General features: G+C 39.4%; 2 protein-coding genes across 5 annotated transcripts; both read right to left on the reverse strand.

The window, feature by feature from the left end:
- Positions 1–9499: 9499 nt before the first annotated feature.
- bmp5 (bone morphogenetic protein 5) lies at positions 9500–43680 on the reverse strand. Its single transcript, XM_067420810.1, has 7 exons — positions 42692–43680; positions 33346–33538; positions 16889–17037; positions 13849–14049; positions 13041–13117; positions 12829–12939; positions 9500–10033 (listed from the first exon to the last, which is right to left on the reverse strand). The coding sequence occupies exons 1-7, from the start codon at positions 43143–43145 to the stop codon at positions 9884–9886; spliced, it is 1335 nt and encodes a 444-aa protein (XP_067276911.1). The 5' UTR covers positions 43146–43680; the 3' UTR covers positions 9500–9883.
- Positions 43681–46496: 2816 nt separating this feature from the next.
- On the reverse strand, positions 46497–121341 carry col21a1 (collagen, type XXI, alpha 1). Of its 4 annotated transcripts, none has more exons than XM_067420808.1 (29): positions 121273–121341; positions 117729–117859; positions 116852–117412; positions 115532–115697; positions 115212–115443; positions 113131–113304; positions 111425–111502; positions 106595–106678; positions 105184–105246; positions 97232–97285; positions 97091–97144; positions 94164–94217; positions 91744–91797; positions 91171–91224; positions 91024–91077; positions 90097–90150; positions 73368–73412; positions 72226–72279; positions 68981–69034; positions 67789–67842; positions 67606–67677; positions 59080–59115; positions 56797–56841; positions 55924–55956; positions 55691–55837; positions 55512–55566; positions 53380–53580; positions 50511–50588; positions 46497–47746 (listed from the first exon to the last, which is right to left on the reverse strand). In XM_067420808.1, the coding sequence occupies exons 2-29, from the start codon at positions 117826–117828 to the stop codon at positions 47559–47561; spliced, it is 2898 nt and encodes a 965-aa protein (XP_067276909.1). In that variant the 5' UTR covers positions 117829–117859; positions 121273–121341; the 3' UTR covers positions 46497–47558. The 4 variants fall into 4 exon arrangements, 3 of the variants coding, with proteins under 3 accessions (XP_067276909.1, XP_067276908.1, XP_067276910.1); XM_067420807.1 differs by having other exon boundaries at positions 121215–121297; XR_010898622.1 differs by having other exon boundaries at positions 47687–47746; positions 53380–53552; positions 121215–121297.
- Between the last annotated feature and the right edge of the window lie 555 nt (positions 121342–121896).

The raw sequence follows: 121896 nt of genomic DNA on the forward strand, positions 1-121896 counted from the left end.
TGTGTCTGCTTCCCGAACAATGCTAGGAAGACTATTCCACAATTTAGGAGCTAAATAGGAAAATGATCGACCGCCTGCAGTTGATTTAGATATTCTAGGTATTATCAACTGGCCAGAGTTTTGAGACCGCAATCGACGTGATGGGGTATAATGCGTTAAGAGCTCGCTTAAGTACCGGGGAGCTAAACTATTTAGTGCTTTGTAAGTAATAAGCAAGATTTTAAAATGTATGCGATGTTTAATAGGGAGCCAGTGCAGTGTTGACAGAACTGGACTAATATGATCATACTTCCTGGTTCTAGTAAGAACTCTAGCTGCTGCATTTTGGACTAGCTGGAGTTTGTTTATTAAGCGAGCAGGGCAACCACCCAGTAGAGCATTACAATAATCTAGCCTTGAGCTCATGAACGCATGTACTAACTGTTCAGCATTTTGCATTGAAAGCATGTGCCGTAATTTAGATATATTTTTAAGATGATAGAATGCGGTTTTACAGATGCTAGAAACGTGGCTTTCAAATGAAAGATTGGTATCAAAGAGCACACCCAGGTTCCTCACTGACGACGAGGGCTTGACAGAGCAGTCATCAAGTGTTAGACAGTATTCTCGGTTACTACTTGTGGAGCTTTTCTGTCCAATAATTAAAAATTCAGTTTTATCTGAATTAAGTTGCAGAAAATTACTATTCATCCAATTTTTTATATCAGCTATGCATTCTGTTAATCTTGTGAATTGGTAGGTTTCATCCGGGCGTGAGGAAATATAGAGCTGAGTATCGTCAGCATAACAATGAAAACTAACGCCATGTTTCCTAATGATATCTCCCAGTGGTAGCATATACAGGGTGAAAAGCAACGGTCCTAACACTGAGCCTTGCGGTACCCCATACTGAACTTGTGATCGGTGTGACATCTCTTCATTTACTGCTACAAACTGATAACGGTCAGATAAGTACGATTTAAACCATGCCAAAGCAGTTCCACTAACGCCAACATAATTTTCGATTCTATTCAGAAGAATATTGTGATCGATAGTATCAAATGCAGCGCTAAGATCGAGTAACACTAATAGAGAGATACAACCACGATCAGATGATAAGAGTAAATCATTTGTAACTCTAATTAGAGCAGTCTCAGTGCTATGATACGGTCTAAATCCTGACTGGAAATCCTCACATATACCATTTCTTTCTAAAAAAGAACATAATTGTGAAGACACGGCCTTTTCTAGTATTTTTGATAGAAACGGTAGATTCGAGATTGGCCTGTAATTGACTAATTCTTTAGGATCAAGTTGCGTTTTTTTAATAAGTGGTTTAATTATAGCCAACTTAAAAGTTTTCGGTACATATCCTAATGTCAAAGATGAATTAATGATATTAAGCAGAGGATCTATGACCTCTGGAAGTATCTCTTTTAATAGCCTAGTCGGTATAGGGTCAAGCATACATGTTGTTGATTTTGATGATTTTACAAGTTTAGCCAGTTCTTCTCCTCCTATAGCAGTGAATGAGTGTAATTTTTTTTTTCCTCAGTGACCCTGCAGTGCTCTGTCTGAAGTGATACTGTAATAGACGGCTGCATGGTTATAATTTTATTCCTAATATTATCAATCTTACTAGTAAAGAAGTTCATAAAGTCATTACTGCTGTGTTGTTTACAAACATCAGAAGCTGAAGCTTTATTTTTTGATAATTTAGCCACTGTATCGAATAAATACTTAGGGTTGTGTTTGTTTTCTTCTAAAAGAGATGAGAAATAAGCAGATCTAGCAGTTTTTATGGCCTTTCTGTATGCAATCATGCTCTCTTTCCACAAATTGCGAAAAACCTCTAGTTTTGTTTTCTTCCAGCTGCGCTCCATTTTTCTGGCTGCTGTTTTAAGGGCCCGAGTGTGCTCGTTGTACCACGGCGTTGGATTATTTGCTTTAATCTTCTTTAAGCGCCGGGGAGCAACTATGTCTAAAGTGCTAGTAAGGAGAGAGTCAATAGTTTCGGTTGCAGCATCAAGTTCATCTTGGCTATCTGTAATGCTGAGGAGATGGAACTGATGAGGAAGATTATGTACAAAGCAATCTTTAGTCGCAGCGGTTATCGTCCTGCCATATTTGAAGCGAGGGGATGGCTTTGCAGCCTTAGGTAAATTAAGTATACATGATATTAGGTAATGATCTGAGATGTCATCGCTCTGCTGCAGAATTTTAACAGTATCAACATTTATTCCATGTGACATTATTAGATCTAAAGTATGATTAAGGCGATGAGTGGGTCCTGATACGTGTTGTCTAACTCCAATAGAGTTTAGAATGTCTCTAAATGCCAATCCCAATGCGTCTTTTTCATTGTCTACGTGGATTATATAATTTATTAATTATAAAGTGTTAATCACAAACACTTTATAATAAGTATACAGTGACAAAGTATTTACAAGTTAAATTATCAACTATTAGTTAATTAATAGTTTATAAACTATAGTTAATACATTAATAAGCTATATATAAACAGAGAGTTATTCATTCATTGTTACTGTAATTAACAAAGTGTTTAATATTTGTTTAGCTCAGAGATAGACATTGCTTTACTATTAACTTATTAACAGTCAAAAGTTCTCACTTTAGATTAGGTCAAGGATAATTTAAAAATGTAATTAATCTGCAAAGCTAATCATAACCATTTAAAATAAATAATAATACTGTCAATATGAATTACATACAAATACTCATTAGATCACGTTGTCAAAATACATAAATTAGGATTACAGGAAAGAATATACAGTTTGTACAGTATAAAAGTATAATACTTATATGGAAGTATTAATATTTATATATTATAAATATTTAAATATTTATATGGAAAGTCCCTATAAAACTTGGTAACCCAAGGTGTGTGCATGTGTGCACGTGTGTGTGTGGGTGCCTGTATGCATATGTGCTTAATGTATTTGTAAGCATTTTAAGTAATACTGAATACAAATGCAATTATTCTAATAAAGGTTTGTTTAAAGCACTTAATTAATGTAATTTCCCATTTTCTGATTTTCTGTGACCTAATCTAAAGAGAGAAATATTTACTGTTAATAAGTTAAGAAAGCATTATCTAACTCTTTACATATGAGCTATTCAAACAATAACACTCTGTTAATTATGAAACACTCACTATTTATATATTGACCCCAGATATTAAATAACTATAAACAAATAGTTTGCATATCATTTATAAGTGCGTTGTTACTCTATATTATAAAGTGTTGCACAAACCGAATATCAGTATACCGCTCTTTTATAATTATTTTTATAAAACAGAGTTGATAATGCCTATGACCACATATCTTTATTGTTACACTTGTTATGTGGCGCACAACAGTTGTAATATGGGAGTGGAAATACTTTATGGATAATTAAAATGAATAAATAGTATCTTTTATTATATTGTGGTTGACGGTGTTTTATAAAAGCATTAGACAACTCAAAGCTGGTGTGTGTTTTACAGTGATTATACCACATTTGGAGGGATGTTTGCCTTTGATTAAATGACTGTAATGCACTGTAACCCAGCTCAATCCAGAAAAACTCTAGCAGTCATTGGGAATCAGCGGATGAAAGGGGCTGCCGAACGCAGTCGAGTACAGGTGTTCCTCTTTACACAGATTGAAGGAGACTTCTTGGGGTCAAACGCAGTCTTCTTTCGCCTCTTTCACACCAAAACAAGCGTGCGCACACACATACAAATAACATTGGACTCAGAACACATCCTCTGTATTCTCAGCCGTGACCTTGTCCTGGTAACTAGCGTGTAAAAAATGTGACCCAGATGGTGGACTTGCTCAGGGACGTCTGATTGAGCTGTAATAAGCGTCCATAGCCCACCCACTGAAGCCAAATTGGAAAAAAGGCTATGTGGAAAGATGAAGAAAGTAAACTGGAAAACATTTTGATTAGATCGAGTTTCAGCAGCGTTGTGGGCCGACTGCAAGCGGACACTTTCAAAATAAACTATGAGGCCAGAGAAAAGAAAAATGTCCTAGCTTACGATAGGATAAAGTAATGGGAGAGGAATTTCTCAAATAAATATGACAACGTTGATACTTTATGATAGTGATTGACACTTTATTTATTTGTTTGTTTTCATTAATTGTCCACAAACAGTACAAGAAAAAAGTTATTGTCCCCTGTGTAAAATCACAAAACAAACTCTTCCAAGCCTTTAGGTATTTCACATATTTCAACTATCATCATGTGTTTTCCATTCATTTAAACAAAGTTACACGTGTGGAGATTGTGTTCTCTTGGGGTGTAGTGTCCTAAATATTTACCTAACTAGATAAAACACATCCCTAATCATTTTAATATGTGTCTCCTTCCATGTACAGGACAACAGAACTTCATTTTTAGCAGCGTTTCACTGCAGTTTCATTTCAAGCATACCAACGTTTAATGCGGTGTAACATGGATATGACTGACAATCGCCCCTTTGAAAGCACAAAACATCAAGCATATGAAGTTCATTACTACAACGAGCTCAAAAAGCAGAAACAGCGCTGCAATTTGAGCGAGAATTGAAACGTATGAGGCACAGATTTGTGGTGCGGTGGGTGTCCGCTGGCTTTATGGTTCAAAATCCGAACTCTGTGAACAATTTCAACAAGCGTGTTTACACGCACAGCATTTTCAGATTAAGTTCCATAGTCTGGATGGTTAGGCCTTTAATCTGTAAAAAGTCAAAGAATCAGTGTCATTATTCCTCTAAAAATGACCTGGATCAGTGATTTTTCACAGCTGGTCCTGCCTTGAGTCATAGAGCTCATAATTACTTTCATTTGGACATGCAGAGATTATATACAGATAAATAAACAGTTGATATTCTGCTAACACTTTACAATAGGGACTCGTTTGTTAAAAGTTAATAACTATAGGGTGCCCAGAGGATAGCTAACATGAATTAACAATGAACAATATATTTTGATTAACTTTATACATTCTATTAAAAATACTGTAAGTCGCTTTGCAACTCTCATTCAAGTCTACTTAAAGGGTTCAGTTAGTTTATCCAAAAAATGAAAATGATCCTTTATCTCAAGCCATGTGTATATGACTTTCTTCTTTCAGCCAAACACAATCAGAGTTATATTAAAAAAATATCATGGTCAATCGTCACTCGTCGGGTCAGAGGTCACTCGTCATGCATCGGGTCAGATGTCACTCGTCTTAGTCAGGTCAGAGGTCACTGGTTATGCATCAGGTCAGAGGTCACTTGTCATGCATCAGGTCAGAGGTCACTCATCATGCATCTGGTCAGAGGTCACTCGTCATGCGTCTGGTCAGAGGTCACTCGTCATGCATCGGGTCAGAGGTCACTCGCCATGCGTCTGGTCAGAGGTAACTCGCCATGCATCAGGTCAGAGGTCACTCGTCATGCGTCTGGTCAGAGGTCACTCGTCATGCATCAGGTCAGAGGTCACTCGTCATGCGTCTGGTCAGAGGTCACTCGCCATGCATTAGGTCAGAGGTCACTCGTCATGCGTCGGGTCAAAGGTCACTCGCCATGCGTCTGGTCAGAGGTCACTCGTCATGCGTCTGGTCAGAGGTCACTCGCCATGCGTCAGGTCAGAGGTCACTCGTCATGCGTCATGCGTCTGGTCAGAGGTCACTCGTCATGCGTCTGGTCAGAGGTCACTCGTCATGCGTCTGGTCAGAGGTCACTCGCCATGCATCAGGTCAGAGGTAACTCGCCACGCATCAGGTCAGAGGTCCCTCGTCATGCGTCTGGTCAGAGGTCACTCGTCATGCGTCTGGTCAGAGGTAACTCGCCATGCGTCAGGTCAGAGGTCACTCGCCATCCGTCAGGTCAGAGGTCACTCGCCATGCGTCAGGTCAGAGGTCACTCGTCATGCGTCTGGTCAGAGGTCACTCGTCATGCGTCTGGTCAGAGGTCACTCGTCATGCATCTGGTCAGAGGTCACTCGTCACGCGCCAGGTCAGAGGTCACTCATCACGCGCCAGGTCAGAGGTCACTCGTCATGCGCCAGGTCAGAGGTCACTTGTCATGCATCTGGTCAGAGGCTCTTCCACCGGAACTAGACTTGCGTACGACCGTTATCAGAAAGCAGTGATTATAGTTGATAAAGTTATAAATATGGATATTTTTCTTCAGTTGGCCTTTATTAACCCCCTGGAGCTGTATGGATAACGTTTATGATGAAAGCTGTTTCGGGGCTTCAAAATCTCACCCCACATTCTCTAGCCTAGAAGAGCCAGGATGTTTTTTTGTTTTTTTTTTCATATCTCTGATTGTGTTTGGCTGAAAGAAGAAAGTCATATACACCTAGGATGGCTTGAGGGTGTGTAAAGTATGAACTATCCCTTTAATTTCTGCTAAAACTTTATTTTGATGCTCCCTAACAGACATTCTACTCACTATAACTTTACAATGACATGTCAACTTATTTTTTTAATACTACTAATACTTTAATGTTAACAAATACAACTTTTGAATTTAATAATGTATTACTATATGCTAAAACAAGCATTAACTAAGATTAATAAATGCTGTAGAAGAATTGTTCATGTCGATTGTTACCAAACTATCCACTGTTTATTTAAATCTGCGCATGTACAAATTAAAGTAATTATGAATGCTAAGCCACGGCCAGCTGTGAAAAATCACAGATTCAGGTTATTTTTTGGAGAAATAATGAATAAACATAACGACTATAATTTATTTTTATTATGTGATTATATGATAAATAATCTTATTCCAGTTGTCTTAGGCTGGCCAGACAAATTTTAAGCCTGATTTGCACCCCCAGTGAGCTGGGGGACCTAATTCTATGTTTCTCGCAACCAACTTTTTGTCTAAAAAATCCTCAATTGTATGGCATCATTACGATTATTTTACTGCTCCCGGTCGCATGGGAGCACATACAATCATCTGTTCAATAATATACAGAAAGGATATGCGGCTGTAAGAACATATTAAACCCCAGTTGCAGATCTTTACAGGTGGAGCTGGGGAGGAGGAGGGGTATGCAGAAGTTTTCATCGCAGGCTTGGGTACGACTACATGTTTTCATGGATTAGGAAGTACGTCTGGTTGGATAATGCCACAGAACTGGAGGAATTTCATGACTTGCTTTTACATGTACACAAACTGATATTAATCATGAGTGTGAAGATTGGTGTCCAATAGACCTTAAGACTGATCAATCATGTGCATATGTGTGTTGCTCACAGTAAATTCATCCGTACTCACTATGGCGAATGATCTCTTTCCTCTTTCATGTGGCTACAGGGCTTATACTAAGAGAGCCTGCTCGCTGGCACAGAATTCCCTAAAATAGCAGCATTCATACTGAGCCTGCTGTTGTAGAAAGGAAGACATTTAGTGGAATTGGATGAAATCCATGATATTAAACAGTAGATGGGATTGTGAAGCAGCAGGAGTAATCGTGCAGGGCAGCAGGCCGCAGGAATGCAAATCATCCACACCGCTAGAAGTGAGGTTAGCAGGTGGCCTCTGCTATTCATGGGACGTCAACACCCTTTTTAGATCGGAACCACAGAACATCTGGGTACCCTGACCGCTGGTTTGAATTAAGTCAAATACAGTCACTCAGTTTTCTGGCATTCAACAAAAAAATTTACTTTATAAAAATGTTGTGATCAGCATAGATTTGCATGAAAACATCTGGCTAAATGAATCTATTTGTTTGCCAATATTTTTTTAAAACAGACAAAAGGGCAAATTTGCATTGAAGTTTGTTTCCGCCACAGAATTAAACTTTTTTTCTTGTAATTGCAATTGTAATTGTAAAGTTTAAAGTGTGAGATATAAACTTGCAATTGCAAGAAAAAATGAATGGTGAGAAAAAAGTCTGAAATTCATGAAAAGTCATAATTACAGGAAAAACAATCAGAATTGAAAGACAAAAGTCAGAATTGCAAATTAATATCTCATAATTCTGACTTTAGAACTCACAATTGCAAGAAAAAAAGTCAGATTCGTGAAATTAAAAAGTTGCAATTACCTTTTAATTTTTTATTTAGTGGCGAAAACAAGCCAAGTCTTTGGAAAAATACTTCAAAACAAGGTCAATAATAAAGTTCCCTTTCAGTCGGTCACGTTCGACGAACGTCTCCACTCCCCCCTTCTGGGAACGAGGGTTACATACGTAACCGAGAGGTTTTGTTTTCAGCAAATTCATTTAAATCCTGAAACAAACGTGATAAGTCAACTGTTGTAGAGACAGACACAGGAGAATATATTTGAAAATATATTTAATGACATACAAACATGATTCTAAAATAATAAATGCAATATTGTCCAAAAAATATATTACTCAGAGTACTAATACACGTGTATAAGGAGGAAGAATATTTGCTCAGAAAAAACAAACAAACATCAACCTTAATTTTGCATATCCACCCACTGATATCTAAAGCAAACCAACTGATATCTAAATATAAATCAGCAGTTGTGGGCTGCAATACTTTGGGCTATTTGAGGAAATATGTATAGACACTCAGTGCTTTTACAACCACACTACACTAATTTGTAACAAAGAAATATTATTAAATTATTTTTTTGCTAAATCCATTATGGCTGTTCTTTTTTTCCAAATAAAAAAAAAAAAATGTAAATTGGTGACTAGGGTTTAAAGGACAACTCCGGTGAGAAATGACCCTAGAGGTTATTAACAGATAGTTACCGAGTAGATCGTTCTCTGGGATAAGAGTTTTATCTCTAAAAACATATTAGGTTGTAACGCTTGTCTATGGGGCAAAGGGTAAGTGAAATTAAATCGCTAGTTAATACCACTAACAAGGCTCAAAATAGCCTCAGACTAACACTGTATCATAATGAGGGTCCCTACAAGCAAACCAAAGGATTGAGAACTTTGTAAGAGTACAAACAGTTTAATAAGAAGATACTTTATAAAGACAGTACATTACGCGTTCACGGACAGGCGCCATCTTGGAAAACAGTCTCAACTCATCAAACCACGAACGCTGTGCTAAGTGATGAACTGTGACTTGGAATCTCATATGGTCCGCTGTTTCCGGAAGAAAACACTGAACGCAACAGAGAAAAATAAATAAATAAAAATGTTCATGTAATCACAAACTTAATTCCTATCAACCAGCTCACTTAGAACAGCGCTTGTCACTCGACTAGTCGAGACTGTTTTCCAAGTTGGCGCCTGACCGTAAACGTGTAATGCACTGTCTTTATAAATAATATTTTTATTAAACTATTTGTACTCTTACAAAGTTCTCAATCCTTCAGTTTGCATGTAGGGACCCTCATTATGCTCCCGTGTTAGTGTGAGGCTATTTTGAGCCTTGTTAGTGGTATTAGCTAGCGATTTAATTTCACTTACCCTGTGCCCCATAGACCAGTGTTATAAGCTCATCTGTTTTTAGAGATAAAACTCTTTACATTCGATTTTCATGAAAACGCATCCCAGAGAACAATCTACTTGGTAACCATCTGTTAATTACCCCTAGGGTCATTTCTCACCGGAGTTGTCCTTTAAGGCCTTTACATTAATTTTGTAAAATAGCAGCAGTTCTGTTTTGGAGTGGTTGCCTATGAATTTATGATGTGACCTAAAGAAAGGAAATTATATTTGATCCTTTAGCCAACGACTCTCTCCCTGGTCTAACTCATTAACATATTATCAGAGAAAGCGCAAATCAGCCATGGATCTGTGGGACGAGTGGTAACTGATCTACATCACACATTTAACAACGTTATTACAAAACAAAGCAAAATAAATAAGAGCAATTATGAGCTAATATATACATAATACTGTACATCAAATGTCAAAAACTATTTATTTTGATATGTTATTTAGTCCAGCAATATGACATGGGCACTCCTCTGCCCTCAGTGACATCCACAGGACCTCACCACCATGTTCCTGTACTTTTTCAGGATTACATTTGAGCTGTCATCAAAGTACAGCACGGATATGGCGTTCAGTTTTGTTGGTGCGCAGCATGGCTTTGGAACATTATCAGGAAACATAAGATGGACCTGTAATGGGAAAAACATTAGAAATGTATATTATGTTAAATGACAACCAGTGTATTTTGTAAAAAAAAAAAAAAAAATTCCTTCAAACTTATGACGATATATACAGGTGCTGGTCATATAATTAGAATATCATCAAAAAGTTGATTTATTTCACTAATTCCATTCAAAAAGTGAAACGTGTATATTATATATTTATTCATCACACACAGACTGATATATTATAAATGTTTCTTTTAATTTTGATGATTATAACTGACAAATAAGGAAAATCCCAAATTCAGTATCTCAGAAAATTTGAATATTGTGAAAAGGTTCAATATTGAAGACATCTGGTGCCACACTCTAATCAGCAAATTAACTCAAAATACCTGCAAAGGCCTTAAAATTGTTTTTCAGTCTAGTTCTGTAGGCTACACAATCATGGGGAAGACTGTTGACTTGAGAGTTGTCAAAGAGACACCCATTGACACCTTGCACAAGGGGGGCAAGAAGGTCATTGCAAAAGAGGCTGACTGTTCACTGAGCTCTGTGTTCAAGTACATTAATATAGAGGCAATGGGAAGGAAAAGATGTGGTAGAAAAAAGTGTACAAGCAATAGGGATAACCGCACCCTGGAGAGGATTGTGAAACAAAACCTATTCAAAAATGTGGGGGAGATTCACAAAGAGTGGACTGCAGCTGGAGTCAGTGCTTTGAGAACCAATACGCAGAGACGTATACAAGACGTGGGTTTCAGCTGTCGCATTCCTTGTGTTAAGCCACTCTTAAACAACAGACAGCATCAAAAGCGTCTCGCCTGGGATAAAGGCAAAAAGGACTGCTGAGTGGTCCAAAGTTGCTTGAGGTCAAGTGTAACGTTTCCACAGTCAGTGATGGTTTGGGGTGCGATGTCATCTGCTGGTGTTGGTCCACTGTGTTTTCTGAGGTCCAAGGTCAATGCAGCCGTATACTAGAAAGTTTTAGAGCACTTCATGTTTCTTGCTACTGACCAACTTTGTGGAGATGCAGATTTCATTTTCCAACAGGACTTGGCACCTGCACACAGTGCCAAAGCAACTAGTACCTGGTTTAAGGACCATGGTATCCCTGTTCTAAAGGGTCCTGCACACTGTGCGATTTTTCAAAATCCTTTGCGAATGTCCCTTGTCAGACTGTACGAACATGATCGCCATGTCACACTGTAAGATCTCAGTTGACATTAATGTCAGACTGCACGATAGTTAAGGCGCGCTAAAAATGGACGCGCGCAAGAAAACTCACCCGGAGTTTTATATCATCAATGAATGATGCGTTCAGTGACAGTGAGCTGAATTACACGCGGGACTGAAATGCTGGCTACAAAGAAATCTCTAGTACTCGTTTTGGTCATAGTTTGTCTTGAAAAACGGAGATATTTGACTGTCGTCGTAGGAGAAGTCACACTGCAGGATTGTGTGCCAAATTTTCTGACACTGCCAGAATTTCGTCTGAGGTAAAATTTGATCGCAGCGCTCATTGATCGGCTGCCGGTGAACATGTCAAACTAACGACCAAAGACGTCAGATTTTAGCTTAGGATCTGAGGAATATTTTAGGATTTGCTAAATTTGTCCCAGACGGCCAAATCGTGGCCAAAATCGCACAGTGTGCACCCGGCTTTAATTGGCCAGCAACCCCATAGAACGTCTATTGGGTATTGTGAAGAGGATATGCAAGTCCCAAGAATGCAGATCAGGGCAGCAAGTTAATAGTCATGTGCCTCAACAAGTAGTCATAACATAATGATACCTTTTTTAAATCATTAGCTAATGATTAATTAAAGTGCATGGCTTTGACCCATTGAAGTAATTAACACATTCATTTACAATATTATTTAATATAATATGTTATTAAGGAATTAATACATTACGACACATTTAACTAATAACAATGTAATGATTACTTAATCTATTAATCATATAGAATCTTCATTAGTTGCTGATGCCGTAATCATTAATAAATGGGTTAGTTCACCATTAGTAATAGTGGTTATGAAAACAATGTATTTAGTGTCTCCATGTAAACAACATAAACGTGATGTTCATGTATTTTTCATATATTACATGTTCACGCATGTGTATTATGTGCTAAAGGAAGTGTATGTAAAATTGTTGCCAAAACTGGTATTGCAATCACTTTCCCCTCCCCCCTCCCCCTGACTCGAGGTTGCCAGATTGGCTGCAGGATCAGCAGGAACATTTGTAGCTGCAGCTGTGCTAACTAGAGTGTAGCTGGCAACCCGGATGCTGAAACACTACTGACTTCGTGATTGGTCGATAGGTGGAGGGCGGAGCTTCAGGCCAAAACACAACATGACAACATCAACACCAGTTGAGGGCTGCAACAACAACTTTTAAATGACAATATCCTGTCCGGACTACTGTTGTCAGTGATATAAGTATTTGAAATTAACATGATTTCTTATTGTCTAGTGACATACCAGGGCCATTTTATTAATTGAAATACATTTCTTACAAACAAATCCTTTAAAGTAAAAAAAAAAATGATTTTCTCAGCTTTTTGCTAAAAATTCCCCACAATCAAAGTGCTGATAAAAAATGATGAATGATGAAGCTAGAATAAATGCAGACGATCTGTTCTTTTGTTCTTTCTTTTGGTATATCCATTCATATTCAGATATTTCTACAAAAAAAATATTCTGGTGGTCATTAAACTTTTTGGAAAATTATCAAAAATGCTGGTGCTGCCTGAAAAAATAAATAAAATAAAAAACACTCGTGGGGAAAGAGTTAAATAATGAAACAATGTACACTTACCAAAGTCTGAACAATGGCATGGTTTGTCGCATTCATGTGTGCGTTCAGTGGAAATGAACATTCTCCGTCACAATAAAAGGCTGCATAGCCCTCTGGAGCAATAATCCAATCCTAAAACGAGACAGAGACAGTGATGTATTTTCTGGCGGAATGGAGCAATTACATTGTGCAGTCCTGTAACTGATGTCTTGCGAGTAGCCACATGCGCTTACCTGCCAGCCCAAGTCGCGGAAGCTCACGTAAAGTTCATGCTTCTTGCAGGCTTGCCTCTGTTCACTGGTGTTCTGATCTAGATAACAGCAACAAAACGGACGTTGAGCCTTCAAACACTGAAGTAGTCATGTTGTTTAGTCTAGGAGTGTGTGTGGGCTCAATGTGCTCTATGTTTGCAGCTGGCAGGACATCTTTGTATATAGACTCTGAATGCAGTAAATACTCAGTGATTTGATGGCAGCAAAGTGCCCCTACGTTCAGAAAACATCAGGTAAGCTCAACAGGCATTCTTCAAGTGACTCATCTATGGAGGACAGAGACAACTGCAACTTATTAAAGAGGCAGAAGGTGTTTTTTATGGAATAGTTTGCAAAGCATCACTCAAAAATCACTGAATCCTAAGAAATCCGGCCCTCGGCTTTGTAAACAGCACAAACAATTGACAGCGGGATTATAATGTTAAGCTTCATCAAGATTGTGGAATGCAATCTAGACCAACCACAGACTTTGGTCATTCAGTTTTCACCAATATTTGGAACACGCTACCACTTAACATTAGACAATCTCCTTGAACTCCTTGAATCCAGTCTTTTGTGTGTGTGTGTGTGTGTGTGTGTGTGTGTGTGTGTGTGTGTGTGTGTGTGTGTGTGTGTGTGTGTGTGTGTGTGTGTGTGTGTGTGTGTGTGTGTGTGTGTGTGTGTGTGTGTGTGTGTGTGTGTGAGTGTATTCGTGGTTCAAGTCTCACAAAATTCTGGTCCACAAAAAGCTCTTGGACCACTCCAGTGTTTTGAATTTTGGGAACTGTACCTCCACTTTTGGGAGCTGGTGAAGTTTTCTGTTGTGTTTTGCTTTTGTTTCTGTTGTGGCTCTTCCTCTTGCCTCCTCCTGCTGCTCTTACAGAACGCAGCAGGATCTCACTGGCTTTAAAAAAAGCCACCAGGAAAGGCTGTTTGGACTGAGGTCCGTTCCTTCCGATGATGCCAGCAGATTTCATGTTAATGCTTCTACCTGAAAATCAAACAGATGCATGCATCCGATTACAGCGATCAATGTGAGACAAACAGCCAGGATTCAGACACGAAAGTCTCATCCTGGGTGGCAAAATCAACACAACTATGTATGACAGTTTCTATGGTCCGCACAGATACTGTAGTGATTGTCTGCATGTCAAACTGAGAGGGAGAGGGCTGAAAACCGATCCTAAAATTCTGACAACTTCAAGGCATCAGGTTCCCATTTAAGAAAGAGGAAAAACTGGGTGTAGTCCTGACTCAAAGATGATACTTTTGTAGAGTCTCACGTTGGTAAACGTGTCTGTTTTGAAGCTAATATAATGATTATGAGAATGGAAATGAAACCAGCTGCACTGCATGGTCCTTATTTCCAGTAAAAAGGAATGCAACAATAATTGAAAACAACAAAGTCCTATCTGCAGGAAAGAACACTAAAATATGACAGCGCTATTAAAGTGACCAATGATGGTTATTATTCAATAAATTCCCCCAACAAATGAGTAACATAGAGTAGCATTAACCTGGCAGACATCCATCGTAAAGTACAACTAAATGCAAAACATCCCACATTAAGTTCCACATATTCAAACTTGTGGTGCGTTTCCCGTACAACGATGTAAATCACTGTTTAATCACTGTAGTGTGATTCATGATTCAAATCAACTGGCTAGTCTCAAAAAGCATAGAAACTTTGTCGCATATCCGTCATTCGAACCACACTGGTCCAACAATATAGAGCTGTCGTTAAACAACTCTTAAAAAATCGGTTTGAGATGTAATTCATGTCAGGTTATTGCTGTAAGTTCTTCATTGTTGTGCCTTATTTCCAGATGTTTCGCAAGTTACCACACGTCACAAAAGGCATTTTAATTCTCTTCACAACTAAAGTACGTAGAATATTGGTTCTCAACTTCATGTAGAGTTTAGCTTCAACCCCCACCAAACACACCTGAACAGGCTAATCAAGGTCTTGGGGATTAATATTCAGGTGAGTTTGATCAAGGTTGGTGCAAAACTGCAGGAAAGTGGACCTCGAGGGCCAGGGTTGAGAACCCCTGACGGAGAATGAATGCTCCGAACGATAGCACCATTTCGCTCAGTCAGATTAGTTTGGATATGTGTGAGTGTGAATTTGTGAGCTACAGCGGATAGGAAGATGTTTGGTTAATTTATATTTTGATCTGTTCCTTATGGAGTCCCTAGAGGGACATGAGGATGGAAAAAAAAACAATGCTTTTGTGTTCCCTCGCAAAATCTGTTGCATTTGCACGCAGAACTTTTGAGTTCCTTGCAAGTGAACCCAAAGTTTCTTGGGCCAACTCTAAATATTTGTGAGAGGATGCAAAACTGACACGTAATAAGAGCTTCATAGCGAAATCGAATCTTGCAACATCGTCACTGAATTATTCAAAAAAAAAAAAAAAAAAATTGAATAATGAACCTATTTGTCTAATATGTGACCCTGGACCACAAAACCAGTCATAAACCAGTCATTGAAATTGAGATTTATACATAATCTGAAAGCTGAATAAATAAACTAAGAATAGGACAATATTTGTCAGAGATACAACTATAGAAAATCTGGAATCTGAGGGTGCAAAATAAATCTAAATATTGTCCAAATTAAGTATTTAGTAATGTAAATGACTATTAATAATACATTTTTGATAAATTTACAGTAAGAAATTGACAAAATATCTTCATGAAACATGATCATGTTGTGATCATCTTAATATCCTAATGGTTTTTGGCATACAATAAAAATGTATAATTTTGACCCATTCAATGACTATTGCCACCAATAACACCATGACTTTTTTTGTTTGTTTGTTTTGTGCTCCATGGTCATGTATTTGATTAAGTTTGCATTATTTATTCTGTTCTCTTGATTAGTTTACAAATTAGGATTATTGTCACTTTTTTTGCAACACAATTTGATGTTGACAATTTAATGAGCATTATTATGTGTTGAATGCTCCATCAGAGATTTCTCAAGCATAGTGTGCACTGTTAAACAATTTAGTTTGAAATTACAGTATTTTCCTGGTTAATAATTGCATAACATTCACAGAAATTTCACAGTAGGTTTTTTTCTTGTATCTGATAGCACAAGAAAGTGCAGTTGTAAAAAAAATGGCTTTACAGTAATGGAAAAAGCAATTTACTGTAAACAGCCCCACCACCACCCCAACATCTGTATTTTTTACAGTTCATATGTACCTCGAAGGTACCCAGAATGCAGCGCAGTTTCTTGATTCTTGCTGGCTTTATCTGTGCTGCATAACTTATTGTTACTTATTGTTAATTGCCATTTGTGTTGTTGAATTCTTTTGCAATGTTGGTTTATGTTTTTATTATCGGTGCATCATTAGGTGATGCTTATCCGATGACGTTACACCTTTCAACGATGAATCTCAGCAGTTGCTCCAATATTTTAAATTAGTTATTACTAAATCTTCATGCTTAAATAATACTAAAACGTCATATTCATGCTAGGAATGTTTTGAATACATTATTTCATATTCTAGTTTGTCATCATCTTAACAAATGTTTTTTATTTGGGAAATTTCTGCTAGAACAGAAATACAAAGGGTATTAAAAGCTAATGGAACAATGATCTCCATAATGGTGACTTCAAAACAATTACAGCAGTAAAGAGGGATTTTTTTTTTAAAGTGGCATGATTAAAGACAAAATTATAATGTGAAAATTAATGTAAAACAAGAGCAGTAAGTTTGCATTCTGCTGTCGACTCAGCTGTAAGAAAATGACCCAGCAGGATTGACTGCGTTCATGCATCTAAGCGGCAGAGCGTCCTTAATTAAAGCGCTTACCGTCAGTGGTCTCCACGCAGAGCTGAAGGCCCATGTTCTGCTGCGGGTTCAGGAGCCAGTGATTACTGGTGGCCGTGATGTCAAACACCAACCACCCCCCATCAGTAGCGCGGACCTTTTTCGAGTCCAAGAGAAATGTTTCAGCATCCCTAATGAGAGAATAGAAGCGCACAATGATTTACATTATATTTTTGAATATAATATTTCACTCTCCCACGCAAACAGATCAATGTTAAACTGTGATGACATGTTTAAAATCGGAGACGAATGAGTTGGATTTTGCTAATTGCAGTCATTCTGCATGTTAATTAGCAATGTTGATTATAACACACAAAAACAAATATTGAAACGAGTGCAACCAAATTCTCTCTTAAATCTTCCTTTTCATCTCGACCACAATTTTGTCAACAAGCCATTCCTGTTCATCTACTTAACTGATGTTCCATAACAGCACATGGGCCACACAGTGAGACAGCGGCCCGGATCTCACAGACAGAAAAATGATCAGAGACAGTGGCACGTCCCAGCATGCCACAGCGCCACACCACACTCCCCTGCGTCCTTGTGATATCTCAGTATTCTCGTTTTCTTTTCAACAACTGACATAAAGCAGAGAGGTGTAAAAACAGATCTTAACAGATGTTATCAGAACTTTTCCAAAAAGTACCATGGTATTCTCTGAAGTGCCTTGGAGTACCATGTGAATTCCATAGCTAATGGTAAATCATTCAGTTCCATCAAAGTGCCGTGATGATGTTACCATCTGATAAAATTCAGATTCCTCTTAACAATTCCACTGATGATTCTTTTAGTACTTTAGGAAGAGCAACCCATAATAATTTGTCCCCAACCAAATATTCCAAACACTGGTGTTATTTGGCATTTCATTTATTAAAGCACCACCTGTTGTCAAAAACCTTGTTCTAAATGTTGTTATTCAGTGGCGTTGGCTGCAGAAGTATTTTGTCCATTCATTTTTTTTCCATTCAAAACAGTCCATTATTATACTGTTATAAGCCATGAACAAAGCCAACCAGCTATGAGGTGAAACTTTGATTTGAAGCTCAACAGTAATTTAAAATCAGCCAAAATTACAAAGGTAAAATACTGTGAACCACAGTCCCATGAAGCATTGCTAAACAGCATAATCAAATTAAAAACCTGAAAAAAATAATCATAATAAAATAAGATTATTCTACCTGCATAAGTTATTTCAGGCAAGAATAAAAAATATAGCATATATTTATTATATTTAGCTATAACTCTGTTTAACCTTGTAGGAATTAAAGCAGGAATATCAATGTTAAAATGAAGCAAACCAACTCATCTTTCTGATACTGGTGTTCCCATCATGCACTGAGGCATAAATCATTAATATGGTCACATTTTTCACTGTTTTCCAGCTGTATTCACACTGTTTCTCATTCATGTCTTTTGTTGTTAGGTTTAGTAACTCACTGTTTTGTGACGCCTGGAGTTCATTTTCTACTCGCTGTAAAAACAAAACAAAAATCATCAATTGAAAATGTTCTAGTGACTGATCCCATCTAAATTTTTCAGTTGGCCAAATTGAATTTCTGTTAATTGATGCAATTTAATTCACAGAAATTCAATTTGACCAACTTTCACTAGAACATTTTCAATTGGAGACCTGATTTTTTTTTTACAGCTCAAACTGACACTTCATTTATTGTGTTGTGTACCATGTATTGAGATCTCTGTATGCGGATGGCTACCACATTACTTTAATTATGTTAATATGTTGCCTACACAATATGTACTGTATAATTTATTTCGATGTTCAAAGAAAAGCATACACTTTAAAAGCATGAGTTACTTCAGTGTTATACTGTTTGAGTAAAATGTACTTCAAAGTAACCTTCTACTAAGTAGAAATTACTCAACAAACTTTAATTGGCCAAGTTCATTTTCTTTGTTAATTTGACTTAACTTAGTTTTTACATCTACGTGCAAAAACTTACAAAAGAAAATTGGTAACACTTGACAATACGGGTACACTAATATGCATTAATTAATGCTTAACTAATGCACAGATAATCATGAGTTAATGTATTACTAATGGTGAACTAACCCATTTATTAATGATTACTGCATCAGCAACTAATGAAGATTATACATGATTAATAGATGAATTTATCATGCAATTGTTATTAGTTAAATATGTCATAATTTATTAATTCCAACTTCCAGTTGTTTGCTTTAATTAATCATTAGCAAATAATTTATAAAGTTATCATTATGTTATGACTTTACTTGTTGGGGCACATGACTATTAACTAATTGATTAAGTAATTTGTAATTGTGGTTATGGGGTTTTTAATTAATTTTGAATTAGTTAATAGTCATGTGTCCCAACAAGTAAAGTCATAACATAATGATACCTTTATAAATCATTGACAACTGGAAGTTGAAATGCATAGCTTTGACACATTAACACATTCATTTACATTATTGGTAAATACAATATGTTATTAAGGAATTAATACATTATGACATATTTAACCAATAACCTTTTAATGGTTACTTAATCTATTAATCATGATGAATCTTCATTAGTTGATGATGCAGTGATCATTAATAAATGGGTTAGTTCACCATTAGTAATACATTAACTCATGATTATCTGTGCATTAGTTAAGCATGAATTAATGTAGTGTACCCGTATTGTAAAGTGTTACCAGAAAAGGTAAGTAAATTTGAAATTGTTTTTCCCCCAGTGTATTTAATTGCAAAATATGCATATATTATCAAATATTTTGAGAGCATATAGGACTCGTTGCTTCAGAGGAGTGGGTGGAGCTGAGGAGCTTTTTTGGCATGTTTTGCTTGTTTTAACTTTCTGATTGGTTGAAATCTCTGCACAGAATAAAACAAATTACAAATTATTTTGCTAAACACAGTTTAATAATGTGGGCCGATGGCTTTAACTGCAGCAAACACTATTGATTAAAAACCCAGTAGTTCACAGTAAGGCTGTAAAAATATCATTAAAAATGAATTTCCCTATGGAGAAACAGAATGGAGTTTTTACTCCCGCACTCAATTACACTGATTGAAGCCTCATGAGCCTTCAGCTGAACATTACACAACACTTCTTGGTTCATTTCCAGTTCCACATGACAAAAGTAATGACCTGTGGTTCAGTGAAAAAGTTGAGAATCGCTCTCACTGATTCAGCCGGAGAGTGAGTCATTAGACTGATTCACAAAGGTTAAAATTATCCGACTCATTCACTTGTGAATTGGACTACATCGAACTGCAAACAACCGGGGTGGACAAGAGAACAGAAACATGTGCTATCTATTCAGTGTGTCACGGCACTTCCATTAAATTCAGATTTTCCTTTGCCATGACGCTTGTAGATACAGTAGCATCACAGCACAAAATGAAACCAGATCTGAATAAGAATTGGTGCTCTACTCCCAATCCCATTACGGTATCACACTGCCTCCACAATGCTGTTTTGTAAAGGTGCCGTTTACCACCATCCCATTAACACTCGCAGTGGGCACACTTTGGCAGGATATATGAAGTGGGTGCTAATCTGTGAAGCACTAAATTTCATTAAATTGCAGGAAAATACAGGAGCGAATGTGTGAAGCTGTCGGACGTGGGTGCCTCATAAACACAGCCATGATGGCAGAATCCATTTTAAACCCCTGGTTCATTGCCCCAGGAGAGCCGTATCTCCACTGAAATACTCAGCTGCATTCGTTCATGGTGAGAAAAGGCCCTGTGTATGATGTGCCCGTGGATGACTCAAGATAAGTCACGGGTCTCAATCTAGATTAGAAGGCCATTAGAACCGTGAAGAGGCAGGTGGGCACAGACTGGCTTTTAGGAAGTCTCTTGATGCAGAGGCCCTTTATTAAGGCCAGATGGCCCTGTCTGGGGTGCAAGCGCTCTGACAAGCTGCCGAGATATGCAAGGAGTGATAACTGATGGTCTTTCAAGACTTCCATAAGTGCTGGAACCTGCAAATGAGCTGTTAATGGAAAGCTTTATCCATGGCCATTACCAGCCAGTATATCTGGTGAGACTGAGGAAGAACAGGTTTGCTTTGGTTCGGGTGGGCTCTGGTTAAGCGAGATTATTCCCGTCGGACATGAGGTGGTCTGAACGTCACGGAACAGAGCTGACCTGATGCCATGATGTCATGGTCTTTTAGTTGAGCCCAGCTGGCTTTAACCTAAAAAAATCAGGAAAGCTCTGAGGAAAACTGCTCTCATACATCATTCCACAAAGGCTATGTGCTGTTTATCGCACAGGTTGGACGTCCTGTACTTTAGATGTCAAGTTGGACTTGAGTTACTATTCTAACTCAAATCTTATTGACACGAGCAATGCAATGCTGAAAATAGTGGTAACATAAAAAAAAACTTGTATTTAAGTCAAAAATATTTAACATCACTTTTGCCAAACTATATATAGTGCATTAACTATTTGCCGCCAGCACTGTTTTAAAACTTTGCCAGCATTTTTGATAATTTTCTCAAAACTTTCATAGCCCCCATAATATTTTTTGAATGAATATCTGAACATAAAATATATCAAGAGAAAGAACAGACACTCTGCTTTTAAACAAACCAAACACCAATAACAAAACTAATTCTAGCTTAATGCATTATTTCTTTATCAACACTTGACAGTTTGATTGATTTTTTTTGTCAAAAAAATTTGAAAAAAACAAACAAAAAACATTACAAAGTTAATTGTGACTTTATATCTCGCAATTCTGACTTCATAACACAAAAAAATATATTAAAATGTTTTAATGTACGATTTTTGGAATACAATATCCAAAAACCGCTAGAACAGTGTTATATATTGTTGTCCTGCACTTACATTATCCCAAATGTTTCCAATAATGTTTAAATCCAGTGAAATAAGTAATTTTATCCATGACACGGACTATTAAAGGCATCATACCTTTACCCTCATTACCCTCGATTTCTGGTTTTGTTTTGTAGAAACCATGGCAACACCAAAGAGCTTTAATATATGAAGTGTTTTTTAGACAGATGAGCAACTGTTTGGATCATTCATAGACAGAAAACTAATCTTTGATATACAGCTCAACACAGTTAGTCATATTGTTTAAAACAATTTTTTTTTGTGTGTTTGTGTTACCCAGATCCGGAACCAGACGTGACAACCCACACTGTAAAAAAATCAACTCAATTTTTTTTATTTCAATAAACTCAAAATTTTAAGGCAACCAGGTTGCTTACTTTTTCAAGTTAAACCAACAAAAGAAATTTACACTGCAGTGTTTGGGTAGTTTTGTGTCCCTGAGATCCTGGGTCAGACGTATAGCTACCCAGTGTTTGGGTACTTTTTGTTTGACCAGATCCTGGGTCAGACGTGACAACCCAGTGTTTGGGTAATTCTTGTGTTACCCAGATCCTGGGTCAGACGTATAGTTCCCATTCAGTCGGTCACTCTCGACGCCACGTCGGAGTACCGACGAATAGGAATCTCGCTAGCGAGAGCCAATCTACTTCGAGTGTAACTAAACGAGCCAATGCACATTGGCATGCAATGATTGCACCAGCTGCCCATGCCACGCAGAGCGGGTATAAATGAGGCACAGGTGCTTGCATTAAATTAGCCTTTTGCTTCGGAGCCGAGTGGTGAATGGATCGTCCTGAAATCACTCTCTACAAGCGTGTGTTAACATTATAACGAGTCAAGCTCTTCGGGTGAATCTCTCCTCGTTTGGTGTTGGAGTGACGGCATTGCAGCGGGGTCGAATTTCTCTCTTTCACTTTCGATTGTTTTATTGAGCAAAAACAAAGGCTGTTCTCACAGCTGGTTTGGTGCGCTGTTTTAGAGCGCTGAAAGGCCGTTTTCACGGCTGGTAAGAGATCGCCTTCTATGAGAAAGAGAGCGCGCATGACAGGCTGCACGAATTCCCTGTCTGTGTCGCCGCGACTATCCCCTGTGTGCTTCAGCACCCCAGAGAGCATTTTCCCTAAAAGAGCTACACAGGTAGAGCTTGCATCTTTTTAAAGATGACAATTTACCTGTGTGTTTCTGGTTGCGGTTGTTCCCTGTCCTCACTGACGGCCACGAGCACTGTTTCACATGTCTGGGCTGCATGCTGAGACTGCGTTCGTGGGTGGTTCATGTTTTCAAATGGGAACATGACCACGTCGGCACGCCGGTCGCGACTCTTCTTTCTCCGGGAAGCTTGAGTCCCCTTTGTTGTTGGCCAGCCGCGGCTCGTGTGTAAAAGCACAGCCGCGGGTCTGCTCGACACTCTGGGAGACCGTGGAGATCAGCGAGAGCTGCCGCCGGGGGAAAACCGGGCGGACCTCTCGCTTCTCTGCGTGTCGTGTGCCGTCGAGCGGCTAAGCTGCAGCGCGCGTTGTCACGGCAACCCAGCGCTCGCTCGCCGCTCTATGTGCGCTGTCCCCGGGCCGATTTCCCGTTGTAGCGCCCTCCCTGGTGGCCACAGGAGAGGTCTACTTTGGTGTAAGGGCTGGGGTGACCTGAGGTGGGTGGGGCTTCTTCGGGGATCCAACCCCCTGGGGCCCCTCCCCCTCTAGCGCACTGCAAGCTGTGCAGCTTTTGGATGGAGTTGCTGGTCCTTCTTAGGGGGGAACCTAGCATTTCATTCAGGGCTCCAGCTGAGGATCAGATGTCAATCGCTACATCGGAGAGAGGGCTGTTGTGCTCTGGGAATGAAGATGATGCTGAGCCCACTGTAATGGTGTGTGCTTTGCTGAATCAGATTCAGAGTCAATAGCCATGCTTTCCTGGGATCTATCCCAGATGTGCATGTAAAACTTGGCAGTATGGAACTCCAGAGGGGCCAGCACTGCATAAGTTTTTCCTCCCTCACTACCCTCCTTGGTGGGGTGGCTGTACGCAGACCACCTCAGCCCTGCACTCTTAATGCACGAGGGTAGTTCTGAGTCGGGGTTGAGCTGCGCACGTTGACTAACCGTGATCAGGTCATGGCGCAGGCCCTCGGCCAGACGATGTCCACCTCTGTGGTCCAGAAACGCCCCCTGGTTTGCCTTGCTGAGATGCGAGTGGTCGTCAAAGTACGCTTCACGATGCTTCCATCTCACAAGGTGGCCATTTCGGCGACACTGTTGAGAACTGAGCCCAGCAGTTCTTTGCAGTCGGTAGCGGGCTGAGGAAATCAAGCTTCAGAGCGCCTTATGGGCCGCCCCTCAGTCTGCTTGTCGCCAAAGACGTCGCCCCTGCAAAAAAAAAAAAAAAAAAAGGGACCCTCGACACAGTCTGCTCTACTGTGTTCACGGCAGGAGGACGACGCCACCCGTCTCTACTGCTGTTTAAGCGGTCGGTGAAACATCACCTCTGAGACGGGTGACCTGGAGATGGGCGGGGCTGCTTTTCCCCGGAAGAGGGCCGGGGAATGTTTTGAGTCTAAATTCTGTTCTGCCGCTGGTCACAACCAGTGGTACCCAAACTCTCTCAAAAAAAAAAAAAAAAAGCAGTTCCTCTATCTCTGGGTCCTCAGGGGGCTTGGAGAGTTGTGGCTGGTCAAACGCCGGACCACACTCATCCTCCTCCTGTTTCGCCAGCAGGCAGCAGCGGATGACGCAGGGATGCACCACAGCCTCCTCGCGGACCCTCTGCCCTCCGTGGAATCAGGTATGTGTTGCACAGCACATTCACACCTCACTGCGGGCCACCTCCACGAGACAGCCGCCCCAGGCCGGTGCCTGTATTCCACCTCGCTGCCCCATGGTGGGTACGCCGGTGGTCCTGATGTTCCCGCTTGTTCGGTCTCTGCGAGCCTGGTTAGAGCTCCCCAGTCCGTCTCGCTGGCTCATTCAGGCCATCAGGCTCGGCTATGCGATTCAGTTCGCCCGGCGTTCCCCCTCCCAGGTTCACGGACGTCCGCTTCACTTCGGTGAAAGCTGCAGACGTCCGTGTCCTGCGTGCGGAAATCGCAGTCCTACTGGCGAAGGATGCGATAGAGCCGGTCCCTCCAGCCGATATGAGGACAGGCTTCTACGGCCCGTACTTCATTGTACCCAAGAAAACCGGTGGGTTACGGCCAATCTTGGACCTGCGAGTACTGAATCGGAGCCTTCACAAGCTACCGTTCAAGATGCTCACGCAGAAACGCATTTTCGAGTGCATCCGTCCCCAAGATTGGTTTGCAGCGATCGACCTGAAGGACGCGTACTTTCATGTCTCGTTTCTCCCCCGACACAGGCCGTTCCTGCGCTTTGCGTTCGAGGGGCGAGCATATCAGTACAAAGTCCTACCCTTCAGGCTGGCCCTGTCCCCCCGTGTCTTTACGAAGGTCACGGAGGGGGCCCTTGTGCCCATGAGAGAACAGGGCGTTCGCATCCTAAACTATCTCGACGACTGGCTCATCCTTGCACAGTCCCGGGAGCAGTTGTGCGAACACAGGGACTTGGTGCTCAGACACCTCAGCCAGTTGGGTCTTCAGGTCAACTGGGAAAAGAGTAACTCGCCCCCGTGCAGAGGATCTCTTTTCTCGGTATGGAGTTGGATTCGGTCAAGCGGACTGCGCGTCTCACGAAGGAGCGCGTCCAGTCGATGCTGAACTGCCTGAACACGTTTCAGGGCAGGATGGCGGTTCCACTGAAACATTTTCAGAGGCTCCTGGGGCATATGGCGGCTGCGGCGGCAGTTACACCGCTCGGCCTGCTTCATATGAGACCGCTTCAGCATTGGCTTCACGGCCGAGTCCCGAGATGGGCGTGGACACGCGGCACGTATCGGGTGAGCATCACTCCGTCCTGCCGCAAAACCTTCAGCGCCTTGGTCAGATCCCGGGTTCCTTCGGGCCGGAGTGCCGTTGGAACAGGTATCCAGGCATGCTGTGGTCTTCACGGATGCCTCGTCCATGGGCTGGGGTGCCACGTACAACGGGCATGCAGTGTCAGGGGTTTGGACGGGCCCGCACCTGCAGTGGCATATCAATTGCCTCGAGTTGCTAGCAGTACATCGTGCACTGAGCCGCCTCAAGGGCCGGTTACGGGGCAAAGATGTACTGGTCCATACGGACAACACGGCGACCGCTGCGTACATCAACCGTCAAGGTGGTCTACGCTCACGTCGCACGTCGCAACTCGCCCGCCATCTCCTCCTCTGGAGTCAGAAGTGTCTGAGGTCGCTTCGGGCCATTCATGTCCCTGGGGTGCGCAACCGGGCGGCCGACGAGCTGTCACGAGCTGCGCTTCCGGGAGAATGGCGGCTCCACCCCCAGGTGGTCCGGCTGATCTGGGTTCAGTTCGGGGTGGCACAGGTCGACCTGTTTGCCTCCCCTGAAACGTCCCACTGCCAGTGGTTTTATTCGCTGACCGAGGGCACACTCGGCACGGATGCACTTGCGCACAGCTGGCCCCAGGGTCTACGCAAATATGCGTTTCCCCCAGTGAGCCTACTTGCACAGACACTGTGCAAGGTCAGGGAGGACAAGGAGCAGGTCCTGTTGGTGGCCCCGTATTGGCCCCACCGGACTTGGTTCCCAGAACTCATGCTCCTCGCGACAGCCCCTCCTTGGCCGATTCCTCTGAGGAAGGATCTTCTAACTCAGAGACGGGGCACCCTCTGGCACCCGCGTCCAGACCTCTGGAAACTTCATGTCTGGTCCCTGGACGGGACGCGGAGGTTCTAGGTGACTTACCTCAAGAGGTAGTTAACACCATCACTTCAGCTAGAGCACCGTCTACGAGACGGGCCTATGCCTTGAAGTGGAACCTGTTCGTCGATTGGTGTTCTCTCCGCCGGGAGGACCCCCGAAGATGTTCGATCGCGTCAGTGCTTTCCTTCCTGCAGCAGGGGTTGGAGCGGAGGCTGTCGCCCTCCACCATCAGTTTGCGTTGCTGCTATTTCTGCCATGTAGAGGTAAGTCGGTGGGGAAGCACGACCTGGTCGTCAGGTTCCTTAGGGGGCGAGACGGTTAAATCCTCCTCGACCTCCCTCCATACCCTCTTGGGATCTTGCTCTGGTGCTCCGAGCACTTCAGAATGCCCCATGTGAGCCCTTGCAGTCAGCAGAGCTTAAGATTCTGTCCATGAAGACTTTACTGTTGGCTGCATTGGCCTCCATCTAGAGGGTAGGGGACCTGCAGGCATTTTCGGTCGACGATTCGTGCCTGGAGTTCGGGCCGGGTGACGCCCACGTGGTACTGAGACCCCGGCCTGGCTATGTGCCCAAGGTTCCCACCACTCCCTTCAGGGACTAGGTGGTGAACCTGCAAGCGCTGCCCCTGGAGGAGGCAGACCCAGCCCTAGCTTTGCTCTGTCCCATCCACTTAGGTACATGGACAGAACTCAAGCTTCAGGACCTCAGTTCAGCTCTTGGTCTGTCACGGAGGCCAGCAGAAGGGAAAGGCTGTCTCCAAGCAGAGGATGGCCCACTGGTTAGTGGATGCCATCACCTTGGCTTACCAAGCACAAGGTGTGCCCTGTCCACTCAGGGTACGAGCACACTCTACTAGATGTGGTGCATCCCCCTGGGCGCTGACACGTGGCGCCTCACTGCCAGACATCTGTAGAGCTGCGGGCTGGGCGACACCCAACACGTTCGTTAGGTTCTATAGCTTACGTGTGGAGCCGGGTTCCTCCTGTGTTCTCACCTCAAACAGGTAGAAGCACTGAGAGGCCCGGCTCCTGTCGGCTTGCTGCGCCTTGGCGCTTACTTTCTCCAGAAGCAAACTCTGTGAGTCCTCCACCGCCCTCGTTGCCGGGCGTGGCGGAGCGTCCGGCATCAGGCCTCCTACCGCTGAATCCTTGAGAACCGGTATTGGCTTGGGCCATGTGAGTGACCCTGCTGGGATCCCACATATTTTTCCATGGTTGCTCCTCTCGGAAGCCCGTGTCTTTCCCTTGGAAGAGCCCTCCTTTTAGGGATGGGGCCCCCTCACGGCGGCGGGCTACGGCTCAGCTCTGTGTCCACATAACTCTCCTTGGTATGATGTGGTTCCGCAGCGGCCCCCCATTAGGGCATGCTTCCCAGTGTTATCCAATAGTCACTGAGCGGGTCATGCAGAACAGCAGTGATGGACTTCTCTGTGTGAGCCCCGTCTCGTCAGGTAAGAGAGCTCAGGAGGCTCACACAGGGCACTGGAAGGGGGCACAGGCCATGGCGCTTTGGTAGGGATTCCTATTCGTCGGTACTCCGACGTGGCGTCGAGAGTGACCGACTGAATGGGAACGTCTCGGTTACGTATGTAACCCTCGTTCCCTGAAGGAGGGAACGGAGACGCCACGTCCCGTCGCCATGTCCTCTGTACCCTGCTGGGGTGCCATTTCTCCTACTCGGCTCCTCAGCAAAAGACTAATTTAATGCAAGCACCTGTGCCTCATTTATACCCGCTCTGCGTGGCATGGGCAGCTGGTGCAATCATTGCATGCCAATGTGCATTGGCTCGTTTAGTTACACTCGAAGTAGATTGGCTCTCGCTAGCGAGATTCCTATTCGTCGGTACTCCGACGTGGCGTCTCCGTTCCCTCCTTCAGGGAACGAGGGTTACATACGTAACCGAGACGCTACCCAGTGTTTGGGTACTTTTTGTTCTACCAGATCCTGGGTCAGACATAACAACCCAGTGTTGGGTAGTTTTTGTGTTACACAGATCCTGGGTCAGACATAACAATCCAGTGTTGGGTAGCTTTTGTGTTGCACAGATCCTGGGTCAGACGGTAGTTTTTGTGTTACCCAGATCCTGGGTCAGATGTAACGACCCAGTGTTTGGGTAGTTTTTGTGTTGCACAGATCCTGGGTCAGACGGTAGTTTTTGTGTTACCCAGATCCTGGGTCAGATGTAACGACCCAGTGTTTGGGTAGTTTTTGTGTTGCACAGATCCTGGGATTAGGTGATGCCAGTCCCCTAAACGAGTGTTTGGGTACTTTTTGTTTTACCAGATCCTGGGTCAGACATAACAACCCAGTGTTTGGGTAGTTTTTGTGTTACCCAGATCCTGGGTCAGATGGTAGTTTTGTGTTACCCAGGATCTGTGCAACACAAAAACTACCCAAACACTGGGTCGTCACGTCTGACACAGGATCTAGGTAACACAAAAACTACCATCTGACCCAGGATCTGGGTAACACAAAAACTACCCAAACACTGGGTACCCAGTGTTTGGATAGTTTTTGTGTTGCACAGATCCTGGGATTAGGTGATGCCAGTCCCCTAAACGAGTGTCGCATTGGTCTGTTTGCGTGATGGAAACGCTTGATGTCTTGCATACAATTTTTTTAGTTTTATTAAAAAAGATACAGAATATAACTACTTAAATAAATACTGCATAAGTTATGAAGTCAGTCATAGCATATTTTGGCTACGAGTGAAACGCAGGGTGGCATTCTGAAGTTAGAAGTTCCCCCGCTGAACATGATACAAGCTCCGGCACGAAATCCAGCGCCGTTACGGTGGAAACTGGACAACAGAGACTGCTCGATTACACACAAATCACTTCTAAAAACAATATAAAATATGCTTTACTGTAAATTATGATAGAAAATAAAGGAATTATAATGCAAGTCAGAACACTTTAAGGGAAAGCAAAATAATACTTAAGTTTTCTTTGATATTTCACAAGTTCATATAATATATATTTGAGTATGATAAAGATGAACGGGATTGGCTTGCTATCCAAAATAGAGCTGGAAACTCAACCGGCCGATGTCATAAGAACGTTAGTAATGAACAGATAGATTTAAGGCAGGAGACGGGGTGATGGAGGGATGCTGGAAGAATCATCACGGATGAGCCGCGCAGCTGTTTATATACTCTCGCCTAATGATTGACAGGATCAGATGAACGAACTCCTCCCAGCCTTGGTTTTAAAACTCCATAAAGTAAATCTTCTTTGTGGAATACTCAGAATGATAAAGATACTAGTCTGACATCTGGATCTTTTACGTTCAGTTACATATTAATAGATCCTGTAGTAAATATGATAGCCTAGAGTAGTAGTCAAAGCAACGTGTTCCTGAATAATGTTACACAACATCATCCTTGAAGCATGTTCCAAAATATGTTATATTAATATCAAATGTATTTAACTTCATCCACATGTTTTCTGAAACTTTATGATGGATAATCCAAGGCAGTGCGTACCTTTGTCAGTTTTTCAATGGTGACAAATTACTGTCTTAAAACATCCTGATGCATGCAGTTTAATCGTCACGAGGGAAACCTCCAGACAGAATCCAGACTTGCTCATGTAAACAGGATGTCCTTTTATTTTCCGCTTGATTGCCTGCCTAAAGTGTTTTACAGACCAGGCATGGCTTTAAGAGACTATCCTACAGGTTTAATTGGAAGTCAGGTTTCATTTGAACTCAACGTGTTACTCTAGGGCATGAACAGCCGCTGAGTTCAGCTTTAAAAGCGTTTCATCGACATGATCTCATTAGCATGTGTAAGCAATCTTACATCAATGTATTGACAGTATTTCATTTTACGTATGAAATTCAGAGATATACAAAAGTTTACAAATCCTCAGAGATTCACAGAATATATTCCAGTAAATTTAGTTCCATTTGGATTCAGTTCATTAATGAATTTGCCATTAAAAAGGTTTTTATTTGATAAAGTTTATCTTTAATGAAAGCCTCGCTTGGTCAAAGACCAGGACAGATTTTTGCTGTTTTAAATCAAATGTATGCTTTTATTGAGAAAGGACACATTCAATTGATTAAAAGTGACAGTAAAGACATTTAGAATTTAACAAATGTTTTCTCTTTCAAATATATTCTGTTCTTTTGAACTTTAGGTTTCCACAAACATATTAAGCAGCAGCAACTATTAATGCCGTTAAAAAGAAATATATGATATTTAAAAAATGTAATATTATCTCACAATATTACTGTTTTTATTGAATTTATAAACAAACAAATGCAGCCTTGGTGAGCAGAAGATACATAAAAAAAACATAGTGGGCCCTATTTTAACGATCTGAATCACAAGTGTCAAAGCGCGAAGCACAGGAGCGGTTCACAGCTGAGGAGACTCGTGTTCTTTAGTTTAGACTGATGTTCTGAATAATTTGTTAGCTAGATTTATGCCTATTTTTTCACATCTTCGTGGCACACCACAATGATTTCCGTCATCTCATGTGTTAATATTTTTTTAGTGTAACAATTTATGATTTGCAAAAATAACTGTTGCATCTGTGTAGATTACATGAGCAAAGTGTATGCGCATTGTGCACGCTATACATTATGGTCAAGCATGTGCCCTTCAAATAGCATAATGAACAACGCGCAACGCGCCACTGACTTTAGACCAGGTTTTTTCTGGTCAGTGGCGCAATTGTTTAATGGAACAGCAAAATAGCACCAGGGATTGTTTGCGCCGGAACACGCCTCCTTTTGGCGCTGAACCGCCCAGGGAGCGCAAGTTCATTCACTAGTTTAGCGACGTGCTTCTGTGGAGGGAAAAGCGCACTTTGCGCGGTTGCAAAATAGGAATGACACATGCGTCGGTGTACAAAGGCATATTAGCCAGCACCTGCAACATGATCATTCTTTGACCAAAATAAATATCTACTTTGTTAATATTACTATTTTCTACATTTCAGAATAAAAAAAACTCATCAAAACAATGAAACTGTCACAGGATGGTTGCCATGATGGGAGTAGTTGCAGGGTCTATTTGCTGAAGTTTCTTTATTTCACAACTTTAATCAAAATAACAAACAAAAAAACTCAAGAGAAAAGCAAACCAACTAAACAGCTACATAGACAAAGAACGACTCAAACAGAGGAATATAATCTGACTGAGGGAGAGAACGAAACAGGTGGGGCTAATCAATCAAACTATGACAACGATCGAGACAAAATCAATACACACAGACATAAAAACAGAAACAAACAATCTGAGCTTCTTCAAAGTAGCCTTTTTTCTAGCTCTGCAAACCCTGCTTATTATCTCAACCAGATTCATGAGGTTCATATTAGGATGCTTTTTAAAACAGATTTGAAGTTTCATTTAATATCTGCTCCAACTCATCCAGACATTTTGAATAAAATGTTGTGGGAAATTCCCTGAGACTGAATCATAGCCAAAAGTGCTCGACTGTAGGTGAAAATGCTCACAATTATCCATTTTAATTTATACTACAGGGCTGTTGAATGCTTGAACCTGACTGGTTGATGAAACGCATGGCTAAAGTAGTTCCAGCGGGTTTTGACCACATTACAGCTCCATATAACTCCAGCACATGATTTCAGTGATTTCAGTGGTCCTTACAGCCGACAACAACAAACACACAACCACACTGACCAATGAAATGAGCAATGAGCAAAACAATATATAGATTAAAAAAAAATCCATGATGTTTGCAACAAAATTACATTTTATTATGCACTGACAGCACATACTCTCTTACCCTCAAACACACACACACACACACACACACACACACACACACACACACACACACACACACACACACACACACACACACACACACACACACACACACACACACTCACACAGAAATGTGTTTTCAGCACTGCTCTGACAAGTTTAGAATTAGTAAATAGTCTAACAACTTAAAATCTACATGACATTTATTCCCGAGAGAGAGAGAGAGAGAGAGAGAGAGAGAGAGAGAGAGAGAGAGAGAGAGAGAGAGAGAGAGAGAGAGAGAGAGAGAGACATAAAGTGTGTGTGTATATTACCTCAGTCTGTGCATCTCTCAGTGTTCAGCAGCGTCTCGAGTAATAATGAATCTGTAGGTTTATCTGCTTCAAGAACACCAACAACTTAAAATCTACTTAAAAGTGAGGGAATAACGGTGCTGTTCTTGAAGCAGATAAACCTACAGATTTACTATTAGTCGAGACACTGCTGAACACTGAAAGACACACAGACTCAGGTAATGCACGCACACTTCATTTCTCTCTCTCTCTCTCTCTCTCTCTCTCTCTCTCTCTCTCTCTCTCTCTCTCGCTCTAATAATGACTCAGACTATCAGACTAATGCAGAGTCTGTTATCAGTGGCAAGCCTCCATTACTAGATCTAAAATTACGTTTTGGAATTAGCAAGAGACACTTGGGATGCGATGCAAAATAAAATAGTCCTACACACCTAATTAGTCCTATGTGTTTTAAGGACAAAAACCAAATGTCTTTAAATAAAGTATCTAAACAAGGTGTGTTTAAGGTGTGGTAAACGTAGTTTAAGTGGAATAATTGACTTTGGGCCGTTGAATTGTTGAAAAATATTGCACACCCGAGATTTAACGGCCAAGACACAGTGCAGAGTTAAACCAGTTAAACCCGTTAAACCTCGGGTGTGCAGTATTTCTTCTAATAATTCAACAGCCCAGAGTCAATTATTCCTTACTTAAATTCTGTAATTAAAATCCAGGCATTCTACTAAACTAATGGGATCCTGAGAAACATTCATTTGTTTTAGCTTTTGAATGGTATAGTGTAAAATGGGGGAATGACCAACCTGTTGGGATATTCTTTGATGACTTGGTATATGGTGACCTTGAGGGTGATGTTCTCATATCTTGCGGGACTTTGATCCTTATAAATCCTGAACTCAGCGGCGGTCACCGCCTCGCCTTCCGGAATCTGAGTCAGGTCAAAGCGAAACTCCCTGTAGTGTCGTCTGTGATGGGAGAAATCCTTATCCCTCTCAACTGCACGGAAACACAAAGCACACAATGAGAATCTGCACAGGACTCATCGGTTTCGTACTGGAGGACGGAGAAGACTATAACACACATGTTAAGTGTCAGGAGCTGCTTTCTTTAAAAGGTAATTCATCAAAATGGTCAACATTCCACGCCTAGTCCAAACATTTGGACGACCAACAAAAGCAATATCCAGCCCATTAAATCAGCCATCTAAGCACAGGTAGCAGCGCTGCACAGGCCCTTCCCTGTGTGCTCTGTCCATGATGAATGGGCTGTCAGGGAAGAAAAACAGGCCTTCACTAATAACACACTGCGCTAGCAGAGAAAAGCTGACAAGACACAAAATTCATGTTTTTGTGAACAATGTATCACAAGTTTTCTGACCTCCCAAGATCTAAATTCTAATCTGCAGAAATACCATGTGGGTGAGAGGTTATCACTGTCAGAAATGTAGTGCTACCTCCTAAACATGTCCTAAATGGTAGAAACCTTAACAAGAAAATGTATTTGATATATAGGAAGTGCCTAGTAGATAAGGCTTTCTCCATATATCTAGAAACGGCTCTGCCAGATGGCTATCAAACAGTGCATGCCCTTGAACAGGCCTCTGAACATTCATACAGGATTCAATCTGATTGTGTTATCGCTGCCATTCTGAATCACAAAATAGTTACTAGTTCTCAGTGCAGTTTTCAAGATTACATTCACTCTATTCTAGGTTGTAATCAGCATTGAAAACATTTAATTTCCTGAAGGCAAGCACATGATATATATATATATTATTTAAAAAAAAAAATTTTTTTGGGGCAGAAACTACACTGTAAAAAAAAGGCAAATTTTAAACTTTTGCAGTACAATCCACTTGGATGTTTAAGTTATTTCAACTTAAATTATGTTAAACTGACTTTAAAAAATGAGTTATATCTTGTATAACTAATAAAAACAAGTTTAACATTGCTTAACTTATTTTGATTTTGAGTTAAAACAATGTAAAAACATATGTTGTCATAATTTATTGAACGTATAATTTTTTACAGTGTACGGTTACTATGGTACATTTTTTGTAAGGGAATAAAGATACACTAATACTAAATCTATCTGATGATATCGATACTGTAATCAAATCTCTCCCAAATAATGCTGTAAACTACTTATGAAACCCTCTCATTTGGTACATTACTATCATGCTAGAGGATACAATTAACAACAGAGCCCAAACTATGATATTCAGCTGTTATTTATTTTCCAAAATAATAATCACACTCAAACAAAAGCTGAAATGTTTGTATACAACTCAGTTGCACAAACGGTAGTTTTCATAAACACAGCATTTATTCAAGGATATAATCTCCTCTTTAGTGTTACTAACAAACTGTGAACATCATACAACTTTCCTGAGGTGAGTGAGTGTTCACAAGCTGTTTTATTGATGTCGTTCTGCAGCAGAAACACTGATTGAGTGAGAAGGCATACATTTCATTACGTTTTACTGTGTATTTCAATATACCTTTTGATGTTCATGCATGCTTTTTCATGTTATAACTTGTAGTAAGAGGCAGCAAAGAGTCGTGTTTCACGATACCACTTGAACTTAGGCGCTACAGTTTAAGAGCATCAAAATGCCATTTATTGTTTGATTTTCTTAATACAATGGACAGTTTGAGAATTTTAGACTTTGTTTGTTATCATAAGTAACAAGCACAAAGCTCAATGCGATTATTAGATGGGAGGCGCTACAAATAATGTATAGTGTAGGGGAAAAAAACATGGATCTGGCAACCCTGAACTACAGGTGATTCAGAGGGTGGAGCATGCTTTAACATTGATCGTCATTGTAGCATTAACGTTGACAGCCCTAAATTCAACACAAGATAGATTTTCTTCATACAGTGTGAGTTTCAGTCTGACACGTTTTTCCACCCCTTTTAATTGATAGGATATAATCGTCCCTGATTATTGGAAGTTTTTAAAGAATCGTGAAAATAATCAAAACCGATAATTGGGGGATACACTGGTGCATCCCTGAAATAAAGAAACAAAGATTGCCTTTTTGATTATGTTGTTTTTTTCCCACACATTCAGCATTATTAATCAGCATTTTAAGAGCATTTCATAATATGCAACGTTTTGATGTGGAAAATTATTTAGAAATGGCAAGGGAAGACTATAAAATCTGACATAACTAGTTATTTTGTGCTCATCGAGTTTTACTTATTAGATTAGATAAGTTGTTTAATTTTTAGTAGTTTATTACTTTGAGCAAAATATAAAAATGGTCCATACTTTACTTAAGAGGCAAACCCTGAACCCCCATCCCAAGGCCTTCTATGTGCCATATATGTGTCTAAATGTAAAATAAAGATCCAATCTAACATTTGTATATTCGTATCTAGAAATATAATTTTAAAAAATTGGGGTAAATATTGTTAAAAAATTCTTAGACTTCACTTTGTTGGGTCTCTGATTCTTATCTTTGATGACTATTTTAAAGGGTTACTTCAGTGATTAAGCATTAAGCTTTGTATTTAAACTGGGTCATTAATGTAGTAGAAATATGAAATTATTTTTGAATTTGGTGCCTTCTGAACTGAGAAAACACAAAATCTGTCTCATAGGGATGAAAGACAACAACTCCCAGATTGCACTTGCTTCATTGCCTACGAGGCAACTCCCAAAGCCACCGCTACTGGATTACTGGATCACTTGCAGGCAACGCCCCTCCCATTGTTCATTTAGTTCAGAACTAGCCTGGATGCCAGCCGAACTTAGCCCCGCCCACAACATTTTTAGGTCGGGCAGTTCGGTCTGGCTTTGCTCCATAGAGGAGTCATTATCTCTGAACAGAAACTGTTCGGACCAATGAGATCATCAGGGCGGGCTTTAGACGATGACAGACAGATGATCAACAGCAACGTAATCATCACGTCATCAAAGGGGCTTGGATTATATTTGTTCAAATCTTAAACTGAGAGCTTGTTAGTATATGCATTCACCATCAAAATTTCTCTCAGAAATGATGATCATGTTGGGTAAGTACTCTGTGTATCATTCAATTCTTTTTTTTTTTTACAACACCGGCATAGATCGTTTATTCCAGCGCGCGTCCAGACAGGGTTGCCAAGTTTTTACAACAAAACCCGCCAACTACTAGCCCTAAACAAGAGCTTCTCGGGGGGTTCTCCGGGGGAAAAAATGGTGTTTGGGGGTTAAATGTGCTATTTTAGCAAGATTGCTTGCTAAAATTCACACTCATGGGTCTATATATCACATAATAGTCGCTTCAACCCGTGGACATAGAAAACAACCCGCGGGGAAAAAAACGCGGACTTGGCAACACTGTGCAGTTGAGCTCTGTTGACAGCGCTTCGTTGCTCTGATTGGTTGTAGGTCTGTCCAATTGAGGTCTTTCCTGGTTCGGTTGAAACACGCCCCATAATCACAGCCCAATGGAGCAGTTTCAGACTCATATTCTGACTAGAATTGAGTATGACCACGTCAGGCTATAAGAGAACAGACACTACAATTAAAAACTGAACGTGTTTAATATAATGTGAGTGAGCCAAGCGAATGTCATGGCACAACCACAGCAGGAGTCAGATTACATTCATCATGAGAGCTGAGGTAAGCACATCCACAGAGTTGGCATACATTCACAGAGCGTGTTCCGTCTCGTGCGTTTTCAGTTTCCTTTGGAAGCTCAACTTTCATAGGAATTTATTTAAAAAGTAGAAACACACTCACTTTTCTCTGCACTGCTCCGTTTACATGAATGCTGGCATGAATCCGTTTACATGTGGCTGCCTGAGCCGAGTGTTGTGAGTGCGATCCCACCCCCCAACGGACCCGTTAAAAACATGTGGAAATAGCTCCCTCTACTGGCTGCAGTCTTTAGCTTCTGGCCAAAAAAATCCTCCAATGACACAAAATGACCATATTGGCATCAACTGGGGATTTTTTCCCAGAAATAAATATCAACCCATTCTCACTCCCAAGGCGTTAAAATCCGAAGCATGGTCAAATGCCTTCAGCGTCACAATGAACACGCAAAAGGTACCCCTATAGGCGTCATTATTTCAACGCGCTGAGTTCTCCATTCATTTCAATGAAAAACCTTTGGCGTCATACACAGACACAATGGGTTGGGGGAACGTTATCGTCATGATGAAATTTTATTGGTTTATGATTTTGCCATCATGACATGTTAGAGTGTGATTCTCAATTTAATCAGCAAGCATAATTTTATTTATATTAATTGTATTTACGCTGTTTAGACACTTTTTAACATGTAACCCAACCCCATGCCATCACTAAACCTACCCATATGTGTGATCATGATAAAACACAGGATATAACAGGCATTATACGACTGCATCCCCAATTTATTCAAAAAGTAAAAATTATCCAAGTTTTCTGAGGCCAAATGATTGAGCGATCAGAGTCGCTATCCGCCGAAGATCATGCACATCAAATTTCAAATATTGCTGCCTGTTACATCAGATTTCATAGTGAAATTGCATTGGCTCTCGTATGTCTCTTGACCAATTGCGTCATTACATCAGCTTTCATTGTAAAATGTCATTGGCTCTCGTGTGTCTTGTGACTGATTGCGTAATGCTCTAGAGTCGTTTGTATCATTTGAATGAAATATGAATGAGTGCATTCAGCAGCCAGCGGGATTGTCATTTCAGCGATTAAAACATTAAGATCAACTCTCTTCCTTATATGAAGATATCGTATGACTTCAGAAGACTTGGAATGCAACATGAGTTAATACTTTTATACTGTTTTGGGTCAGTTTTTGCAATAAAAACCTGTGACTGTCCATCGGAAGCACGATCATTCGAATATACTCCCGGGTTTGTACTGATAAAAAGCTTAATGCTAAATCGCTGAAGTAACCCTTTATGTGTGTAGGATTTTTTTTTATTATTATTATTATTATAAATGACTACGGCTGCCCCATGGAAATGCATAGATAACTGTTCCAAAAAAAAAGTATTATCTAGATTTCTGCTGGGAAGGAATACAGTATTAATGTGTCCCAACATATAAGCCTATTTTTCAACCAATTTCGTTAAAAGATAGCTTATATTTTTGAGGCAGGAAAATAATTTTATTGAAATGACAGAACTGATTGATTACAAAATTTACTTTTAACATTAATGGAACTGAACATGAATTGGTGTCATTACTGAACTGTAATAACAAGGAACAAAGGGATTAAAGGGATAGCAGACACTACGAGAAGACATTTCTTCTTTACAGGGATAGTTCATCCAAATAAGGCCTTCTGAAGTGAATCGTTGGGGTTTTCTAAGACAAATATCCGTATTTATAATGTATAATCTCTAACTTCTGCTAACTGTGATCCGTGTGTTCATGAGAGACTTGCGTTCCAGACTGACGTAGGACGCAGGCGTAGTGTAAGTTCACGTGACGATTAGAGAAGCGCAGAACAGACATAACAAAGCAAAACTTCTCACGAGATCTAGCATAATCTCACCGGAGCGTCCTACATCACACACTGGAACGCCAGTCTTTCGTGAACGCGCGGAGGATAGTTAGCGGAAGTTAGAGATTACATCTTGTTAAGTTTTTAATGTGGATATTTTTCTCACACAAATGCCTAGCTTCACTTCAGAAGGCCTCTATTAACCCCCAGAGCCGTGTGGAGCTCTTTGATGATGGATGGATGGATGCACTTTTATAGACTTCAAAACAGCCACTCACTGCTATTATAAAGCTTGGAAAAGCCAGGACATTTTTAAATATAACTCTGATTGTATTCGTCTGAAGGAAGAATGTCATATACACCTAGGATGACATGAGGGGGAGTAAATCATGGGCCAATTTTCATTTTTGGGTGAACTATCCCTTTAAATAGGAAAGGTCTTCCTGTAGAGAGTGCAGTCCATATCTTTGAAGCATAAGCTGTACAGCACCGTAGATGAAGTGCAGTGTGAAGCAGAAGAGCTGAAGTGTGTTTGCATTGTGGTGCCGGTGAAATAGCGCAGCTCGGCCTCTCTGATAGTTTATCTACAGTGAAAGTCTGCAGTTACTTAACACGGAGAGGTCAGAGGGCAGGCCACAGTTAAAGCAGCTGGCCAGACTCAACTTCAGCATCCTGGAGCTAATTGAGAACAGAGGATGGGGATCTAGTGCTTTCCAGGCAATAGGGAGATATTCTTTAATTAATTCAGTGCAAGGAGATCATTTAAAGTAAAAGTATATTTTGAGTGCATGGCAATGATCCGGATTTGCCTTTGAATAGAGGCTTAAGCTCTACTCAGTGTTTTTTTTTTTTCTTTTCTTGGTGTACTTCTTTTGGTGTATTTTGTTTATTTTATTTTATTTTTTACTTACAACATCAACACATTTTGTATTGAAATGCAAGGGTGTGATCAGGGCGATAAATGTATGTATATTTCAGCTATGATGTGTAACACATTTACTCCTACTGAATAATTAATATGTACATTTTCAATTGTAGTCTTTTAAAAAGGCATAATAATGGAACTCTCTCTCTCTCTCTCTCTCTCTCTCTCTCTCTCTCTCTCTCTCTCTCTCTCTCTCTCTCTCTAGCAGCAAGTGACATACAAACCCGTCACTCACTCACTTCATTTGCTCTGGATGAATATTGCTGCTGTTACAGGGCTTGAAATTTAGCGTGGGATTGTGTGTATTGCGCATAATTCTACACATTCCTGCAGATTTTGTGCTAACACCCACATAAAGCCGCTTCTCAGCACAACATTGAGCTCTTTTTCACGCTTAAACAGTAAAATACACTAAATAATGTCCAGATGCCGATCTTGACCAGTATTCATGCAAACACAGTCAGTTCTGTTTTAAGTGAATGTAAACAGTTGAGAAGGAAAAAGCGTGTGTGTAACAGGGTAATGGATCCGTGCGTCAGCTCTTAAAGTGACAGCAGACATATAAACCTGCTGCCAAATTATGAGATAATATAAAAAAATATCTAAATGGCAGTTTTTCCCCATGGTATCGAAGTACAAATTGTGGGCAGTGAAAATGTTGAGTGGCTAGTAACTTTGGAAAACCACTAGCCACAGTGGCTAATGAGCAAAATTCAACGTCAAGCCCTGGCTGCAATATATCCAGAATACTTTCAGCGCCTGAGTCGGATTGTACAGAAAGAGCTGTGAAAGCAGACGCTGTACATGCCCTGGGTGGAAACACACAGAGCACCGGTTTAGGTGATGATGGGGACTCCACCTTAACACACACGTTTATTTACTCGGCCATATCTGAGGCCCAAACTTTGTTTATACAGAGCTCCTGACAAATCCATAAAAACAGCAAATTCATAAATGGTTTTTGTGATTCACTCTGGTGTAATATTCAATCCCGTCAGGTCAATGGAATAAAGAGCAAAAATGTGGCAAAGCCAGGCATAAATTAGATCTGCCAAGCAAGAAAAACAGCCACTAGCTACTGGCACCAGATTAGCAGATTTAGAGCAAAAGCGGCCTTTTCTTCAAGCTCTTTCCTCTGCTTAACAACAGGAAGTAATTAAGGCAAATTATCCTCAGGTCAGACAGTCACTTGATAAGTTTACATGAACTGTGAGGTGAGAGGTCACAGCCACCGAAGTTGTATACAGTTCAATCTTATCACCGCATTCTTCAAATAACAGCAAAAAGCAGTTATTACTAATGACAGGATATTAACAAACCCTGGATGTAAACGTCATGCGTAATTTGCTTCATGCGCGTTTCACTATACAGTATACGTGCATGCATGTGTATTCTGATATAATGACACTCTTTATAGCCACATTTTTATTTTCTCTCTAGAACCTGCAATTGCCTCAGAGTTTCCAGTAACCATACAGTCCTATATATACACAGTTTATAGAGTTCTCAAGGACGCCGTACATGTGGAGGACTACATTCCAGTAATATGAAGAAGAAGAAAAAAAAACATTCATAGGAATTCATTCATTGGAATCACACTACATTGGAAATCAAACAAGCTTTGAAAGAGATAAGACAAACCATAAAAATCTAATATAAATTTACAATCACTTAAGTGTACAACATCACTGAATGAAGTCAAAGTCCTATATACTGATTGCATTTTATATTATTGTTGAACGATGCTCTCAGATAATGCATTCATTCATTTAAATTTTCCAATAAGCCGTTTCAATATCCAATGTCTGTGTTTAACTAAACATAAGATGTTTGTTTACTCCTCTAGACTCCGGTGTGTCTGCGACATCCAACGGGTTATAATTTTACATGTTATAAACCGGAGAAGCACTAAATCAGTAATACTGTGACAAACCCAACGGTAGCCGGCAATTATCAATAATGAGCATTTTAAATCAGGAGCTGAGCTGTAATTGCATTCCTTCTGTTTAGACGAAGTTTAACCTTCGTCTTCTGGTGTCTGAGAGACAGAGAGGAGTTTTCTGTAAAAACATTCAATTTTTAAAAGTGGTTCTATACAAAACTTCACATCTATATGGGTAAAAAAAGAAGACTTCAGATTAAACACAAATAAATGCAATAAATCTCATAATTCTGCCATAAACCCAGTAGAAATGTTCTCCTGCTCAAAGTTTATTTGGATTTCTTTTTTTACTTCATTTTTCTATAATCTAACACTATATAAGGTAACACTATATTTTACAGTGTCCTTGTTACATTTATTACATGTAATTACCACAGTAATTACAGTAAACTATGCATAATTGTATGCTACTAAATCTCAACCGAAACCTTAAATCCTAACACTATAGTAAGTACATGTAATTAATTAATATTACTCAGTGCTTAAATATATAATTACACTGTAACAAAGACACCTTAAAATAAAGTGTAACCTTCTAGACTGTAATTATACATTTAAGTAATATTAATTAACTACATGTACATGTAGAGTTTAAATTCAAGTATGCGTAATATATATGCATTACTATGGTGAACGACACTGTAGTGTTACTGGCATGAGTAAAATATGAGGATACGTATTATATGCATTTTTATTTTCCCTGCGGTTTTGATTGGGTCAGAGAAACGAATTTATGGTGAGTAAAAATAGTACTATTATTATTTTACACATCCATACATGTTAGATGAATTTAAAGAACACAGAAACCCTCCATCCGATTGTATAGTTTATACCTACCTAGGTTGACAAAGCTCATCACCATATCCGCGTCATTCAGAAAGTTGGTGTCGTGCGCGGTGGCCAAAGGCGGACTCTGACTAGTCAGCGGTGCCGCGCGGTATGGCTGCTGCGGGGCGCGCGAGTACCCGTGTGGAACTCCAGGCGCGCTTTTACGCGGTTTCCCGGCGAGCGCCTTCCCGAGTATCGCGTCCTCCTCGTCGGTCGTCATCGCGTTGTACAGGTCCAGCATGAAGAGCGGTGCCGACGACGCTTGTTTGCCCGGGGAGAAGGGCCTGGGACGGTGGGGCAAGCCCAGGATGGAGAGGATCTCTCTCTGGATCTCTCGCCGCTCGTGATTGCGCAACCGCCTGTAAATAAAGCTCGAATGCACATGGTTGTCTCCTAAACCGCACTGAACGCCGTGAAGAAAGCCGAGACAGCTCCACAGAAGTCCAAATGTTGGCGCTCTCATGTTTATCTCTCAGGATGATGGTGCTTTCACCAAGCGAGTGCTGGGTTGATGGTGGCGCTCTCCATGGTGCACCATTAATATCTTTGCTTGAGTTTCTTTATTAGCCTAATCAAGTCTTTATATTTTGGACTCTTTCTTAGACTTGCCTCAGGTCAGCTGTTGCTCGCGCTGTGCCACTGTTAGGCAACATCTCCACTACTGCCATTCAGTTGCATTTTTAATTTAGCATCAAACAAATAGAAGAGCAAAAGAAAAACTTACAAGGACTCTTCCCCTGTGCATTGACTGAACCCAGGAGCGCGCAGCCTCAGGAGTCAGTGCATGAACTAGCTCAAGTTGTGCGCGCACCGACTCAAGACTACATCCCTGAAGAAGTGTTGAAAGCAGTAGTCCGTCCCACACTCTGGAGGGTTTGCATCAACCTCTAGCGGTCGTATATAAAACGTCGTTGACCTGGGGCATGAATGCAAGCTCACCGTGAAATGAGAGACACTTGATATATGAGACCTTTCGTGATTAGTCAAAGGAAAAGTCCAGGCGGGCAAACACCTGTCAGCTTTATTTCAGCGCTGCTCGAGCTGCTGGCTTATATTCCCGCTCACAGCCATCGAGTGCACGCACGAGTTTGCTATGGCACGGCCATTATCTAGAAAAGGGCAATGAGAGACTTCTACGAGTGCAAAAAAAATCTTGCACTGAAGGATTAGGATTGGATTATATGCATTGTGCCCACGTATAGGCTACTAATTTCTTTACCAAACGAACGTTGTATTTTTACTTACTTTGAGTAGGCTATTTATGAGTGAGCCGAGAGTGAAGGAAAAGAGGAGAAACATTTTTTTCCCCTTAATAATTAGCGCATAAGAAACAGATGCTTTATGATATGTTCTCAGTAGTGGACTCCAATACTTTCTATATATGATTCTCTCTGAGAACTATGCTATGAAAGTTATATAACGTAATTAATAACTTTACTCATATGTGAAAAATTGCCATAAATGGGTTATCCGATTCAATGCAATGTTTCTACACACTGTATCTAATCTGCATATTGTTCTTGGAGCAACAAGTAATGAACAAATGCGTGTAATATTGGGAGTAATAATCGGCAACATTTTCATAATAATATTGAATTTTGATTTATAATTTCTTTCCATACTCACGTGTGTCTCCCAGAATACCTGCTTAAGTCCTGGTGTCCTCTACAGTGGAAAAATATGAAATCAATGCCCTGTTTTGTAACAGAAAGTCATATTTTAAAAATTGAGAAACCGTATAAATTTTCCGCAGATGTTGATTTATGAAAAACAATTGTAAAATTTCTCCTATTTAAATAATTTATAATGAGTGCTAAATTTGATCACTTAATTAAAGTCACAATATGTAATGTTTCACCGCTTTAGGGGTCACTTATTCAAAACAAAGGCTCAGCTTGATGACGCCTTGATTTTGTGGAATCATGGGATTTGTCGTCTTCTCCTCTACAGCCGATGGAAAGGAATCCGATGCGACTCTGGCAGAAATCATATTCATGGATGAGATAATGTATTACATTGTTATTACACAGATCCACGAAAACGACAAAAACGCTGTATTAATCATGCCAGGCCAGTAGACGGTGATGTCACTTTGTAAAGAATTACTACCGCCTATAGACTGAAACACAATACACAATTCACAATTTCACCTTTTTTTTAGTTTACACCAAGTGGCAACCTCTCGCGGTCTCTCTTGAAGCCAACACGGAAGTAACTTAAACTGCAAATCATCGACTGGCCACTATAGACCAAAAGGGTCAAATCTGTATTTCTTCCATGTTAAAGGAACTGTATGTCAGAAATGTATTTGAATAAATCATAAAATGGCCCTGATATTTATCACTAGACATTAAGAAATCATGTTAATTTCAAATACTTATATCACTGACAACAGCAGTCCGGCCAGGATATTGTCATTTAAAAGTTGTTGTTGCAGCCCTCAACTGATGTTGATGTTGTCATGTTGTGTTTTGGCCTGAAGCTCCGCCCTCCACCTATCGACCAATCACAAAGTCAGTAGTGTTTGGGCATCCGGGTTGCCAGATCTGCTCTAGTTACCACAGCTGAAACTACAAACGTTCCAGCTGATCCTGCAGCCAATCTGGCAACCTCGAGTCAGGGGGAGGGGGAGAGGGATACACCGCTCTACTGTCATTTGAAAGTGATTGCAGTACCAGTTTTGGCCACAATCTTACATGCACTTCCTTTAAAACGCTTAGCTTTTAAAAAAATTAATCAGAAACCTATACGGGTGGCGTCCTGGACGCTACGTCCATTTTTTTTTTACAGTCTATGGGGGAAACGCAGCTCTGTTTTATCATATTAAAAAACTTTTGAGTGTGTTGAAAGTTGTTATAATGCTACTTTGTGCGTTCGCTTGGCGGAGACTATGAGACACTGCAGATATCAATATTAGGCATGGTAAAACATGGTACTCAGAGTAAATCAAGAAAACACGATTTAAACAATAAGACTAACAGTGTCATGGTCCTTGTCCTGGTTGACAAGGCTTATTTCTCTGGATTTAAACATTCTTGGAAACATTTGGGATAATGTAAGTACAAAAGTCAACAAAACATATATCATTGTTCTAGTGTTTTTTTTTTTTTTTTTATCCGAAACATCTACTTACATATTGTGCCTTTAATGTCAGTCATTTTTAAAGACAAAGAAGTTGTCCTGGTGAAACCTCCAAACACTTGGAATCTCTGTAAAGCCCTGACTGTGCTCTTTACAAATATAATGTCCACTACAGTGGACAAAAGGCTATTCCTGGGTCCCAGGGTCAATACTGTGTAGAAAGTGACCCAGGATGCTCCTCACGAAAGACCCAGGATCCATACTTTTGAAGAATGGAAAGTTAACGGTTGATACTGTTATGATGCTTAAATATGAAACATATAAAGAATGAGTGAGCCCAAACTAATTGCAAATGTAAAAATCAATGTCAATGTCAACGTGAGGACACTTAGACATCAGAAAGGGAGTGATTTGAGGTTCAGATGAAGACCTAGTGGGAAAGTCTTATCAGGGAACGTCCTAAAATGTAAAAAAAGAGCAACAGCGACATCTAGGACAAGATCTGTGCACAGTTACAACAGAACAGAGCTGCATTTTAATCAGTAAATGTTTTCAGTAGCATTTTAGCTTTAATGCTGAATGTATGAGGTCCTACATAATGCATGTTTGAACAATAATGTGGCACTAATACATTAAGAATAAGTCGATTGATTGCCTGTTACCTAGAAAATTAATAATAATAATACTATCTGTGTAACAGAACATGAAGCAACAACAGCAACAAAAAAATAATAAAAAAAGTTTTTAATATTATTAAAAGTCATTCAAACACATGAATGTTATAAAAAAATAATCACTGCAAAAATAAGGAAGCGCTCTCACAGGAGAAGCTGTAACTGATATCAGTTCTTATAAATAACAAAAAATTATACATTTATGGGAAGGTGTGCTTTATTACACTCTTCTACACACCCTTTATCGACCAAGGGTAAAAGAAAGACAATTGTTTCCTCATTTTCTGTAGAGAAAAGGTGGATTAAGAATGTATATGATAAATTTGTTCAGTTTACAATTTAAAATCTAACCACACATTAATATTTGTAGACTATGGGAAGCCTGGAAAATATGTGGAAATGAATAAAATCTTAAATATTCATGAAAAACTCATGGACATTTTTATAGCGAATATATTTTTTTCTGCTCTATAATATTACAGGTTAGAAATTACAAATTGAATTAAATGTTTCCTGTAATCACAAACACCTGGAAAAGTTATGAGAATTCATTGGTCAAAAGATGTGGGAACCCTAGCGATATCTAGAGGGACGATAATTCGAGAGGGATAGAAAGGCATGAAGCATTGCAGAGGAACTCACATGACAAGCTTGCAAGCTGCGAAAGAAACATCCGACCACAAGAAACACAAACTGACAGTAAATCTGGCATCATAAATACGACGAGACGATGGGCTGGTGATGGTTGAACGCCACTTGGGGGAGCAAGAGAGTGAGGAAGAAGCGAGTCGACGTCTAGGTAGGATTTCCAGAGCTCCTCACGCTGGATGCTTTTCACAAGTGTCCGGCTGATGCGTTTCGTTCCTCGTGACAAACAGCGTGAATTAATCATGGCACATCTCAGCTTGTGACATAGTAAGACGAGTGTGGAATCGAGTCGTGGACAATCGCTGGTGTTAATGTAGGCAACTTATTATTTACACTTTAAGAGGTACTTCATGTGTCCATGAGTGCGAGACACTCTTGATCATCCTGAGATTGGAAAGATTCGCTGTTGCTGTTTTCTTTCGTTCACTGAGCAGCACCGCATCCAGACTGTCTGCCGTCCAGCCAAAGCTCTTTCAATAGTTTGGCCCTTTACTGAAAGGGTCTCTTCTCAACATCGCACCGTAGCACATGGACGGATGGCAGACGCCTGGCTGGCCGGGCTCGCCGGGGTGTCCTCTCTTCCCCTCCTCGCCGCTGTGACCCGGTGTGCCCGGCTTACCCGGGTAACCTGGCTTTCCCACCCCTGCCGGACCCATTGGACCTGGAGCCAAAGTGAGATTCTGTGTCAAAGTGATATCTGACAGTTTCTACGATAAATACAAGCATTATCTGTTTGCCGACTGTCCACTGTGTTTGCTCTCGAAGAATGTCCTGATTATTTTCCCTGCCAACATTTTTTTAAATCATTTTCACAAAAATGCCATGGCCCCCAGAATATGTAGTTGTATGCCTATCTGAACTTGCAATATATCAAAATAAAGAAAGAGAGACCAGTTTTAGTCTTCACTCTTAGAAAAAAAGGGTTCATTGGGGTTCTATATAGAACCATAGGGTTCTATTCTTTATGCTAAAAAGGTTCTATAATGACAAGAAAGAACCCTTTTGGCACAAAGGTTATTCATGCTATTTTTCATTCATATATTATTACATTATATTTTTCAACATTTTGTAGTTGTAATTACATTTTTGTTTATGAAACTGTTGTAGTAACTTAATATCACATTTTAATCATGCTGATTTTTGGAGGAGAAAAACTGAAATGGCACTCTTCGTGTGATATTGATTAACTACATAAAATGAGATAAATATATACATTTTCTAACCCCCATATCTTAAATTGTGTGATCATTTACATGTATTCATAAATGCATTTGATTACACTGAATAATGACCTGAAATATTTGTCAATAATATGAAATATTTAATCCAGAAAGGAAAAAACAAATGATAGTGAATGAACCCCTAAAAGGTTCCATATAGAAAAATGTTCCTGGTTACAACCATAGACTGTAAAAAAAATATGGACGTAGTGTCCGTGACGTCACCCATAGGATTCTGATAAGCCGTTCTGAAGCTTAAAGTAGGGGCGAGCTGGGCGTTGCCATCTTGTGAGCGAGTCAACGCGTGTCACTCCCGGATAACAGAAAATGGGCAAAAAGGCGGGATGTGCGCGGAGCTGAGGTGACGCAATAACTATAGACGGCGGATAAATGGCTCTTCACCTGTAACCACGCCCTTAATTATGCAGAACCTTAAGGCTTTATATAACGTAAACGAATGAGTTATAAAAAAATTCACCCTCCTCACAGTTGTCATGAAGATCAAAATTAGCCTTAAAGGCCAAAACCACAATTTGTACCAGGCTGTAAACATGTTTTTTTCTGCTTTAAAGTTGAGAATTTTAACATGGGGCTCAATGAGATTCTGCTCCCTTCTGGAGCCTGTCCCTAGTGGCCAGTTTAGGAATTACAGTTTACATTACTTCCGTATTGGCTTCAAGAGAGATCGCAGGAGGTTGCCGCTTGGTTACAACCCCTAAAGGGTTCCTTTGATTGAACGCTTAAAAAGAGTTCTATATAGAACCTTTTCGAGGTTCCAAATACATAGCACCTATAGAACCGTTTCTTCTAAGAGTGTAGCTTCATGTTTTCTTTTTTATCAGCATCTGAATGTGGGTAATATTAATAAAATATTAATAAACTCCATTTTGAGCAAAAAGCTGAAAAATGCACTTTTGCCAAATACTACATCTGGTGTCATGATAAAACTTATCTCGATATCTTGTTGTATGTTAAATACAGTGTTTTGGGGGGGGGAAAAGTTGCCTGCCACCATTTTTGATCATTTTCACAAAACTTTCATGGGTCTCAAAATATTTAGTCGTATGCATACCTGAACATGCAATACATCAAAAGAAAAAACAGAGCTGCTTTTGAACAAAACTTTGATTCTAGCTTATAGTGTTGTACTCGAGATCGGTCTTCAGACAATTTTTTAAAGGTTTTGATCTTTTCTCAGTCTCAGACTTAGAGGACTTTGGATTTTATCTCAAGACCACAGCTGACCATCACTTTAGTGAAGGTTATCACTAAACTGCCTGTGCATTTTCTGATTTAACATCATTAATGTGATTTGACGTCAAATGTACTGCTTAAAATGCAATCAATAACTTCTTTGTAATGTGATTTCTTTTGTGACTGTGCTGCCGGGCTCAAAATCAATGCAAGATTGTCTCAAAAATGCAAAATTAATATAAATGCCCACAAAATTCTGAGATTTTTTTTTTTTTTTTTTCATATAACAGAATATAACTAAGCAATATCACAAGAGCAAGAGAATATTACAAAGTGAAAATGAAAAACTACAAAGAATTACAAAATAAAGCTATTTTGTAGTTCTTTGTAGTTTTTCATCATGATTAGTCTCCCCAGATGTGTCTTGTTAATTTGTTAAACTTGTTTTCCCCAGTGTATTTAAACCCCTGTGTTCTTTCTCATGTCTTGTCCTTCTATGGATGTTATCCAGTGTGCTTGTCAGTTGTGCTTGCGTTCTTTGATCGTGTCTGGGTTTACTTTTATTATGTTTGTTTGAATAAATGTTTGCTGCATATGGATCCTACTTTCGTTCCTCTGAAACAGCCACCGTTACAAAGACACTTCTCAGAGAGTAGATGCAGATCTTTTAGATGAATTTAAGGAGTGCTGGTCTGGTCTTGGTTTAGGTGATCTAGACTACAACACTACAACCTTAATGCTTTCCCTTTTTTGTGGCAAGTAAAAAAAATTTTTTTAAAAGCAACATTTTCAGCAAAAAGCTGAGAAAATCCTGTTTTTGTCAAAGTCAGACATGCGCTGCAATACATTCAGACGTACGGTTGGAGAACGCAAAGCTTTTGATCGTTTATCAACGATTGACTCACAAGAAAAGTTTCTCTACAAACAAGTTGTCAAGAAGACACCCTTTTAATTCACACACGAATGGCTCATTTAATAATGAATATTAGTTGTGTTGCTGCATCTGCTCACCTGGTGGTCCTGGGAGGCCTGGGTCTCCAATTTCTGACCGTCCTTGATTTCCTTTATCACCTTTTTCTCCTGGATCTCCTAAACAAAGCCAGAAAAAAATAATTTTGTGTGTTTCAAAACAAACCAACTAAATGAATATATGTAAATGTATGCTGCTACAGATTTCACTTTGGAAGCTTTTAAAACCTATAAAATTACCCCAAAAAATGAAAACTCTTTTATTTACTCACCCTCACCCTTTCGTTCACCTTTGAAACACAAATGAGAGATTTATGTTCCTCCACTGACAGCTACGCAACTACTCTGACCAAAGAGGTTTGTCTTTGTGCATTAAAAAATACGGTTGAGCTTCTGTTTATTCATTTCTGTGTACTAATGTACTAAAATGCCAGAGAGTGCAGATCCGATTTTAAACGATCCTTAAAAACATTTCGATTTAAGGACGATCTAACATCCAACGGCAGGTTATTCCACAATCTAAGACCAGTGACAGAGAAAGCACGACCTTCCACTTTGAGACGTGGATTAGGAACAGTTAAAAAAAACTTGTTTGCTGATCAGATGCCTGCACTATAGGGCTTAATAAGATCAATTAAATATTCTGGCACCATTCCATGCAGTGATTTAAAAACATATCAAAGTCTTATACTGTATCCTAAAATGTATTGGTAGCCAACCTAAAGATGCTAATAAGGGAGTAACATGGTCCTTTTTTCCACCATTCATCAACAACCTTGCGGCAGCATTTTGTACAAGCTTCAAGCGTGTAGTGCGTGTTTGACACGTCCCAACATAAAGTGCACTACAGTAGTCTAAGATGGGAAAAAATATATGCATGGACTTCTTTTTCAGGTTGCTGGCTGAGAGTATTGGTTTCAGTTTGGCTATTGCTCTTAAATAAAAGAAGCAATTAGGGACCACTGTCTTTATCTGCCAATATATCAAATTATATATGCTGATCTTCATCTGCGGCTGTAGGTACCCCTTCCATGGCCTAAGTTATCGATTACCGTTTGAATACCAGCTGTACCAGCCTCAATGGCAAGTAAACTTGAATGTCATCTGCATACATTTATGTTCGCTGATCAAAGTTTATATGTGAATAAAAGCCTAAATTCAATCTGTTCATAATATAAAGTGATTGTCTCTTCAGAAAATCTGGACTAAACAGCTCAATTTATATACAGGTCCTTCTCAAAAAACTAGCGTATTGTGATGAAGTTCATTATTTTCCATAATGTAATGATAAAAATTAAACTTTCATATATTTTAGATTCATTGCACACCAACTGAAATATGTCAGGTCTTTTATTGTTTTAATACTGATGATTTTGGCATACAGCTCATGAAAACCCAAAATTCCTGTCTCAAAACATTTGCATATTTAATCCGACCAATAAAAGAAAAGTGTTTTTAATACAAAAAAGTCAACCTTCAAATAATTATGTTCAGTTATGCACTCAATACTTGGTCGTGAATCCTTTTGCAGAAATGACTGCTTCACTGCGGCGTGGCATGGAGGCGATCAGCCTGTGGCACTGCTGAGGTGTTCTGGAGGCCCAGGATGCTTCGAGAGCGGCCTTAAGCTCATCCAGAGTGTTGGGTCTTGCGTCTCTCAACTTTCTCTTCACAATATTCCACAGATTCTCTATGGGGTTCAGGTCAGGAGAGTCGGCAGGCCATTTGAGCACAGTAATACCATGGTCAGTAAACCATTCACCAGTGGTTTTGGCACTGTGAGCAGGTGCCAGGTCGTGCTGAAAAACCAAATCTTCATCTCCATAAAGCTTTTCAGCAGATGGAAGCATGAAGTGCTCCAAAATCTCCTGATAGCGAGCTGCATTGACCCTGCCCTTGATAAAACACAGTGGACCAACACCAGCAGCTGACATGGCACCCAGACCATCACTGACTGTGGGTACTTGACACTGGACTTCAGGCATTTTGGCATTTCCTTCTCTCCAGTCTTCCTCCAGACTCTGGCACCTTGATTTCCGAATGACATGCAAAATTTGCTTTCATCCGAAAAAAGTACTTTGGACCACTGAGCAACAGTCCAGTGCTGCTTCTCTGTAGCCCAAAGTGTCTTGACCTGGGGAATGCGGCACCTGTAGCCCATTTCCTGCACACGCCTGTGCACGGTGGCTCTGGATGTTTCTACTCCAGACTCAGTCCACTGCTTCCGCAGGTCCCCCAAGGTCTGGAATCGGTCCTTCTCTGCAATCTTCCTCAGGGTCTGCTCACCTCTTCTCGTTGTGCAGCGTTTTTTGCCACACTTTTTCCTTCCCACAGACTTCCCACTGAGGTGCCTTGATACAGCACTCTGGGAACAGCCTATTCGTTCAGAAATTTCTTTCTGTGTCTTACCCTCTCGCCTGAGGGTGTCAATGATGGCCTTCTGGACAGCAGTCAGGTCGGCAGTCTTACCCATGATTGCGGTTTTTAGTAATGAACCAGTCTGGGAGTTTTTAAAAGCCTCAGGAATCTTCTGCAGGTGTTTAGAGTTAATTAGTTGATTCAGATGATTAGGTTAATAGCTCGTTTAGAGAACCTTTTCATGATATGCTAATTTTTTGTGATAGGAATTTTGGGTTTTCATGAGCTGTATGTCAAGATCATCAGTATTAAAACAATAAAAGACCTGAAATATTTCAGTTGGAGTGCAATGAATCTAAAATATATGAAAGTTTAATTTTTATCATTACATTATGGAAAATAATTAACTTTATCACTATATGCAAATTTTTTGAGAAGGACCTGTAATTGATTTATATAATTGTGATTCCATTTGCATTTTTTTTTTTTTATGCCAGTGGATATCTGTGAACATTGCGAAAGGATGTAAATATTGTGATATGTGTGTCTGTACCTTTCATGCCAGGAACACCAGGCCTCCCAGGTAAACCCCGCTGGCCTTGTATCCCGTTAGAACCAGATAACCCTGGGAATCCTCGAGAGCCATGAGGGCCTGGTGGCCCTGGAGGCCCCGGGGGTCCAACGCGTGTGTAGCAGTGCTCGCAGCTTCTGTGGTGATTTTGCTGGCTACTCAATAGAAGAGCAGGAATCTCAGCTGTAACCCCAAAACAGAATCAGACACAGGAAGGCCTCTGAACATTCAGGGTTTAAAATGAACTTTTTCTCGGCAGCCAATTTGGATGCTACATTTAGCTAACATAAAAACTTCTAGTAGCCAAAACAACTTTTTGTGATTAATTAAAGTGATCAGCTGTTTCCTCACAAAAGTCAGTGCATTCAATCCAGTGCTTTAAAGCCTCATTAGACATCTATTCAAAAAGGCAAAAATTGGCCATGGGCTCCAGACATCTCACAGGAATCCCACTCTGGACAGATCATACTGTACTCGCATCTAAAGACCAAGGCCGCAGGCCCGCAGTCCAAAACAATGAGTCATATCACTAGTATTCCAGCAAATGTTCACTTCATGAATGAGCAAAGTAACGTTAATGACTTTGAAGAATTCAAGTTTGAAAAATCAGTGCCAACCAGAAAAAGGTGATCTATTACACTTCATATGTAATCATAAACTATTCAAGCCACAAAAAGCAACTTATTATGAAAAAAATGTCCAATACAAATATCTGTCCAAAAGTCACAGTCCACCCGCCCCCCCCCCCCCCCAAAAATAAATAAATAAATAAATAAAATAAAATAAATAAAATACCCCATGTTTTATGCACCCTCAAGCATCCTGGGGGTTTATGATATTCTCCTTTCAGACAAATACAATCAGAGTTCTATTAATAAATGTCCTGGCTCTTCCAAGCCTTATGATGGCAATGAAAGGCTGTTTCTGTTTTGAATCCATAAAAGTGCATCTATCCATCATAATAGCGCATCCATGATAAAAGTGCATCTATAATCATAAAAGTGTATCCGTCCATTATAAATGTGCATCCATCCATCATAAAAGGGCATCTATTCATCTTAAAAGTGCATCTATAATCATAAAAGTGTATCCGTCCATTATAAATGTGCATCCATCCATCATAAAAGGGCATCTATTCATCATAAAAGTGCATCTATCCATCATAAAAGTGCATCTATAATCATAAAAGTGCATCTATTCATCATAAAAGTGCATCCATCCATCATAAAAGTGCATCTGTATTCTGTCCATCATAAAAGTGCATTTGTCCATCATAAAAGTGCATCTATCCATCATAATAGCGCATCCATCATCATCATAAAAGTGCATCTATAATCATAAAAGTGCATCTATAATCATAAAAGTGCATCTATTCATCATAAAAGTGCATCTATCATCATAATAGCGCATCCATCATCATCATAAAAGTGCATCTATCCATCATAATAGCGCATCCATCATCATCATAAAAGTGCATCTATAATCATAAAAGTGCATCTATAATCATAAAAGTGCATCTATTCATCATAAAAGTGCATCTATTCATCATAAAAGTGCATCTATTCATCATAAAAGTGCATCTATCAATCATAATAGCGCATCCATCATCATAAAAGTGCATCTATTCATCATAAAAGTGCATCTGTCCATCATAAAAGTACATCCATCCATCATAAAAGTGCATCTGTCCATCATAAAAGTGCATCTATCTATCATAAAAGTGCATCAGTCCATTATAAAAGTGCATCTATAATCATAAAAGTACATCTGTCCATCATAAAAGTACATCTATCCATCATAAAAGTGCATCTATAATCATAAAAGTACATCTGTCCATCATAAAAGTACATCTATCCATCATAAAAGTGCATCAGTCCATCATAAAAGTACATCTATCCATCATAAAAGTGCATCAGTCCATTAAAAAAGTGCATCTATAATCATATAGATATTATAGATATAGAACAATTTTTTTTAAATTAATTTCAATATCAATTAAAATAATTCATTTTCCAAGCAAAAAAAGAAGATGTTTTTTTGGACATTTGTTTGTGTAATTTACTTGTATATGCATTTATACAATACATTAAAGATGACAGATTTTGGGTACTCACCTCGAAGAATGTCTCTGCAAATCTGCTGGATGTGTTGCTCAGAATACTCTCTGACCTGCAAAAACACACGCCATCATGGGAACAAGATTATATCCTCCATTGACTAGATATTCTTACCGGAGAGGAAGGCATACAGTATATCACATAACAATAAACAGTTATTCGGAGACAACACATACAGCTCGTCCCTCAGGTCCAGGTGGTCCCTGGGGGCCAGTTTCTCCGCTCTGTCCTCTGGGCCCTGGGGGTCCCATCTGTCCTTGCTGTCCAGGAAGCCCCTGGTGGCCGTTCTGACCCCTCTGACCGGGCTCTCCTGCAGTCCCTTTCTGACATGCACATAGACACAACTCAACTCAACACACTCACAGAAGAGCTAATGGTGCCTGTACATTCAGATCAGAGATGTGCCCACCTCTCCTTTCTGCCCAGCTGGCCCAGTTAAACCCTGTGTAGAGAGAAGTCACATATAGCAATTGGGTTACAAAAGAGCTCCATAACAATAAAGCAACAATAGCGTTTACAAAGCCACCTGTATGATTTGGCAAACTATTATCTGATGCTAGTTCCTGTTAGATCCTGCCAGGAAATTAGTCTGTGACTAGATCGACATCTAAATGCTTTCTAGTATATCCACAAACATGTGTGGACTTTTTTTTCTGTCACTGTAGTTCCCTAAACCGGTTTGAAAAATGAGCCCAGTCAGTGTGTCTTGCCTTGCAAATGGCAATAAAGTAAGATAAACTACTCCACCTTGTGGTTGATTCTGTAATTTCACATATAGAAATTAATGTTACTTATTTATTTTATTTTATTTTCATCCGGTCATTTAATTCCTAAATGTGCATAATTTAATGTGCTGTAGGTTTTTTTATTTTAAAAATTGTCAGATACATTTCAACATAAGTATAATATAATAAGAGTGTGCATTTCATATATAATGTACACGCTATGATACACACACACACACACACACACACACACACACACACACACACACACACACACACACACACACACACACACACACACACACACACACACACACACACACACACACACACACACGTCTGGTTCACTATCTTTGTGGGGACTCTCCATAGGTGTAATGGTTTTTATACTGTACAAACTGTATTTTCTATCCCTTTAAACTGCCCCTGACCCTAAACCTGCCCATCACACACACACACACACACACACACACACACACACACACACACACACACACACACACACACACACACACACACACACACACACACACACACACACACACACACAGACTTACATGAACACCAGGTCTGCCAGAGTCTCCCCTTTCACCTTTCATCCCCTGTTTAAATACATAAACCAAATTTAGTGACATAAAAACTCAACTTTTTGGACATTTAGGTTTGTGAACATAATAAGCATGTTCAATGAACTCACTCATATTGTATGCAACATACTTCTGAAATACGTTTGAGTGCTTGAAATGTTCATCTATGTCAAAAACATATGCCTTGCATTAATATATGACCGTAACCTTGATGAGCAGTGAAATGGGTTTTGTTCATGTTCCTCTTCCCTGGTTTTGTCATGTGATTCCCATGCCCTCATGTGGTCTTGTGTCATGTTCTGTCATTGGTTCACTGTTTGATCGGAGTTCTCAGGTGTGTCTTGTTTAGTCATTAGTCCTTGTGTATTTAAGCCCTCATGTTTGCCATGTGTCTTTGACTAGTATTGATGTTGTAACCCACTGTTTGGTGAGGTTATGTCCATGTTAGTCTAGCTCATGGTGTGGTGGAACAAATGTATCATAGATGAAAACTAATTCTAATTAAAACTGGCTTTTGAGATCAACAGTACATCTAATTTTGAGAATTCAAGCGTCAGGATCGAACACATGGGGTTACTTGAGTGTGTGTGGAAAATTACTGGATGAGTGTAGAGATGCTGACCTTGAAAAGGGTTTAAAAAGGGAACTCAATTGTTTAGTCTGCAGTTAGCACTCTGCAGACGTTCAGGATGGCTATGACTGTGACTTTTCTTGCAAGGAAATAAGTCTTTACAAAGACAATTGGCAAAGGTTCGTCTCTCATTCAGTGCAACCGATTAGGTTTTTGCCACAACAACAACGCATTGTCAACCCTTTCAAAAGGAAAATATATTTACCAATATATTTTCTTGAAATAGATTTTAATATATGGAATAATATATTGATGGTATTATAAAATATATTATATATTCATGCAATATATTGCAAAATATACAAATGATTGCTGCTTTCAATATATTGCAATATATTGGAAAATATTAATATATATGTGAATATATTGCATGATATTTTCAAATATATTGCAATATATTCTTGTTTCTTAAGGGAAGTCGGTTTTGTTTGCTTTATCAACCTTGTTAAATAAAAAACTGCACCGCCTCCAGTGGAACTCCGTGTTACACATGGCCATATATTCTTTTTTATAAAATGTACAAATTAATATTTAAAAAGTTATTCATTTTTTTATGCTTAAATTATAAAATTATGTATTTTATTTAATAACCTTTTCTTCATTTTAATTAATATTGAAGGATTAAACTTTACATCATTTTGCAATAATATTCTACTTTACAATGTAATCATTCTAGGGACAGAAACTGCTACTTGAAGTGAATATTTGACTGACAACTGAATATGAAATAAATGATAATCCTTCTCATCACAGAGATCAGACAATGATGTGGTTGCACAGCACTTTCATGCAATATTAGGGCCCTATGAAATTCATCTGTTCCATTTTTAATGGGTTAATTAAATGTTTTAAATACAAACAATATTTTAACAATTTAATAACAATAGGGACCCTTTTATTTTTTATAATTTAATACAAAATATTTATCAAAAAGGTGAATAAAAAATTCATAAATCTTCAAAACATGAAATTAATCATTCCATATTCATATTTAAATAGCAGTCTTTCTTATTTGATTAAGTCTACTGCCCTACGTTTGATTTATTTATCCACATTTTGCCAAATTCAGTGACATTTTGAGTCATACAGTAAATTCCATTATTATGATTGGATTCCACCATGTTTCCACACTGTGGAAACAATCGGACCTCACTGTAGTTTATTTTACAGTGCGTGCATTTATAGTGTTCTGACCAAAGAAATTACTGAGTATTATAAGGTGACTACATAGATTAGTTTCATGGGTAGGTTCAGGATTAGTACCTAGTTATTACCCAGTTATTGTAATTACTATAATAAGTACATAATATGTACATGGGAAACAGGATTGTAAAATAAAGTTCTACTGTGACAAAAGCAACTTCTTAGACATTGCATGTCACTGTAAATATAATGTAATTATTCAGTAGAACCCGCGAAACGGCCACATTTTCCACCGGAATACAAGCCAAAAGACATTTGCCAACATTTACTAGTGATCACGTGTAACACAGTTTTAGTCAATTAGAAGGGAAGGTTCTCTTTTAGTCTAACAACTGAAAGATGCGAAAACATTTTCACCAAAAACCTTATCCTTAACTCTAGCCATAGTATTTGCTTCTTTTTGTAGGTGGTTAACTTACATCTGCTCCTCTTTCACCAGCATCTCCTCTTTGACCCTGTTAAAAAATAAATAAATAATAAAATAAAAAACACACATTTCACTGTAAGGTTTGTAGAAAAAAACTGCAAATAGTAACAACTGACATTTGATTTTCTATAACTAGATAAAGATAATCCAAACAAATCCTTCTATTATTTCACATGCTTATTGACAATATATGTGGACCTCTGCCCTACTGAAAGAACAGAAACCTAGTCAAAAGATCAAAAAATCAAAAGATTTCTGAGAACTTCACAAAAAAAGAGTTGTTACAGTTTGGTGGAGTTTATGTCCAAATTTGACATACAATGTTGGTCAACTTTCATACCTCATGGATTTCCATAAATAGCTGTTCTCCAAACCCTTGTTTAAGCACTTGACAGGTAAATTTCCATGTCCCCAAATACAATTTCTCAACTTTATTTCTAACTTATCAATTTTGCAAAACTATTTTGAAATAGCCATGTAGTCTACATTTGCCAAAAAAAAGGGTCATTCTGAAGAGTGAATTCAACAACACTGCTGTGATAAGGATGCAACCTTTGCATCAAGTCAATTTGTGAAATTTCATCCCTGCTAGATATTCCGCAGTCAACTGTAAATGGTATTATTGGAAAGTGAAAGTGTTTAGGAACAGCAGCAACTCATCTACAAAGCAGAAGATCACATAAAGCCACAGACGGTCACTGAGTGCTGAGGCGCTTACTGTGAAAAAGTCGCCTACTGAAGAATTACAAACTTTCACTGGCATTAATATGAGCACAGCAACTGTGCGGTGGGAGCTTTATGTTTTCATGGACGAGCAGCTGCATGCAAGACACATGCAATGCAAAGCGTGTGATGCAGTGGTGTAAAGCAAGCCGCCACTGGACTCTAGAGCAGTGAGACGTGTTCTCTGGAGTGACCAATCATGCTTCTCTGTCTGGCTATCCCATGGATGAGTCTGGGTTTGGCAAGGTCCTTAAAGACATGGGTAAAGTTGGATGAGTTTGGTGTGGAAGAAACTTGATTGGGCCGCACAGAGCCCTGACCTCAACCCCATCTAACACCTACAGGATGAAATGGAATGGAGATTGCAAGCCAGCCCTTTTCATCCATGTTGGTATGCGTAATGATGTTCAGTGCCTGACCTCACAAATGCTCTACACTGGGTGACTGGGCAAAAATTGTCACGGAGACATTCCAAACTCTTGTAAAAGAGGAATGTTGTGAAAAGAGCTGATTGTCACCTGTTATAGCTACAAAGGGGGACCAACTCCATCTTAATGCTATGAATTGACAGTGCTATGTCATTAAAGTCATTAAGGCTTTTTTAACTGATCCAGAATGCAGCAGCAAGAGTGGTCTTCAACGAGCTGAAGAAAGCACACGTCACACCTTCCTTTGTCAGTTTGCAAGGCAGACTTTCAAGGCACTGATGGACAACCACTGGTTCAACCTACAAGACAACCACTGGTTCTGCATTAATATACCTAAACTTGCTAGTTCAGACTTATGTGCACTCCAGAAGCTTGCGCTCTGCAAGCGAACGACACCTAGTGGTGCCATCTCATAGAGACAGAAAATCACTCTCATGGATCTTTTCCTGAACTATTCCCTACTAGTGGAATGACCTGCTGATTTCAATTCGAGCAGCTGAGTCTTTAGTTATTTTCATTTTTTGGCCTTTTTTGTCAAGACCTGACCAATTAAGACTAGACCTGACCTATTCTATTTGTCTTTTACTTAAAGGACAACTCCAGGGAAGTTTTAAGTTTATCTTGTTCGTTATACCTTTGTGAGTACAGTCTAGAGAAAAAAGAAAACCCGGATTGGTCCTGCAACACAGAGCTATTGCAGTTAATGCCCAGAGCCCCCACTCAGCTAAAACAGCGCTTTGGGGGCATAAACGTAAAGGGTGTCTTTGTGCCTCTTAACAGACATAAAAGGCAATTAAAATGTCTGTCCAACATGAACAGGTCCCTTACATGACAACGAGATGCAATTAGCCACTTAGCCATTGTTTAAATTACCTCCACAGTGGTGGCACCCGTCTTCGGCCACGGAATGGCATTTTTCTTCACCCGGCCCGCTGTGTTGTGTCTGTGTAAGTTATTCATCCTTGTCAAAGTGTTCACTGTAAATTTTCACATTCTGTTGCCACATTTCGGAAAGGCACAAACGCAAAACATTTCTTCTTCACTTGTTAGCCCGATCGGATCATCACTCTATCGTTCTTTTTAACCGGTTCCTTTTAGTGAACCGGGCGAACCAGTTCAACAAATCGGACTGAATCATTCTAAACGGATCGCGTCTCAAATCAGCGCTGATCTGACATGAGTGACAGTCCCTCTGAATAGAAATAAACTAATGTCTTGAATTATATGTTGTAACTCCAACCGTTCACTGAACTGAGTCATATTTTGCTGAGAGAACCGATGAACTCACGAGCAGCTGATACTGAGCATGCTGAACGTAACTGAACGTGCAGCAGTTCTCGGATCAGCAGTACAGAATCGAAAACCATTTATTTAGGACACGTTCAGTACTGAGAAACGACGAGCCGATGAAAAGAGCTTCTTCGTGAACACGACGCTCTTCCCAACTGGACTATTTGCCTTGTTTCCGGCTACAATGGAGTTCCCATGGGACTTAAGCCTAGTTCACACTGCCCGATTTTTGCCCCGATTTTGAGTCGCCGACAGGTTGTGAAATCGCCGACAAATGCCCGAGATCATGGGCAAATCGGTGCTCGTGCACGCGAGTGACAATCATGCAGTGTGGATAATCAAAGACGCGATCAGAGAGAATCGCCGCCACACCTGTCCCTAACTCTACCCTTAAACTGACCCACACCACCACACCTGACCCTAACTCTACCCTTAAACTGACCCACACCACCACACCTGTCCCTAACTTTACCCTTAAACTGACCCACACCACCACACCTGTCCCTAACTGTACCCTTAAACTGACCCACACCACCACACCTGTCTCTAACTCTACCCTTAAACTGACCCACACCACCACACCTGACCCTAACTTTACCCTTAAACTGACCCATACCACCACACCTGACCCTAACTTTACCCTTAAACTGACCCACACCACCACACCTGTCTCTAACTAAACCCTTAAACTGACCCATACCACCACACCTGTCTCTAACTCTACCCTTAAACTGACCCACACCACCACACCTGACCCTAACTCTACCCCTAAACTGAACCACACCACCACACCTGTCCCTAACTCTACCCTTAAACTGACCCACACCACCACACCTGTCCCTAACTGTACCCTTAAACTGACCCACACCACCACACCTGTCTCTAACTCTACCCTTAAACTGACCCACACCACCACACCTGACCCTAACTCTACCCTTAAACTGACCCACACCACCACACCTGTCTCTAACTTTACCCTTAAACTGACCCACACCACCACACCTGACCCTAACTCTACCCTTAAACTGACCCACACCACCACACCTGACCCTAACTTTACCCTTAAACTGACCCACACCACCACACCTGTCCCTAACTCTACCCTTAAACTGACCCACACCACAACAACTGACCCTAACTCTAACCTTAAACTGACCCACACCACCACACCTGTCCCTAACCCTACCCTTAAACTGACCCACACCACAACACCTGTCCCTAACTCTACCCTTAAACTGACCCACACCACCACACCTGTCCCTAACTCTACCCTTAAACTGACCCATACCACCACACCTGTCTCTAAATTTACCCTTAAACTGACCCACACCACCACACCTGTCCCTAACTCTACCCTTAAACTGACCCACACCACCCACCTGTCCCTAACTCTACCCTTAAACTAACCCATACCACCACACCTGACCCTAACTTTACCCTTAAACTGACCCACACCACCCCACCTGACCCTAACTCTACCCTTAAACTGACCCACACCACCACACCTGTCTCTAACTCTACCCTTAAACTGACCCACACCACCACACTGGTCCCTAACTTTACCCTTAAACTGACCCACACCACCACACCTGTCCCTAACTCTACCCTTAAACTGACCCACACCACCACACTGGTCCCTAACTTTACCCTTAAACTGACCCATACCACCACACCTGTCTCTAACTCTACCCTTAAACTGACCCACACCACCACACCTGTCCCTAACTCTACCCTTAAACTGACCCACACCACCACACCTGTCCCTAACTCTACCCTTAAACTGACCCACACCACCACACCTGTCCCTAACTCTACCCTTAAACTGACCCACACCACCACACCTGTCTCTAACTTTACCCTTAAACTGACCCACACCACCACACCTGTCCCTAACTCTACCCTTAAACTGACCCACACCACCACACCTGTCCCTAACTTTACCCTTAAACTGACCCACACCACCACACCTGACCCTAACTCTACCCTTAAACTGATCCACACCACCACACCTGACCCTAACTCTGCCCTTAAACTGACCCACACCACCACACCTGTCCCTAACTCTACCCTTAAACTGACCCACACCACCACACCTGTCCCTAACTTTACCCTTAAATTGACCCACACCACCACACCTGACCCTAACTCTACCCTTAAACTGACCCACACCACCACACCTGTCCCTAACTTTACCCTTAAACTGACCCACACCACCACACCTGTCCCTAACTGTACCCTTAAACTGACCCACCCCACCACACCTGTCTCTAACTCTACCCTTAAACTGACCCACACCACCACACCTGACCCTAACTTTACCCTTAAACTGACCCACACCACCACACCTGTCTCTAACTCTACCCTTAAACTGACCCATACCACCACACCTGTCTCTAACTCTACCCTTAAACTGACCCACACCACCACACCTGACCCTAACTCTACCCTTAAACTGACCCACACCACCACACCTGTCCCTAACTCTACCCTTAAACTGACCCACACCACCACACCTGTCCCTAACTGTACCCTTAAACTGACCCACACCACCACACCTGTCTCTAACTCTACCCTTAAACTGACCCACACCACCACACCTGACCCTAACTCTACCCTTAAACTGACCCACACCACCACACCTGTCTCTAACTTTACCCTTAAACTGACCCACACCACCACACCTGACCCTAACTCTACCCTTAAACTGACCCACACCACCACACCTGACCCTAACTTTACCCTTAAACTGACCCACACCACCACACCTGTCCCTAACTCTACCCTTAAACTTACCCATACCACCACACCTGACCCTAACTTTACCTTTAAACTAACCCATACCACCACACCTGTCTCTAACTTTACCCTTAAACTCCCCCATACCACCACACCTGACCCTAACTCTACCCTTAAACTGACCCACACCACCACACCTGTCTCTAACTCTACCCTTAAACTGACCCACACCACCACACCTGTCCCTAACTTTACCCTTAAACTAACCCATACCACCACACCTGACCCTAACTTTACCTTTAAACTAACCCATACCACCACACCTGTCTCTAACTCTACCCTTAAACTGACCCACACCACCACACCTGACCCTAACTCTACCCTTAAACTGACCCACACCACCACACCTGTCCCTAACTCTACCCTTAAACTGACCCACACCACCACACTGGTCCCTAACTTTACCCTTAAACTGACCCATACCACCACACCTGTCTCTAACTCTACCCTTAAACTGACCCACACCACCACACCGGTCCCAAACTCTACACTTAAACTGACCCACAACACCACACCTGACCCTAACTCTACCCTTAAACTGACCCATACCACCACACCTGTCCCTAACTTTACCCTTAAACTGACCCACACCACCACACCTGACCCTAACTCTACCCTTAAACTGACCCACACCACCACACCTGACCCTAACTTTACCCTTAAACTGACCCACACCACCACACCTGTAAATAACTTTACCCGTATTTTGCAATAGAATATGAACACAATTAGTACTAACCCGATTCCAAAAAAAGTCTGACACTGGGCAAATTGTAAATAAAAAAGGAATACAAATTTATATTTTATTCACAATATAGATAACATATCAAATGTTGAAAGTGAGACGTTTTGATATGTCTTGCCAAATATTGGCTCATTTTGGATTTCATGAGAGCTACACATTCCAAAAAAGTTGGGACCGGTAGCAATAAGAGGCCGGAAAATAAACGTACATTAATGTACATATAAGGAACAGCTGGAGGACCAACTTATTAGGTCAATTAGCAATATGATTGGGTATAAAAAGAGCCTCTCAGAGTGGTCAAGATGGCCAGATGATCACTAATTCCCCAAATACTGCAGCAAAAAATAGTGGAGCAATATTAGAAAGGAGATTTTCAGACAAAAAACGTTATCATCTACAGTGCGTAATATCTTCCAACGATTCAGAGGATCTGGAACAATCTTTGTGCGTAAGGGTCAAGGCCCGAAAACCGTACTGGATAACCATGATCCCTGGGCCCTTAGACGGCACTGCATCACATGCAGGAATGATACTGTAATGGAAATAACAACATGGGCTTAGGAATACTTCCAGAAAACATTGGTTAATACAATCTACGGGCCATTCACCGTTGCTGGCTAAAACTCTATAGGTCAAAAAAGAAGCCATATCTAAACATGATCCAGAAGCGCAGGCGTTTTATCTGGGCCAAGGCTCGTTTAAAATGGACTGTGGCAAAGTGGAAAACTGTTCTGTGGTCAGACTAATCAAAATTCGAATTTATTTTTGGAAAACTGGGACACCATGTCATCTGGATTAAAGAGGACAAGAAAAACCCAAGTTGTTATCAGCACTCAGTTCAGAAGCCTGCATCTCTGATGGTATGAGGTTCATGAGTGTGTGTGGCATGGGCAGCTTACACATCTGGAAAGGCACCATTAATGCTGAAAGGTTTATCCCAGTTCTAGAACATCATATGCTCCCATCCAGACATCGTCTTTTTCAGGTAAGACCTTGCATTTTCCCACATGACAATGCCAGAGCACATACTGCATCAATTACAACATCATGGATGTGTAGAAGAAGGATCCGGGTACTGAAATGGCCAGCCTGCAGTGCAGATCCCCTTTGACCCACAGAAAACATTTGGCATATGATAAAGAGAAAGATGTGACAAAGAAGACCTAAGACAGTTGAGGAACCAGAAGCCTGTATTAGACAAGAATGGGACAACATTCCTATTCCTAAACTTGATTCCCCAGATATTTACAGACAGTTAAAAAAAGAAGAGGGGATGCCACACAGTGGTAAACGTGGCCTTGTCCCAACTTTTTTGAGGCCATAACATTTTTCCATTAAAATTATACATTTTCTCAGTTTAAACATTTGATATGTACTGTGTCCCAACTTTATTGGAATTGGGTTTGTATATTGTACTTATTTATTTTATTTTTTTGCAAGTACATAGTAGTTAAGACCACCTAATGTATAGTAGGACCCCCTATATCTCTGGAAGTGAAGCATATAGGAACTTAAATTATGGATAGCAAAATAAAAGTTTGTTAAAAACCAAAATCAAAAAGATATTAAGAGATCTATAATACTTTAATGTTGCAACTAATCTAATCAAATCAATCTAATATTTCTAATACCTTATATTTCAAGCCTATATTAACTCCCTTGTTCTCCACTGTTTACTGTGTCTTCTACTCTCGCGACATTGCACATCCCCAACCCCAACCATTTGCACTAGGAGGAAACCTACGCAGACATTTGGAGAAAATGCAAAATCCACACAAAAAGGCCTCCTGAAAACAACCACTGCGCTACTGTGCTGGACATTTTCAAAACACAGAGACGTCCTGAAATTAAGGTAAATATTTACATTCAAATGTATGACTATGCTGGTAATTTCATGCATTTAGGGCTAGTGGTTTCAAAAGTTTAAACCAAAGTATACATATTATTTATGTATACTTCATCTCTAAAATTTGCATCATAAATCACTGAATTATATTGAAACTGAAAACTGCCGCCAAAGATGAAATTATTTTAAAGACTATCACGTGTAAAGTACCATGTGTGAGGTAGTTACTGCTACCGTTTAACAGTCTTTGAAATTATTTTCAAAAGACCATACAAAAATTTTGAATGATGGATTCATAACAAAATTGCCACTTCTAACAGAAAGCAAACCCGCAGTAATTAAGAATTTTAAAACAGCTGTCAATAATTCATGAAGTTTCTCTGAATGCAGCCAATACTTGTAAACCACAAGCATCTTTCATGAATGCTTTTCTTGTTTGCCATGGTAAAAATGATCATTACCTTACTAAAGTTAATAGAGCTACACTTGGAAAATCTGCTCACCATAAAGTGGGCTTTCGCCTCCAAGACTGACCAGAAATGCAATGTCAGACTTTTATTTCTCATTAAATCAGAGGAAATAAATGCAATTTGGATGCAATAGCAAAATCATTTTCAGAAAGTTTAGTAAATGTGTAACACCAGATATAATGTGATGTGGAAGTATATGAGGTGGTTATTTATTATTCACCTTCTGTCCCTGTGATCCTGGCATTCCTGGATGTCCGGGTTGGCCAGCGGTCCCTGGCTCTCCAGGCTTACCCTTTATTAAAAAGCATGATAAATTAAAGTTAAAACATGTAAAGATGCAGTCTGTTAAGTCTGTTTCCTCTTCCCTCAAGCATCAAAGTTTAATATGAATATAATCTTTTACCTCGTGCCCTGGAGGTCCTGGTTGACCGAGCTCTCCACTTTCCCCCTTAGTGCCCTAATAATGGAAATTCAAGTTTGAGTGTCAAAGTTAATAAGGAAGAATTTTATTATATATCCCATGGAAAGGTTAGACAAATGTGGTTAAGTCGACACTACTCCGGATACATTTAAACATCACATTTTCATTTCAAAACGCTCTCATCCTCACTAGTGTGTTCCTTGCGTAACATAAGAATGAACCTTATTGGTTCTTGAGGAAACTCAAATGTGTTATACGTAACATGAGAATGAATACCTAAGGCGGTCTGGCGGAAAATGTTTTAAAAACGGATTTTTTTTTTTTTACATAAACGCATTGCTTCACCCCCTTTTACTACCACCTGGAGCCGTGTGGAGTATTTTTATTATGGATGGATGCACTTTTTTAGGCTTCGATTTTGGGCTCTCATTTATTGCCATTATAATGCTCAGATTAGCCAGAACATATTTTTTATATATCTCCAATTGTATTCGTCTGAAAGAAGAATGTCATATACATCTGGGATGGTTTGAGGGTGAGTAAATCATGGGGTAATATTCATTTTTGGGGAAACTATCTCTTTAAAAAATCTTACAGACTCAAGCCAAGTTAAAAGTAGAGTGAGAATCTCTCTTTGGAGCTCACTGAGAACATTACGTTTTCAGGATATTTACTATACAATGTAATAGTGTGCACATATTTCTTCCCTCTGCTGTCATTTTTTTAATGAAAAATGTCCATTTTGTCTCATAAAGTGTTCAGTAAGTCATGAAGAAAAGCGTTGTTGGCTAGCATTCTGAAATTTGAAAGTAACTGCACTAGAGATTTGAACCTGGCTTTGTTTTTTCTTTCCTTGGACACAATTTAAAAATACAGGATTTGAAGCAGAACAAGTTGAAGGATCATAACCATTTATAAGTTATGGCTTTTGTTCTGGACAATTACACATCACATGTAGCAATCCACATGCATGTCTACACAGATGAGGAAAGGCGACTGAGAAAAAGGTGCAGGCAGAACAAAGGGATTTCACCATCTGTCTTGCAATTGCTTTGAAATCACTATAATAATGTAATAGAGACTCTAACTAAGTAATCAATACCTATAATGATTTCAACATGAATTCAACTTTACAAAGGGCGAAAACATGCATTGCGAAAACATGCATTGTGACCTTAGGTCCAGGTTGTCCACTTGAACCAGGCATTCCAGGCAATCCCATCTCACCCTGTAGAAAGACAAAAACAAACACAAACACACGTGTCAAAGGAACATCCACATGGATGGCAGGACCCAAGGTTTCCTAGCAGAACATTTGTTAGTGCATTCCAAACTAAAACAATCCCTTCCACAAGTCTGTTAGCAGAGGGTACATGTGATGGGCACTCATGATGTGATCCACAGTGTTGAATCCTTGCAATTCCTTTTAAAGCTAGATGGTGGTTGGAGTTAATCTATAAACAGATCATTCAAGTTGTTTTGTTATGTTTCACCAAGTGCACTCCCCTTCATCAAGTGCATTTAAAAATAACTAGGCTACATAACACTTGCTACTTACAAAATCCCCACTTCAAGGACTCTGCCCTTCAGAAAGAGTAGGGTATAGGCATGATGACTTCTGATTGAAGTTTACTCCAAAAACAAAGTAAACTTATCTTGCATTTCCTCATTTTTATAAGACTTAGCCAACAGCGTAAAAACCCTCTGTTTTGCATTGGCTTAAATCAAAATTGTTGGCATAAATCATTTCCAATATATCCATTAAAACAAGTCGTGAGTCAGGACAATTCCAAACTTCCAAACACTGTTTTCACACTTGGTCCAAACAAAAGAATGATTCCAAATCCCCCTGCCTCCGCAGGTCTGTTTCACATTGAGCTCCAAACTGGGGTATGTTTGTGCCATCAACGTGAGTATCAGCATGAGTACTAGAAGCAGCTGTTTATCACTGTAGCTAGGTAACGTCTCAGGAGAAGAACTTGCCAAACGTTTTTACTGCTATGTTGGTCCTTTTGTTCAAAACTGAACACACCGACAACTAAAGGTACATTACAGTTAAGGGGCTAAAAAAATGTATTGTTCATTGAAGGTTTAATTCAAAATCTTGGCAGATTTTCACTGAGCTTGTCACTATTCATTGAACTAATATCCTTCACATTGCCTTGATCTTTAAAGAGGCATAGCATGCCCTTTTATGTCTTGATGTTGTTTTTGGTCTATACTCTACTCTGGGTTTTCCTGCTTGAATGTTAATTATTTATCCATATTCTCCATTGCTGCAGCTCCTCTCTTCCCAGTCTGCCAGTAATGCTCTGTTTAGTTCCTGTCTCTATGAAGACCCTCCTTCTGAAAAGCACAATCTGCTCAAATTGGTCAGCAGTAGCATTGTGCTGTGATTGGTCAAGCACTTCCAGTGTGTTTGGGAAATGTCCCACCCCTTACCATAGTACTGGTCCATACCACCAGTTTTAACACTTTACTAATTAACTCAACAAGGCCCACCCCTTTACTCTGCATATTACAAACCTGATTCCAAAAAAAGTTGGGAAACTGTACAAATTGTGAATCAAAAAGGAATGTAATAATTTACAAATCTCATAAACTTATATTTTATTCACAATAGAATATAGATAACATATTAAATGTAGAAAGTGAGACGTTTTGAAATGTCATACCAAATTTTGGCTCATTTTGGATTTCATGAGAGCTACATATTCCAAAAAAGTTGGGACAGGTAGCAATAAGAAGCCGGAAAAGTTAAATGTACATATAAGGAACAGCTGGAGGACCAATTTGCAAATTATTAGGTCAATTGGCAACATGATTGAGTATTAAAAAGAGCCTCTTAAAGTGGCAGTGTCTCTCAGAAGTCAAGATGGGCAGAGGATCACCAATTCTCCCAGTGCTGCGGTGAAAAATAGTCGAGCAATATCAGAAAGAAGTTTCTCAGAGAAAAATTGCAAAGAGTTTGAAGTTATCATCATCTACAGTGCATACTATCATCAAAGATACAGATAATCTGGAATAATCTCTGTGCAGAAGTATCAACACCGGAAAACCATACTGGATGCCCGTGATCTTCGGGCCCTTAGACGGCACTGCATCACATACAGGAATGATACTGTAATGGAAATCACAACATGGCTCAGGAATACTTCCAGAAAACATTGTCGGTTAACACAATCCCTTGTGGCATGCACTGTTGCCGGCTAAAACTCATAGGTAAAAAAGAAGCCATATCTAAACATGATCCAAAAGGGAAAAACATGATTTTCCCACATGACAATGCCAGACCACATACTGCATCAATTATAACATCATGACCGAGAAGAATATCCGGGTACTGAAATGGCCAGCCTGCAGTCCAGATCTTTTACCCATAGAAAACATTTGCAGCATCATAAAGAGGAAGATGCGACAAAGAAGACCTAAGACAGTTGAGCAACTAGAAGCCTCTATTAGACAAGATTGGGACAACATTCCTATTCATAAACTTGAGCAAATTGTCTCCTCAGTCCCCAGACATTTGCAGACTGTTATAAAATGAGAAAAAAAAAATTGAGATGTGTTGACGCCATGAAATTTAATAGCAACTTATTTTCCCTTAATATTATACATTTTCTCAGTTTAAGCATATGTTGTATTCTGAATAAAATATTGAAATTTAAAACTTCCACATTATTGAATTTTGTTTTTATTCACAATTTGTACAGTGTCCCAACTTTTTTGGAATCGGGTTTGTAATTATTTAAAACTCTAGAATACAATGAAGGTGTTTCAGTGAGTACAAAGAGTGACTGATATAGAGAAGAATTCCTGCTGAAGGGACTTTCGAACTTTACAGAGCTTAAATCATGCTCAAACAGCAACATTACAAACCAAAGTAAGATATAATACGTTCTCTTTAAATATGAACTTCTGTTTAATAACTAATCAATGACGAATTACAGGTAAATTTAAAATGTCAGATATGTGGTATATTGAGCCAAGAGGTCAATATGCGACATTAACATTGTCAATTGGTAAAACATTTTTTTACTATACTGTATGAATTTACGGACTCAGCAAACATTGGTACGCAGCAAAAACTAAACCTCTTCACATGTGCTAGTGTTTCCTCTCATTCATGTGTGCATGCCTACGAATGGAAATAATTTGAGCATCAGTGTCGCCACAATCCTAGCTAACTTGCTCATTGTCCCCTGAGAACAGTCCTATTGTCTACATTTGTAAAACAATGCGATTGCCTCATTTGTTTAATATTTCTCTCTCAGTGATGTTCTTGGCTCTGTGGCTCTATGACTGGATGTGATATAATCAGTGGACTTGCAGTGGACATAATCATAAGCATATTAAAAGTTACACTCACTTTTGCATTGTGATTTTTCAAGTGTTTATTATATTTTTAGATTTACTTACAGAGTCTCCAGTTATACCTTTGGCACCTTTTGGTCCTGGTAGGCCACTTTCACCCTATAAAGAAACCAACAGAATGTACATTTTCAATGTTTAGGGTACGTTAATTTATAGAGCCATAAAAAATGTCACAAATGGTTACTATGGTCCCAAGATGGACACTTTTCAAGAAAAAGTTTTCACAAAAAGAAGCGCGTCGCCAGCGAGTTACACACAAACTCTGTTACTTTGTTTTACAGGTCTTGAATTTCGGCATGGGATTGCATTTACTCTGCATAATTTACTCATTCCCGCACATAAAGCTGTCATACTAAATTCAGCTATATTTCAGCTTATTGTGCTTATACGGTAGACTGGTCTGTCAGCAATTTGATTTTGCCCTGCAAAAAAAGCCCTGCTGAAAATCTGTACATTCATTTCTGCTGCTTCTGTTACACTTTTGTGGGAACCAATCACAGACTGGCTTATCCACTTGGCACACTATTGGCGGGTTTAACATGATGAATAGAGAAGGATGGATCGGTGTCTGTTGATCACGTCTCTTGTGGTCTGATTGGTTGAAGGACTATCCATTTGAACTATGCCCATTGATCAAACCTCTTGTGTAGTAGAAAATACAGAGCAGATGCCCCAGACCAATGTTCAGTCTTACAAGACTGACCTTGGTCTGGTGATAGGCAGACAACTTAAACAGTCAAATGCACAAAATAATGTAAAAATGCCTGTCTTAGCGAGTATTTACAGTCAGTTATGTTGTAAGTGAACGTAAACAGTTGAGAAAGCAAACATATTTGTATCAGTGTAATGGATCCGTGCGTCAGCTCTAAAATTGACAGCAGCCTAATAAACCTACTGACAAATAATATTAAAAATATGTATGAAAAATATGTACTAGCAGTGGCAAGACACAGTGGCAGGTAAGCAAAATATTTAATGTTAAGCCCTGTAATTAATTATGAATTAAATTTCATTTATAATTAATATAGTTAAGTTACCTATAGATACAATCAGTGTTGGAAGTGCACTCATGGTGCCTTAAAAAGTTGCCTGTGCATGCAGCACACTAAGCTTTGTAGAAAAGCAAGAATCATAACCTTTAAACAACAACAAATGCGAAACAAACTGCAAAAAAGGGAAAACATCACCTTATTTCCCCTCTGACCATCATTTCCAGGTATACCAGGTATGCCCTGAAGAAAAAAAGAAAAAAAGAGTTTTTAAAAAAAATTGCGCAATTATTGTTTAACAATGAACTCATTAGAGAAATCAGGAAAATCCCAGGATACATATAATATTCATTAACAACTTTAGCATTAGAGACAGAGTCATTACACTAATGAGAATAATTGAAAACCCTGTTACTGGATGTAGTGAGACTCTGAGGAACATGGTGAACACAGAGCTGTGTCAGGAAACCGGTGGGTTTTCCTGGCCTCTGATGAAGCTAACATGCATGGGATGTCTGGATTAATCACTTATGAAATGTGTCCCTCCTGGCATCTTGAAGCTTTGTCAGCCAGAGAAAGTAATAGTTTTAACATGATGTTGTTAAATTCGGATACTACTGTAATATAGGGAGCAGCTCCACCGGAGATAACATCGGGCCAGCAAACCTACACAATCTGTAGGAGGATTAAGATTCAAATCTCAAGGTACAGTAACTTTATCTTTCCTGTTATAATAATTAAAGTGCTAGTATTTAAAATAGCATTACAATATATATATATATATATATATATATATATATATATATATATATATATATATATATATATATATATATATATATATATATATATATATATACTTAAAACTTAGATATAGCTGTTAAGAGAAATAAATGCACACAAATTGGCATTTATTGAATAACTATAACTTTTGGTTTGTTAATTGCGAATGATAGCCTAACCATAGGGATATGTTAAACTATTACCACTTATTACACTTTATTGTTGTTATTATTGTATTGTAACGGTATTAATTGTATATGCAACTGCTTAATTTGTATAATAGTTTTCCCTCAGATGAGATCAGCAAAAACATTTTTTTTGTACATTGAAACCATACTGCAAAAAATATTATGAGTTTAATGATTTGTCATGCTTTTCATTAAAGGCCCAAAAATGTACGATTTTCTGATTGAAATATACAAAACCACTAGAACAATGTTATACATTTTGTTGACTTGTGTACATTTTGTCTTTTCATGACAAAACTCAGGAAAATAGAGAGATATCAATACTACACACAACACAACACAACACAACACAACACAACACAACACAACACAAATAAGAACAGACAAGAAATGCAGGATAACGGATTATATATACACAGGGACAAACAAGCTGACTAATGAGACAACAGGTGAACTAAATTACTAATTAGACAACTCAAGAAAACTAGGGGTGCGTCTCAGTCAGCTCCTTAATTCAGTTGTCATGGAATTGGTCAGGGAGTCAGCCCATTGACTCATGTCCTGATCAGTGCCCTGACTAGTGAACTAGGGAGCTGATTGAGATGGAGGGTTGGGCTGTGTCTGAAATCGGCCCCTATATCCTTAATCGGGGCACTATTTGAGGGGCCAGCCATTTGTAGCGGTGTCCGAAACCATAGTGGAACGTTATAGAGTGAACTCCTTTAATCCCACAATGCACCTCATAATGTGTACATCTGATGTATGCTCAACGACTAGAGAATACCCATAATGCACAGTCACACACTGAATTAATTCCCACGTCTCACCAGGAGACAGCACCCTGCAGCTAGTCCAGTGTAATATCATAGAGGTATAATTCAATCTGCCTGCGTGGCTGTTTCTGTTTCTGCTGCACGCAGCTTTGCAACCCACCTCCACCCCAGCTCCTCCTTAAAGGGTGTTTGACTTAATCAGTTTCATTCTGTTGTCAGTGATACATACTCTGTTGTCAGTGATACATGGGTGAATTCGCTGCAGTCTCAGTTTAAAAAATGTGAGGTTGTCTTCAGAATCAGTCTTGGCTTTTCATGGAGCTCATGAAAAGGATGTTGAATTTAGAACAGAGCCAAATATTGCCAAATGTACATTTTTACAAAATCTTGCAAAATCTTGCTCCCTTTCCCTGAAGGCACGACCTCACATTGGAAAGCATTCAGGGGAGGAAGGGATGGATCTGGAGGACAACAAGGAACTGGAGAAGGGTGAAACAAACACAAAACACCAAAAGGGGGAATGGAGGGTGGGAGGATCCATGGGGGAGCCGGAGCAAGAGGAGCCAGATGTTGGACCAGAGACTAGCCAGGAAGGCAGTCAAAGGCAGTGGGATCTATGATGTGGAAACTTGACAGATGCCACCCTGGGGACGGCTGATAAAGATGATGATAACTGGTGATGAAGATTCAGGAGGACCTAGCAAGCGTAAGAGCTCCTGCGGCGTTGCTGGTGCTGGAGGCCGTAGTGGAGGTGGAGCACAGGAACCTGAAGACTTAGGCAAAGTGGGGGTAAGGTGGAGCCAGGTGGAACCAAAGATGCAGGCAGGATAATGTAATATGATCAAGGTGAAACCTGTGGGACGAGGGAGCCCAGTGGAGTCGTAAGGCTGAAGGTTTTAAGTGGAGCAGAGGGAGGGAGGAGCCAAGGCAGAGATGATGCATTGACAGGCTGCAATGGAGTGGTGGGTTCAGAGGTTTGAGGCGAAGCCAAAGGATCGTCTGGACTAGACACAGCTGGTGGCCAGAAGGACGGAAGCGGAACTGCACAGTTTAGTGCAGGAGATACAGAGGGGCTGAAGTGTACTAGAGGAGGCAGAGATGAGGAACTGGTGGTTAGAGGAGCCGGAAGGGGGAAGCTAGGAGGCATCACATGAGATTCAGGGCTGGATGGAACCAGCAGGGAAACTGAAGAGTCAGGGCTGGGCAGAACCAGAAAGCAAGAAGTTCTGGGCAGGATGGAACTAGCGAGGAAAAAAATGTCAGATCTGAGCGGAACAGTAGGAAAACAGGGCAGGATGGAACCAGTGGGGTCTAGAGAAAAAGGGAAATAGTCACACTTTTTTTCTCCAAAAGCCACCATGGTGGGGCTTTCCTCTCAGTCCTCGTACTCCACTAACGCCCTCGGCATCACGCAATGGTGCGGGCCCGCACACCTAGTCAGACACACTTTGTAGTTAAGGCTCTGGGGTGCGAACTCCTTCCGTCCTCTTTTCAAGTTCGGGCTTGTCAGTTGCGGCAGGCTGAAATCCATGGTAAATGGACTGCATTTATATAGCACTTTTAACAGACCCATGGTCATGCTTTACATACTCCCTCACATTCACTCACTCATTCATACACCAACGACGGTGGCAGCCATGTAAGGCGCCATCCAGCTCGTCAGGAGTAGCTGGGGTTGGGTGTCTTGCTCATGGACACCTTGACAACTGGTCAAGTGGAACCGGGGATCGGATCACCAGCCTTCTGGTTTGTAGATCTACATGAGCCACTATCGCCTCTCTGGGTCTGCAGTGGGCTCTTGTACAATCTTCATGGTGCCAGTCATCGTGGCAGATGGCTGCTCTCTGGATGTGGAATGGGGCTGGTATCGTCCTTACCTTAAGGCGATGTTCAATGAGAAGTTGTTGTTAACCAGCACCCACTCCCCAAATCTGGCCTTCGAAGTCTTACCTTCAATTCATCCCTTGGAAGGCGTGCCTTGGACTGCTCACTAAAACGTAGTTCACACTGCCTGATTGTTGCCCCAATTTTGACTTGCTGACGGGTTTTGTGAAATCACCAACAAATGCCTGAAATCATAGACAAATTGGTGCTTGTGCACGCGAGTGACAATCATGCAGTGTGAATGATCAAAGACGCGATCAGAGAGAATCGCCGACGAGTCAGCGACGCCCATGATATATTTGCCATGCTAAATATCTGGACCTGTCGGCGATTGAAACTCCTGCAGTGTGAAATGAGTTCTGACTGAAAATGACATTGGCGATGACGACAGCCAATGAAAGAGTGAGGTACTTGTACAGGGCAGCAGGAGGTTCAGGGAGGAGTTATGGAGCAGAATATCAGTATTTCAACAGCTAGATTTACAATTCTATCAAACAGAAACAAAGCCCAAAAATGTGCTCATCCAGCCGCAGCAGCAGCACATTACAAAATTATTTATATACCTCAAACTCTCTTTGTAGAACACAATCCTGGCTCCCTCTGTCTCTCCAACAATTTCCTCCACCATAATCTTATTTATTTTTCTCCACAAATCAGTGCACATACAATTTGAAGTAAAGTTTGTGCAGTTTATCATTTTTAATAACAATTCCAAGTCTTGCACGAAATCCGGTCTGACGCACATGTGATCTCACATTGTTTACTTGTCACATCACACGTGTAGTTGGGAAACGTAGTTTGCGCAACTGAGAGAGAGAGGTGTCTGTGATTGTTCTTCCTGTACAGTCATGCAGTGTGAACTCCTCTGTCGTCAAACCATCGTGCACTGTGAATACAGCAGTGACTGAATGATACCCCAGTTAGTCATGCAGTGTGAAAAGAGCAGTGACCCAACGAGTTTGAAAATCGTGCAGTCTGAACTAGGCTTCAGGCTTGCTCAGCAGTGTGTCTGGCACGCAAGCTGGATGAAGCCCAGAGTGTGGTCTTCCAGCGGATGGTCTCGTTTCTCCAGGCGCATCAGGTGTACAGCAGAAATGTCCATGAAAAAAATTACACAACATGACACAAACAAGAGCGGACAAGGAATGAAGGATAAGTGTATATATACACAAAGGGATGAACAAGCTAACTAATGACCAACAGGTGAACAAACTGACTAATCAGACACTCTGACAAACTCAAATGTTTCCAAAAATGTTGAAATCAGCATTTTCAACTATTATAATGAGCTGTCATTGAATCAGACAAAGTTACCTGTTGAAGAAATAATTCAGCATCTGTTTCATTAGAATTAATTAAAATAATGTGAATTTTAGTGAGCAACAAAGTTTAAACAAAATTTAAAGTTGAGAGTAGAAAGAAGCGGACGTTAAACATAAATTGAATCGTAAAAAAACAAAAACAAAAACAAAAAAAGAGCGGAAGTGGCTTACTGCAGCATATAAGCATGAAAAAAAACAAGGTCAAATACACCAGGCTCTCGGCCCTCCCTGCTTTATTCCCCAGTAATGGTAACAAAACTTCAATAGACCTACATTAGCCCATCCATGAACATGATTCCCATCAGACTGCTTTCCATCGACTGTGGAGTTGATCCCATGATTCTACGCTCATTCACGCTGTCATCAAGCTAAACTTTGTTACTGTTTTGAATAAGCAACCCCTAGTGGCAAAACTTACATACTGTGCCTTTAAATCATAATGTAATGCAGCTATTCAATCTTATTTTATTTTTAGGAAAAATGTTGCTTAAGGATTTAAAGCAGGGTTTCCCAACCGTGTCCCTTGAGGAACACCACACATGTTGAAATTCTTCCTAATCAAACACACCTGATTCATCTCATCAGCTCATTAGCAGAGATTAAAATAGATGAGTCAGATAAGAGAGACGTCCAAAAATGTTATTGCTGGTGTTCGTCCAGAAACAGGGTTAGAATACAAGATTTTGGTTTTTTAAATCGGAATAAAAACAAATCGAATTTGATCTTTTGGCATGTGCAGGCTGCACGAATAAACAGAGTCTCCTGGTGTATGTGCATAGCCAGGCTCTTACCATTGCTTCTTTTCTTTGTTTTTAAAAGCAGACTATTAATATTAACTTATTTAGGAGATGGCGAGCACATGAAGCAGTTGCTTAAATTTTTCAAGCAGTAAAAACAATACTTCCTGCACCAAAAACTATCCGTCCATGGATGAGAGTCTGAAGCAATGTCCTGCACCACTTCCCAGACAATGAGTGAGAATTTTTAGAAAAATCTTTCCTTCAACAACACCAAAACTTTTTCCTTGTGTCATATGTCACTACGCTATTTTTCCATCTTTCCAGTTTCAGTTTTCATTCTGATCAAGTGTTTACAATTCAAAATAAATTTAAATCAGATCTGGCCAATTCATTCCGATTGACATGGTTACTTAAATCTCTACAACACAAAGCCGACCTTAACAGTGGATTGTGCATGTCAAATAAAATCATAATAATTATGCAAAAATAGTATAATAACCCTAGCATGCAGTAGGTAATCCATAAACTCACATACTATTCATACTATACATTGCATATTGCAATATAGTAGGAGTATTGTAGTATCCCCATTTCGAACACAGATCTCAGTCTTCTTGAATTGAATTTAGCTGCTGGCAAATATGGTAGTTCATCCGGGTATTCCATTTATACAGAAAATGTGCATACTAGAGCAAAGTATACATACTGAAGAAATGGTAAGAGTAGTAAAATAGTATGCCATTTTGAACAAAGCCATTGTGAACTACTGCGCTTAGGGAAGCATGCACGGCACATCTGCAGGATTTCAGAAGCTTGGGTGTGGGATCTTCTGGCTTTCTCTAGTAAGTAATTACAGAGTAATGATCTGGCAACCCTAGCATTGTATTGCCAAGTTGGGCCAACATTTCATGCTATAACAGTATGCTATAAATGTTATAGTGAAAGCGGCCCTTACAGTCAGGACCCTAGGGCCGAAAATTCATTATATGTGCATTTTAAGATGTTTGAATGCCCACAAAATGAATCATAAAAAGCTTTCAAAACCATGTAAGAGGGCAGTGGGTGATTTGTCAGTACTGAGTGTGCCACACGAGTCCTGAAAAGTGAAGCCAAAGCATTTTGAGGTGGCCGGATGCAGTACAGCTCATAAACCCCGCCCTCTTCGTGAAATGAACTAAACAATCAAGTTACACTTCAAATACATTTTTTTCCAAAGATGGTTTCTGTCATTTTAAGCAGTTTTTATCATGCTGGTGTTAGTTCAAGTGATCGTTCTTTAAATATGTTGTTAGCTGGTTATTTGATGTTATAAAAACAGGGGTGTGATGTTATGATTGACAGCTTCTCTGAGCGTAGTCACTGAAGCACTAACGGACACTATCGGGAATTTCGATGCGAGATCTGAGCTTTAACTATAATTTTTACATTTCCATAACTGTTTATTTCACAAAAAGCTGGGGGTGGATGAGCATGTTAGGACTGGCTCCTACGTCATTTCTCAAAACATATATTTTATATTATGGACACAATCGGATTGGCCTGTTTCCCCAGGAAAGTGTGTTTTCTATTATATTTTACTGACTAGGTCTCCTTGACGATAAAAAAAAGAACCTCAAACTGTATCTCAAAATACAGACCATGCTGCTCTTAGAAAGCTTAACATTTTAAATCTTTGGAAAGTTAAGGTGAACTGCAGAACATGCCAAGATTCGGCATTTTATCATCTAAAGCATCTCTGTGGTCATGCACATTTCCTCTTTGAATGCTTCCTCTTTGTGATGGATGTGTGCATGTGTGAATCTGCAGAAAACATTTCCTTCATTTAAAAGTTTTTTAGCAGTTCAAGCTCTGCATTCTATTTTTGTATCAGTGCAAAAAAAAAAAAAGTCAGCAATGAGCCTTTAAAAATAATCAGGACAACAGACAAGAAGCCAGTGAACTACTCAAATCATGACTAGCAATGCATTATTCACAAAATCATGCAAAGCAGAAGAGTTTTTCTGTGATGAATAACCAATAATTCTAATTACTAATATTTTATAATGTTATAATGCTATGTGACATTAATTACTGTGGTTAAGGCCATATCTGCAGATAGTTGTTAGTTGACATGAAATACCTGTGAAATGTGGAAATGTCCTGTTGTGGAAAAAAATAAAAGTATGTTTTGCAAATTCTTTAATCGTTTTTATATGTGCAGCTTATATGTGTGCGGCTCTCTTAAATGCTTGCTTCTAATTGGCCAGTTGTGACATGCCGAGGTCAGTGATTTCCTGATAATGTCAAAAGCAATGCTATTTCACTACTTCTTTCATGTCTCTCTAGCCTAGAAATCTAGACGCACCCTAGTGGCAGCAAATCTAATCTACCACAAGCATCGTCTAGCAACTCTCAATACACTTCTGAGCTGTAAAAACCAAACTCTGGTCAGGCCAATCACATCGTGTATAGAGTCGGTGGGTGGGGCTTAACCTAGTGACGGCAGAGTTGCGCTTGCGGGCTACTAGTCAACACAGGAGCTGGCGAATGCCAGTCTTTCAAATCAACTTTGGCCGCGACTCTGGAAGACTTGGAGTTAAGCTTTTCTCTGAGAAAAGGACAAAGAACGGCACTGAAGTCATTCTTAAGAAGGGAAGATGTGTTCAGAGTTTTGCCGACCGGATACGGTGAATGTTTAATTTATCAACAAGCTCTGCTTCACCTTCGTTGCTCTGGTTGGTTGTAGCGCTATCCTATCGCGTGCAGAGGGATTTTGAAAGACAACCGTTTATCCGCCCCCCGGATTGAGCTATCAATGGTGAGTTTCCAGACCAAACATCTTGATGTGGGTCTGATTTGTCAGGCTAATGTCTCTCATCAAACCAGAGACAAGATTTCTCTCAATACAAACACAGCTGGTGCCATGGATCGTGGAAGGGTTACTTTTAGGTCTGGTACAAATATGACTTTAGACCCATATGTATCCATGATTAATTATTAAAAGATAGTGATATTGTGACTCAATATGTCCGCAATTTCTGAAAGAAGGCCTACATCTTTCCAACTGTAATCATATATGACGACTGTATTGGCGGTGCAATGGGGGGAAAGGCAGTAACCATGTCTTGAACATTTTTTAAAGCATAAAGGCTGCATTTACACTGCAGGTCTTGATGCACAATTCCGATTTGGTGACTATATCCGATTTTTTTGACGACCCGCTTACATCATCTTTTCAAAAGCAACTTGTATCCGATATTTGCATTTACACTGTACACTGGGAAAACAGCCCGAGACGTTCTTAACCGGCGAAAGGGTAAAACAGCGCGATATGCAATGGACACAGACAAAATGATTGTACAATATTTTGCCGTCTGCACTGTTCCACACATCCATAAAGGACAGCAAAACATTTCTCTCGTAAGGTGGAAAAAAAGAGGAGAGCCCTTGACAGAGTTGCCATGTTTTCACAAAAAAACCCGTCCAATTGCAACTCAAAACTGTGTTAAAGTAGCTCAATTCCGCATGAAAACCGCAGACTTGGCAACACTGGCGCTTGATCGCAGTTTGTGTCCACCTGAGTTGACGTCATTCGCCTCCGTCCTTTTTTCAATGACGTACGACTCGCATTTACTGGGGAATATCCGATTTGAGCGCTTACATTGCAGATGCTAATCCACGTATCCGATTCATATCGGATTTATTACCACATATGAGTGAGGCCTGAATCCAATCTGAGGATATCGGAATTCATCCATTTTTTTACTGCTTACACGTTCACATGTCATATCCGATCTGTGCCACATGAGAGGAAAAAAATCGGAATTGGGTCACTTGAACCATGCAGTGTAAATGTGGCCAAAGAAACAGAACAGTGAAGGAAACTCTAGGTCTAAGTTTAGTTAAACTACTCAAATATCAAGGAGCTGAGGAACATTTTGAGACTTTATATACTGTGTCTCCGATTGTATTTGTCTGGAAAAAAAAGTAAATATACACCTATGATGGCTTGAGGGTTAGTGAATCATGGCGTAATTTTCATTTTTAGTGAACTATCTTGAACATTGATTATCTGCCGTTTCTTTATGTGCTGTAGGTCTGTAAGAAACTGAGAAACAGCTGTCTTGATTTCATCTGCCAGGATTTTGGCAGTGCCTTCTGAACATTATCTTACTGAAGAGAAACAAGAATCAATGCATAAACGTTTGAAGTAACTATTGCCAAGTACAATGTTTAGACGTCGGTACCACAAATGTTGATGCTGTAAATTGTTATTGGCAGGCACTTCTTGAGCAGGGCAGAGAACATTATCCACAGAGGGAAAATATAACATATACAGTGGAGTGGCCCCAAACGTATTTGGACACTTAAGAGACTTTTAAAAGTGTCATTTATTTTAAAGCTAGTACAACAACACTTTTCAAAGTCTTTTCAAATATTTCAAAGTAGTAGTTTTAATATTTGGACACTTTTTTTTTTTGGTAAGTTAGTAGAACATGCCCAAAGTTAATGTGAATGACTACACACATCTTTACTTGTAACCCTGCTAGGACAGGAACTTCCCAGCTAACAGGGAACGTTCTCAGAACATTGGCTAACGTTCTCTGAAAACTGAAAAGTTATCATAAAACATTCTTGCAGTAATGTTATTAGAACGTTGTGCCAACGTTATTTGCTATTGAGTAATGTTCTAAAAACGTTCTTATATTGTTAGTGGAACGTTTTAAAAACATTACTACATAAAAAAGTATTAGTCATTACAAATTAGTCATACAGCTTTTTTCTTAAACTTCAGATACATCATTTGTATATCCAGTGACAACTTAATGGCACTTAAATGCTATTTTTTGTTATATATTTTTTACAATCAAAAGAAAAATATAGTAAACTAATGACATTTACTAATTAATAAGTATTAAATATAAATGTCATATAAATATAAAAGTCAATTATAAAAGTGGTTTTACCTTTTTTTAAGAAAGAATAAGATGTCAATAAACAAAAGCAAGAACTTTAAAGGAGAAAACAGGAATATTTTATTTGATCATACTCCACACCTTTAAAAGCTAATGAGAATGTTAATACAACGTTCCGCAAACTGGACATTTTAACGTTCCTAGAACATTCAGACAACATTTTTATAACTTAATGGGAACATTAGGGAAACGTTCTTATAACCTAAAATTGTTATCTGGGTTGAAGGGAACTCTGAAATCACCTCTATACCATTAAATAGGGCACGATTTGAGGGGACATCCATTTTTAATGGTCTCCGAAACCATACTGGTTATTGAATGCACTTATAATGAGTGGACAACCGACAATGAGTGTACAACACTCAGCAGCCAGGGAATACCCATAATGCACTGTGGGGGTCATGCCGAATGAATTCCCTCATCTGACTACAAGATGGTGCCCACAGCGGAATCATCTTACATTTTACATACTGCTGGTCTAATGTGGGCAGGGTGTAATATCGTACAGGTATAAATTCCTTTTTTAAATGATTATTAGTTAAACTAAGGTTTTACACGTTCTAGTTTCCATGACATAGTTCAAGATAAAACTTTTCATTACTACTTGATCAACCATGTTGACAAGTTAGAAAAAAATTATGCAAAAGCAGCAGCCCGTCCAGTGTCTTAATCAGTGTTGGGTGAAAAAGTATGATTAGGCTACTGTTCATTTTTAGGTAATTTAATTACAGTTACTTATGATGTATTTGCGTTCCTGTAAATTAGTTCAACAGTTCTGTATAAATCAATAATGAAATTAAAATCTAAATGTAGGCTATCGTCTAATAAATGTAAAAGTGAAAGCGGCCTCTTTAAAATAGTAGAACAGTTGCGCGTGAGTTCGCGCCAGTTTAGTTGCGTTTGAAGCTGTCTGAAGCAGATGTTGGCAGAACCGAGTGGCTGTTTTACCAAATGGAAATATTCAAATTACTTCACATTTTTGTCTCAGGTAGAAAAGAAGGTAGAAAGTCCTGGTGAGAAAAAAAAAACTGTCTGCCACGGTCAATAGTACAAGTAATCTACTGAAGCACCTGATGAGACCGCTTCGACGAACAATTTTGAGTGATCCATGTTCATCGACAGATAACACTGCAGCAACCCCTGTTAAGCAGGCAGAACTTGATTTTCCATCGGTGCAGAAAGTGACTGAAGGTGAGCTTAAAAAATGATTGCAGGCTACATAGTGGAAGAGATGCTACGGCTGCGTACAGTAGAATCTTAGGCGCATATAACAGAATACCCATGTATGGCACAAAAGCAGCCCTGCCTGATATAAAAACTTTTTCATTTTACTTAGATAAGTGTTAGCTACAAGTTATGAGATGGAAATTGAGCTTAAAGAGATATTCAATAGTTTGAAAGCATACAATAGGCCTATGCAGGAAATGGTCTACATTGTTTTGAATATTTAGATATTTTGCAGAAAAATTATTTTCTGTTATTAAGATATTTTTAGAGGAATGCTGTTTGTTAAGTTCCTGTGGTGGAAACAGGGCCTATGTATGAAATATGGTACTTATTTTTTACTTTGAAAGTACGTTCCATGTTTTCAGCTTGATACATGAATTAACTTCTCTTAAGCTGAGCTTGTTTATTTTTATTATTTAGATATGTTGCAGAATAATTTTATTTTTTGTTATTCAGCTATTTTGCAGAGAATAAATATTGCATAGGATGAACCAACAATAAGTGTTAGAAAATGTTATCATTCTTTTTGGGGCGATTGCATGTTTATGATTCATTGTTTAAGGACTAAGGGTAGTTAGCATTTAAATAGCCTCTTGAGATGCTGAATACGATAGCAACAGTTGGTGCTTTATGAATGAACAGCAAAATAAACAATGTTTTACAATTTTTAGCATATCCAACAAAGCCACCATGGGCATTTTCCACGATAAGCGGAAGCAGATGTTTGGTCTGAGTTTGCTCTGCAGGGACCAGTAAAAGAACATGGAAAGTTGTTGCAAAAAGTACCTTTCATTGCTTTGAGGGCATAAATTCTCGCGTCACTGAAAATGACCTCGGAAAAGAATAGTACAAGACGAAAAAACGAAACTCTGCTAACAGCGAGTGTTAATGTACATATAGTACATGATTGTTTTTTGTCTAGTTAAGCACCAGTAACCAAGGGGGCACCGGTGCAATGCCCAAGCTTTCACAACATATATTTGTAATGCCTGTAAAGTACAAAAATTAAACTGAAACTCGGTTAATTGAACTGATTTCATTGAAATAGAATCTCACTAGTTACTGTAGGTAAAGTAGTGGCCAAAAAGGATGCCTGGCCAAAATCTTAACACATATTATTAAAAATGTATTAAAGGTTTTGTGAGACGTAGCTGTTCTTGGGGTGTAAAACTGATGTACGTGGTCTGAATTTCAATTGTTTGATTTGTGAAAAGGACATTTTTGGCCATATAATTCAGTCAATCTCCGTGGCAGGTGTTAGCAGTGTAAAGCATGCAAGTAAATCTAATTAGTTAATGTATTTAAAGGTGCCTTAGAATGATTTGAAACAATATTTTAAATTGTTCTCTGATATCTATATAGAGGGTTTATGGCTTATTTAAGGTCAAAAATTGTCCAGATACGGTTTTACAGGTCCATTTACAACCCTAGAAATTGTCCCTAGGATGTAATGCTCCGTTTTTGCCTTATTTGGAAGGGTTGCGAATATTTCTCAGAGTTCTGCTCTGATTGGCTGTTTCACTTCACTGCTGCTCAATGATAGCTAACACATCTATACCATCCGTCATGGCAAGGATTTTACAACGATAGCTTCTTAAATTTGAATTACGATATGAACTGGGTAGCCCATAAATATGCTTTTTTTTTACAGTAACGTTACAGTTACTGATTTAAATATCGATTTATTTAGCCAAACAAAGTAATGTAGAAGCAACTCAAAATAGTCAGTGTCATGTTTACTACTCACCCGCTGCAAAATAATCATACTTCAGTTCTCTAAAATGTATATTTATTTTAAAAAATTGACTAGAAGCCTTGTCAAATGACTATCGTTTCAACTTAGATGGTGGAGGTGACGTTAGCTACAATGATCGACTGAGCGTAAATGTAGTTAGCTTCTGTGTTGATGATGAAATATAGCCTAATTTAGACTTCAATCCATCAAAAGAGATCGACATACATATCTACTGTTGTATTTTATGACAACACTGGCAGGAAATAATATAAACCTTTGTCATTTGACAAACTGTTATGTGTGCTACTTGGAGTTTGCAATACTAGCATCTTGTGTTAGATCTAGACAACACAGGGGATATTATTGTAATGATTTCTTACTAAGAAACTTTCAATTTAATCAGAAATGGGTTCGACAGTCAAGAAGTGGATAAAATTACTACTTACTGCTTGCAGGAATATAGTTGGAATCTGCAATTTCTTCAGTTTTAGACGCTGAGCGAATCCTGCTATATTACCCCAGGTTAGAACAACTCTCCGTGGTGAAATTGGCCAAGCAAACAAACAACTTTGAATTTAATCGTTGCAGTATTTGATTGTAAATAAACATCAACCATCACTGTTGACATTTTTTTATCTATGGGAAGGCTATGAAAAGTCCTCACGTCCCCTGCACACTGCACGATCATAACATTTATTTCTATGATCTGCCATTTTCGCTGTCCTCGCGTGATGCTTGTTTATCTGCTGAACTCCCTACAGCTGCGCACTGCACAGTTCCGCCTGACAATGAACATTGGCTGACATGCAAATGATAGGGCCGTACATATTAATGATCCCAGCGATTGCGTCACATGTGGCATTATGTTAAAAATAGCCAGTTTTTTTCCGTGGTGTTTTTCACAAACATGATTTACATATGAAGGAAGAGGCAATGGTGTTTGAGACTCACTGTATGTGCTGTCCATGTACTGAACTCTTTTTATTTAACTATGGCAAGGTTAATTCAATTTTTCATTGTAGGGCACCTTTAAAGATTAATTTTCACCCCACGTTGTATTGTTTCAATGTTGCCAGTTTATGTTAATGTACAATGTTTACTTATTTTCCGTGTTACTTGGGCCGAGAAATTCAGATTTATTTGCCAGCAAAAGTCACATGTTTTACATGTTTTTCATGTCATCCTTTTGACAGCTCCAGGGATTTGTGAAAATGGCAGTTTATTTGAGTTTTTCCCTTTCTTTGGGCCTAAAACACTATGTTTGTGGCTCTCTCTGTATTTACAACTGTTTGCAGCCTTTAGCCGCTGCCTACAAACACTCTGGATCTTTACTTAAACCGACAGTAACTCACTGCAGCTAAAAGTTTACTCGTTGAATTCTTGCACCAGGAACAATAAATGGACTGCATTTATATAGCACTTTTAATAGACCCTATGGCGATCCAAAGCGCTTTACATTTGTCAGTGATATCAGCCGTGTAAGGCACCATCCAGCTCGTCGAGAGCAGCTGGGGTTAGGTGTCTTGCTCATGGACACTTGGTCAGGTGGAACCGGGGATATTTTATGCTGTCTGCAATACAAGTCGACAGCATTAAAACTAAAAGTTTGCTAGGAAGTATTTCCTGCTAAAGCAAGGTGGTATTTCACACTGGTTAGTGTAACCATAGCAGACTGGTGGGAGTGGCCTTGTAATATGCCCAGTGCATTATGGGTGCTGAAGTTTTCCTACCCATTTGGCAAAAAGTTTTTTTTCTCTGTTTTCTCTGGTCAGGTAGCACAGATTTCAAATTTGTTAACACCTTTCTACTCTCTAAGCAGCATAGTTGTACTGAAAGTCCATTTTGTCACCATTGGGCCCATTTTGTCAGTATTTTTACTGAGTTTCAAAGATATTAGTAGCTTTTATTCTCTACTTGATTACATTTTTGAAAAATGTTACTCATTACACTTTGCATGGCACCTAACCTTTAATGCAGCCATTTGTTTCTGCTATAAAGAAGTGATATCGCCATCTACCGGGCATTAAAGGTACTCCATCTTGTGCGGTTTGTCTTTGTTCACCCAAACTTTTCAACAAGCTACTTGAACGTGAATGCATTATCAGGTAGTTGCTGAATCACAGTTGTTTCATATATGAGATGAGAACAGCCGGTGATGAGCAGCATGACAGTGCAAGTAGGGTTTGACTGTTTAATTTTACTTTAAGATTATTTTAATTATTAGTTATACTGAAGAGACCCTTTTGAAGGATATGTTTTTTTATCTGATCACAACTGGTAATTGAATGTAGACGTTAAAGGCTATTGTGTCAGCCTTGATTTTTTTTTTTTTTTTTTTTTTTTGCAGTTTTGAGGCGCTCTCACAAATTTCTTTTTTTCACTGTCATGTCTCTCAGATGTTGAGGACTAGCAAATCTTTGAGCCTACATTCAGGATGAGTAAAATACTTAAGTTCTGTTAAAATTAGATACTCTAAAACGTTTGCTCAAGTGGTAATGGAATTGGTGACTTGTAACTTATACTAGAGTCAATTTCGCTGCAAGGTCGCAATCTGTACTTTTACTTAAGTATGGTTTTCAGGTACTCTTTCCACCTCTGATTATTAGACATGAATTTGTGTGATTGAGTGGAAATGGCCAAGAGGAAGGAGCTGTTCTCTGGAACAAGAGGATTTTATCTAAATGTCTTAATCTGGTCAATTCACTTTGTATATTGCTCATTTGCTGGATTTGAATGGCCACAATGTCTCCAGAATCATAATCTTGTTCCGTTTAGGATCGTTTTTTTTTTATACAGGGTTAACCATTTGATGTTCAATGTAAAAATCTGGATCCTGAAGCAAATGCTGATAATGTCTCTCATCTTAGATGATCTATTTCAATGTATCGTGTGCATTTTAGTCTGTTTGCTGTTTGTCCCAAGATTGGCTCGATGGCTCTAGTTAGCAGAATTTCATTATACCCAATAGAGCCACAAAACCATGGCTCTTAGACCCATTTCCCTAAAGAAGAGCTCAGCTGCCAGCGCTAGTCTGCTGAACTGAATTGCTGAGTCACTCACAGTTATTTCTCAGGCTATATAGAAATCTTCTTCTGCCTAGTCCAGGTGCAAAGACTTAACCACCAATAAGACTTCAAATCATGTCAGTTCAGTCAGCCAAACTGGAAAATGTTATTAGATGTAGTACTTTTAAAATTGTGTACTTCTCATGAGTTTCTATGCTCAAATGCTGTCTGGTATTATTCAGCAGCTTGCACTTCAATGAGGTCCACCCACTTAAACACCTGGCAATGATCTAAGCTGGTTTAAGATATACTCACAGGATGTCCCTCTCTTCCATCCACTCCAGGAATTCCAGGTGGTCCTGGATCTCCCTGAAGATACAAAGATCACATAGTCAGAATAAAGTTAAATTCTTAATCTGAGTGGGGCTGTGGGTGGATAGGAGAGTTCGAAATGTATTGGAAAGTAGTCGTTATTTTTGTAGTTCAGTTCGGAGATGCACACACACACACACTGTATTTTAGTAAATAAAACTGAGCACATTTTTCATGCACACAATACTGAGAGCATTACATTTCACTTCAATGCAAGATCCAGAAAAAAAAAATGAAATGCCACTGAATCTGCTGGGAATAAAATCAAGATAGCAATAGTGTTTCGCAGATGACTCATGACTTTGAGAACACGAGGACTGCAAAACATCATTAATGCCTCTTAAAGCAAGTTGTATGATAGACAAAGAGAAGTGTAAGCAAGGGGTGTTTAATCATGGCAATTTTGTATACATAAATAATTCTAATTATGGAAAGTCATTGATAAGCTTTACAGGATGCCTATATTGCCTTTCTCTGGCTGAACATTAGTTCTGGCTGAACGGAGTAGTGCATGTTTAAAGAAGATCTGAAACTGAGCATATAATCCAGGATTTATCATATAGGCAACCACCGAGATGTTGACGAACAGCTTGGTTTAATAAAAGCCATCTGTAAGCCTGGAAAAAGACCATGTAGATCAACATGAAAGAGGAAACAACGGTGCAAACCTTTTTATGGCTTTCCATAAGGAGATTCTGTACTAGCATATTTTTTCATTCAATTCTGTAAAATAATATGGCATCTTGGGATCTTGCATAGCCTCCTGGAAGTGGGTTTGCCAAATATTCTCAATGGTCCATGTTCACAGTTCAAGGAAACCAATAAACATCTTCTTTTTTTTATGGTGAGAAGAACTAGATCAGTACAGACCTTTAGACCAATTCCTCCAGGGATTCCGTTTTTTCCATCCCTGCCAGGTGCCCCCTTTATAAACAAACACAAAAAAAAATTATTTAAAGCATAATTACTGAGCACTTACAAAAATGAAGTGGAGAAATTATTAAGTGATATACATACAGGCTCTCCTGGATATCCAGGCGGACCAGCCGGGCCTCTACTCCCAATTACTCCCTAGGATAGATAATATGTCAGTTACAGCAATTAAAGAGTATTGGAACACAACAAACAAATGAGGTTGCAATGCTGTTCAAGTCATAAACAGATTTGTTTTGTGAAAGATATTGTTATTTTTATCCATACCAGCATCTCTCTAAGCATGAAGTCCATCATGTTTTATTCCAGCATTATATCTTAGATCTAGTACTTTTCAGGACAGGGATTTATTTAATAACCAAGATCATGCAAGAAAAGCCCCAGCTGTTCACTAGCTAGTATCCCAGAAGGATTACAGATATGAGGGCTAAGAACATTTCCAATGAAGAGCTGAGGCATAGGACAAATCTGAAGTGAGTGTTTACACAAACAGCCTTAGAAAAATACCAAAAAACATTACTGGTCAGGCGGTGACAAACTGCAACAAATTCTCATGTCAACAGGCATAAAGAAAACTGGCTTTGATAGCTGGAAATAAAAAGGGAAAACTCTATGCTCTGTATGGAGTTAAGAAAATGAAGAGGAAAGTAACCATACCATTTGCCCATCTTTGCCTGGTGGTCCTTGTATGCCTTGATCACCAGCAGATCCCTAGAGAGAAAACATAACACAATGCAAAACATTTATTCTAATTCAACAGCCAGGATACAGAAAACATTGTGTCTTCATTTGAAACAGTATATCTACTGGATGTGGACCAGGATGTGGTGCCCCTTCAGGTTCGGCAGAAAACTGCCATCATTTGCGGGCGGTCATCACAGGCGGTTGATGTGCCAGGACAGCATAGCATCCGGCCCGACTAGGAGATAAATGCCAGCCTTCGGGCACACAGGGTGCCCCAACCAGAGTCGCAACTACATTTCTTCTGGAGACTCGCCCCAGACCCACTCCCAACTGGTACAGATGGGGCAATTTCTAAAGAGCAAGGACTTTAACTCAGCCGTGGGTTACCCTGAGGGTGTACTCACACTAGGCACAGTTGCATTGTGCCGTGCCCTGGCACAATTGTCCTAACCCTAACCCTGCCATAAGGCCCAGCATTTTCTGAAATGTCTTGAGGTGGAGAGAGACCCTGACCTTGAATGACACCACAAGCCACTGAATTTTCAGTGCTCTGACAAAACCCAGGCCGGCATTTGGGTAGTAAAAAACTGCCTCCAGGAGGGATAATCATTGGCTGGGAGACAACAACCTCTTGGCAAGGTTGATACTGAACCCCTGACATTCTGGATGGCTGAGGAGCAGGGACCGGTACACACACAGCATGCGCTTCGGCTGGGCCAAAATAAGCCAGTCATCAAGGTAATTTAGGATACGTACTCCTTCCGTCTTGTAAAAGTGCGCCAAGCCAGAGACAGTCCGAACTGAAGTGTTAAGAGTGAATGAATAATAAACAATAGCTGTGTCTCATTTTGGAAGGATGTGTCCTCCGGAGGTCACATTCTAAGGCTGCATGCGTCATAATGTGTCTCATTTCAAAAAAGTGAGTAGGACACTCCAAATGCAACTTTCGAATGCGCCCTTCTTTCACAGGAATTTGTAGTGTGCATGAGGTGTATACTTCGCTGTGGCAGATAACCCACAAATCTTTGCGTCACCATTAAAAACCCTTCTATACTTTTTTAAAATTATAATATGAAAAATTGGCACCACCGCCAGATATACATGCAAGTGTTGATGTGGTGTTTAAATTAGTTTCAAGCTTGTTTTTGTTATTAGGCTGTATTACCTCAAACAGATAGTTGTGGTAAGCAAGATTACAAGTGTTTAGTTCTTTTTAAACGTTTAGAACAGTACTTTGCTGTCAAGGCAAGAAACATTTTCAAGATAAAAATCATTTTCATTCATATAACTGGCGGGAGAGCGCAAGGAGGCTGAACGTGTTGGCATAGCAACGTGATACTTCCTGCCTGTGTGTCCTACAAAGGATGTCTCGTTTAATTCTGATTGAGGACACTCCATATACCGCATCCTTCACAGGATGTGTCCTCCAGAGGACACAACCTTCGAAATTGAAACAAATGAGACACAGCTAATGTCTTTGTCTTACAGGGGTTGTGAGAATCCTGGAGGAACTGGGAGACAGGATTTTGGAGAAATCTCAGAGGATAAATAACTCAGGTAAGTCCAAGTCGTAGACAAGAGAAATGACTGTGGCTGAGTTGTGGGCTTAAAAACGTTGGTGAGAAGCGTGCTGACCAGGTGCAGGTGATGGGCAGGAGGAATGCTGGGAATTGTAGTTTTGAGTGATATGGCTGTATTACGTGTGTGTGAGTATGGAGTGTTATGAGGGAACAGCAGACCGGGGAACAGTGAAAATATAAAGGATATCATTATTGTTTTGCATTATTATGATTAATGTATTTATGCCTATGATCAGTTGTGTAACTTGTGAAGTGGGCTAAACGAGTTTGGTAGCGACTGGACCAAAAGCTGTGCTAATTCAAAAGTTAATGGACTATTACTTAAAATGCAAAATGTGCACCTATGTCCTATGTTTTATTGTAATATTCTATGCCAAAAAGGCATGCAGTAGTAAACAACCATCTCTGAAGATAATGGCCTGGTCCACACGGAATCAGTACCCACAAATTGCCTCTCTGTGCATGTTGGATTATTACATGCCTTGTTTATTTTGATCCTTCTTGAGCTGGAATTAAAAGTTGAGTACTCTTAGCTTAATTTCGCATATGTTAAATCCATTCCGCAGAATTTCCCCAAAGTTTCCCCTCAGATTTCCCTCCAAAATCTGCAGAAAATATAAATAAAGCCAGATTCCATATGTGCATGATTATGGTCAATTTTAAGAATTACATAGGCATCTTGGAACATTGCTCTAGCCAAAATAGAAAGACATTCCTATGCAGTTGTACCTGTTATTTCACTGTCAGCGATGGCCAAATAAACTGCTTTATCTGCTTATTAAACATCTATTAAAACTTGTTTTTAAAACTCACCTTTTCACCTGGTTTGCCAGGTGGCCCGGGTAAACCTGGGATGCCGCTCTCACCCTAAAGACAAACACACACACATACACACACACTGAAAAAAAATATTTTCAGTAAATTCTACATAATGTTGCCAAAAGCATTGACAGTGACATAAATTTGGTGTTTCGCAAAGTCTTATCCTTGAGAACATTATATGGCCCACTGAAGTGCCTTGAAACGTGCAGCATTACTCCAAGTGTTGATGTCATTTCCCCCTTTCTTTAAACAGCCAGTAGCATTTAGTTTATATCAGTTTGACTAGAAAGTTTCTGTTTCGCAGTTCCCTCCTAATCTCTAACAGTTTAATCATAATCCCCTCCATATTTATTTGAAATACAGCATTCTGTGCAGAATTCAAATGGTCTGATATGTTTGGTCATCTGTGACGATTTGCGTATCTGGTAGTTTCACACGCACTGCGGCAGTGCACACACGATCTGATCCAGTCCAGAGACATGAGAGCTTGTGAAACTAACGTGAAACCAAACTTGATTTGCCTCAACTGAAAGCATATTTACACTGTCTGAATCGTTTCCTATCACATATAGAGTCAGGGGCGTCGCTAGGCCCTTTTTAGGGGGGCTCCCCCCTAAACAATATGTGATTAACCTTTAAAACATATGAAAATGGCGGCAGGCTTAGGCTTTGTCCCACCGGTGCTGAGCAGAGTGTACGTCAGAAGCAGAGGTGTGTGTGTGTGTGAGAGAGAATCTGAGCCTCATTGGTCTGTCACCGCTCGTCAATGTGGGGGTTGACGAGTGGTGTATGGGGATCAAATATGGGGATGCATGTTTGTAAGCTACTAAGTAATAGCACAATTTGGACCCTAAACTCAATTCTTACCGTTTTTCCATAGGTCTACGCTCACTAGAAACGCCGCTGTATATAGTGCACTTCATATATTGTGCCATTCACCATGCAGAAAATAGTAAATGTGTGAACAAGTGATGGCAGATGGCAGCCACAGTTTCAGCGTCTATTTAGGGGGTGGGGCTTCAGATTCTAGAGAGCATTTGATTGGACAGAAGATGTGATGAGAAGTTGAAGTCTGCGGTGATGTCATACAAATCTGTGATCCATTTTGTTCATGGCAATGTTTTTGGGCTGAATTGAGAGAGCTACACCCTTGGATGAAAAGCAAACCCACATGGATGGTCTCAGGATGCGACACTTTTGGCATGACATAGGAGTAGCAGTAGCATAGTAGCATTCACCTATTCTTGATGATCAATTTTCCAGATGTCCCAAACAGCCGGAAGGGAGCATCATCAGAAAGTCTGCACCAGTCCTCTGCTCTCCAATCCTTGTTTTTCCTGCATAATTTTAGTCTGTCTTTATGTTTTTCTTGGAGTGAAGTGGTTGCCCTTCTTGACTCCAGGCTGTTGTCCAAAAGTCTTGGCCTGACTGTGCAGAAGCATCGTACAACTGCTGACAATATTGATCAAGCTCTTCATTTGTGGTAACATGATTCTGTAGCCAACACCTTTGGAGATAGTCCTGGCATTTGCTGGACACTCTGGGACATCATGAAGCCTTCTGACTGCAGCTGAAATTCTCACCTTGAAGTTCTTTATGATCAGGTAAATGGTTCTTTGGTTTACAGTATTCTTTGCAGCAATTTTCTTGCATGTTAGGCCATTTTGATGCAAAGCGATGATGGCTGCTCATTTTTGGAGGTAACCATTGCTAACACAAGACTGCACTTATAATCCAATCAGAATGATAAAGTGATTTCTAGTACTTGTTCACATGATTAGCCAAATTACAGTGAAATTAGTGTTTTTGTGATAAAATAAAAAAAAGCTTTTTGCAATTATCTAAAATGCACCTGATCACTCTCTACAATAATCTAGAAACAATGTGAATCAACTCCACAACAATTAAAGTAATCAAACTTTGCGAAACCCAAAATCTATGATTCTGCCAATACTTTTGGCCACAGCTGTGCAGTAAATATCAGAATTGAGATTGAGATCTTTTGAGATTTTAGTTTTATATTAGCTAATTTTTCCGGTGCTGTCATAACTTACAACAATTTTGTTTTAATGGGGTCTTATAATGCCCCCTTTTACAAGATGTGAAATAAGTCTCTGATATCCCCAGAGTGAGAATGTGATTTTTTTAAATCTCAAAATACCCCACAGATTACCCCAATTACCTCACGCAGACATACACTGAAAATTTCAGAAACTGATTATGTCAGCCTTTTCATTGATTAGCATATTATGTTATGATAATCTATAAATTACTCATGTGGGAACTGTTGTAAGAAGCACAGATCCAGAGAATATCTGCTGCATGAAGATTGAATAGTTTAGTTTAATTACGGTTATAACTTAATTTATCATCTTGCTTTTATGACATGCTATTATGTGAAAAGACAGATACTGTACAACAGCTTGAGCGAGTCCCAAATGTGCTCGACTACAACAACTCTTCCTCTTCTCAACATGACCCTTGTTATGTGTCCCGAGGGACAGTGTTTATGTAAGTTTTAGGGTAAGGGATGTCACTAACCCCGAAGGAAGCTTGTGTAGTCCCTACCAGCCGTTTGTTGTAGTATTTAAAAAGTGATTTTCTTTAAAAGTAAACATCTCCATTTGCTTCGAACTTTAAGTGTCGTAACTACAGTTTAAAAAAGTTAAATCATAATCAACCACCCCTTTAAATAACACTTGCTTATGCTAGTAGGTAAAAAAATATACTGAAATGAGATAGATTAATTTGATATACTTCTTATTAATCTTGAAGTAGATTTTATTTAATTTTATAGTTGAGGTTTTGTCAAGTAATCTGCATGCAAAAGTTGGCAAAATAACTCAAGTAAATGTAAATATGTGATGACTCAATATGTTGCCATAATGAAAATGCCAAAAAATTGCATAGCTCCTTACTGCTTCCCCAGGACGTCCCTTTTCCCCCTTATGTCCATCAGCTCCATGTGGGCCCTGCTCAGTCAGAGATAGAAAAGTAGCATCATCAAGTGTAGTGTGAGGTGTTTCGGACATGTCCATTACTGACACGTGCACTCATACCTCCGTGCCGGGAGAGCCTTGAATGCCAGGACTTCCTCTAGAACCTGGGACACCCTGTAATAAAGAAAGAGTCTTATATTAGTGAATATGCAAATTAATATCAAGGTCAAATTGGAAGAATTATAACAGCTTATGATCTGTTCCCACATATTTATAACTCAGTCCTTCTAAGTCCAAAATGTGTATTTATTGAAAGTAAACTGCTGATGACTTAACTGAATAAGTGAATAACGACAAAGTTCTAGTGAGTCAAATGGTCTGAGTAGTGTTTCCAGAACAACAATCTAGGTCACTTCTTAAAGGGTGGGGCAATCAATAACATGTTCCTACTCTAAATAAAGAATTACTAATAAACTTTATAAACACTTTGCTTTTAATGAGAGAATATATATAACTTGTACGCTAGCTGGACAAAAGATCTACCACTGGACTAATAACCTATGTGAAGAAATTTGGGACTGACAATATTGCATTATGCCATAGTTAGAAGATGTAACATTAAGGATGAAACTATCATGTTAAACATCCCATGTCAAACAGACTTCTCATGACTTCCCCCACTCACCCAATGTTTCGCTTTATGGATAACTTTTGATTCACTTGTGCTTCTCCATAGGGAGAAGTGTCCATATGGATTTTCCGCCCTATATGGAAACTTGTGAGAAACCGGAAGTATGGAGTATATTTGACATACACAGAAATACTCCATTATACGTCCAACTAATTTTTTGAAACTCAGACCTTGTTTAGCATTTTATTTTATTTATGGTGCCGGTTGATGTATGGATTGTGTCAAAATATGTCACTGAAATGAATAAAAATGCTCACAAAATTCTAGATACTGTTGAAAAAAGTTATTGTAGATCTGGATTTATAACATGGGATATAATTAATCAATATCACAAGGGCAAGATGCTTTCACAAATTTGAGCATGACTCCAAACATGATATTGCTTTTACAAACATTCAATCAATTTCAACATTATTTATGAATTTCTAATTTACCAATTTAAATGCATCTTCTGTACGTCCTCTGCAGTGCAAAGATTAATTGTTTAGTAAGTAGTAAATAAGTAAAATGAATTTGTATAGCACTTTTCACAGATAAAAATCATAAAGTGCTTCACAACAAAAAGGAGGAATACACAACATTTATGAAAACATAATCAGAACGATTAACAAAAACAATAAATAGAAATGGAAATGAACAGAAATGCACAAAAGACCAGACTATCCACCCTACAGTCTTGATAAAAGCCTCTTTAAATAGAAGAGTTTTCAACGGTGTTTTAAAAATTTCCACTGAGTCCAGGCAGCTTAAGGAAGGAGGCAATGCATTCCACAGCCTAGGTGCCATCGCTTGAAATGAGTTTTAAGATGTGTGTGGGGGGTAACTAAAAATCTTTGAACTGTTGATCTTAGACTACGTGAAGTCGTACGCAGCTGTATCAGGTTAGAGATGTAACAAGCACCTGTCCTTGTAGGGCTCTAAAAGGAAGAACCAAAATTTTAAAGTGCATTCTAAATTTCACTGGTAACCAATGAAGTGAAGCTAAGATCGGTGTGATGTGTGCTCTTTTACTAGTGTGGGTTAAAAGCCTTTCACCAGAATTCTGGACAGTCTGGAGGTGACGAAAATCTTTCTTATTTAAACAAATAAAAAGACTGTTACAATAGCGGGATCATCTTAACGGGATGAAATAAAAGCATGAATGATCATCTCCAATTCAGCCTTGACACTAAGGCTCTTATTTTCGAAATGTTCCTTAATTAAAAGAAACCGTTCTTAGTAAGTTGATTTGAGTGTTTCTCCAAGCACATAGCCAAATCAAAAACAACACCTAGAACCTGAATCTCCTCAGAGAACGGTTCAAATACCTCAGATCTAATATAGGACGCACCCACCCCCTACTTTTTTTAAGTAGCGGCTATATAGCCGGACTCCCTGTCTGGCGGAAGGAACACTTTATGGCCTCCTTTACCAGCAGGGAGCACATTTCCTGTTCTAACCTGCCACTTGGCTAGGCACATCACCGTCCAGACCACACCGATGACCTCGGTGGTGGAACACTGAACTGCAGTCTGTAACCTTTGCCCATGGTACACAGGGCCCCAGCAGATATATTCAGGAGGTATAACCATGCACCAAAATATTCTGCTAGGGGAAAGAGGTCTCTGGTACCCACCGATCCTCCTGCCCGACCCCCTGAAGCGGCCACCCGGCAGAGCTTAGTCGAGGAGGATATTCGGTGTGTGAACACATTCACTGCCCAGCTGCAGGTCTTACTAGGCGGAGGTTCCCTAATCTTCTCAACAAAGAAGTTAAGGAAAACATTTGATGGAGAGAGAACTGCAATTATTTTATGATTAGTTTACCTGCTGGTGTCACTACTGGACAGTGTTACATTAAAAAAAGAAAGAACAAAAAAGTGATTTATACAATTTATGCAATTAGTTTATGATTTCATTTGATTGATAACAGCTCTATATAGTGTCTTATTATAAGTTATAAGTAATTTCTCAGGTGGTAATGTGGATCTTTTTAAATTTAGGGAATGCTGGTCTGGTCTTGGTCTTGTCATTATTTTGATGCTCCCCCATCTCCCAAAGTGTAAGTTACTTTAACGTACATATCAACTTATTCTACTAACCCATACCTAACAGTCTACAAATACTCTAATGAGAGTTAGTTGACATGTAGTTGAAAAATTACTTACAGTTAGTAGAATGTTTAAAGTGGACTATCAAAATGTAATCTTTGAAAAGGACATTGCTTTTACACAACAAAGACATGAACTAAAACTGAGTTCATGTGAAGATTTCAGTGGTCTGGAAGATATGTGTCATGCGTATTATTTATTATTAGTGCGTGTAGTCCGTACGCGCCTACGTGAAACATTTCTGCAGACTCCAGCTGGACGATGACACTCATGTCTTTGTTTTTGAGACATAAAATAAACCCCACTGGTTTTTTTACAAATCAGATCTTTTTGAATCAAAAATATTGTTGACATGTGAGAATGTTGCACGGTTTTCTGAGAAGACTCTATGCAATTGCCAAAACTTAAAGGGCACTATATTCATAAGATTCTTCTCAATATAATTGACTTATTTATTTAAAGTTTTACAGCTTTACAGTGACTTGATCATAGACATTTACACAAAAAAGGGTGGGAAAGGTTTTTCCACAAACATGTACTGCCTCTTGAGATATTTTTAGAAGTATTAGAGGCAGAAAAGCAATGTTTGATTTCTCATTATTTATAAATATTTTTCTGTTGACTGAGTCATGTTAAGTGGACACATTCTTCCCTGACCATTTGCTCAAAAAAAAAAAAACTTAAAAAGAAAAAAATCTTCATAGACATTTTTGGACAGTTTGCACATACATGTTTACTTTAACATTGTGTTAGGAACATTAACTCTTGGTTATCGGCAAATACTATAAGTATAATGAAAATACATGAGGTGAAATATGCTTTGCATCACTAAAACCTGCTGTTTATTGATTAAACAAGTAAGCATGAGTGCATAATGTAGACACGTATTCATAAAGACATGAAGACGTGCAAGTATGGCACCCAGGTGTTGTGCTATTGCACATACACCTAACTTTCAGAGCTCTTTTGAGGGTCATTCATCACTCAACTTTTTTTTGTAGTCAAACTAACTCATGCTGAGAAAAACTGCAGCTGAAGACAAAATTGCAAACCTACAAACGCCCACAAAACAGAAGCGTTTTCTCCGAGGAGGTCATCCATATTACGAAAATACAACAAAAAAGTGTACATTCAGAATTGTATAAATCACTTTTTTTTCTTTTCTTTTTTTATGTAACAGTGTCCAGCAGTGACACCAGCAGGTAAAGTTACAGCCGGGGTCTTGCCTCCCCTGAGCCCATTGACTTTTAACAAACCCCCTAAAGCATACACTGGGTTTGGTGGGAGTAACTGAGAATGAGTGAAAGAAGAAGAAAAAATTAAACAACTCAGCTTTCACTTATATATCACCGCTTTATGTCAATTTGGGTTTTAGTGAGCAATCAGCGCAAGATATGTTTCTGTGTCAGTGTTTACCGAGATTGATGACTGATCCGAAAACTACTTTTTAAAAGCGTTCACTGTTCAAACTCACCAAATTGAGCCTGTACTAGAAATGAATACTTAAATGAATATCATGTTTAATTTTAATACAAATATATTTAATTGTATGTAGTTGTGAACAATAGGACCAAATGAGTCTATTTAATGGTCATTTGTTTGATGGAAAAAACAATAAAATAACACATAAATAATACATTTTATAAAATGGTACAGTATATTGAATAACACACATGTTAATGCCTATAGGATTCCATTGAATGAAATACTAATATAAATGACTGATGGAATGGTTAGATTATAAAATTTTCTGGCATCAGTGCAAAAACGGCTTTACGTCACATAACAAATGAGTTTAATATAGAAGACTCACAACAGTACAACTACAATTTTTTAAAACAGGTGAACGAACATGGCCATCCACCCTACCCATGTAAACGAATAAATCCAAAATAAATGCAAAGAACCAGTTTGTAATATTAACTTACCATATTTATTTTAAAAAAAAATAATTAAAAAAAAATAAAAAAAAAATCACTCTCAGGACAAATCGTATAACAAAGTGCTTAGAACTATTTTATATATATATATAAAAACATTTAATGTAAAATGATGAAATGATTTGAAACGTTAGTAATAAACTAACAAATTAGAATTCTTCGCAAATGAATTATATAGCAGTGCTACTACGTAGTTGCCAGGGCTGGACTGGTAATCAGGCATACCGGGCATTTTCCCGGTGGGCCGACGCACACCGACGCACTTTGGGGCCGATAGATACAGCTCTTACAGCTCTTACAGGTTGTTGGCCTTGTCTGTTTCGTTGCTTCTATTACTCTCCCCTTTTTTGTAAGTCGCTTTGGATAAAAGCGTATGCTAAATGATTAAATGTAAATGTAAAATGTAGATTATTTCTTTAAAAAAAAAATTTGCCACTCACTGGTCCATCATGCAGCGACCATGGGCCATTGGTTTGTCTTCTTAATCGATAGGCCAAAGCGAGAGAGACCTCCCCTCCATATTAGGCGTTTTTTGTCTATTTTTTTTATTTAAAAAAAATTATTTGAGTGCATGGAACTGCAAAAGGCTCCATCTGCTGACGAATGTACACACGCTGCGTTTATGCTGCTCTATGAAAGGCCCTTTTACTTCGAATTTAGTTTTATACAATCGTGTGATATGGGAGCATTACGGGTTCTGTGGTGACTCAGCTGAAAACAGCCGCGAGCATCCATACATGTAGCCATACATGAAGAGGTGAAGTGGAAAATGGCAACACACACAACTACAAACGTTTCACTTTAGCACAACCACAATTTACCTTGCAGCAACAAACGACAAATAAATATGTTGTTTTGGAAGAAATTTATTTATTAAAAATGTTGCTATTATTACTTAAATTAACATTGCAGAATATAAATCACTTTTATTGAGGCTGTTGTCGTATTTTCTACAGGTGTTTACACTTTTCTTTTAATTACAAATATAATAGTTTATTATAGGCCTATATGTTTTATATATTTTAGAAACCATGTAGCCATGGTAATAAGGGACATGGTTTTACCTGACTACAGTTAAATGAAACTAGCCTACAGTTAAACTACAGTCAATAAAACAGCTTTAAAGCCTGGATCCCATTAATTAAGGACAAAGCTTTTTTCTCTTTACATTTTTTATGAACTTTTTTTAATAGATCAACCTCATGAAAGATAGATATCAGCATCTTACATAAATGAGGTGTTAACTCTTGAAAAAAATGATTGTTTTTAAAGGGGTAGTTCAAACCAAAAATGTTATCGTTCTTCACCCTGATCTAATTCCAAACCTTTACGAATTGATTTCCCTGTAACATGAAATAAAATAATTGAGTATTTTTTTTTTGTTTGTTTGTTTGGGTTTTTTTTTTGTTCATACAATATTCAATGGTATTATTTGTCCCTGTCCTAGTTTTATTTATTTACTCAAATTTAAGGCCCTAACCCCAGAAAAAACATTTATGGGGAACTCATGTGCAGGATGGGCTGGGTTTGCCAGGGCTGAATTTTAGCCCCCGTCCAGCCCTGCTAGCTGCAATGCTGTTTAATAAACATAAATTACTATTCTCTGCTTTGTGCCTAAGGCTAAATTCACACAGTCAGTCCAAATCCGATTATTTGTGTATCCGATTAGTCTGATAGGTGTATTCACAACTGTTCAGATCTGATTTCTGTGTATTGCGGTGCTCTTTTGTTTTCCGGAATAGCTTTAATGGTTTCTAAGGTTGGTACATAAAGCCAAAACCAACAACAACCTCAACATGGAGGGGTTTGCAATATGGGTGTCTTATTTGCAACATGACATTGTGTAGCTGCCACGCACGGCTACTGTGGCAGAAACAGACAAGGCTGGTGTGAGCTGCTTTATTCTGTGCTGTCGTCTCCGCTGCTCTCACATTCAATGCGTCTCGATTAAATTGCACTTTGCAACAACAAAACCTTGTTATTGTAGCTACTTTCAACATCCATTATATATTCAGCATTTAATATAACAACATCTATGTTTATGTTTTACGTGGTGTGAGAAAGTCACATAAGCCACACAAGATGTAATCAGAACATTCACATATGAATGTAGCAAAATGTCATTTTTTTCCATTCACACTTGCTAAATATGATCGGATGCTCAAAAATCAGATTTGGACTGACATTCTGAAAGTAGCGAGGCTAAATGTGACTCAACACACTCTCTAGAACAACTTTTTTTCTCATCTTGACTTGTTTTTGGATGTATTCTGCTCTGTATTTGTACAGTGCATTGTGTTTCTTAATCTCAATAACATGAAACAGTCTGTCCGTCCATACTTCAATGTTTAGTTTTAGTTTAGGCTCCAAAATTACATCAATAAACTTGCTTAGTGTACAATACAGTGGACAGATGATATCTGTATTCCAATTACTGGCAAATTCCAATGTGTTCTTCCTAAAAGGCATTGCATGATTCATGTTGACAGCTGAATTATTGCCTTGCGTTGTCCTTCATTTATGGAGTCTTCTGACATCTTGTGTGAAACACATGTATTTTTCAAACTCTGTAACCTTTTAACTTGATGTTGAGGACGTTCGCACAGAGTTCGTTTTTATTATTTTGTTTATACATACAATGCAGGTGGCTTTAGATATTCTGGTGATTATAAGTAACTTTATTTCGATAGTCCACTTTAGACATTCTGGTGACCAAGTAACTACACGTCAACTAGCAGTCTTTAGACTTTGATAGTTTTGATTTATATGCTGTTTAATGTTGATGATCATGTTATTTTACAGCATCTGCTTACATACAATCCTTGTATTACTTCGTCTTCCTCAAAGAAGCTGGCAAACTGCAGTCTTTCAAATTGGCTTGTACCGCGACTCTGGAAGACTTGGAGTTAAGCTTTTCTCTGAGAAAAGAACAAAGAACGGCACTGAAGTCATTCTTAAGAAGGGAAGATGTGTTCAGAGTTTTGCCGACAGGATGCAGCGAAAGTTTAATCTATCAGCGAGCTCTGCTTCACCTTCGTTGCTCTGGTTGGTGTAGCGCTATCCTATCACGTGCAGAGGGAGTTTGAAAGACAACCGTTTATCCGCCCCTCGGATTGAGCTGTAAATGATGAGTTCCCAGACCAAACATTCTGATGTAACATATAAACTCAAATTACCAGAACTTCTTTCTTATCCTCTTACATCCTGAATGAATGAGAATACCAGAAATGTGAATGCTTCTATCCAATTACACTTGTGGGGATGTTAATGCATGTTGCAGTTCTGGATACTGCATTGAACACGACACGTGCTCAAGTTAATTTGAGGTTGTATTAAACTGTGTAGTACTCACAGGCTTACCATCAGCACCAGCTGGACCAGGTTGCCCCGGATCTCCTGTTCTGCCCTGATCGCCCTAGAGAATATACAAGTGATACATTGTAAATAGCATTTTTAACTTTTTTTTAATTGTATTAGATGTCTGTTTTAGAAAATGTATATATGTATATATTTTGCTACTGCTGAAATCCACCTGCAGGTTGGCGGAGGTTAATGTCAAGCCCTGCATATATTTATTCATAAATGTTTTGCTTTATATAAAATTAAGTTTTGGTCTTTTGAATGAGAAAATGATAAACAGCATAATTATAACGCTGAATAAATTAATCTGTATAAATTATAGTACAGGTATGTACTAAATCTCTCTGTAACTCGGAGACTTTGGGTGCTTTCACATCTCTAGTTCGGTTCATTTGGTCCTAACCAAGGGCAAACAATTATACATTGTTGCATTTTTCAGATTTTTTGGTTCCTTTTCACACCACACTGATTGCTTTGGTCTGAACCAGTTGAAACGAACCAAAACGCAGGCACGTGACAACATCCACATCACTCATTGGCTATGGCGTATTTCCTAAACTGCTTTTCGATTGGTCAGAATTTACGTGTGGGAAAATTCCAACAGAAGAGGCAAAGCCAGCAAACTATAATAACACTATGGAGAGACGACTGCGCGGGCCAGTTTTGTCCCTGGCCATAATCTAATACACTGTGTGTATTTACCACAGTATGCAAACAAAACATTTCTATAATGAAGCGCGGATGCGACATGAAAACAATGCTCTAATGCACTGCAGACACTGCGCGCATCGCTCGTCACTTCAAGAGGAGCCGTGCATTAATTATTAACTCTTGACATGCTTCCATCTTCCGAAAATATTGCCAACGATCTATCAGCTAATAATATCATTTACACAATGTCAGTGCAGCTAACCACGGCAGCTGGTTCAGTCTAAAAATGATCAGTACTTTTGCAGTTGGTTCTGTTCGAGGTCGGATCACGTTCTCACCACAAACGAACCGCTCCAGAGTTCGTTTGAAATCGTACCGAGACCACCTCTTCAAGGAGGTCTCGGTACGCTTGTTTGGTCCGCTTTTGGTGCGCACCCGAGTGCGATTGCTGCTTTCAGACCTGACCAAACGATCCGCGCCAAAGAGGGAAACGAACTCTAGTACGATTCAACCGAACTAAATGAGGCAGGTGTGAAAGCACCCTTTGATTCTGTTTAGGGTTACCATTTTACGGTGATCACCTGCAGAAAAGCTGCATGTGTTTTCAAGCATTGGCTTGACCTTATAAACTTCCGACTTGCCTTTTGGAGATTTTAATGTGCAATGCAATGACTGTTGATGCAATGAAGAGATGATATATGTTGTTCTGTAGAATAAAGCCACCAGAGGGGTTGAGGGATAGGCTATCGTACCTTCATTCCTGGGGTACCAGGTGGCCCAGGTGGACAGACGCAGGGCTCTGGAGTTGGATCAATGTCACCTGGTCCATCAGGACACTAAAAAAATAGCAAAACATTATTTACTGTGCTGCATTTTATAAAACATAAAGCGTCAGACATCATTTCCTTTTTGTGGCATGAGCTAAACTTTGTGGCAAAAGCCAAAACAGCATACAACTTCTCATTCAGCAGTACGGCCCAGCAGTTTGGAAACAGCAAAATGACAAAAATAGAGCTACAGCACATAACAATTTTTGAACCTGTTTCATCAATGGCCAGTTTAAAGTCATCATGAAATCAGAATTTACAATTCTTATTTTTATGGAATATTGACATGTTTACTTAATTATTTTCTGTGCATATCATTCATGTGTCCTCGTACTCTTAAAGGAAAATGGCTTCCTCTCGCAACTACATCTCTTCTGTGGTGTATGGGTTAGGGGTGTGCACAAATAGTCGAATATTTGATCTGTAATTAATATTTGAAAAATACATATACTGTTAAAATTGTAGCTTTGCTGGCCATAAATACAGTGAATCCATGATAAATCCCACTAAATCTCGTAGTTTTAACTAAATCTACTGGGTGCTGCTGTGGAACGTGTTATTAATTTGATTGTATTTGATCACATAATGACGCTGTCTGCCCCGCAATGTTTGCATTAATGAAACTGAGCTATCGTAATATCGTGACCACAAAGAGAAATCTCATGACATCCAAACACCAGTGAAATGAGGAAAGACAGCTGTCCCATCACTGCATTCACGAGTGCCAGTAAGCACAGATGTACCCGGAGTGAGAGCGAGATCTTGAGACATATGCTTCCTTTAAGTTCTGTTGAGGTGCTCGTGCACGCGAGTGACAATCATCCAGTATGAATGATCAAAGACGCGATCAGAGAGAATCGCAGACAAGTTGCCGATGCCCGCAAGATATTTGGCATGCTAAATATCTGGAAATGTCGGCGATTCAAAATCCTACTGTGTGAAATGATTTCTGACTGAAAATTACATCGGCGGTGGCAGACAGCCAATGAAAGCGTGAGATACAGGGCAGCGGGAGGTTCAGGAAGGAGTTATAGACAGATTATCAGTATTGTAATAGATATATTTACAATTCTATTAAACAGAAACAAAGCCCGAACATTTGCACATCCAGCCACAGTAGCAGCACATTACAAAATTATTTATATACCTCAAACTCCTTGCTCCCCCTGTCTCTCAAACAATTTCCTCCACCTTAATCTTTTTTTCTTTTTCTCCACAAATCAGCACACAGACAATTTAGAGCAAACTTTGTGCAGTTTATTATGTTTAATAACAATTCCAAATCTCGCTCGAAAACTCCGATCTGACGTATGTGTGATCTTGAGTAGTTTACTTGTCACATGGCACGTGTTTAGTTGTACGTAGTTTGCACACCTGTGAGAGAGAGTTGTCGCGATTGTTCCTCCTGTATAGTCATGCAGTGTGAACCCATCTGTCGCCGATCCATCGGGCAGTGAGAACACAGCAGTGACTGAATAATACCCCAGATAGTCATGCAGTGTGAAAGAGCAGTGACCCGACGAGTTTGAAAATCGTGCAGTCTGAACTAGGCTTAACAAAAATGCTAAAGACCGTAGCCACTATTGTAAGTCATTGGCAGTCCTCTTGAGGTTAGGGGAGTGAGGTTTACATGTACAGCTCTTACTGGCCTACGTCCGTGTGGCGTGAGGACGGGACAATAATCCCTCCCCTCTAGCAACCTGTCATTCACTTGAATCGTATCAGTTATCTGATGAAAACCATCCAGTCAATCCTATATGGACTCACCCTACATTTATGCTTGTTGGAGAAGCAGTTTCACGCAGATATACATTACAAATACACTTGCAACTTTCATGCTGACTTTAAGCGACCATGTGATGCACCAAAAAGTACCGGTAACGCTTTAGATTATGGCCCGGAAAGTACTGTGTAATTAAAACAAATTTACAGTGCAACTTTCCGTAATTATAGTGTAACTATAAAATAAGTATGTGTAAGTATAAGCGAACAATATGCAGTTTTTTTTTTTTTTTTGGGGGGGGGGGGTAACAATCAGGAAAATTAACAAATTATTTATACTGTAAGTTTTTTATTATTATTAAGCGCTACCTATCCATGTATTTACAGAATAAGTATGAATCTACAGGTTGTAAATTAAAGTGGTGTTTGTTCCCCTCTTGTTTCATGTAGTTACAGGCTAAGTACAATAAAAACACATACACAATCTGATATCACTCTGAAATATTTATTTTAAAAAAAACTTAATTCAAAAAAGATTTATGACTCTTCTTATTCATTTTTTTAAATAACCTTTTAATTTAAATTAATAACATCCTGAAAAAAGAGGCTTGTTTTGTCCCTTTTTTGTTTCTCTTGCTTGTCTTCCTCTTCTTGTTCCTCTTCTTTTTTTATTATTTACACTGATGGATCTTAAGAGGAATCCCATGTCTTTTGATATTTTGTATTATTATTTATTAAAAGAAAAATTACACCAAGAAATGCTCTCCTAATTTACTAATCGTTTCGCATCCGACCAACTGTTACCATTGTGCGAATGAGTAAAGAAGCTTCAAGTTTTCATGACGTCCTCGCACAAATTTAATCTGAAACACGAGAACTGGCATCCCTGTCTTCTAGTCTTATTTTTCTCTCATTGCTATTATCATAAATTATGTTATTGTTACATGTTATGTGTTATTATGTTGTATGTGCTGCTTGATGCTTCAAATTTTAGGAACCCAAATGAGTTTTCACTGGCAGAATTTTTTTTTCTTTTTCTGTGTTCATATGAAGAAATTAAGTCCTATACATCTTGTATGACATGAGGGTAAAATACGTGTAAACGTGAGGATATTTCTGTGTACACTGTATTTACAGTGTAACAGTTACGTAATACAGAATACTAGGTAGACATGGGATTTCTTAAAGGGATACTTCACCATATTAAACTGTGTTATTCCCTTAACTAAGACGAGTTGATGCATACCTCTCTCGTCTGAGTGTGTGCACTTAATCGCTCTGATGCGCGGTGACTATCTGATAGCATTTAGCTTAGCCCACTAAGCCCAGTTCATTCACTACCCAGTTCATTCAAAATCCTCCCTCACATCTCCCCCTCCCCCCTATTGACAGAAAGGAGAGAGGGAGGGGGAGATGTAAGGGAGGATATTTCAGCCGGGACTTTTTGTGCGCCGAGTCAAAGTACTTTGAGAAGTGCTATTCCACCACATTATAGTTCTCCTTTTTAATCAGCTTAAAATAACGGCACGTTTTGTTTTGTGTCACCATACTTGATCGTTCAACTATTTGTGTAACTGTATTTAAATAGGGAAAACATAGAGGTGTTTGGTCCCTTCTAACTTGATCTCTGTTTGGTACCATAGTGAATGAACTGGGTTTAGTGGGCTAAGATAAATGCTATCAGATCGTCACCGCGCATTAGAGTGATTAATTGCATGCACTGAGACGAGAGAGGAATGTATAAACTCGTCTTAGGTAAGGGAATAACATAGTTTAATATGAAAAAGCGGTGAAGTAACCCTTTAAGATTAATCTGCAGCAAGGACGAAAAAGAAGATGAAGTGGAGGATGAAGCCAAGCAAGAAAAACAAATAAGTGTTGTAAATCTGTTTCAAAAAACGTGTTTTTTAAATAAAGGTTTCCGAGTGGTATTAGGCTGTACTTAGCCTATAACTACATGAACAAGAGGGGAACAAGCACCACTTTAATTTACAACCTGTAGATTCACGCTTACCCTGTAACTACACGGATAATTACCCATTCATTAGAAAAATACCTACAGTATAAATCATTTGTAAATTTTCCTGATAGTTACCGCTTTATTCCAACAATATTTCATATAATTACAGAAAGTTACGCTATAAATTTGCTTTAATTACTTACTTTCCAGGCCGTAATATAAAGCGTTACCAAAGTACCAATATTTAGACATGCATGAAGTAACATGAAGTACCATGGTACTGCCACAGTACTTAATGCAAGCAGTCTAACATTTGTCATCTTTTGTGAGTGTAAAGATTCACACCAGCGTAATTCCGCCATACATTCTCAAAGCTGCTGACAGTCTCTTGAAAGATTTTTCCAGCTATGACAATACTTAGACACTCCAAAAGAACATGAGGCAAATCTTACCTCTGCAATTCAAAATGAGATAAGCAGTTACTTTTGAAAGCGAGCAAAGCCATCTTCAAAAGTACATACCTCTCCATCCTAAAAATGAAAGGAGTGAAAATACATGAAGGGGCCAGGGCAAAAACCATAACTTTGCTTTAGAGGTGCAAGGCAATGCATGCGCAAGCAGTAAACGGAAAATGATGATGAAATGCCACAGTGTTTACAAATGCCCTACATCTCTAAACAGTGAGTCTGAAAGAAACAGGCAAGTTGAGTTAGTGAACTGAGAACAATGACAAAACCAGTGATTGACTTTCTAATAAACGGTTCTGAGCAAATATCATGCTCCATTTGAAACTGAGAGGACACTTTTATTTGGTAAGTGAAATTGAACAGATTAGATCAGATTAGTACATTAAACACATTCCAAAACACACTGGGCTGGAATTACTGGAATTACAAAAATAAATACAAAATGAACAAAGACCTTTGTGTTTTACCTCTCAGGTTTTTAAAGAATTGTCTGGTAATAGGATAAAATATTTCAAATATCAAGTCACTCCTAATCTGATGTGACATTAATAGGTGGAATTTATGTGAATGGGCCAAAACAGAAACATCCAAGATTCTGGTACTCACAACTCCAGGTATTTCACAGGCCGTTTCTCTGTTATTCTGCTCAGGGTCGCAGTAGATTCTGAGTTTTTGAATTTCAAACTGTTCAGAAAGAGAAAGAGAGAGTACAAAATCAGGTTGTTTTTAAAAAGGTCAAGGCCTGGGGCAGTAGGAGAGGGGAAAGGTGCTCCAAGTTGCATATAAAACACATTTGGTGTCAACATGACATGGTGTCTGCTTTTCCACAGGAACACTGCTGTGTTGCACATGTTGAAAATCTTCCATGTTCTGTTTATTCTTTGGCAAAAGATCACAAACACACACACACACATATTCCAATAACTTCCAATATTCCTTTAAAATTATATAATATGCTCCATCATTATTTTATTAACTTCATACATCTTAAGCATTAAAAACAATATCATGTGTTTTTATTTGTCCCTTTTTTATTTGCTATTTATCTGTATGAGGGACAGGCATTTTGAGTGATGTTTTTAGTCCAAAATAAAAGTGTCAAATGAACAAAGTAAAATTTAAGTTGAGACATATCTCACACACAAATCATATTCAAGAGGCTATATGTAGAACACATACACCCTTGTTATTAGCGGCATCGGTGGCCGTTAAAAGTGATCTGCAGCCAGAAACGTATTGCAAGCATGATGTACAAGCGACTGAACGTGATTCACGGTCCAATATACTCATGGTGAGGTTCGTTTTCATTTTACGCTTAAAAGTAAAAAGAAGTTTGGAAAAACCTTTGCAGCGATATACTGGTAATGAATATCCAGCCACTGCTCACACTGCTGAGAGCGACGTTTAGATCCCTGGGAAATGTTGTTTAGACGTTCCTCTCAATAACAAAATAAATACATAATAGAAATGCCAGCGGTGAGAAAACAGTGGTTCAGAAAGCATCTGATCATAGCGACGTGATCAAACCTCTGCGATTCACCAGCATCATGTCGAAAGGTTAAGTAATTTACATTTATGAGTTTGATTATAAAGTATATGTGAGACTATAGACTATGTACGTATATATGACAATTTGAGACTATAGTTTGAATTATTCAATTTTCTTTGTATGACACAATAACATTGACGTACTGAATTGCTTTTATGTATTATCCTGAACATTGTATAAGTATTACTTACATGTGATTTTTAACAGCATGTAATTTAATAGCATGTAAACTTCATTCTTTTGATTTTCCCAGAAAAAAAAAAACGTACTTAAAAGTACTTAGCCTAGAGGCTTCCATAGACATGTTAGTAAGTCAGGGAAGGTCTCTCTTTGTTTGTTTTTTTTTGTTTTTTGTTTTTTTTTTTAGTTTTGAGTGGCTAATACATTACAATTTGTATCTTGCAAGTATCAAGAATAAAAAATCCAAATAAAATAAAACTCTCAACACTCCTACTCTTAGATGCAACTGAATGGAGAGGCATCGCTTAACGTACTCATTGAGATTTAGGTTAGATATTCAGTAAGAAAGTATATTTTATAAGTGCTTATAGTAAGCAATGACTCAAAAGGTTTGAGTTTGACAAATTGAGTGATTGTATTACATTTTATTGAATTACTAAATATTGACAAATAATGTAACAAACTGTATGCAAGTCTAATATAACCATAGAGTGCTTCACTAACAAAAATAATGAACAGTAGAGTAACTACATCAGACTGAAAGTCTCTAAAATAAGATCCAAGAAGTCATCGACATACTTACAGGTACAGTTGTTTCTTTGCTGACGTACTTCCCAACCTGTGTTTTTCCGTTAATAAAAATACCATCAGGAGGATCCAGTGCCATGGTTTCAATTTCCAGATCATCAACATACAGAGTGACGTCTTCCTCTGTTACTAGAAGACGCAGCTGATGCCATTTTTCATCAAATAGTTTCTGTAAAATACATAAAACAAAGCAGACTGAAGGTGATGGTGTTTTACATTCAATTTTTACATTAGTACATTTAATTTATATAGCATAAATGTGACTATTAGGAAGATAAGAACATCTTAGTAAACTGTTATTCAGTAGCATTGGCATCATAAAAGAAGGATTTATGTGAATGTTAAATAATAAACCTACTAGGGCTCTGTGTCACTCAAATTCGGGTGTTCATAATTTAAATACTGAGGAATCATTCCATGAAGTCTATCAGAGAAAGTATGCACTAAACGGAAAAGATCAAGTTTATGATGTATAAAAATCCATTCAATATTTCCTTTCCAAATTCCACCAACGTTTTATCCATATGGTAACTAGAAAGTCTGGTATCCAATTTACTTGGCTGCCTTGGGCAGCGAGTCCACTGTTAATGGATGCTTTACATAAAAATCTAACTGACATTGGAGCATCCCTGCTAAAACCAGTTCAGGCACACATTGATTTTCAGGCTTGATTCGTGCTGATTATATCTGGTAGACCGAAACATCAACCAGCAGCACATACATTTTGAGGATCCCAAGCATCCAAAATAAAAAATTCAGTGTGCTGGTTATGATCAGCCTGGGGTTTCTTGGTAAAAGTAGGCCTAATGCATTATAGGGATGGGCGGTGTATCCGTATATTTTCTCCCCACAGTAAGAATTAGTCTTCCTGCGATAATAACAATAAAGCCTAGTTGATGACACCAGTCGCTGAGCACTTGGACTCAGTGCTTGAGAGATTCACTCTTTGTTAAGTGATCCATAAAGCACTATTTCAGTTCATCTCAATGAATGCACAGTGCATCTGATGCAGTAAACACTAGTGTGAATGCCCTACTGAGACTGCTCAGTGTTTCTCACACACTAAAAGAGAGAGCGAGAGAGTCTTACAATGCAGAATTGGCAATTTGGCATGCTACGTGTAAATTATATTCTTTGTTGTATTTTCGTGTAAAAAATGATGGAGTTAATTTGGAATTATTCAACCTTTATGAACAAGCAGACAATAATGCAAAAAGAGCACTCTCATTGGCTGGCGCTCACCTATTACTGTACCTGTTTTGATTTCAGCAAATCAGTTTGAGCGAACACTGACATTATTATTGTTTGCATTGTGCAATGTTTTTTAGCACATTTACACTATTCAAACATTACCTTTAAGGGAGTAACAGAATATTGTAAGGCATTACTTTTCAAAGTAAATTTCCCCAACACTGCTTACTCACGATTTCTCAACATGAGGACAGGAGAGCTGTCGGTCAATAAATGGGAAAAAGTAAATTGCAACACTTATTTGAAAAGTTAATTGGAATTTTTTTTTGTTATAACATTGAAAGTAATGCATTACTTACTAGTTACTTCAAAAGGTAATCTAATTACGGTACGTAACTTGCATTACTTGTTACTTGCTTCTAGGTGTATGTTTGAACTGATGAGAATGAACAATTACACTTTATTTCGATGGTCCACTTTAGACATTCTACTAACTATAAGTCAATTTTGAACTTTTAAGAAGAACACTGAAACAAATTCACAAACTCTATGTGCTAATAAGTTAAATCCGTCAGTAACTTTGCAACTATACATCACCTAGCAGTCATTAGGATATTAGTAGGCTGTAGCTGACTGTTAGGTTAAGGTTCAGGTAAGTAGAATAAATTGACGTCTTTGCTTACAGTCAGTTGAAAGTGTTCAGATATTAAGCAGAGAGTCTACTAATACTGTAATGAGAGCTAGTTGTCATGTAGCTGCAGAGTTACTTAAAGGTAGTAGAATGTCTAAAGTGGATCATTAAAATAAAGTGTTTTGACGGATTTGACTTAGCACACAGAGTTGGTGAATTTGTTTCAGTGTTCTTCTCTCATGCTCTGTGTTTACCTTAGCAGGTGTTTTTGTGAAGACCACAGTTTGAGTTCCGCTTGGTGCATTGCTAGTGGTTGTGGTGAACATCACTGTTCTATCCAGACCATTTAGAGTTACGGCCATTTGAGGCTTTTCATCCTTAGTCTGTATCCGCCATAGATCCCACTCCTCCATAACCACAGAGCCTTTGTACTTCAGCGTGGCCACAAAAACATAGGATGGTGGAAGTCCGCCTGGAAATAACATCCTATGGGAATTAAGATGAAGATGCTGTTTCAAATCAAACAGAGTATACTTGCAAGAACAGAAAGGTGTGATACCATAAATACCTTTACCTAGTGTTCTCGCTTAGGTCATCTCTGGATGTCACCTGGTAGGCTTTACTGCCATAATATGATCCTTGTGTCTTTTTGGCTTTTTTAGCCAAGTTGAGATAGAGGAGAATGTCAAATCCTTTGGCATCCCGAGAATTGACAGGGATCTTTGTTGGACATACCGTCTCTATAATACATTAAATAGAGAAGACGAGGTGAATTGTCACACTAAACCAAATAATGCATTAATCGGAACTAAGCTAACTAATCAAAATCATCATTCCTCTGCCTTGAATTAACTTTAATATTAATATAACAACAATATGTGCACAGTGAGTAAAAATAATGGCTGAAAGGGGGTTAAATATTTATGGAATAAGGCAGGTTTTTTTATTTGGCTTGACGACTATTTAAAAAAAAATTGTAGGAAGACCTTTGAGTGGAACACTGGACATTGTGCAAATATGCAGTCCGACTAAAGAATGTCCCCGCCATTGCAAATACCAGACAAAGGATGACCTCTTCTATAATAAAGTGCCTTAATCATTAACTTTTCCAGTGTCCGGAAAGAGTTTCTGTCATACACTTCAGGAGTCTTAGCAAACTTTTATGGAGGCCAGTTTTTCCAACCTAATGGCTATATTGCACTCCAGTTTTTATTTTCGCCTTTTAACAAGTCTGTCTGGAGTTGTTGCTGAGTAATCATTGTAAGAACAGAAAAACGCCTCTCTCCCCATTCCGAGACTTACGGATGATAAAGTGGCATTTGATCACTTATTTTCCAGCACTGTTACACTTAATATTGTGCTACTTCTGCTTTACTGCAAATCCAAGTCATACCTTGCAATAATGAAATAATGTTGGTTGAAGGGAACTATACAACTTGACATTTGCATCTGCCAAAATTAGATTAGCGGTGTATAAACATCTCAAGATGACTGGCCTTTTGCAGAACTTTCAAACAATCAGACTGTCTTGTTTGTAAGCTTGCTAGGAATTGATGTCACAATTTCTGAAACATGCTCAGCAATGCATGATCCTGATTTCACACTTTTGGACAATTTACAGCCACCTTGGTGAACTCCGAACACCTGGTTGTTGTAGGACATAAATCAAACTGTATTCCGTGCATTAAGGCGAGAGGCACCAAATTATGCATGCAGCTCAAACATGGAGATGCCATAAACCTGTCTCCGCGGGTACATGACATGCTAAAGCAACAGAGTCTCACTCCCCTCGTGGCCATAAAACTGTATAATTTAATCGTGACACGTGTGAAAAATATTACACAAATGAATGAGATATGAAAGTCTAGAGACATAGAGGAACATGGAGGCTTACCTTCACACAGCTTCTGCCTAATAACTTCACGGATCTTTGCGATAGCTTTATAGTCTTTCACAGAAAAAACATAGGCCGATGATGGTTTGTTGGCAATGCCCCTGAGCTCCGCCTCCTCGGTCTCAGACCCGACGCCAATTGCGAAGAGAATTATCCCCTTTTTCCTCGCTGCTTCTGCAGCTGCCAGCACTTCATCTTGTGACTTCCCGTCCGTCAGAACCACAGCAATTTTTGCAATGCCATTCGGACCTCGCTCGGACAGGGCAAAGAGTTTGTCGTTGGCAAACTTGATAGCCTTCCCTGTGTTTGTGTTCCCACCCATGTATTCTATGGACTCCATGGCCTTGATGAGGTCATTACTTGAGAAATGTTTTCCCAGGGGGATATGTAAGAAGGGGTCGTCGCTATATTGCACCACCCCAACTTGGGTGAACTTCTGACCGATGTTGAAGCTCATGGTGATATTCACCAGCCACCGTTTGACAATCTCAAAGTTCACGTCATCCACACTCCATGATCCGTCGAGTATGAACACTAAATCACTTGGCGCTGTCCTACAACCTGAAATTGAGAAACAAAGACAATATTTCACACAGCATGAGTTGCCCATTTGACCTCCTCACACTAAAAGACATTCACTTGGACACTTGACACCAAAGTTCAGTCTTTAATGTTTCCATGGTTCTGTTATCAAAGTATTGACAATATCAATACCCTGTGTTCCCAATTGGAGGACCAAATTGCTGAAGTTGCAGAAATTGTTGCATTTGCTCTGTATTAAGACAGCCACAATGAACACTGCATCATTAGGTCATGTTATCTGAGTCAATAGTCTTCATGCAACATACACTAATGAAGATGAGAGAAGCACGCTTACTTAATCTCATGTCCTCATCTTGTGCTGTGCAAAACAAGTGAAGGAGCATGAAGTAAAGACACCAAAAGACAAAATGCATGGATCTCATTTTGCAACCCATGTTCCTGAAGTACCAAGCTCCAGTTTAGCACCTGAAGAGAAATGAAGACAAGACATGCATTTCTTAGATGTCTCCACATGAATGCCATTGGATTCGCAGATGTTTAGTTTTATAGTATTGTTAAATGAATAACATGCTTTTTGTAATCAATGTAAACATCTCAACAAAAAAACAGTTGAGCTGCAGTTTTATTGCATTTGTTGTGCACAGGATACAATGCGGTTAATTCGGTCCATGCTAACAAAGATGGTTGTGCATTTCTAGGCTTGGGCATGAAAACCACAGAATGGAAATGATGATAATGTGTAACCTGTTTATGTAACTGGAACGAGAAACAGGCATATTATGCAATACTTCTCTATCATTTGAGCATCTAAATTTAATTAATGACATCACTTAAATGCACAATTAGTCTTTAAAGGAATATCCAAAAAGCCAAGCTTTTGGTGAGATAAAATGGATTTGGGATGGGAAGTTTGGGGAGCTTAAATGTGAATAAAAGCATTTTGTTTCTTCATTCATCTGATAAAACTTGTTTATTAGTTGTAAGGTTCTCGTAATTTGTATGTTTGTTTTATGTACAAGTTGTAAAAATGCATAGAACTTTACACAGAAAAGTTTAGTAACTGATTATTCTCTCTACAATCATGTCAACATGCATACATTTTGTGGCTACGCTTTTTGAACAGTAAGCATTTCAATTTTTCCCCCGAGTGTGAAAATCAAAATTGACTTCAACATTAGTGCTGTCGATTGAGCCTAACTTGTAATGAACAGTGACTAGTCCTTCTGGACTAATTTATTTTAATATTATTATTATTTTATAATAATGCCTGACAATCTCACTAAGTAGAATGTCATGTTTTGAAATAGTTCTTCATCTAACTCTGGCTGCTGTTGGAAACTGTGTGCTGTTTCCAGCAAGAAAAATAACTGCAGACATTATAAAAAACACTGTAATAAATGAAGACCAGATATGCTCCCTCTGGAAGGGGTGGGGTGTTTTTTGGCCTACTGATTGCTGCGGTCAAACAAAGATTCCCAATTCAAGTTACCATCCTCACCAGCTGAGAGATCATGAGCATTACTGGAACACGAGTGACACTTTTATACATCCTTCAACCTTGACTAGTTATATGAGTGGGGTTTTCCAGTCTTTGACCTGGAGGTGTATCATGAGACAGCCATGGCAGAACTAGTGTGCACCTCAGATGTCACACCAACTGCCGGAATGTCTGATGCATAAGACATAAAAAAAAACAGGGAAACACTGTCCTGTCGCCTGATTGGTTGAATTCTACTGGATTTCCTGGAGACGTGTGTGTCGTGAAGGCAAACCCTCTGATGGAAAAAGAAAGCTGCAGTGTTTACAACTTTGATGAGTGTTTAGGATTGCTGGATTTTCAAAAGTGGCTTCCACATTTCTTGAATGAATCATGTATTAGTCATGCAAGCCCGGGGGGCATCGACTTTACATTTTCAAACCCCTTAACATGATGTGGAACAAAGTGAACTGCGATTGGTAGCTGTACATGTCAGTCAGACGGCCTCTGGGAGTCTTAAGGTCTGACTATGCGAGAACTAGCCCTCACTCCGATGCTTTGCAGAGCCCAGCACAAGGGGAGGTGGAATGCTCCATTATTTCATGAGCATGTCTGCATGCTAAGCACCCCAGCCCATACCCCCCACCCACACACACTATTCCTTGGAACTGGACATCTTTCTGCCAGGGAAATTATAGCTCTGGACAATGACCAAGCTCATTTTCATGTGGCAAAGCCAAAGCAACTTTAGACCCCCCGAAAAAAAGATGCCGCAGAACGAACTTGAAATCACTATTCGGTAATGCACCATTACTCTCACGGAATTAATGACTACAGGTCTTGCACAAAAACTGGAAAGACATGTGTGTCTGCCAGTCTCAACCTCTAGCCATATGGCTTTTCTCTGCACCATGACCTTCTCATTGACCTTGGAAGTTATTGGGGACCTCCAGACAGTTTACGGTTCCCCAGGTCAAGATGAAGGAGACTTTGGAAGGGTAATGTAGCTGGAATGCAACGTGTTTAAACATTCTCAGCTACCAAAAGGAATTTCCCCCTTCAATTTAGCCGAGAGTATCCTCTGCCTGTATCATCCAAAACATGACATTTAAATCTCAGTGGAATTTTAGCACGGGTAATTCATCGTGTTTGTAGTGATTCTTGTTTAAGATTTATTTCATGTTGATGGGTTTGGTCCAACTGGATGTGGGAAGCAGGAAACTCTTGTTGAACAGCTGATTCCTCCCTGTCCTCCAGATGAGGCGTTAACCTGTCCGTTCTTTAAGCAGGAAAGCTGCCAAATATGTATGCTTTATTTAGTCGGTTTCCCAGGAAAGGCATGTTCCGTGTAGCTCTAATTTCGCTCCACATCTGTAGTTACTCTTGATTTATTGTGTATGGCTTGTCTTGGATCAGTTATCTTCATGTTTTCTAACTGGCAGCCATTGTCTTAGTAAAACCTTTCTGCCTGTTTTCCATTGCACAGCTATAAATGTGCTATTGTAATCCAGTGGTTTTCAATACCAAAATCAACAACTGCTGTAAGGCATGTTCAATTAGTTTGCCAACATGAGGGGAAAATAAATGGGGGGCCAAGTTCCTCCGGCTCCAATGGAATAGCCAAAACATTATATCAGAGAGACCGCTGAAACGATTTCACATAATCAAGACCGTAAAGGCAACAGTCTACCGAGGACAGAGCAGTTACGAGGGAGTTTCCACCAAGTTACGTACGTGATCAACATGCATGTCACACTCACAATTTGTTGGAGAATCTCTCTTTTGAGACCTTCCAGCTCTTCTATGCAGCCTTTTTTAATCACTGCTGTTAGCCAAACAAGGAAACACAACTCTTGTGAGTAAAGGAAAAGCCTAAATTGTTCCTTCGGTTGGATTGAATAACTTGTCTGCACATTTACCCGTGAACCGGGTGCCGGACAAAGCCCTGTTAAATAATTCCATTCATTCTTGACTTGTGACAGTGGCAGGGACTGATAACCATTCATTTCTAAGAAATTCACCATGTTGTCCCCGCACAATCAAAGACTTCAAAATAATCTGTCAGAAAGCACAAAGCGTTTGAGGTTCGAATTTTGCATCTTTTTAGATGTTTTTAAATGGAAATGCATCAGCCCTCCATAGACAATGACACACACCACCATCAAATGAAAAAAAAAAAAAAGTGGAGGATTTTCAAACAAGCCTTTTTATTTTTTTAAACAAATGACCTATTATGTTGGGGTTAGCCTTAAGATAATGAGATGTAAAACAGTATCTTCTACATGCTGGTTAAAGAGAATCAATGCATCATAACAGATAAAGACAGAAAAGACAAAGATTTACCAGAGTTTGAAGTGTGCACGGAGCTGAAGTCTTATTGAATAAAATCCCCCTTACTCACTCTGTCCGGTGTCCCATGGTCAGGGTTGTGCAAAGCGCAGGGTTGGAGGAGGTGGGTTTGAGGAGGCTGCAGAGTTGCAGATGTGAGCCTGCCCTCTCCATTCACCTTCCAACTCTCTCTCTCTCTCTCTCTCTCTCTCTCTCTCTCTCTCTCTCTCTCTCTCTCTCTCTCTCTCTCTCTCTCTCTCTCTCTCTTGGTTACAGAGTTTGAAATAAGACGCAGATAAGGAGAACTTCACTAAATAGAAGAGAGAAGGAGTCAGCCCCCTTTTTGTGGAAGCAGAAGGAAAATTATAGTAATTCCAATATTCGTCCAAGGTTCGGATTGTGCATGACAGCTGAGAGGATAAATATTGTAAGGGGGTTTTTAGGAATGAGCCAGAAGATTAGATAAGGGAACATGCTTTCACATTCTCTCAGTCTAATTTGCGAGGTTAAAGGTTGTTGCCCGATTTTGCTTCGTATACTATGTTGTTCATTTTTTGGACAATTTTCTCAGTGTGTGTGTGTGGCCTTTTGTATGTCATTGATAATGATGCTGCATTTCTTGTTTTTGGTAAATTTGCATCTAAAACAGCCCATTTACAATATTGTGAAACATGCTATATGATAAGACCCACATATC

This window comes from Pseudorasbora parva, chromosome 17, assembly GCF_024679245.1.
Source record: "Pseudorasbora parva isolate DD20220531a chromosome 17, ASM2467924v1, whole genome shotgun sequence".
Classification (NCBI taxonomy): domain Eukaryota; kingdom Metazoa; phylum Chordata; class Actinopteri; order Cypriniformes; family Gobionidae; genus Pseudorasbora; species Pseudorasbora parva.

Bases quoted from the DNA above. Each gene is read 5' to 3' on its own strand.
- bmp5 (XM_067420810.1), bottom strand. From the start codon at position 43,145: ATGAGAGCGCCAACATTTGGACTTCTGTGGAGCTGTCTCGGCTTTCTT. The intron at 13,118-13,848 runs GTACAGTTCCCA...GCTGTTATCTAG, and splicing joins ACCAGCTCCCAAAAGTGGAG to ATCAGAACACCAGTGAACAG. The intron at 12,940-13,040 runs GTAAGCGCATGT...GTCTCGTTTTAG, and splicing joins TCCGCGACTTGGGCTGGCAG to GATTGGATTATTGCTCCAGA.
- col21a1 (XM_067420808.1), bottom strand. From the start codon at position 117,828: ATGGGTTGCAAAATGAGATCCATGCATTTTGTCTTTTGGTGTCTTTAC. The intron at 106,679-111,424 runs GTGAGTACCAGA...CTATTTTTTTAG, and splicing joins CCTGTGAAATACCTGGAGTT to TGTCCTGATGGACCAGGTGA. The intron at 50,589-53,379 runs GTACAGACACAC...GGCTTTGTTTAG, and splicing joins TGGTGTTCCTGGCATGAAAG to GAGATCCAGGAGAAAAAGGT.